Source organism: Labrus bergylta, chromosome 16 (genome assembly GCF_963930695.1).
Source record: "Labrus bergylta chromosome 16, fLabBer1.1, whole genome shotgun sequence".
In the NCBI taxonomy this organism is placed as follows: Eukaryota; Metazoa; Chordata; class Actinopteri; order Labriformes; family Labridae; genus Labrus; species Labrus bergylta.
This window is the reverse complement of record NC_089210.1, coordinates 6470637-6591921: the sequence shown is the minus strand read 5'-3', so window position 1 is coordinate 6591921 and position 121285 is coordinate 6470637. Positions and strand designations below refer to the sequence as shown.

The following is a 121285-nucleotide window of genomic DNA, read 5'->3' as shown; positions in this document are numbered from 1 at the left end:
ATTCACATTCATCTGTTTTATATGGCGGTCTAGATGGTGGTCAATGGAGTCATGCCCAGGCCCCTCAGACAGTTAGGACATTTTGCATGATTTAACTGAGGTTTCCTCTGAGCTTTCTCCTGGTCGAGATATATCCATTTTGCATTTTGCCTTTGATTTTAAATGTTTCAAAAAGCTGAAATGGCATAATTCTTCCCCTTTTATTATTATCAAAGGATCCCCTGACCCCACTCTAATTTACCCCCCCCCCCCCCCCCCCAGAGTTCATCATAGGCAGATGGGCAAATGACACTTATTTTCATGTTTTCTACCTCCATCCTCTAGAACCCGTTTTTTAATATCTAAGGTACACTTAAATAGAGTCAGAGATATTTAAAATCTGATTTTAGTTTTTAACAGAGAGTTTTGTTTTGTTTTATATGTGCTTGTGAAACCGAGTTAGCTCATGATGCAAGACTCATTTCAGAAAAACGTGTTCTAATATATTTTAGTTAAGTCAGGTGTTTGCAGCAGTTTCAGACTTGTAACCTGCTGCAGTCGTTGTGATTGACTTGTACTGCGCTTGATGCCAAATGACTCATGCTTTTGGCAAGTCAATGCATAATAAACAGTGTAATATTACATGACTTTCCAAGTAAGTTCTAAACTTATAAAGGCTCTGCAAGTTAGCTTCAACCAATGAAGTTACATGGAGAGCATGATAACGGTACCCATTGTTTTCATGCCATCAACTTGTAATTGCAAACTCGCCCAGAGCAGCGTCACAAGATAGAAAGAAATGAAACTTAGGAAAGGTTTGCTGCTTGCAAGCAGGGATCAGAAATAGAGTCAATACAAGCATGAGATAAGGAGGGCCAGATGAACACTAAGCCCATAGATGTGTATGTGTCAGGTTACAACAGAGTGTGAAACAGAAAGTTAAGGAAAGAGTTCAGATCAGCTGCTAGTGCTTAAAGTGGCAGAGACAGCTGGTCGGCAGATAGACATGCAGGCAGATAGATGATAGTGACCTAGTATAGCTCGCTTTTTCTGTAATAAATATCAAATGTTGCTGAAAATAATTTAGTCTCACTATCAACAGCATGTATAAAAAGTGTTTCTTGCAGTCCAGAAATGTTTACAATCCAGTCTGCAAAGAAACGAGTTATTCATTTGACTGTTAAAAACAACATGATGAGATTTTTTTACAGAAACTAATATTTGTTACACATGAGGACAGAATCAGCAAAGACACAAGAGGTAAAGCTTTGTCCCCAGCGTCACCAAAATCAGCACAAACCAAAAGCTCCTCCGGGGAGTTCTTTGTTTTAAAAGACATGATGGCATTCTGGAAGTTGTATAAAGCTTTTTGTTGCTCTGCATGCAGTCTTGGCATGCGGTGAGTCAACATTGAATGCAGCTGTACATTATAAACTAGCAAAATGTGTGGATTTGGAGAGTGAAGAGAAAAATCTGTGCAGCAGACCAGCAGTTATGATGCTACATTTGTGGGTTGGCTTTAAGAAAAGGATCCCCAATAACTAAAATATAATTGGTTTTCAATGCAACTCTGAGGTTTATTGTTCAGGATGCTAGTTTGGAACATGCCGAGTATACTTTAACTCACATAAGACATAGAGAGAAAGAGACCGGACTGTTTGCACTGTTGTTCAATCAGTAATGGGTTAAAGCACTGAGACTAATCTGAAACACATGAACTGTAACTCTGGATCTGCTCCACTGCTGCCTCTGCATGTGTGCCATGTCTGTCTTGGATTTTCTTTTGTGCATTCAACACATTGTTTTCTGAATAATCTCCTTCGGTGCTGTGCAGTCTTTGGTAGTGTGTCTATTATTTAGCTATCTTGCACGCATATTCCCATGAACGCAGTGCTTGTTTGCAGGTGTGTCCATGCTCCATGAGTTTCATTTCTGTGAAACAGGGAGAGACGCAAGAGACTGAAACATAAGCGGCCCCACACAGTGTGTCTTTGATGGTATTTGATGGCATGGTTGTAGCGTGTAAACACAGCAGCAAGCCCTTTTAAACAAGTCAATTCATTATTATTGTTTATATGGCAGCTTTTGATATACTAGTGCACTGAATGTTTGACATACAGCAAAAGCATAAAGAAGAACAAAGCAAAACAAATTATACAAGTGATGGGAAAAAAACAGTGTTTAAAATAGTCAAAATAAAACGCTTGTAGTAAAAATATGTGGGATTGATTTTAGTTGCTAAAAGGATGCAAATGGTGGTAGGGAACATTGATAGACTACAGATGTAGGATATGGACAAATCAGTTTGTTGTTCCAAACCCAGTCCTGCAGGAGCCTTTTTTTTTATTAAACAGTGCTTTGTTATGGAATGGAAGGACGTCCTTAGATATAACTGCTGAGTATCAGAAGCAGTTTCTTAATAGTCATGGTCACCGCACATGATAATGCAAAAGCAAGCTGGAGCGCTGTAACTTTCACTGCAGCACACATGACATTACGTTGACTTTTGCATACTTTATTAACCCCTGAGGGAAATTCTGGTTTACACTCTGTTATTGAGAGACATGCTTCCACACATCCACAAGCAAGACCCAAGGACATACAGTAGTGGAGAGAGGTCAGAGTGGGGTTGAGTTGGCTGACAGATGGTCCTTCATAGTTGTTGTTGTTGTTGTTTGCTTAGAGGCTAAAGGCCAGCCTCAGCTCTGCGACTGCCATCTTTGGGTTTTATTTCGCCATTTCAACAACCAATGGGTGATGCCTCTGAGACAATGTCCATGTTTTCTACAGTCTATGGTTTCATACAGTAAACAGTCCAGACGTAGAAGACATGCTAACAGGGCCTGTGTTTTACTTGGCTTCATTGAAACAAATCCCTTTTGTCCTGTCTCACTCCACCCATCTTCAAAGGAAAGGTTGCGCCACCTATTCTGGAAAACAGGAACTTCCTGATTATTTAAAGGTAGAAATTATAACTAATCTTCCTGCTGTTTAGCTGAATATTTCCACCTTTGCCAGCAGTGACTAAGTGACTTACTAACAGGAAATTGCTTCCTAATCTCTGTTTTTTTGTCTTTTTCAACTATTCTTGTTGTTTCCCTGTTCTTCCTCTTGTTCAGTAAAGTATGTATCACAGCCTGACGGGATTTGCTATTATTCTGCATTACTCATTTAATTTGCGTTTGTACGCCCAATTTCAGCCCTGAGATAACCGTGTTCACACAGCAACCATGTACAGCAATTTCTATCTAAAATGCTCTAACAATGTTTATAATGTTGTATGGATGTTGTCCAGTTTTTACTATTGTTTAGGCCGCTACAGTAGGTTATGTGAAATAGCTATTATTCCCTCTTTTTTTTTTTTTTTTTAAATAAGAGGTGACTTTGATCGTGAAAATCAACAGGGGCGTTGGGATTGTTCGAGTTAAAAAAAAACATAAAAAGCTACCCTTCATTGTCCTGCTAATGCTAGCTTTCACCCACCTCCTGGTCAACATTACTGTTATCTAGGAAGTGACCCCCTTTCCTTGTTTTCAGAAACAAGATGGACAACATGGCAGCTTCCCAAAATTAGAACCTTCGGAGCTCCCCTTACTAACTGGCTGCAGTGTTTGTCAAAAAGCCCACCTATCTCCATGTTTACAGATTGGACAAGGCTCTAAACCTATCTATCCATCCATCCATTTTCTTTCACTTATCCGAGGCCGGGTCGTGGTGCTATTTGTATACTATTGAAACAGCTTGTATTTGACAATCTTTCCTTGTAGCTTTCAGTTCTACTTGGCATCATGTAATGGGTTTTACTCCAAACTTTTGAAAGCTCTTGCAGAAAGTCACTGATGTTTACAGGAATTGTAACATCCACCTCCTGCCTCCTCCACATGCTCCACGTCAGACTGTACTTTCAATATGAGGACAGTCTAAAAATGTTTATATTATTTTATTGCACATTGTCTTTTCTTGGATGCACTTTTGTTTTTGGCGCCTTCTGTGCTTTCATTTTCATGTACGGTACATAGATCAGGTTTGCTGTTAATTGTAGAAAAAGTCAACACAACTCAAATTAGAGGAGAACTAAGCCACTCATAAAATGTGAATGGCTGTTATAGTAATCTTTAGTAAATGTTACACAGAACACAAATCTGCTGTAAACATCCTCCGTGCCTTATGCTGTTACTGATATCACTGATAGTGTGTGCTGGTGTGTTTTCTACAGTTTTATTTTTTATGGCTTATCAGCCAGTGCTCGCAAACCTGTAATAGGTTTATGATGCAGTTTACAATAAGAGGTAAAACAAAGATTGTACTGTAGAGAATACTAATGGAAACAAAAACAAAATAAAGCAAATGAAGAATCATTTGACACACAGTTTAAATCTTAAGCTATGAGGTTTAAATGTAGCCTTGGGTCCTTGGCGGTTCCCCATCCGCCTTGTTTTCCTGACATCGCCAACCACCAACATCGTATGATAGATAAATATTTACAAGTTTGGCAATTCCCTGCCGCTTATGGCAGGCTGAAAAAAACATATTCCTTTCCTGTAGCCAAAATACTTTGATCTCAAACTTGGCCAGATCGAATTATAACCACAGCAGTTCCTTTTATGGCCGCTCTGAGTTTTATTGCATGTGATTGTAGGAGGTGTTTTTGGGAGAAAAGAGGAGCCAGATGGTTGCTAGTATACCTGACTTTCTTTCCAATCCAGTGAATATGATCCAGTAGTTCCTGTATTGGACTGTCAAAACACAATTGAATCCTTGTGAAAGTGGGAGTGGAACTGCAGTGAAGTGAGAATTGATACTTTTGTTATTGAAGTCGGGTGGGGGTTCCAGAAAATTCACCAGGACATTAATACTTTCGGATTCACGAGGCAAGAAACACAGACAAATACACTTTCATATTGTATCTGTTGTTGTGCAATTACGATTTTATGAAATCATTATCAAGTGACCTATGAACACAATCTACTGAATATGAAAGTACAAACCTATTCTATGTAATCCTGATACTTCTGAGAAGCACTGCAGCAGTTTAATTCCCCTTTAGGCTTCAGGATTTTTTAGATCTTCTCGACACCACAAAATTCCCATGAAGTCTATAAAGTAAACATTCTACTCAGTGTTTCTACTTTTAAGAATATTTAATCTGTGATATAATCTTGAATGTCAGGGTTTTAAAGCCCTTATTTCTTCTTTTAACATGTTTCTCTTTAGGACAGGTGTTAAGGAGTACAATCAATGAGGCGATGCAGGAATTTGAATGCTCAAGTTATCCTCAGGCTCTCGTTTTATCTTTTATCTTCTGATCATCCCTCAGTCATAATTCAGAACAATGGCTCTTTGTTCCCTTCTGTTTTCCCGTTCTGTGAAAAAACAATGGTTTATTATTGATATGACCAGTTCTGACCAAAGACTGCTCCATGGTGTATTCACAGTAATTCAAGAAGTGAAACTATTAACTGCAATACAGCAGACCAACAGATTCACCTGAAACGCCAGAGCGGCACATTCATTTCTTGGTAATGTGGTCCCCAATCTGTGCAACAAAAAAAAGTACATTTTTTGTTAGCAAGATTCCTAATTTGAAATGACCCCCCCCCCCCCCCCCCCCCCCCCACACACACACACACACACACACACACACACACACACACACACACACACACACACACACAATGTATTTTTTACTGTTAATGCACTCTGTTCTATATCCCATTGACTGTAAATATGGACGTCGCATCTCCATCTTCTTCCATTGGGCAAAATTGAAGACAAAAAAACCCAGCGATGGGCTCTGACATACAGTACTGCGATGGTGATGTCATTTGGAGACAGGACATGTAAAAAATGGATCTGGCTAGTGAAGCCGCGGAATTGTAGCCGCACACCTTCTGCTAACCAAAACACATTTAGCTAACCAATAAAGCGTCAAAGATCTCTCTGGTCGGTACAGTCCTCGGCATAACAGATTCTTGTGTTGGCTTGAAGCGGACACTCATCGTAATGGAAATTCAATGTATCTTGTGTTCGTGTATAATATGTTTCTTCTTGCCTCCTGCTCAGTTACTTCTGCTAATCGATATAGAAAAGCGCCACATTTGTCAATGCATTCCCTTTTTTTTCGCATCAACTAACTAATTAAAGGAGCGATATGACACCTAGCGTTTAAAATGGGTACTGCAGTCCAAATTCAAAACACTGGAGAGCGCTTTCTCCCCCGACCCCCTCCTCCCTAGAGATGAGGCGCACGCAGGTTCAGTGTTTAACCAGCTCTGCATGCGGTCTTCAAAGCTTTCTACGTTCTAACGACAGTGCAGTTGCACTCAGAGACCTTCGGTGGGCACCAAAGTGCACAAAACCGAATTCCTATATATTGTTGCTTTAAGACAGTTCGCCAAAGGGTCTTCTGTTCCCTCATACCAATAATCAACACCTCAATCCAACCCACTCTGCTGCTTGACATTCATCTACTCTCTTACAAAATTAACCTTAAACCCCTGGGTCTTTGCCTTATACAAACATTTGGGACCAGAAAACTTTGTTACAAATACACAAAATAAAAATGCAGCATTATTTTGAAACTACAGGTATGAAACCAAAGGGTCTCCCAGTTATGGTTACTCTACAGCAATGGCACTTAAAAAGCAAAAGCTTTCCAAGTAAGAAGAAGTCATGATTCGTTATTCTCTGTTACACAACTGTTTCTTTCCAGCAGTGCGATAGTTCATCATATGGCATAAAAGAGTAAGTCAGATTGAAACTGAAATCAGTTGGTCTGTTTTCAAGGATTCTTAAGTTTTGTTGAAATAAGGATTGGATCCCAATGAGATGCAGTTTCCTTTTCACGCACCTCTTTGAGCAGATTGATGGGTGGAGTGCGTTTCACAACACAACAGGACTCAGACAGTGATTATTATAAACAGACAGACACACAAACTAATGTATCAGTTTTAGGCATTACAAATAAACGGTTGTAATCATGGCACTCCTAACTACCTTCATGCTCTGATGGGAACCACACACGCACACATGCGCGCGCACACACACACACACACACACACACACACACACACAAACACACACACTCACTCACACTGCTCCAACAGTTTCTTAAGAAAAAAAAAAAATCTTCAGAAAATGACTCACACTTGCAAACACACAGACTTTTTACAAGCTTTGCTGTGTGTGCATAAATGCTTCGTGTCAGTGTGTTAATGCATGACAAAAAGTGTGTGCACACGCAGAAAGTACATGATATACTATGTATGTGTGTCTTCTAATTGTGGTCTTCTAATTGTGGTCTGAGTCAATTCCACCAGCTGCACTATGGCAGAAATGCTCCATTTTCAAGTAATCCAAAAGTGAAAGTAAACCGGTACGCTGATAAAAACCCTTCCCCTGGCAACAGATGATGCAACTATCACAAAGTTGATTTCTGTTTATTTCTGCCGCTGCAGAATTGTTGTGTTTTGTATTAAAGGAGGCTTTTGATCTCTGAATTCTTTCTGGAATCATAATGCTTGAAACCAACTTTAATTCAGACGTTAAAAAAAACATAAATAAAATGGCATGACTTTAAAAGGACATATTGTTCTGTTTTTTTAAAGAACAATTGCCCTTCTTCTCTGGAATAGCGAACTGATGGAGTATCAGGGGACTTATCTTTTCCGTCTATGGAGAAGTAACAAACAAAAAGGCGGAGCATCAGCTTCCTTAGAAAACACTCTTTGTAATTGCAATTTGGCAGAAACACGAGACGATTATTAAACCACTTCACTGCGTGTTGTAAACTCTGATGTCTGAGCAACCTGAACAACCACATTTACAACCACAGGTATTTAATGGCCTGTCCGCATTTCCCATCCTGCTCTTATCTCCACTGTGTGGGAAAATACTAATTTTAAAGATAAAACCTTTTTAAAAAAAAAACAATACCAGCTATCAAACATACACCGAAAAGATCTCATGTTAACAGCTTTTCTCTCTTTTTTGTTGTGCTATAGGACTCTTTAATTAAGGGCTATTACTTTGGCCATGCTGCATTCTTGTATAGCACATTGTATTTTTTATATGGTCTTCCTTATTATGTGTTTAAGCTTATACACAAGTCAACTACGGTCGTTTTAAATGAGCTTTATAAAAAAGCACACAGCTTTAAAGCTTGAGAACACACTGAATGGATGATGACAGGTGGGAGAACTGTAAAAACTTGAATCTAATGTTACTCTTATTTTTGTTTGACATGGAGCGCTGCGCTTGGACAATCTATGTTGCATTGATTGGCAGGTGTGCAATGTGTGTCATTTGTATTTGTGATGTGGAGTGTGTGTAAATGTGTAACTCCTATACTATGTTAACATATAAATGGTGGGTTTTTTTTCATTGCTTACTCTTGGTCAAGTAAAACAATCAAGTACAAGACAAAATTCCCCACAGATACAAAGTAGAGCACTGTATCATTTTCATTTCTCATCTTTTTTCTTTTTGGGCTTTTTGTGCCTTTAATTGAACACAAATATATCGTATCGTATAATTTCATATGGTATAATTTCATACGGTATCATATCTTATCGAATCACATTGCATGGCCTCGTGTCAAATGATGTCTTAGCACATCGTGTGTGCCATATCGCATTTGAACCTGAATTATATCTGTTGAGTGATAACGACTGAAGAAAAAGAAACCAAAAGAAACCATGAATATGACATCGAAGCAAAGGTCACCATTATATCACACACAAGTTATCCATCTCAGATGGCTCCCTCCTTTATAAATAAACATTTCTACTTTCAGGTTTATTTGTGTAATTCCTGCTTTTTTCAACTCACGCAGCACGTCCGCACTAAATTGTCTCCAGTCGATCCAGAATGCTGCTGCTCACCAGGTCAAACAAACAGTCTCACATCACTCCCAAACTTAAACCTCTGCAACGGCTCCCTGGGGCTTATAGGATTAAGTTTAAAATTCTCACAGTCAGTTATAGAGTCCTTCACGGTCAGGCCCTAGAATATTTGACAGAACTCATTCAACTGTATTCACCAACAACTTCACCAAGTCCAACACCCTTCACCTGCTGTCTTTCCCACAGACACATTTTAAGACTCATGGTGATCGTGCGGCTGAGGCCAAAGTACACATTCTTTGGACTTCCTGCCCATCTTGTTATGTTCTTCTCACTCTGTTGAGTCCTTCAAAAACAGCTGAAAACGTTTGTGCAGACAGGCCTGGGTAATCATGTCCACCCACAGAGGCGCTGCTTGTCAACAGGCAAGACAGGCAACAGCTTGGGGCCCCAGGCCAGAAGTGGGCCCCCAAGGGTTGACAAACCTTAAATTACAGCAGTTCCTCAAGATGTGCAAATTTTGCAGTGACAGTAGAAAACCTCCCTATAGGGGCCCCATCTGATAGCACTTACGCTCTATTCCCTGCCAGTTGTCTCATGCATTATTGCTATGAAAACTTAAGTTTGTCATTGAAAGTTACTGAAGGAAAATGAAGAGGAATTATCTGTAATGGAGTGAAAAAAGATAGGGGAAGATAATAATGAACACTGACTGGAGGGGACCCAATTAATTTTTTGACTGGGGCCCCAACAAACTCTAAAATCGCCACTGTCCACCCAGTCTACCTATTGTGATTTAGCTAGGGTTTATTGTGCTTACTATTGTTCCTGATTATGGCAGGATTTTCTAATGTCTGTCCATGAGCTGCTCGTTTGTTCCTGTTTTTATTATACAGTATAAGAACTTTTTGACCCTTGTCTGTGAAACGTGCTATATAAACTTTACTCACTTATTATTGGTTGACGTCAATGCAACATCCTGCATATTCAAAACAGTCCTTCTACAGAAACTTGCTGGATAGTGTATTAACTGATCTGCATTTCCCTGCATGCAAACTGAAAGGCACACAGTCTGGCCTTTATGTGGTGTTGCTCCCCGTTTCAGGATTTTAATCTGGAACTCCTCCACAGACACTCATGTGAAGTGATACTGTGAAAGTACATGACAGAGCAAAGTGCTTCTGCTGTTCTGGCTGAGTGATCAAACTCCACACTGACAACTTTATTCCCAACCAGTAAATGTTTTCTGTTGAATTGTGTTTAAAGTCATGCTTATGTAGGAAGAAAACCTACAGAAAACATATTAGCTACTAGCTCATGGTTCACATGGACAAAATGATGGCTTGTAGGTGGACAGAAATTGTATTTGCAGGCATAACATTAACTGCATTTCCTTGACAGAAACTGGGGACCCCCCACTGTTCTGTTCACACTAATAAACCTATCCAAAAACTAGGAACACAAAATAATAAAACAGCCTAAAAACAATAAAAATGTACACATTAATTTCACTTAATGATACTATGTCTTATATGACATTAGACTACTTTTTGTATATTTACAAAAATGGGTAAAAATATATAATTATGCACTTTTAAATGATTTTTTATTTTTTATGGAAGGCATCTCGCGACCCCCCTCTTGGTGGCTGGCGACCCCCACTTTGGGAACCACTGGGTTAGATGACCAAGACAAATTGTAACAAACAATACTTTCTTTGCAACAGAATAAAAATCACTCCAAATTCATTAGATAATTTAACAGAAACTCAATTTGTTCTTAAGTCCATGCGTCTAGTCAAGAGTTATGAATGCTGACACAGCAGATAGGGTTTTATTTATATTTTTACGCACATATTTCTGGTCAGGTGCTTATGTGGTTGAGATCTTTCCTGTCAAAAATATCTCAATGTGTGTTACATAACGTCATTCTCTCTGAGTCCTGTGCTGTAAATCACAGGGTTCCACAGGGGTCTATTCTAGGCCCACTGTTGTTTTCACCGTACCTGGCGCCATTGGGTCAGATTTGCATTTCTTTTTGCATTCCAGTTACTACAAATTGATATGACTTCCATCATGTCTACAGTAAAGAGAGCTGAAGCTATATAGTCACATCAAGGCTGTTTGACCGACCTTTGTAAATCCGAATAGTCTCTCAATCCGCATTTTTTACATCCACTTTAAAAAGGTGTCCCTGATGTTTTAGTCTTTAAAAATGAGAGAACCTTGCAAATTGAGAATCAAGACACTACTGCACATACATTAATCAGAAACCTCTCTAACATTAGAATCATGTATGAGGATTAAAAAGGGAAGGTTTTCTTACATTTGGCTTTAGCACTGTACTCGAATAGTAATTAAAAAAATGTGACTTATAAAATATTATTCATTAATAAAAATAAACCTACCACTAACACTGACTACATCCTTAGCTACTCACAACCTATACTGTTGCTTTATAGACAGTCATTCTAATAATGCTACTTCCTCCCCCTTTTTTTCCGATTTATCTTTTTATACAATTAGTTATCTCATGTTCAGCTTCTTGGCCCCGCCCTTGCTGATGTCCTCAAAATGGTTGACTTACAGGAATACCCACTTTTACTCAAAGACATTTTACTCCTTCCACTAAACACAGACTCAGTCATACATTAACCGACGATAAACACACACACCAACGCATATAGAAACACCCACACACATTCAGAGACACACACACTAACAAACCACAGCCCTGTGGTCGTCCCTCTTTCACACTGACTCAGACACAAGTAGTATCTTCTACTTGGTACAACTCTTTTCTGTACATTGAGGAACACAATGTTCACTTTAAAAAAAAAACTCTGTTCACAGTTTTCTCTACAGCACACCCCACACTCCACATGCATTTCTCTCCCTATGTTAACTCATTACAAAATAACATTCAAACCTCTAACAATAGTAACTTTCCTCACGCATACATGTATATAATAGCCACAAATACAGAATCTAAAGCTGACAGTACTTCTGTACAGCAGCCCTAAGTGGACATGCATCCATAACAAGTAGTTTCCTGTTGCTCTCTTGAGGTCTCGAGTCGTATACCCAGAGTTGCACAGAGAACAAAACAACAACAATGGGGGAGGAGAAACTAACCTGACTCGAAATTTTGAGGAAACAATTTCTAGTTCTAGAGTTCCTGCTAATGCCAGGACAGGATTCATTTACATTGTTTTCATGTTTTGTTGGTGGTATTTCTTTGAATACAGAAAAATATCAATTATACGCCGTCACTGAAACTAACCTGTCACTACAGAGGGAAGCACAAGTTAAATTTCTAACAAAGCAACAATAAGCGCTGGTGAGAAGCTCTGAAACTGAGGCTGTTTGTGCTGAGGGCACAAAAAGATTGACAAAGGCCCTTAATGTTGGAAATGGCAGCTTTGCATACTGTAGGTTGGTGCGGCCTATAACAGTGACCAGCCTATTGTTTTGTTTTAGATTGCCAGAAATCCATCCTGTTATCGCGAGAAAACAAAATGTGTTATCTCAAAAAAAGAGATAAAATGTTTTGATTTTTTATTGGAAAACCACCTGTTATACTTAGATAGTCTGATAAATGGGTCAAAGTACTCAATTGGTCATTATCACTGGAAATGGAAATGGAGTACAAAAATGTATAGATGCATGCACACTTTTTGTTATTTCAGGTATATTTAACAGATTTCACCAAAAAAATAAGAAGCTCATTTAAACACTTAACTGAAGAGGATTGATTTTGAGGTGGTAGATAATTTTGAGTTAATTGTGGTCATAGAATCCATCAAAGCAATGGAAAGTCACCAACTCATATACATTTAATATAAGATATATAGGGAGATGTTTTTTGGCGGAGTGTAGAGGGTGAGAGGCGAACATATGCAGCCCACTTTAAGGACTATAGCCTTTGTACATGGGGCACGAGAAACATAACCACCAGACTATCTCAACCTTTCAATTGAAACGTCTGTTATCCATTTTAATAACAGTGTCGAGCATGACACCCACACATGAATTTATAATGATAGCCTTTAACTCCTGTGCTAAAAGCTTAGCACAGAAAAGTACAAGACATGCCCCTGGAAATGTGCAAAACCTTTTCACTTTCAAAGAACTAAAAATCAAGAACTCAAAATGATGTCAGGGTCCAGTGAAGTCATCAAATATAAAAGGGGCTATTATTGTAACAATGGCTATTTATAGTTGTGATTGAAGCCATGAAACAGGGAAATGGCACTTCTCTTTCATTGCAAAGCATTTCACAAAAAAGGGATCTGTGTAATAAACCATTTACAGTAAGGACACAAAAACACTGAAATGCAAAGAAACAGAAACTTTGATTTAAATGAAATGCTACTATTACGTTAAAAGGCTCTTTTGGGGTTTCACATGTGTTCTGGTGTTAAATGATGTGCTCCAGATAAAAATGCAGAGTCAGAAAGGTAACAGGAAAGTTGCAGATTGATTGTTTATAATGTGTTTGCCTGCGTTCAGACTCTGGATGGCTCATGGTTGTTGAATAATTTTACATTTTAATGCCCAAATGGGAAATTTTGCTTCAGATATTTGTTATAGCTCAGAGAGCCGGTTGGATTCTACCCTTGTCATTATCAATGTGGTTTCACCACTAAGTATTTAAAACTGTGGTGTGTTCCACGCAAACTCCTTTGCTGTCAGCCAGGACCCCCTTTTTATTTTTTTTTACTTGAGTTGCCTTTGTATTGAATGATATTTATTTGGACGTATGCTCTGCGCTGTCGCTGGACTGGACTGTGATTATTTTTGGTTCTTCAACACCACTTGTGTGAATTCCACAGTGTGACACTGTGCTACGTATAATATTAGGTCGATGAAAACTGGCAAATAGCAAAATCAAAGTAAGATTAGGACAAAGTAAAGTAATGTATCCAGAAATTAGCAGACAAAATGGTCCTAACTGATTATCACAAACCGTGAATAACATCAGGGCATGGCTCCAAGCACGCCTTAGGTGAGAACGAAAGTACTTGGCTTGAATAACAGGCTTGAAATGGGAGACCATTTGGATACTTACATGAGTACTGGTTCAGTCGTTGGTTGGAAATGGAGGGGAGATCGTCTTACTACTAGTTGTGCATAATTTGTCGACAGTTTCCCAGTTTGTGTTATTGTTAAACAAATATATTTAGTACCATTTTTCAATTAGTGCTATATACAAGGATATTTTCCATGTGTATAAACAGATAAACATTGCAGGTATAGAGAAGTTTGTCCTACATATGTAGACTTTGTTGGGCTTTGCTTTAGTCTGTAAAGTCAGTAGGATATTTCTCAGCCTTTGTCTCGGTAATGAATACAGCATTTAGGGGCAACAAACTATCATTTAAAAAAAAGGTTGAAGTGCTCAAAGTATGAAGAAGATTATCAAAGAAATGATAGAGTTGAAACCAAGGCATGTCAAATATCCTTGGAACCCAATTCTGCTTATAGCAACACCATGGTCCCAAACCTGAAGGTTGAGGTCAGCTTTTTTTGTTACACAGGGATATATGAATATATATACGTCTGTCTCCCTCTAGTGGTCAACTACAGCATAGATGCTTAGGGCCTTTTCTTACACCATATGCACAAACTTAGTGGCAGCAGCGACCAGTGGGGATTCTGATTAACGCACAATACGCATACAATCTAACTAAACACAAGCTTTTTTGACAGATGCTTTAAATATTCTGCAGCACTTTGGATGTTGTTTGAACTGCCAGAGTAGTGTTTTTAGTACAAGAAGCCAATGGATAAAATAGGATTTGATGAATTCCTAAAAATGTGTGTGATACAACGTATATACTACACAGTTAATACAGTACAGTAGGAAAACACAGAAGGTGATGAATGGCAGGAAGTGGATTGATACAAATAGTAACAGTTAAACAATATGGGGCAGTGCAAATATACCTTAAATTACATCTTGCTGCCACTAGAGTGCACCATTTTTCATTTTTGATGAATCTCACTCATATCTCACTGTGCATCAGAGGAGTGAGAGAGCAGAGAGACAAGATGAGAGAGAGAGAGAGAGAGAGAGAGAGAGAGAGAGAGGTCATCATAAGGTGCTGTGTGGGTGTGTTTTGCTAGATGAGAGATGGAGATCACCAGCAGGCTCAAGGTAGAAAGTCTCTCACTATTTTCTTACTCTCTCTCTCTCTCTCTCTCTCTCTCTCTCTCTCTCTCTCTCTCTCTCTCTCCAGAGAACAAGTCCTTCATATATAAATAGCAGTACAGTAACAGTGTAACAGGTCATTGTATTCTCTTTGACTCTTTCTTGCTCATTAGATTTATTCAAAGGAGCAATAATTGATAGTGTCCATGTATATCCTACAGGAGTAAGGCTGCCCCCCCCCCACACACACACACACACTCACACACTCCTATACCAGCTTACTCTAGTGTTCTATTTATCATAAATAAACTAGATTGGTTCAACTTACTTTTAAGAATTACCAGTGCTCTAAATGGGGATAAAATCCAATTAATTTGTTTAACCCTATGTCAAACAATAACAAATACATTTCACCTTTTGGTCACAGGAAAACCGGCTTTGTGAACCTCGAGATGACAACACGAGGAAGTTGAGTTCTAAAGAAAACAAACAGGAAATAATCATTATCACAGGGGAACAGGGTAAAGTCAAATGACAGGGTTTTATGTCCATTTAGGGCTTCTGAAATTTGGAAAGCAGGCATGAGAATATTACATCTTTTTTTTTTTTTTTACCTTGGTTGAAAATAAGCAGTAAGAAATGTTTAAAATGTCAGGTTAAATATAAATTCTAAATTGTGTAGCAAAAAAAAAAAAAATGTAGTATATATATTTGAAACTCATGAAACTCAACCAGAATTGATCTAACAGTAGGAAGCCATTGAGGGGGTCACGTTCTTGTCACTGGTGACTCACACAGGCTTGTTCAGGTACCCGCGCTGAGAGCAGTGTGATGTGAGGGCGTAAGGCTAAACCTCTGTGCACGTTACCCTCTCCCGGAGAAGCTCCTCTTCGACAGGTGAGCTGAAGCAGCTGGAAAGAGTCCACGTGAATCAGAATAGAAATGTTGTTTACTCTCTCCCCAGGCCAGCAGTGGGAGTTAGCAGCAACAAGAAGCACAGTGTGAGGGGAATTGGTTGCTCCAGTGTGGGAGAAAAAAGGGAAAAGTTGCACACACACACACAAACACACACACACACACACACACTCAAAAGTGAGATGTCCTCCAGGTGTGCTGGGACACATTTTCCCATCAATTGTTTATTTTATTTCTTCTTCTTTTTATTTTGCATCTTGTGCTTGTCAGATTCCAATTTGTTTTTGCTACCATGGAGTAACATTTGGATATAAATGCCTGCATGAATATCAGTCCAATATGTGTCAGATTTTATATTTCTGCTATGTCCTTTTAAACTCCTGTGAGGAGGTTATAAAAACAGTGACGCTGATGGTTTTCTGAAATTAAGGACAATACTGACACCAACACTGATTAATACTTTTTTTTTTAAGTCTGTAACGGCTGCTGGAGGGTAGATGTCAAATGAGGAGATCAACAAAACGCTGCTAAAAGTGACCAGCATTCAGAATGAGTAGTATCTTGACTGTAGACTGTCAATGACAGCAGGATGATTTTTTTTATTACAGAATTACACTTGCACAGGACAAGCTCAGTACCAATTTGTCCTGACCGGGGTCACCATAATCAACTCAAGATTGCGGTCCGAACAGTAAAATGTCTTTATGGATTATATAAATGCAATAAATGGTATAGGTACCTTTAAAAAGGCTTTGAACTTCCAACATTATGGACCTCTTAAATAGAATTTCCTGAAAACGATAAATCCTGTGTAAAGCTGAATAGTGACCCTCACAACTGACATATTTGAATTGTCAGTTGTGAGGGTCTCTATTATATATACAACTAAACACAGTTTATATACTGGAAATGCAATTTGGGGAAAAACAGAACAAAAAAAACCCTGCGATTCATCACAGTTGGATTCTACCCTCATAGAGACAAATGTTATGTAAGCAAAGGTCTTCTGGTGACTCATGACTCAAACAACCTGCCCGATGTGCTTCACTTTAACTCCCATCAGTTGTTTTTTGTGAAGAGGTTCTCTGTTTTTAATCCACATTTAGTCACTGAAGTTAATGAAGCTTCAATGGAAAAGGAAATTTGAAATTCTTAGCAGTTTTCAATTATAAATGATCTTACATTAAAATGTCATACATAGACAAACAATGTTATGCATGTCTTTAAAATAGCTTTTTGCATGCTGACTGTATGATAATAAAACACAAACCCTGTGCCATACTGTCCAGCCTTTCCCCTCCTGCACACTGCACCTCTTGGATGCGAGCAGTATTTGTGAGTGTGCATGTTCCAACTTGTTTTTACAAGAAATGTAAATCTTGTGCAGAGATCCAGAGCTGACCTGCTTGTGCTGCTTTGAGGAAGTAAGTCTGTTGGTGGCTGTTTCTTTGACCTCATTATTTGTGAAACCATCACCCTTCTCTTACAAATAGAAAGTGGGATGTTTAAGGAATCATATCTGTCTTTCTAGTCTGAACTTATGAATTAGTCTTGGAATGTCATGTAATGACAAAAGCATAGAGTAGTGTGTGGTACAGAAGCCCCAGAGGGACATGAATCCTTACATTATATTATCTCTGATTCCTTGTGATAAGTCGAGATCTGGAGAAAACAACTCTTTATCACAGGAAAACTGAGCAAAGTAAAATGGAAGGGTTGCATGTCCGCTTAGGGCTTTTGAAATTTGGAAAGAAAACATGAGAATATTATTACTAGAGAGATATTTTTTTACCTTGCCTTAAATAGGCAGTGAGCAAACAATGCGATATTTAAATTTCAGGTTAAATTTAAATCCAAATTTGTAAAGCAAAAAATATACATTACATATATGTAAATACTTCCTCTGGCCCCAGGTAACTTCAGAGTGAGTTTCAATGCAGCCTTTAACATGATTACACACACATCAGGTTTACACACGCAATCCATCCCTGAGCTGCTGCAGATGAAAAAGAGAAGAAAAATGCAGACACTATCACACAGCCTTAAACATGCCTACAGTTATGCACACTAAACAACATTCATGCAACCACACACACACACACACACACACACACACACACACACACACACACACACACACACACACACACACACACACACACACACACAACCACAAACACTTTTGCACACGACCAAATAGAGCTGAAGAGGGAGAGAAGTGTAAATATGCAAATGCAGTGTTAAAGCAGAAGAATGAGCGCTCGGTGGTTTTGGATCAATGATGATTGAGCTGAATTTAACAACTCCTTAAGTGAAAGAGAAAAAAAGTAGTTTGGGGAGGGGGGCGTCTCAGAGAGAGAGAGAGAGAGAGGGAGTGAGGGAGTGAGGGAGAGAAAGAAATAGACAAGAGATACAGGAGAGCGAGTGAGCAAAACAGGAACTCATTAGAGACAGAAGTTACATAAGTGAGGTAATTGGGCCTATGAATGTGGGTTTGCTGAATACTTACCTTTGGCCATACATACCCGTGTGTGTGTGTGTGTGTGTGTGTGTGTGTGTGTGTGTGGTTGTGTGTGTGTGTGTGTGTGTGTGTGTGTGTGTGTGTGTGTGTGTGTGTGTGGTTGTGTGTGTGTGTGTGTGTGTGTGTGTGTGTGTGTGTGTGTGTGTGTGTGCGTGTGTGTGTGTGTGTGTGTGGTTGTGTGTGTGTGTGTGTGTGTGTGTGTGTGTGTGTGTGGTTGTGTGTGTGTGTGTGTGGTTGTGTGTGTGTGTGTGTGGTTGTGTGTGTGTGTGTGTGTGTGTGTGGTTGTGTGTGTGTGTGGTTGTGTGTGTGTGTGTGTGTGTGTGTGTGTGTGTGTGTGTGTGTGTGTGTGTGTGTGTGCACGCAGAACTTGAGTGGCTAAGGACAAAAAGAGTGTAGAGTGTGTAGGGGTGAGTTGACTAAATGTCTTTATATATGTTTTTAACACTTGTACTGGACGGTGTATATCCTCACCATCGACATGGGAGCTAACGTATAAGATGAATGTAAAAATAGATAATAATATATATATATCATATCACAGAAGTGAGATCAAAATTCATTACCGCAGCTCAGTTATTGAGAGGGTACTGTATATGCTTTTGTGCAATCATAATATTGATGCGTCAGAGTGAGTTCAGTTCCGTAGTCACAGGATGACGAAAACAACAGGTTTATGTAACGACTCCCTCCCTTTGTGGAAGAAAAAGATGAGAAAAAAGGACCATGGCATTGAAGAGGAAATATGCTCAGAGACGTAGAGGGGAAGGGGGGGGGGGAGAGATGAAGAATCGAGACAGAAAAACGTGGAGGTTTAGTGAGACAGAGATGGAAATCAGTTGAGAAAGCTAGAGAGGACGTGACTGATCAGATCGTAGTTAACTGAAGTAGCCTACTGCATCTTCCTGACATTTCTTTGCTATAACCTCTACTTGCTTTTCAACCAACCTCAGAAAACAATCATAATGGTTGAGTCATTCATTACTCCCTATATATTGTTTGAAGGCTATTTTTGAAGAACTTTCACAATTAGAAGTTATTGAAAGCTTCTTTGTTTTCTGTGTTGGTAGACAGATGAGTGTAAGGCATGTTCTGACATTCACCATTTAGGGTAAGACTGAGTCAGCAGTCAGTCCAAAGGCTAGAGAGACATAAACATGTGATTTGTAATTACAACACATTTGGTCAAATATCCATATATGGATTTAAATATGGTCCATCACACTCGTAAGCCTTTGCTGTTGTGTTATTTAGCAAATATTAGCATGCTAGTCAGCTAAATTTACATTAGTGACCACTGAGAACACACGTCTGCTAAGCTGGTTAGCATTATGAGTGTGAACATGCTAGCATGCTGCCCTGGGCATTTAGCTTTGAGCTTTTAGAACATTTTTGCGGCTGCATGGCATTAACCGTTTTCAGAGGGCATCCATTGTCCTCTGAAGACCAGGGGTGCGTTCGAATTGTCTCCCTCCTATCTCCTTTCACTATCCACTTTACCTTAACCCCGGGGAAAACGTCATGAGGTCAAGGAAAGATGTTAGGAGAATTCATAAAGGATTTAGGGAAAGGCGATCTCTTTGCTCTGACAATCTGACCACATTTCCACGTCATTAAATGTGACGGGCCGGCGGAGGTTAATGACGCGGTCCGCCGTGTTGAAACTATAATGTTCTAAAAATGGACTCCTAAAAGCGCTTCTAAAAAAATTTCCCCTGTGCCTTCTTACCGGTGAAATAATCCTAATCACCACGAGGTTGGGATTGAAATAAAACCAATATAGACTACCAGGCTACAAGTAAGAAAAGTGAAACCTTCACATTCCTGTCCACTCAGAAATCAACATCAAACTAAATATGATCGTATGAAATTAATTGTTACATTAATACAAGATATAAATAATGTTTTCAGCATACAAGTGTAGAACTGCACAAAGCATCCTTAAGTGAATGAAATACGTTGACTAAAACATCATCTGGCTAAACATTTATTTTATCTTTTTATCCCTTACATGATCTGCGTCACTTTACGATCATCGTTAATGTCCTTGAACGGTCTGGTGCGCGACTCGCTTTAAATGTTGCGGCCGAAAGGAATTGTGGGGGCGGCATATCTCATCTCCTTTCGTAAAGGATGGTCCAGCGTATCCTATGCTAAAGGAGGTTATAAAGGAAGCACTGGCCCACCTTTCCTTAGCTTTTAGAGAATTCAAACGGCTCTTATCATGGCCGCCACTTAAATGCTTCCGGGTCATTTCACTCAGTTAGGAACCTTCCTAAGCAAAAATGACAATTCGAACGCACCCACACTCTATGTATGTATAGCTTAAATAGGCTATTTTTTACAATGAATTAGGAAGTGTAGAAATCAGTGTTATCACAAAAAGATTCAAAAGCAACTTAAAAGCTAATTGAGAGTTATTATCTGATGGGACATTGCGCCATCATGTTTTATCAGCTACCATCCAAAACAGCTGTTAGCATTTAGCAAATTGTTATATCAATATAACTGTTAGTATCAGAGCAGATGTGTCAGATACCCTACGATTTATCATTACCTTCATTTGTTTAAAGAAATGATGGGAAAAGATTGATTTGAAAGAGTTTTAAATCTGACTCGGTGAAGACAGCACCGGTGCCATATCTGCTGTGAACCACATCTTACAGAACACAGAAGCTGTACTGCCGGCATAGACACTTGCCCTAGTTCAATAGCCCCGGGGATTAGTTGCATCAGACCCTGCGTATTGATGAAATTGAAAGAGATCAGCAGCTTATGTGTGAAACAATGGGTCACTGTCTCAGAGTCTATACATGCACTCAGGTACTCGCAGGGTGTGCTAACGTCACTGCCAGCGTCTCTTGATGCCTGTCACCATTGCAAATTAAGCCGTTTTTATTATTTTACAGTCTGCCGGCCATCAAGCCAGACGGTTATGTAACACAGCAGATATGTGCAACTCTAATGTTTAAGGTTGAAAGAAGGGACGAACATGAAGTACGACTAAAAGTGCAAAATACTAAAAAGTCTGGCTCAATCTACAGTAGACCTTATATTAATGAGAGCAGGGTGACTCCACATGCCATTATCTGTCCTGCAGCTAAATAAATCCCATCTAGGTCACTCACAGCCAGCTGACTGCCATGATACAGTATGTGTGTGCATAGCATGGAGCAATTGGGAACATGGCTGTCAATGTCCTAAAATGACGCCCCAAAACATTCATGAGAAATACCACTGGTGAATCTTTCTCTATTTTACATTTTGCTTGTATGGAGATGGAGCCATCGAGCAGGTTTTTATTTGCTGTCTGCAGTGATATCATGCTTCACACTCACAGCAACAATCAATCACCCCTGTGCCTGTATCACTGTGATCACGCCTGGCATATTCATCCCCCCTGCTTTTACTATACTAAGAGAAGCAGGTGGTTAAATAGGCTGTTTAGCTCTTTCTATGAAGCATCATATTCACTGATCAAATGACTCAAGAAGTCATATAATTTAATACCTTAAATGCATCTCCGAAAAGAAAAAAACAACGGAATTCATCCAACAATCTCAGATGATGATCCTCCAAAAAATCCCTTTGAGAGCAAAACTCTAAGGATGAGTCACAACTCAGCAACTGTGCTTGCTTTCAATGCCAGCACTCAGACTTAAAGAGTTTGTTTTATTCCTTCACCAAATGTGAGATATCTCTTTCTGGAAATAAACACTTCCATCTCAAAGATTGAAAGTCATTTTCTCTGTTTGCTGTTGGCTGTGTATACAGTATATTGCTAATTCAAGCATGACATTTATTCAGCTGTTCCATATACTGTACTTGCATAACCTGCTCCAGATAAGTGTGATACTGAAAGCCCCACATGCATCATGATTTTACATTTGAAGGTGAGCAATATAAGCATTTGAACAGTATTTCAGACACATTCCTCCGTCCTCACTAGAAGTCCAAATAGGTTGTGTTATCGAGCTACATTTTTTACAAACCATATTTACATTTATTCTTAGGAGGCAACGTCCAGTTCTGCAATCAGGTGATGTAGTCTAAAGACAGAGACAACCTGTTATGGTCTAAGTGAATGACACACCCAATGCACACAAGTTGATGATTTTTCAGTGATATTTATGGTCTTGGTCTTGGTCTTGTCATGGTCTCGCACTGCCTTGGTCTTGGTCTTTACTCGGCACTCATGGAATAATCTGTCAGGAATTTACTGTTGCATAATAATCTACATGAACAATGTCACACTTGTGTTTCCTGCAGATTTACTATACCCACATGTAAAGCCTCTAACGTCAGAGTAAATGCACCATATTGAGCTTCTCTGATTGGTTTCATTCAAATCTCGATTTACAGATTCTGCTTAAAAAATGTACAATCTGTAGTCACTGGACTGGGACTAAACTTCAGTACGAGCATGTTCTGGTGTCTGTTTGTATTACATTTGTACCTTGAGTAGAATTGATCATGTACGTATCATCAGGCTTTGGTGTATGCTGGAAAAACCTGTCCATGTGTAGAGCAAAAAACAGGCAGAATGTAATTCACGGACGTGCGAGAATCTGACATCAGATGGAAGTCGGTTATGGCCAACCACTGGCTTCCAACGTCCAGTGTTGAAAAATGAAGCTGATGCAGAAGTGCAAAATCCTGCAGTTTTTTGAGCGTCCACTTGAGGCAGGCTAAGGAAGCAGTTGAAGTCACATACACAACTAGGCAAAAACCGGGGTGCATTTTTTGAAAACACATCCGTTTTGATTTCATGAAGGATAAGCCGTTATTCACAAAGAGGTGTGTAGCTGATCTGTTTTACAGGTGGGCACAGTTTACAGGTTAGGTCATGAGGCATAAAACCTGCCTCAACTACAACTCTTAGACATCTTAGGTTGACTGAAAGTTAGGTTGAGAGCATTTTCAGTGATGGATGGAACTCCCTGCAGTTACTGATGAGTGACATCCCTCAGGCTTTGTCCATTAATATTTACAGTCTATACTGGCTACACAAGAATTAGGCTAAATAAAAATTGGCCAGATGCTTAAATTGTTCTCAGACAATAGCCGATAGCACAAATTCGTGGATAATAATAATAATAATACATTTAATTTGTAACGCACTTTACATTTTTGCAAAAAAAATGTCAAAGTGCTACAGGAATTAAAAAAAATAAAAATTAAATAGAAATAAAAACAAATTAAATCAACTAAGCAACTAACGAAACTAAAAGCACAAGCAGAAGGCTTTGTTCAAAAGGTTGGTTTTTAGGGCCCTTTTCAAGTCACTTTTACACAAAATCAAGTTTTTCACCATTTCAACCGAAATAGGCTATTCCCTTTTTCCCTTTTCATGAAATGGCTCCCCTTTAAATGCTTTTGCTAAATGCTTGCTATTCTAAAAATAAGCTAAAAAATATTTTAAGTCACATTTAAAGAACTAGCCTAATTAAACTGCAATTTTAGATACACCCTGTAGAGAGATAATTAAGCTTTTACAGCTCAGACTCTCCACATGACACATACCTCCTCTCTCTCTCTCTCTCTCTCTCTCTCTCTCTCTCTCTCTCTCTCTAATAGTCAGACTCTCTGAGCGCTGACAAGAAAAGGAGGAAGCGGAGGGAGAGCAGCGCGACGGACAAAGATAACTTCAGACAAAACCCACCGAAAGCTGACATTCACACACTTCCATTTGAACCTGCTCTACTCGGAACGTCACAGTTAACGACTTTTTTTGCAGCCGCAGACGACGCATTTTGAGACGCCAGCAACTCCTCTCGTTGGTTTCGGGTGAAGTAGAGGTTAAAAGACACCCCGCACAGGTAGTCGGAGAATGGCAGACTCGGCGGCGGCCAACAGCGACGGGGAGGATGGTCCCCGCGAGCCCATGCGGGGCTTCGCGCGCCAGGGAGCCCTCCGCCAGAAGAACGTGCACGAGGTGAAGGACCATAAGTTCATCGCGCGCTTCTTCAAGCAGCCCACCTTCTGCAGCCACTGTACCGACTTCATCTGGTGAGGAGATGGAGGGGGCTACATATTGGTTTCACTTGATTAAACACTTGAATTTGTGCTTTTTAGAGGAAGGAAAATGATAAACATGTTGTGTACTGATTTGAAAAATGACACATTCAATGAAGAAATCAGTGGGTCTTTCAGGTAGTAACACATAGGACAAGTTAAGCTCAGGTTATTTAATGAGTTAATGACAATTTAAATGAGAAAACAGGTGAGATGACGCCTATTTATTTGACAAAATGGCTGTAGTGTTATATAGTGTTACATCATTAAATTATGGCAGGAATAAACAAAGTGGGAGTGTTGAACCAGTTGCACAGATTCCTCAGAATAAACATTGATTTCATCTTTATTCCTGCACTTGTTGATGCTATATCAGCAAAGGAGGGAAGACGGAAAAGATATGTGGGCTGCTCCAATAAAAAAAAAAGAAGAAGAAGAAGAAAAGCAATATCTGCAGACCTTTTGTTTAGTGCTATTGCCTATTGGTAGGCAGAGGAATGGAGAGAGAGGTTGAGATGAAACACGTCCAAAAAAAGAGACCCAGTAGGAAAGGAGTGAAACGCTGCCAGGAGGAATAACTTGAGCGGCAACAAAAATGTGCTTCACACACAAACACTGACACTGCTTTCCTCCTCCTGCTGCTACTCTTCTATTCCTCCTCCTCTCTTCATCATCTCCTCTGCAGACATGCCACCATGCAGCCCACCAGGGTTTACTAGACAGTGACTGCGCTCGGGTTATTAAATGAGTTTCCGGCTCTAGGTTGGCCTAATTTGTCCCGTTTATTATTATCTGCACTGTGTGCTATTCCCAAATCGGACATTATTTAAGGCCTATGATGGGCTTTTTTAATTTGTGAATGGCTAAATGGTTTGACCTAGAAGACTGTGTGTGTATGTGTGTGTGCGTGAGGGAATATAATGGGATGGTCTCACTGGTTGTAAATACCTCTAAATAGAAGAACACTGTGCACCCTGTGTAAGTGCTTGACCTGTTTAGACCAACCATCCATCCATCTATCCATCCATCTATCTATCTATCTATCTCTCTATCTGTCTATCCATAATGAATAAAAGCAATCAGAGCACTGCGTGATTTCACATCCCTACAGATTATTTTGCCGGAACATGCAAATGAGCAAGGCTCAAGTTAAGTTCACTTGTGTGTGTGCATGAGTGTTCTTGTGTGTTTGTGTTTGTGTGTTTGTACGAACCTGCAGGCATCCCGGCATCCTCCATACCATTGACTAGGTGTGGTTGACCATTTTGCCTCGGGGCGGCTGCAGCCGTGCCTAACACGACAGCATGGTCGAGCGTGTTTGTGTGTGGGCCTGTGTTGACCTCGGCATACTCACTGCTGTGTTCATAGATTAATCGAACGTTTGTTGCTTGCCCGTGTACTACTGTACTGTTAAGTTGGTGCATTTTTTAAATTTTCTGATCTTTGGAACGGAAAGCTTTTGCGCTCCACAGAAACTACAGATAGTTTTGACATGTGCCTCCATGCAAATGTCTGAAAGCAAGACAGAGAAGGTTTCAGAATACCTTTAAGTGTGTGTGTGTGTGTGTGCGCGCGTGTGTGTGTGTGTGCGTGTGTGTGTGTGTGTGCGCGCGTGTGTGCGTGTGTGTGTGTGTGCGTGTGTGTGTGTGTGTGTGTGTGTGTGTGTGTGTACACGTCTGTGCCTGTACAATGTTTAACCTGTTTTCTGTGTATGTTCTCTCGACAGGGGTTTTGGCAAGCAGGGATTCCAGTGTCAAGGTAGGTGGATTAAACTACAACACACGCACGCATGCACACTCACACACACACACACTCACACACACACACACACACCTTTTGGAATTTGAATTTCTGTCACTTCTTAACTCCCGTCTTCCTATTTATTTCTCTTGGAAATCTTTCATCTACTTTTCTTTCTCCTAAGATTTTGAGCTTTTTTTCATTTTAAAAGTATCTACTTTAAAAATCTGGATTATAAATCGCACCGTACAGAAGACCCTGTTTTTACTCAAACCCCCAAAATGATGGGAAATTTGCAGGAGTGCAGTGTTTGAAAGGGGCTGAAATGTTGCCTAACGTGTCATTCAAACTCCCTGATGTGCATTTTTTTCTTCTTCCCCAAGGCAATTCATTCCAAGAACATGAACCTCTTACCCTCAGTAAGAGTCGCAATAATACTGACGGAAAGAAAGAATGGACCACTGATTTTGCTATGTATGTGTGAAGAGAGGGTGTGTACATAAATGGATCATCAAAAGTTTTTGGGTCACTGCAGCTGTGGATTTAGCTTTTCATATGAATAGAGCCATCTAAAACGAGTGGGAAAAGTCTCTGTGGGAAAAACACATAATGCAACAGAGACAAGTCTGGAAGTGGAGGCAGGACTGTGGTGCTTATTTCTTGGTGAAGCATGCTGTAGGTGTAGTTTAAGCTATTGATGGAAGGAAGGTGAACCGGGATGTTGAAGGAAGTGACTCAGCCTGAAAGACTTTTCCGCTATAAACTCAAAACTGTATTTATGTAAAAATGTGTCAGAAAAAAAAAAAAAAAAAAAAAAGACAGATTTTTCTCACCTAACATATTGGCTCTTTAAGAAGTGTCCAATACAAGAATCCTGCAACTTAAGCAACTTAATAGAATTCCATTTCTAATAAAAAGTTGTGATGCAGGTACAGGCTTGATTCTTCAAATTTTTATGACATTTCAGCCAGTAGTCAAAGTCATTAAATGTCAGAGTCATTAAGAGATGCGAGGATTGGCTGAATTGGCATGAATTAGATAAAATTGCGACATTTTAACTTCCTGGAAGGACTGACAACCGCATTTGAACTTCCTATCCTGAGCATGCCTCTGAGAAAAAAAGACACTTGAATACGGGTCAACTGTGAACTGTATTGTGTGCATGACTTCTATTTAGTGATACATTCTGTCACAAAGCTTAAAATTGAACTGCCTTTTTCCTTTAACCACGTATAAGTTAGATAAAAGGAGAGGTTAGAGTTTTGAATCAGCTCATCAACATCATGCTGATATTAATTGGTCCATAACAAAATGTAGAGTCCTTTGTGTCATTTCACAGAATAAGGCATCAGCCCTGTAGTTATGGTGATGATCGACATGCCTCTAACGGCTAAGAAAACTTGATCTGCTTTGCCTTAGTGTGTTTGCTCATGTGTTGCACAGAGACAGATTCAGCATCAGCTCTTGAGCCGTATATGAAATGACTGAAGCTATTACAGAAACATCATAATGGATGAAAATGCTGAGGTGCTTTGGGCTTTTGTGTGTGTGTGTTTTTTTTGTTTTTTTTTTATCAGTTTGCTTCGAGTCCGTCTTATCCACTTGTATTAACATCTAACTGGATATGAAGGATTTTTCACGTCTCCTAGCAACAGTGAAATATTCAGATGCAGCTGTCTATATGCTGCAGGATGGGAGAGATGCTGTTTGGCACAGCGGTGGTTTAGGTGTAATTAGTACTTGTAACGGGGTCTATAGTGTCTTTAGGGGAGGCATCCGCTGCTCTGCGGGGACCCTCGCTGTGTGTCTGTAGAGGAAGCTGTGCGCTTGTAGGTGTTGTGAACCTTTTCACTCCACCAGCAGGGCTCTGGACAGAGCACTGCTGGACTGATGGAGGAGTGTGAAGGAGAAATGATTTCACATCCAAAATTTCAGATCTCGCTCCAGCTGGTGCCAAAAATAACCTATTTGTGTTTGACTGTGTGTGTGTGTGTGCGAGAGTGACTGGGCACTTAGCAACAGTTTGCCACTTACCTTCCTTTATCAGGTGTATGTTTTTGTGTGTGTGTGTGTGTGTGTGTGTGTGTGTGTGTGTGTCCTGAGTTGCACTCTGACATGGTGGTACGTCTGGAGCAGAGTATCACTTGCCTAAAGCTCAGGGAGAAAGGGAATTCCTCTGCAAGGTCACACACACACACACACACACACACACACACACACTGAGTCACCAGTCACTGATGTCACAGAGCTAAATTGAGGGATGTAGGTTTTTTTGTGTAAGCTAAGCTGTAATAAGTACTATAGTGTATCATTGGAAACATTTACAATAACTTTTTTATTACAGGAAAAAGGTTTTTTTTTAGACTTCTGTATTAATAGTTCAGACATACTAGTCTGCCTGTTTCCATGTCTTTGACTTAAAGGTCAAACCATCAATATGACCTGGGCCTCTGTATCTAATACGTAGTGTATCGTGAGGTTGTGGGGAACGCACAGCCCAACAGTGTGTGCTACACTGATCTGTCTGTCATGAGAGAATCAGTATTTTGGAACTTGAGTGAACAAATGAGTGCAATGAGCGTCTCACATGCTGTCTACGCAGCGTGGGCAGTAATATAAACCCTCCTGGGGCAATTTTTGGATGCTCAGAGAAAACTATTCTGAAACCCTTTTACACCTGGTAGTACAAGTGAGCAAGTGGATAAGACGGACTCGAAGCATGTACGGTAGTTTCACATGCGTCTCCAGCGAATACTTTTGATAAATCACATTTGTGTAAAAAAAACAACCACATCACACTCATATGCACTATCAAACCCCTGCAGATGGTCCAAAATGCAGCAGGACGACCGCTCTTCAACCTACCTAAAAGAGCACATGTCACTCTGCTGTTCATCTCCCTACACTGGCTCCCAGTTTCTGCTCGCATCTAATTTAAAACCCTGCTGCTCGCTTACAAAACAGCGACAAAAACGTCTCCTCCTTACCTAAACTCTATAATCCAGGTCTACACTCCCTCCCTCCTGTACCCACTCAATCTGCCATGAAAGGCGTCTAATCCAACGTTCACAACAGGGCCCTTTGTCGCCCCCCCCCAGTGGTGGAAGGAACTTCCAAACTCCTTTCGAGTCCCTTTGCACCTTTAAGAGAAAGCTAAAGACCCATCTCTTTCATGAACACCTACGAACTTGATGATGATGATAATGATGATGGTTTTGATATTATTGATGATGATGACAGAGACAATTGTTTTGATGATACTGAGTGGAACGCTCAAGAACAGCCATCCATGTAGTGCATTGCCTGTCAGCACCTGTGTGTCCGATCGGACTCAAGGCTGTTTGTTTGCACTTTCTAGACTTTCTGTATCGTTGCTTGTGTTAGTCTTACTCTAAGCGTCTGCTAATTGACTTGTAGAATTGTAGAACATATAAACAAATAACGGGTAAAAAGCCAGAGTGACAGTGTTAGAGAAGTGATAAATAAGTAGCTGTGTTAGATCTAAAGGTCAAAAGTTATTAAAGTCATTCAAAAAAACTCAACGTCAACGAGAAATAGCCTTCCTTAAAATGCCTGCTTGTTTATAGCATTGTTACAGTTGTTCCTCTTGATCTTGATTCTGCCTTGTCATGGTTGAAATAAAGGGAAGTTTCATTTTTTTAGAATGACTGGCTCTACTACACTCTAGATGTGTGATGAAACAGTTTATTTTATGTTGACAGATCAGATACTCTGACTCAAAGCAATAAATATCCATTCTGAAAGAACAAGCTCGTCATGAAACATTTTGTGCACTTACAATACATTTTTATTCTAACAAGCTCCACGAGCAGAAACGTGGTAAAACTAGGATCAATATTGGAGATGCTTTTAAACAATAGAGACGTTTGAATACAGAAAGGTTTACAGAACAACGCAGAGGTGGCTAAATTCTGAAGTTGAGTTTCCACGACATGGCAACCTGCATGCAGCTCTCTTCTATGTTTTGAATTTGGACTGCAGTACCCATTTTAAACACTATGTCTCAGAGATATTGCTCCTTTAAACTAAACTTGCAATAACTTACAGGACCATCCATTTTTTTTGACCTGCATGTTTTTAAGTTGATTGTTTCTGGGTGTTGTATATTGTGTAACTCTGTATACTGTTGAACTGGTCAGAGCAGCCTGTTGTTGTAGCTGTAAACAGTAAACTGTAATACTTCAGTAAGAATGTGTGATTTCACAGACTCAGCTTGTTTTATGTTATATGGTGTTAAAAATAATGTGCATATGAGTTTTGATATATTTCATACTTCTATGTCTGCATGTGCTTCGTCACCAATTAACGAAGCTAGCGAGCACTTTGTTCCTTAATGGCAATTGTGCCTAACTGGGTGAGCTCTAATGCTTCCATGTGGTCGGATGTGTGTGCCCACGTTCCCTAAATGAGTGTAGTAATAATGAGTTGGGTTTCAGCATGTAACAGGCTGTTGAGTGTCCTCAACTGTCTCCTCACGGACTTAATGGACAAATTACCCTTTTAGAGAACTTGAGAGAGATGGAGAGCAGGCTGAGTGGCAGGGAGTTTGAGAAACATGACGAATGGGGGAATGAGGATGGAAAGAGGGACAAGACGACTGAGAGGAGAAAATTAAATACGTGAAAGAATGCAAAAGAAGATGCGAGAGGGAGGAAGAGAGCAGAAAGGAGAGAGAGAGAGAGAGAGAAAATGAGGGGGTGGAATTCATCGAGGGAAGAGACAAAAGGGGGAGAAAGTGAGTGGGAAGGGCGTAGGAAGAAGAGGAAGATTACATGCGATTTCCTTGAAAGTCCATAAGCTCATAGCAAGTGCAGGAAAAACAGAAGGGTGTGAGACGTGTGTCCGTCGAGGGCAGTAGCTGAAAAGTGCTGTCGCCTCCTGGGTGTTAAATGTAACATGATGTCATGTAAAATTCACGGCCAACGAGAACGTACAATTAGCGAGAGAATCTCAGGCAGAAAAAAAAATGAATTGACGAAGGAGGAGAGAGACGAAAAGGATGATTTCATGGCAAAAAATGTAAGATGCACCCACATGTGTAAATTCTCATTACAATATTCAGCCACCATTCTCTCCAGCATCCTTCATTTCTTCTTCTCAAAGTATATATTCCAGTGCGAATTAGGCTATTGCCGATGAAGCCATCAAAACATTTTTTTTTTTTTTTTTTGCATTTTGAGAGTGCTCCAAAACGGCACAAAACTCAAGTGGTTTGTTCCTGCAGGCTGTGAACAAGAACATGGATTCTGTTTTAAAAAAAAAAAAAAAAAACGAGGCTGATGGTTGAAAATGAATGAGAAATGTATCTCGGAATGGCACTCGAGCCGAGAGGTGGTGGGTGAGATTTTTTTTTTATTTTATTTTTTTGCTATGCAGAGAAGATAATGGAGTTAGAAAAGAGGTGAGAGGGAAAGGAGAGAGAGATATAACAGTGTAGGAATGGAGTGTAAATGGCACCTAAAACAAGCCATAAAGGTGTTGTTTTCTACACCTATTAGCATTCTTTATAAGTAGAAATGTACTGTGTGCATTTATAACGAGCTACATTCGCGCTTGCCTTTGACTGATGGCATCTTTTGTGTCGAGGTTTAATCGGGCGCCTCTTGCTTTCATCTGAAAAAAAAAACAAAAAAAACCCATCACGCTGCTGTTGGGCACAGCGCCCGCAGCTCCTCTGGATTCAGATAACATGTTCTCTGCCTTTTTCATGAGCCGATTCAGGTTCAAACCAGTTAGTGAACGTTTGCAAACATCTGTGTCTGTTGGTGCTGGTGAACGCAGCTCAGGTGCTTCTGCAACTCTAACCTGTGCGTGTGGGTGGGAGATCTACGGATCTAAACCCTGCCTCCCACACACACACACACACACACACACACACACACACACACACACACACACACGCGCAGCACATGCATACACAAACACATGTTGAGGTGCATCATAGGGATCCTGAAGGAAAGGGAAATAGATGAAACATTTCTGACTCCAATCTTTTTTTCTTCCAATCCTTTGTACTCTTAGATTCCCAGGTTTCTTTTGACCCAAAGCTCTATCCTTTTTTTTTTTTTTTTTTTTTTTTACTTTCCTTGATTTTTCTTTTATTTTCCTTCACTTCTTCACCTTATCTTCTTGGCCACCTTCTGTTCTTTCGAGGTCCTTCTGATCTCTGGTCATCATATACTGACCCTTCTTTCCTGCTTTCCGCAGCATGTGCAGACACACATGCTGCCTTAACATCTTTTAGACCAAGGGTCATCAACTACATTTGTACATGGGCCAGCTTTTTTCTTGACAGACACTCTGGGGGCCGGACAAAATATGCTTGCACATAAGCCTGACAGCTGACAAGCCTGATGGGAAGAAGTTGGTGTCAGAGGGGAAATGTAATTTCTCCCATTACCTGATGCGAGTATTTCAGCCTTATCATTTTATCAATATGTTTATTGTTTAATCACCTGAGATCATTTATGCTCGGGGGGGGGGGGGGGGGGGGGGAATCACTTTTTAAAGCATTCAACTGATTACAATAGAAAACCTACATGCAGCAAAATTAGACAGCACCTGCAGACAGAGAAAGAAAGTCCATGTAGAGATGGGTACGGGTACTCAGGTACGTCTTCTTGACGTTATTACCCGAGTAACGTTTCATTACTCGCACACCCACGCACGCACGAGTTGTAATAAGCTACAGTAATTTAACTTATTTTGTTATTGATACATGTGTGAGCTTTCTGGGTTTGCCCAACTGAAAGTCCGGCCTTGAACTTGCAATGTAAAAGGGGCTGTAGTCTTCAGCTTTCAGGAATCATGTAGAAACATTGGTACAGTCTTTGACCCCACTACTGACTTAGGCCCCGAGTCCAACCAGCGTTTTTACCAAGCAGAAATGGAGAAAGGTCAAGGAAGGGAGCCATGACTTGTGACTTATTGTTTTAACACAAACTGGAATCTTTCCTGGAACTTATCCGTGAAGGTTTTTTTTATGTGTGTTTATGCCAACTGTGACAGTAATCATGTACATAAGAACAGCTTTCTGGCAGAAAAGAAAAGAAAACAGAGACTGAATATACCTTCAATATTTGACAAGCTGGGAATGAGAACAGTTTGATTCTTTCCTCATCCACTTATTCTATAGTCTTACCCTTCATTATCTTTCTTTTTTTTACATTTCTCCTTCACTCCTATCATCTTAGTTCCTTGTCTCTCCTTTTCTCCAGCGCCCCCCCCCCCCTCCTCCTTTCCCTCCACCTCTTTCTCTCCATCTCCATCTCTCCATCTCCCCCTCTTTCTCTCTAGTGGCTGTGTTGGAAGCTGTGGGCTTTGATGCTTTTATAAATAGCCCAAGTGTTCCACTGAGAGTAGCACCAAATGGGATGGATGGATGGCTGGCTGGATGGTTGGGGGAGTGCAGAGGGGGATGGAAGAGGAGGGAGGGATGAGTGTGTAGGTGTGAAGGGAGAACATTAAACATGAGAAGAGATTAAAAAAAAAAAAAAAAAAAAAAAAAAAGCAACATGTGTTTATTGAGATTACAGAAAGCATTGATCGAGGTATAAAGAAGGGAAACTATGGGGACCTTCCCTATGGTGGTTCAAGAGGCAGAAGGGTGAAACCCCCTGTTTTTGATATTATTTTAAAGGTTTTTATTTTTGAGCTTTGTATGTCTTTATTTCGAGATAGGACAGTGTATAGAGTCAGAAATCAGGAAGAGTATGGAATGATATTCTGGAAAGGAGCCACAGGTCGTATTTGAACCAGGGCCTCCCACTTGGAGGACTACAGTCTCTACATGGCCCCCAGATTTTTATATTTTGTATGTGTATGTGGCTGTTCCAACTTAAATGCTAAGGTCAGCATGCTGACGCCAGCATGAGCAGGTAAAGCGTTACAAATTGAATAATCGTGTTTAATATTTGTATCATGCTAAGAGGTACTTAACACAAGCTACAGCTGAGGCTGTTTTGAATTTCATCATTTGTAGATAAGGACTTTGTTGTTTTTTTTGTGAGCATTCTCATGTTATATAATACTTTTATTCACCCTTTTTTCACGCTCCACCACTGTAGTCCTCAACAACTCCGATAGATACAGCCTCAGTCGGTCTATTGATGATGCCGCATTATAGTGTATTGATTTTTCCTACATTTCTGGTGTGTTTTTCAGACATAACAAACTTGCATCCTAAACAGCTCGTGCTCATGGCACACAACAACATGATGTGAATCATGCAGCCGAGGTGGGAAGACTCCCTCTGATTATTATTAGAGGAGGAGACACTCCTCTGTGTGTGTGTGTGTGTGTGTGTGTGTGTGTGTGTGTGTGTGTGTGTGTGTGTGTGTGTGTGTGTGTGTGTGTGTGTGTGTGTGTGTGTGTGTGTGTGTGTGTGTGTGTGTGTGTGTGTGTGTGTGTGTGTGTGTGTGTGTGTGTGTGTGTGTGTGTGTGAAATGCATTTTTGCTCAAGCGCTGCACCCATCTGAAGCTCCAAATCAGACAAGAGCTGAGTGATGCATGACAAACCACAATCTAGACCGAGGAGTTTTAGTCAAATAAGGTTCCAATAAAAATGCTACAACCAAATCAAAGAGCCAGTCATAAACGGTTAAGACACGTTACAATGTAGTGGAGTATTTAAAATTGTGGCCACAGACTTGAGCAGGTGGGCACGCGTGTAAACTGAGACTATCATGGCTTCGTCTCATGATCATGTTTTTTTCTGACAGTCATTGTACTGTGTTTCCTCCCTTAACTGCTTCCTCTTCTCAGTTTTCAAATGCGGAGGGTGTTAAAGAGCTGGTGTGTGTGTGTGTGTGTGTGTGTCTGTCAGTGTGTGAACATGTTTTTGGGTTGCTGTTATGTGCAAGCTTGCTCATATCTTTCGTTTGGTCTCTGTAGCCTGAAATAACATTAAACAAGGAGAATGCTCGGCTGCTCTTTATGTAGTGTGTCGTAACTTTTGCACAACATGAATGCAAATTGAAAGATTGATTTAATGATTTTTTTTTCTAAATCAATATTTTCTACTTACTCAGAAAAGCAAACTGAATAATTCTCAGTTTCTGTTTTTGAAGGTCAGTGGCGGCTATCTGACGCTTCCACAGGTGTGTGTGTGTGTGTATTTGTGTGACCTAGTCTAATTTTACTTGTCAGTTGGGACTAGCTCCTTTTACTCTGATCTACTTTCCCACATCTGAAGACAGAATTGTGAAGATTGTGTTTGTTTGTGTGTGTGTGTGTGTGTGTGTGTGTGTGTGTGTGTGTGTGTGTGTGTGTGTGTGTGTGTGTGTGTGTGTGTGTGTGTGTGTGTGTGTGTGTGTGTGTGTGTGTGTGTGTGTGTGTGTGTGTGTGTGTGTGTGTGTGTGTGTGTGTGTGTGTGTGTGTGTGTGTGTGTGTGTGTGTGTGTGTGTGTGTGCTTGTATTGACTTTCAGTTACACATTGATACACTATATCTCCTTTAGGGCTTGGTTGTCCTTGCCGCTGACACTTGCGTCAATAGTGACACCTTGGAGACGTGATATTGGGACAGGCCAGACAACCAATGTGGGTCAGACTTGTTTGACAACACTGCCTAAATACACACAATCAAAACAGAATAGGAAACCAAAGCACAAAGATGATGACATTTGACATTGCTTCCTTTTCATATTGACAAAAGTCGACAAATGTACTTGTTCTCATAACTTTAAATAGTTCAGCAAATTTGATCAACTCCAAACTTGAGAGGTAATGATCTTTTTGAGGCTGACCGTAGCTAGGCCTTGGCGATATGTCCAAGACAAATTTCCCATGACACACTATGAACACAATCATAAGAAAAAAACGCTGATAGGTTAAATAGTAATAAGTTAAATAGATTGCTGCTGTGGAGAAAGACTTACTGTCCCAGTGCTGTGTGTTTCCATTCCACTCCAAATGTCAGTAAGCCCGCCCGCCCACCCATATCCCTGCCATATGATTGGCTGTTCGTCAATAATATCTTATTAGCATTACCCATTGGTGTGTCCATTACTTTGGTGTGACCATTACTTTTCTGATAGATGGAATTCAAATCTATTGACTGTACTAATAATAGACAAAGCCACCCAGCCCATTGGTGGTTCCACTTCTTTATTGAAGACATGTTGTTTGTCCGCATGTTCCTTTTTTGGAGAGAGAAAAAAAGGTGCAATTTTTTATCCCTTCTATTGACAAGTGACCTTGCAAGAGCCACAAGTACATGTCCTTCTTTTAAGACGTTTCAGTGCCTCCTTGTTTGTGGGCACATTGGGTTTTCACAAGAAGTGAAAACACAACACACTTCAGTCCTGGTGGCTCAGAAACTTGGAGCAACTACAGACCTTTTGAAAGTTTGAAAATACTGACTCTCGCTGTCGCTCCATTGTTGTTGTTACCCTTAACTATCCTTGACTGTAAACATAACATGGACTTAGAGAGCTGAACTGAACTATACCCTACCCAGGATTACAAAAGATTGGCCAATAGTCTTTACTGCACAGTTTACCTTTTTGTTAAATAGATGTTATAACTGTTATGATTTGAAAAATGTTGGTAAGTATATGTCAGCTCATTAAACCAATCTCTTGTGGGCTGTTGACTATTTTTTCTGCACACTTCTAACACATTTAAAGGTGCAAACTCACTGTGAATCGGTGTCAGTTCCAGGAACTTCCAGTGAGAATCATAGCTGATACGTAACTGTCAATAGCTGCCTTCATCACACAGAGGAAATGGTTTATTGCCTGTGGCTGCTGTTTATGTGGAAACAACCACAGCTCACTTTGGCTGGTTACACAGCATCAATAAAGACCCTATCAGCAGGGTTTGGCTGTTTCTAGGTAACCCGGGTAACACAGGTCTAGTATTTTGATTGAAGTGAAGTTAAATTGTGTCCTGCAGTAATTTTGTTGAAGCTGCACTTTTGTTTAGTTGTATAGTAAGCTGAACATGCTAACTGTATGTCTATATACCATTTCCATAACCAATAGAAGGAAGCAGGGATTTTCTTCTGACTGACGCTCAGGGCGGTACGTTCATGTGCTGTCAGCATGTAGATTGCTGTATTCCAGGTTGCAAGTCCCATGGATATACAGTGCCTGTGAAATTGCTATCACTGCTATTAGATTGATTAGCAACTAAAAACACAATGAACAGCAAAATTCAAGTAACCAGATTTCAACAAATTTGATCGAGAGTCAGAAAACAGCATCATCCAGCCATGTATGAGCTAATTTGGAAATGACAAAGGGATCATGGGGAAGTGTTGCACAATACAATAGTGGAAGATGTAAAGTGGTTGAATGCTGAAGTGGTTAAATTTTGCAGTTCATAGTTGCTCAGTGGAGTAGTAAAATTTAAAATAAATTGTCAGACATCTTACTTTCTGACGATTTACATCTTGGAACATATCAGTACATTTTGTTTCCCATCCTGAACGAGATGTGGGAGGAAATAGTTGTAGTGTGAATATGATGAATGGCTGCTTACATTTCTTGGATAATAGATTGGAAGTATGAACACGTACTTAATATAGCTTTTACTAATTGTCCAGTTTCTCAAATGTGTTTGTGTTTTTTTCTTTAGCGCCTTTAAGCTAATCAGTTATTGTCTTGAGAATGCCATCGAGTGGTACCACTTGTTTTGTCTGGTGGAGGCTGCATCTTGACCTTTTAACCTGTGGTACTTTCAATGCTAGTAATTTTAACAGAGCAAACACAAAACGAAAGTCAAAAAGAAATTCCATTTGATCGAGTCTGGCTCTTTTACTGAAACTGCAGTAGATTCAAATAAAGGTTCCACCCACACCACTCTCCCCACAGTAACACCATTGGCCCTCCTCTTGTCCTTTAGTTAATTACTCCCTTTTCCTACATCTTTGCTTCACTTTGTTTTTATTGCTGGAAAGGTGGGTGATCTACGAATTGAACCTGATCACAAGCACCAGCTGCAATTTGACTCGATGACTCGATGAGCTAAATATCTACAGTAAAACGTGAATCATTTTGTGTAGGTGGGTTGGCCCACCTGGATTACTAACTGCTGGGGGAGAGCTGCTGCCGTGGTGGCTTTGTAAAATGTACTATGATATAATTTCCAGGACAAAGGGTCATTCAGTTTATAGGTGGAGAAAATTTCACAGGCTAAAACTGATGTTAAATCTATGTTTTACTAAAATAGATACAGATAAAGTCATATAAATGTATTGTTTGCACAGCCTGTTCTCTCTCTCAAGCCATCAAATACTGCAGCATGGCAAGTGACCCAGCTCATCCTAATATGAAGCTAGCATCAACTCGTTTCTGGATTTTGGCCTCTAACCTAGTTCCCATCCCTGGGGGTGGGGTAGGGGGGCATAGATCTCATGGGGGTGAAAGGCTTTGTCTGCCCTGAGGTAGTCAAAGTTGGATTCACTGGATTGGTTATGGAAAGGTCTTTTGTTAAGAACAAGTGTGTGTTGGCAATTTATGTTGGGATATTTTTAGGAAAAAGGTTAATTTAATCTGTGATAACAAACATATTGTTTCTTGACATCAATACCTCTCTTTTTTTTAGTGGGGATCCTTGGCGGGAGCTCATCTTTTTTTGGATAAAGTTGGGGCGGGGGGGGGGGGGGGGGGGGCTCTTAGGAAAAATGGTTGGGAACCATGGCTGTTTGGTGATTTCGGCCCTGGAGAATGGAGTTCCATTCCTGCCCTAAAAGAAAATGCTAAAGTTGACTTCTTTTGGGAAGTTGACGTCTTTTAAGTGAAAAGGTCGGACCAAATATTGATAACTCAGGATACAAAATATGCTGCAATTCCCATCCCTGTTGTGGATTCCCATTAGGTATTAATAATATATAAGCGCATTTTATAAGTCAACTACCAAACCATATTCCAATTGCAAAATGTATAGTTTTGGAAGCATACATGAATCCAAACTGAATCAGTTAGCCACATGCTAACGTTTGTGGCCCACCAAAATGAATGAAACGTCAGGTGGTTGTTTGAAAACTCACCAGATGTCTCTTATTCATTATATCTAACTTAACTGCTTTGTATAGAAAGTTATAACTTATGACTTGACTGGAGCCTTCCATGTGCAAAACTGATGCTATAAATTTGTACCTGGGTAGTTGATGGCCACTGACTGAGCTGGTGTGAGTAATTAGTTGGGTAGCGAGAATGTGTTGGGTTAGTGTTGCTTTACGTCGTGTTACTTTGCTGTCGTTGACGTGTTTACAAAAGTGCATTCCTGTTGTAAAGAAGCATTCATTTTGAAGTCTGTTTGTTTCAGGTAAATAGGACTATATATCGCTGTATTGCTGCTGTGTTTGTTTGTTTCAGTGGTTATGTGTCAGCCTTTTACAACCATCCTCTTCAACCGACTGCAAAATGTAAATCATACTGAGAGTTGCTCCATTTATCTCTGCGCGTGTGTGTTGTCTGATGGGGGACTAGCTAACTATGTCACTGTTGCTCCTGAGATACTTTAACTCATTCATCTATGGATGGTAACCTAGCAACAGGGACACGAGCTGACAGGAGTGCAGTGATCCCAGACCTCTTTTTCTGTCTCTCCCTCCATCTGTACGCCTTTTTCTGTCTCTCTCTCCATCTGTACGTCTCTTTCTTTGTTTGACTTTTTGATTCCATTTCGCTCTCGTCGCATCCTTTGCTTAGTCTCTCTCCACCGTCGTCTGTCCCCTGACTTTATTTGTCTCTTTTATACTTTAACTCCAGCAGGCTTTCTGTCTCCCTCTCCTGCTCATCCTTTATTAGTTTCCATTTACTGCCTCCTGTCCTGTTCCTTTTGTCAATAAATGAATGTGATATGGTTGGGTTTGACGGTTCAAGTGCACAAGGACTAAAGTGAACTATCCATTTTGACATCAATGCTTTTCATACTCCTCCTGAACTTCTGTAACCATTGTTCGTTTTCTTTGGCAATATCGAAAGCCTTTTACATCATCAACCTGGGCCTTTTTTAAAACATTTATTTGACCACCAAAACAAAAAATGATCCCTTTTCTTTACATAATAAAACTGTTTTCTTGTGTTTTTATCTAGAAGGTGTCATTCACACTTTCATGTTTTTCTGTCTCGACTTCTGCAATGCCCTTTTCACTTGCCAAATGGCCCTGGCAGGCCTTCAGCTGTTTCAAAATGCAGAAGACTTTTTTTACTTGGACAGGGCTGTACGTACCACTCTTATTTTAGCCGTGCTGCATTGGCTGCCAGTGAAGTTCAAAATCGATTTGAAAGTTCTTTTAATCAGTTGTAAAGCACTTCATAGCTTAGTTCCTGCCAAAGTTTCAAAGCTACAAGGCCCTTTCACCTGAGCGTCTACTGAAGACATCCAACAAAAACCACTTGGCAATGCTGTATATCAAACGTAAAACCAAAGGGGACTGTTCAAAAAAAGATATTTCAAAACCCATTTCTTCCGGCCCAGATAGCCTAGCGGTCCATGAACAGAGGCTGTAGGCTTTGAAGCAGACGGCCAAGGTATGACTCTGACTGTCTGCACTCTGCGCCATGTCATTCCCCACTTTCTCATGCCAGTTTCCTAACTATCGTCCTCTACACAAAATAATCTAAGAAACACTTCTTTATGGTGGCTTTTACTTTAGTTTGATGGGTTGCTCTAGGTTGAGATCAGTTTCTGTTCGTATTTGTCTACAAACATGTACATTTGTACATTACATTTATGTCTGATGGATTTACTCTTCAAGTGCTTTGCTTTTGGTAGTCAAGTATTGTTAATATAAAGCACTTATTATCCAAAGGTGCCATCAGGTGTATAAAGAACACTTTTTTAATACTTACATCTGATCTTGAAGGAGAGAAAGTAAAGAAGCAGCCAGGCAGGCAGCACTTGTTTGTTGCAAAGCATTGAGTGATTTGTTCTTGTCTTGATCTTACATACACAAACTCTTGGTCTTCGTGGTAACCCAATCTCATAAATGGAATCAGCACGCACCAAACGCACTTCCTCCTACATAGTTGGCCAACAAGTTGCAAATGTTTTAAGACTGTGTTTACCCTTATAAAATGTCAGTCTGATAGCTTATAGTAGTGCTGATATTATGGCCTGTTGTATCTGACAAACTGATAACTTTACACTGAGGAGGCTATGCTGTTTTGTTTTGAAGCTTTTTGTAAAAAGTCCAAGTGTGGAAAATCAACAACTGCCAAAAAACAGTTTCATCATGATTGCGGGAGCCAATAAATGTGTTTTTTTTAAGTTAGACAGTGTGCGGGAGTTTACCTTTAAGTTTTTGACGGACACATTGCTCTCCTACGCACCTGTCTTATGAAATAGATGTGCAAGATTTTTTGCAGTCATCAAAGTCTTGTCTGCAAAAATAAAAAACGCTCATAGTTATTTCACACACGTTATTATTTCTCAACATTTGGCCAGTCATAATTAATACATCACTATAACTTTACACAGGCCCTCTGGAATTAGTCAGATGTATCCTGATTAACACAACAAACAGCTAGGTAGCTTGTAGCTTGTCAGTAGATCCATTTGTTTGTTTGTTTTAATCATTGGGTTACTACAGAGGTTAATAAACCAGAGGTCCCCTTAGCTCCAAATCAAACAGACCCAGTGGTTAAAAGTGCTTCCCTGATGATCTTAAAACAGGAAATCATGTGTGTCAGGCTCAGTTGCAGCTAGCTTGTTTTGAAGTGCTAGATTACTTTTTTTTTTTAAAGATAAGGATTCCTTCCAGTTTTCATTGTTTACAAGGTTTTTATTCGGCACGGACTTAAACACAGGTGTCTCCTTTTTAAAAAAGAAAGAAAATATCTTGCTCATTGATTAAAGACATGGAGCTAAAAGCAGTTTCACATCTGTGTTTCCATGACATCAGAAGGGACTGTGAGCTGAGCTGCTGTTAGCTTGTTTGTATTCAAACATGCTAGCTTGTTTCAGGATTGATTCCTTGAGTATAAGATGTTTACCAAGGCATCTTCTCCACCTCTTAAAAATAACTAGCTTTGGTTTTCAAAACCTGTAATAAAGCAGTTTTATAAAAAAAAAAAAAAACTGGTTTCCCTTTGATTATGTTTGTAGTAAGCAGCAGCTAACTAACGCTCAGAAGCTAGCAGCTAACTAACGCTCAGAAGCTAGCTTTTACATTTATGTGTCATGGAAAAAAAGCAGTTGGTCAGCATTGTCAAAAAACAGCAGGCTCTGCTCTTAAAGGTTAAACGGCAGATTTTTAGAAGTAGTTTGATGTGACGTCTAACTGAAAAAGAAATGTAGAAGTTTTGTATTTAACAGCCAAATTATTTTTTATTTTTTTATTTTTCTATGTAAATACTTGCTGCTGTTTTTATCCTGCACTACAACGAGCCAAATGCAACGAAATTTCGTTCTTATCTGCACTGTAAAGTACAAGTTTGAATGACAATAAAGAAAGTCTAAGTCTAAGTCGACGTCGACGTCACTGACAAAATCCTGAGGTGAAGCCCAGGAGATACGAGATAACATAATCCCCCGAGACTTGTTGTATTGTGTAACATTTGTTTCTCATTGCCGAATAATGCCTAACCAAAACATTTGTTTTTCATTATTTTGTTAGTCTGTTTGACTTTGTTGTTCAGCTCTTCAATCTCGGCCCCTGTTCTCTCTTTCTCACTCTCTCGCTCGCTCTCGCCCTCAACCTCTTCATATCAAAGCTCTCTCTCTCTCTCTCTCTCTCTCTCTCTCTCCCTCTCTCTCTGAATTAATGAGTGAATCAGTCGATTGGATAAAACTGCAGGTTGAGGGTTGATGAGTGCTCTTCAGCAAATTAAATGCAGCCAACAGTCACATATACATAAGTTATACACTCGAGCACTTCTATTCCTCTAACTTCTTCTTTCCTACCCTCAGTTATTTTTCTTGCTGTCTGGACCAAAACAGCAGGTAGTGTTTGCGGGGGAGTTAAGAGAGAGAGAGAGAGAGAGAGAGAAAGTGGCAGTGAAGGGGGGAGGGAGTGCGGGAGGAGGGCAGAGAGGAGAGGAGGAAAGTTGATTTACTGTACTGGAGATTACAGGGTTGTGTATTTGTGTGTGCATGTGTGCCTTTCGCTGGACATGTTCAGGTCACACTGTGGAGGTAGATGTACTTCTGTTATGAGAGGAAATTAAGTGCCCTCCACACAAACACTCACAAGCACACACACACAGGAGCACACACCAAAAAAAACAGACGGAGAAAAAGAAGAGACAGACGTTGTTGGTGCAAAGATTACCACCGCAGATGTCTTTATTTTTTTTTAAATCAATCCTTTTTTTCCAAACTCCATATTTCTTTCTCTTCAAATTATAAATTGTCTTTACAAGCAGTACTCAATATTTAATCTCAGTTTTTTTATTCAATTAATTTGCAAAGCACTGACAGATTTTAATTAGCAATATCCTGTACCAAACAGTATAAAAAACTGATAACCAAAGCCAATAGCAATGTTCAAGACTGTGCGAAATTTGCTTTACAGAGTTTATGGGGAACAAATGATGTTTTGTCCTGTGACAGTTAACACACAGTCTTTCCGTCAAAACAAACTAATTGACCCCTCACTCTGTCACTTCAGGGTCACATTTGGTAGATTCCCATTTTCGGCATAATTCTGTTGTCTGTGAATTTGTCTCAGCCAGGATTGGTCAAAAGTTTCTGCTGATTGTAAATGTTTTCTCAGTGCTCGTAAAATGGTTTTGCATAATGTGAATTTGTCTTGAGCTTTTTAGAAGTGTTTAACATCAGCATAAATTAGAGAGAATTTTCCTCGTGCATCACACATTGTAAATGTCCCTCTGTGAACATAGACTACACTGAAGAAATTAAGCAACATTGTAACAAACTGGTCCATGATGCAGACCAGAGCAAACAGACTATAAGTGTGAAAATGCCCCAAATCATACTAACAGCATGACTTACACTAACGACTTTGTTTTGGCATTAAGGCATAGTTTGACACCGTTTCGAACAAAGTTTGATATCAGTCCTCGATCATGGCGATTTATTCTACAGACATGCCTCTGCTTTCTCAAAACCCTAGATTCTGTTTATCACTCTGCTCTTAGATTCATAACCAGAGAACCCTATACCACTCATCATGGTATTCGTCACATGTCTTACAAAAAGCACAAACAGTCAACGGTGGTTTCTGACTGATGTGGTTATCATGCCCAACACACACATAAACAGCAGAAACACTTAGACATCTCAGTGTGCAATTTGCCATGTTGGTCTTCCAATACCATTCACTTATAAGGTTGGTTGTCTTGTAAAATGTAGATAAAAACAGGAAGTGGTGATTTGTCACAACCCCTTATTCGATTGGAAGTAGCACCAAGACAACGTGTCAAATGTTGAAACTGAGAACAACAGCAATATGTTTCCAAAAAGTTGGGACAGCGTCATGTTTACCACTTTCTTACACCACCTCGTCTTTCTTTCTGACAACACTCTCTAAGTGTTTTGTGAACTCAGAGGACCAATTTCTGTAATTTCCAAAGTGTAGACTGTTTTACCAGAAGTTCTTCCAGGTTGCCATTAGCAGAGGCACTTCACTTCCAGCGTCTCATTAAAGGCAGCATTTAGTCTGGCAGCTGTACAAGTGTGAACAAGGCAATTGTGACAAAAATTATGAGCGCTGTGAAATGAAGCAGAGTGACAAACGGGGAGTGCGACGGCAACAGAGAGCGATTAAGAGAGAAAGTAAAGGTAATTAAAAGTGACAGAGAAGAGGCAGATCAATGAAGCAGACAGAAGGAGTGGTATGAAAGGAAAAACTCTGACAGGCGGACGGGCTGTGACGGACAGTTATCTAGAAAAGAGATGGAGTGAATGAAAGGCAGTGAATGAGAGAGAGAGAGATGGAGTGAATGGGAAAGAGGATAAGGGTGGAGGTGTGAGCTGGACCATGTAAAATCATTTTGTGCCAGATTTCTTTCACAGTGCTGGCACGGAGCTGAATCTGAAATCGAACTGAGCGCGAAGGCAGCCAGACTGTAGTGTCTCCTGTTTTCTCTAATTGAATGTTACATAGTATTCTATTGACAGGGGGTAACATACTGTAGCTGATGATCTCAGGTCCAACACCATTACAAGGTACTGTGTCCTCTTTTCACGAGTGTGACAGAATCATTCAATCCTTTTTTTTTTTTTTATGCAGCGCAAAAAATACAACAAAAGATCTACTTTCCTTAGGGAGCGGGTCCCGACCCTCAAAGAGTACCGGTCTCAAAGAGGGACCTTAGAGGTGCTTAGCGGAAGAAACCTCGAGCAGAACCAGACTCCCTCTTGATCTGCCGTGTCCCAATGGGCCCAGAAAGTCTGGCAGACACACTCAATATAACAAAGAGCACGGTGTAGACCTGCTCTTTCTGTAAAGTGTCTTGAGATAACATTTTTTATGAATTGGAGCTACACTGTACAAATAAAGATTTGTCGATTTATTGTAAGTGGAATAGATGGCTTGGCTGAAAGATACAGATAGAGAGAGAGAGAGAGAGAAAGAGAGAGAGAGAGAGAGAGAGAGAGAGAGGGAGAGAAGGCAAGCAAGCAGATCAAAATCAGCAGGCTGTCTTCAACAACAACACGAGATGTCATACATAGGAAGTCAGATATTAGTAAGCTATTAGCCTTGATGGGTAGGAGACTATACTGGTTGGGTTTGATCTCGGTTTTGGTGTCATGGTTCGGTACTAGTTTGGTTCAACGGGAAGTAACAGACAAAAAGTCCACGATGCATATTTCTAGTTTAATTTAGAACTGACAGAAGAACCAGTGAGAGTTTGTTCTATCTTGTGTTATTTAGATTTATGTGTGATAGTAGGAACAGTCTGTCTGTAGTGTCTCAAACATGAAACAAATAAAAACATATAAATATAATGATACATCAGAAGAACTCAGTAACATCTCCTGATCTGAAAATATAAAATACATGCTACATTCTAAAATAGGAATGTGCCTTCATGTATCATATTTATGATTAATGAAGTGTGCGGTCACATGGCTTGAAGTGTCACAGGAGGTCCATCCATCTGCTGTTAGTGAACAGCGGGTGCAGCCGTTATTCATTCTCAATCACTCCTCATTAAAGGACGATTGACAGGCTCATGCGAACACAGGAGATCAGAATGGAAAAAGAAGAGTTGTGATAAAATCGTGATTGTGACCCTGCCATAAAACCACCGTGATGCATTTATTCAGCGTCGCCCACCCATAAGTTTCTAATGACACACAACTCTGTGAACCTGAAGCTTTCCCCACACAGCTTATTCCAAGAAGCTGGCGGGTCTTGTAGCTCAGCTGTGCCATCGTGCGTTATTGTCCTTCTTTCTTTGTCAGTTTTGTTGTTGTCTTCTTCTTCTTCTTCTTTGTTTAATAGCAGTTTGTTAACAGTTACTGCATTACCCCCGCCTGGATACTTGGGTACTGCCATGTGTGACTGTCTTTTTCTCCACTCATACGTCTAGCAAATGATAGCAGAACTTTATTTTATGAAACAATAAAAAAAAAGAAAAGAAAGAGGGAATATGAATCAATCATTCAAATCGAATCAAATCATGGATCCAAATGGAATATGTAAAATTTTTGCCGCTCTAGTTCTGTAACAAAATTGGTTTAGCAGGAACATTTGACAGCCACACACTCGTAGTGAACATACTGCTCATGAGCTGTCAGTGTGTGAGCTCACAAACACTTTGAGAGAGTGTGACGCGAGTGGAGTGAAATGAAATGGCCAAGTGTCGCTCTCCGCTGTGATGGCCTCGGTTCTCAGGCACAAATATGAATTAGAAACGTCCACGTTATTAATAAACCACAACGAGTATAATTAGAGTTAAGAAATGCGGTCGGTCAACGTGACAGATCTTTCGACATCTGATTCAAACCTGTTTTTGTGAAATTGTAATAGATTGTTTTGTTTACACTGCCTGTTACATGTCCTGCGATCGGCACCAGCGAGAGGTCACACTTTCCCTGCCAAGTGAAATCCTCTGTGTTTTTTCCCCTCCCTGTAAAAGACGAGCTGCATCAACAGGAAAAATGATAGATACAGAGCTGGAGGAGGAGAATAGAGAAGGAGGAGAAGGAGAAGAAGAAGAAGAAGAAGAAGAAGAGAGGATTGAGTGATGGAAGAGAAAGAGAAAGAGGAGGAGTGATATGGGTGTGCTGACTCACTCTGACCCTGCTGCCTGCTTCACCAGCAGCATCGTGCGTATTTATACATCGGCGTAGGCTGTTCGGCCCCCTTATATAAGGCCTTAAACACACACACACACACACATGCACACATCGAAAGGGGAGGTGCCCAAGGTGAATGGCATGTTTTGTTCGGATTATTGACTTTCTTCCTCTTGCTTTTTCTTCTCTATCATCTGGCTCTCCTTCCCCCTGTTGCATCAGCTTCTTCTTTGAGTCTTTCACCTCACTCGACAGGATGTTTCCTGTTCCTCGAGACCGTAGGAAGAGCAAGAAACAGAAACGGGAGCAGCAGTCTGGCCTGCTCAGACCTGGCTCCTCGCTGTTTAGACACTGTGCCAGCTCCTCTGCCAGGCGGTGGTCAGGGTGAAGATCTGATGGAGAGGTTTCTGTAGTCAACTCGGTGAACCCAGTCATCTTATGTCTCGGTTAGCAAGGAAACAGGTTATCCTGTCGATAAAAGTGGGTGTTCTACCAGGGAACACTTTGTGTGTGTGTGTGTGTGTGTGTGTGTGTGTGTGTGTGTGTGTGTGTGTGTGTGTGTGTGTGTGTGTGTGTGTGTGTGTGTGTGTGTGTGTGTGTGTGTGTGTGTGTGTGTGTGTGTGTGTGTGTGTGTGTGTGTGTGTGTGTGTGTGTGTCAGTCGTACACTGTAGCTGATGTACTACTACAGCTGTAGATTAATAAATGTGACTAACTAGAGAGCTCCATCACACTGAGTACCAAACCTGACCTCGGAAAATGACAGTATCTAAATCAGGGACATCACAGCATGCCTCTGCGTCTCTCACACACACACACACACACACACACACACACACATGCAGTACACACACATTGATATCCACACTCACATCCACCCGCAACTCATTAGAGAAAACAGATATGTATAATATCAACAATATGCCAACAATTCAAGAACAGGATATACTGGTTCACTGAAAAAAGGGAGAAGAGATGGAAAGAGAAGTGTAGCATAGCATATGACGGGGTAATGTTGAGTAGATTAGCATAGGTTGAAGTAGCATAGCATCGAGTAGTGTGGCACATTGGATAATTCGAGTAGACTGACGTTAGCGATGCATGGTGTAATGAAGCTCGGCTTAGAAAAGTGTGGAGTACAGCAGCGTAGTTTTAAGCCGCTCATACATCGTTATTTCAGCCCGATTTAGACCCGATTTTCAAGTTCTACCGCTAATATTGAAGTTGGGATGAGTAACCCAATCGCTGGCGTCGGTCATGCAGTATTCTCACACTTGGCACAACGGCCAATCACAGCCCGATCAGCGGATCTGAGCGGCCACAGGAGTTTCTGACATGTTTGATGTCTCGGTTTGCACGGCTGCTCACAACAGCAGAGTGAGAGCAGAGCCACGAGCCGCCTCCTAGAATTTGGGACTTTTTTTTTTCTTCTTCTGATTGTGACTGCAAAAACTGACTTCTAATTAATTATCTAAAAAAATACAGATTTCCTGTCATCTGAATAATTGACAAGTCGTTTCAGCTTCTTCTCTAAGGATAAATGTGGCCTTTTTCCTGCTGTTTCACTGGATACGACATACATAGGGAGAAAAACATGCCCACACTGCCCTGTGCGTGCTGTGACCTGCTGTTTCTTGGGGAAAAAGACTTGTTAAAATCATTGCTTTAGGGTCACCATAAGAACATGTTCACACTTGCATGGCAGTTATTCAAGTCACAAAAACACAGAGGAACTGGGAGGAAAATATTGAAGTGACAAAACATAGCTGGTTTTATCTGCAGAAACAAAATGAGGACCGCTTGCTGAAGGACTCTTGTCTTTAAAAGGTTATTTGTGTGGCAGTATTAAGAGTGTGCCTCTCTGAAGGCTGGGGAAGGATTCCTGAGGTGCTAACTGCTGTGTGTAGTGTAATTTAACACCCAGCCAGTGTTACAGGTAGACTCTACAGGTTCACTACATGACCGTGTACAGCAGCAGTAACCTGATCCAGAGTCACAGCTGCTGTGATGTAACTGTAAAAGAGAGGACAAAAGAGAAACAGGTGCATAACATTTTTGAGGTAAATAAATTGGAACTGTGCCTGTATTAGTATATCAAACTGCAGTGTGTGTGTGTTTGCTTTCCATGCTGTACAATGAATAATAAAGGCACACAGGCAGGGTGCCAGCTACACCTGAGTCAGACTGAGAGAAAAGTGCACGGAGGGCACCGGCAGGGCAGAGGGAAGCAGAGGAGGAGGAGGTTGGTGAGAGATTCAGGCAGTGAGCGTGCTTTCTTAATGCACCGTTTGATTTTTGACCCTTCACAGAAAAAAAACGCTTCTCTCATTTTGGAGAGTTGCTGGATGGTTTATCGGTATTCCATGACAGCCGAGGGAAAACGGTGGGGCCCAGAAAACAAGAACAACAGGCATGGATGCATACACATACAACAGGAAGAGGAGTGTTTAGGGTGTGGTCCTGCAGCTTAACTTTAGCAGCTCATATCTGCCTTGAAAATGATCCTTACAAATGTAACCTTAGGTGGAGCAGAGGCTGGGCCAAGTTAACATAGCAACATGTAGAGGAATGCTTCAAAGTGAGAAACACAAATACAGGAATGTGCTGCTAAGTGAACACTTCCTTATATTTAAATGTGTGTAACTAGCTCTATGTAAACAGAAAGGTTCTGTACTACAAATGTAACACTAATAGTTACCTTTGCTTTATTAAACTGATAGCACTCACACTTTCTGTAGAGCTGTTTTCACGTATGCGGTTCTTCTAGATCAGTTCAGGAAGACTGCTCCGGATGTTCTCCTGACCTGGCTGTTCACATATGAACCTCACAGCGGGAGACGATCCCTGTGAACAGTTGTTACAATCAATTTCAGTCTTTACACCTCTGCCCTCGGTTCTTTACAGCCGTGTGTAAGCTGGTCTTGACTTTGTGACATTCAATAATCCACCTCTCTTTTTGAATTCCTGTTTTATTTTGCCTTACTATATTTTGCTGAGGTGTTTTATTTTGTTTAGGCCCAAAGGTTGCCCCAAGTCCTGGATAGCGCACATCTCTATTTCTGTGATCAGTGTGTGTGTGTGTGTGTGTGTGTGTGTGTGTGTGTGTGTGCGTGCGTGCGTGCGTGTGTGTTGGTTAGGGATTCAGTTCCAATTCTCCAAAAGAGCAGCTGCCTTGAAGCAATATGTGCACACAGCTCTTACCGTTTCTATCTCTACCTTCATCCCTGCACCCTCACGCTGTGTGCTCAATCTGCAATATCACTGAAACGTGTGGGTGGTGTGTGTGTGTGTCTGTGCGTGTTTATACGTGTGTGTGTTTATACGTGTGTGTGTGTGTGTGTGTGTGTGTGTGTGTGTGTGTGATATCATTGCAGTGCGTGGGTGGTGTGACCAAAGAGAGGATATTGCGTGGGAGTGAAGTACCATTGAGGTGCACATGATTTGTGCGTGTGCATGTGTCTTTGTATTAATTATAACCCCTGTGATCGCTGCAAGTTCGACAATAGAAAAGAAAGAGATGGAGTATGAGAGAATAGCTGTTCACTACATATGTAAATGAGACAGTGGAGACTTATGATCTGATCATGATACTGACAGTGCTGAGAAAAAAATCACTAATTTAAAACTGTGAGTCCTAAACTTCTACTTGTTGATTTGGCCTTTTATAGTAATCAGTCAAGTTTGATACACTGAAGTTTTGAGCAGTCAGTATATTATTTTGCTGCTAAAACTTTTAAAGAGGCAGTCCAGAGTGTTCTCCACGTATTTGGAGTAGAAAGTTTTCATGATGCAAATACGATCTGGTAAAGATTGAACCTGTTGGGGATTGACTGGTACATGTTTGTGTAAGTGGTCTAACCTGTGTATTTTGTGAAGATCTCCTGTTACGTTGCTTAAGAAGAGCGTCCGGTCAAAACGTCTGTGTTAAAGTACAATTAGGGGTGCTGTCCTTTTGGAATGGAAGTCAACAGCAAAACTTAAGACAACTGATGTTGTGAGAAAGTGCGTCTGAAATGTAAAAGACATGCGGCTCTTTATCTTTAAGAGTCAGCACCATTGATTAAAGCAGAATATTATATTGTATAGAATATACAACAAGTAAAATGTCTCGCAAAAACGCCATATCAGTGTTTTAAATGTTGTCATTTTTAAATTCAGCGTGGATAAAGTCAACTATTGGCTTGTCTGTATTAGAGCCCGACCGGGAGTTTGCCGCCGATACAGATATTGGGAGGAGAAAAAAAAATCAGATACTGATATATTGGCTGATATCTTTCTTAGATCTATTTAGAGAAAGACAGATATACTGTAGATCTACACGTGTATTGCATTGATCCCTCAAATGTTGTTATCAAAAGATTGAAGACAAGATGGTCACTCAACTGGAGAGTGATAATGCTTGTTTGATTGTTGTAATCAGTATAGCACACTCTGCTGGTGACAACCAGAAAGAGAACTTTATAGTTTTCTTAAATGTAATGCTGTTTGACTGGTGAATAAATCTAGTAATATCGGCGCTTATCTGCGATAACATTAGCCGATAATGATAGTCACTGGATAAGCTAATATGGCCGATTAATCTTTCAGGTTCAAGTTATTTTTAATTTCCAGCCAGAGGTTACGTTCACATATATCACTTTTTATTCTTGTGCTGCAACTTCTTTTATTTTGCTGCTATTATTGATCGATCTACTTATTTGCGTCTTGCAATTTGTTAAATGCCTGTTTGGCATTTTGTTTAAGTCTAAAATAACGTCTCGACAGTGACCGTCTTTGCATTAGCTTAAAAATCTGAAGCTGTTTTCGTCTACCATCACAAAAAAAGACAGAAAAGCATCAAATCTTTACGAATGAGAAGATGAAACAAGAAACAGTGACGCTTAAAGAATTACATTATCATTAGGTGATTGTCAAAATAATGGGTGATTAATTTTGTCTATCAGTCGTTTAATTTATTCATTCATTAAATAAAGCTTAAGAGATTCCATAATCCACTTTAAGAGCAAGATGATTCAAACATGTTTTCAGGGTTTCAGTGGTCGCTCTCTAACCTGTTGTTGCCGCTGATACCACCACACTCTGTATTTGTCACTCAGACATACACACAGTGTAAATATACAATCATGTGGACTGAGCTTGTGTGTGTGTGTGTGTATGTGAGATATTTTTAGCCCTCCTGTTCGTCGTGCTTGTCAGTGTACCTGACACTGATCAGGGTGGAGAAGACTCGCTGTGCATCGAAGCGTTTGCATGTTTCCTGCACCACTGATCGTTACCTAAATGAAAAGTGCAATCATGTTCTGCTTTTCATCTCATTTAGATTCTCTGTGTAGAGCTTCTCTTTAATCTTCCATGTGTGTTTTTGTTATTTCCAATAAATCTGTGCCATGGGAGAAAAGAGTCAAGCAGGAATCTGTAGTCAAGGCAGATTACTTGAGGGCAAACTTTCTCAACAATATTGCTCGGTTAATAAGAAGTCACTCTGTCTGCACGGCAACATAAATATGAGGTGACATTTTTTCTTTATATTCTAATCTAGATATTTGGAAGATGCTTTTATGCAAAGCTGCTGACAATGAGTCAGGATCAACAATAAGAGGAGTGTGGGTGTTAAGACACAAGCAGCATCCCTCTGTACATTTATCAACGCGAGAGCTTTTCAGAGGTTAAATGAGAGCTGCTTTCAACGGCGCAGAGAGAGAAAAATAACTGCTCTTACTCAGATGGACAAAAATTCATCTTGTTACTTCAAATTTGAGAAATATGTCTACAAAGTTCGAACTAACCCGTGATGTAAGAGAGTGCATAGGCTCAGATTGTGTTTCAAGGAGAGACTGTCTGAGTTTCTTTGTAACATTATCAGTTTCTCAGTGGGTCGTGTGTGGAAAGATTTAACCTTTGCAAATGTGGTTCAATAACTTTTTCTCTCTCTCTCTCTCTCTCTCTCTTCCTCCACAGTGTGTTGTTTTGTGGTCCACAAACGGTGCCATGAGTTTGTCACTTTCTCCTGTCCGGGCGCTGATAAAGGACCTGCATCAGATGTGAGTACAGATAAATCCAATCTTTTCAAATGGTCATGCTGGAGAGTAATGAGGACATTTCCTCTTTTTAAGCCCTCATCACCAGTTTCCAGGTTGAATAGCATCTATCTCTTTATTCCTCCTGATTCGCCTTTTGACTGTCTGTATCATCAGACACAGAAAAACAATTCAATTCAAAACAAATATCATCTCGAGACACTTTCCAAAAACAGGTAGAAAACCTTACGCATTGCTGTATTACAAAGACCCAACGTTAATCCATCATGAGCACTGAGCAACATTTAGCAAAGTTACAGTGGCAAGAAAAACCTTCCTTAGGGGGAGATGATTAGATGCAGGAAAAGGGATAGGGACAAACAGGAGGGGGTTCACAGCAGCAGGAAGTCCCCAACAACGATCCTGGGGAACCTACGAGACATGAGAGCTCAGGACCTCCCAGGAAAATATGTGGTTAGTAACTAAGATTTACAGATTAGTGACCTGCAGTTATATGCATTTGATGGAAAAAAATAAAGAAAACAAAAGATGCTGTATCCCCAACCTGAAGACTGCCACAGCCCAAATATTCAGAACCCCCCCCCAGACCTCTAATCACACAACTCTGATCAACAAGTGACCCCAATGTATACTGTCTAACTAACAGAGAAATTACAAGTGACAGTAGGTCTCAATCATTTCAGTACAAAATAGGAAATAAATCCCCTCAATTGATTTTTCCCACCAACAGAATTGCTGAAAGACAGAAAACCATTTTATCAATCTATTCTAAATGGCCCTACCTGTGTACGTAAGTAGATGGAAATCCCTGAAAACGGCAGTGACAACAATACAACACCAACATGTTTAAGATACTGTGCATAGGTTTATATGTTATATATGTTGTGTCGTGTTTTGTGTTAGCCATACACTTTCATATATATCCGCTTTATGAATAACAAATCACAGTTTGAAACAAATCAAACAGATCCATATCCAATCCAACCCCCTATCATAAACACATGCACATCATTGTTATGTATCATAAGTCTTGTGTCGTAGCTTATTAATCATCTTCACATCCTCTTGACCATCCCATCTGCTATAACAAGAAATACTTTGAAGTGATACTTTGGACGTAATCTCATCCACTCTATGTTAATGAGTGTCTGTCTCTGATTTCTATTCTTTAAATGTGAGTCCGTTCTCTAAGCTGTTCTATTAGGATGACAACATTAGTCTCCGTTCTTCTCTTGAGAGCCCTCTCAGGATGCCATCCTCCTCCTCTCTCAAACCTCTGGGGTCTTGAAGTTCCTCGCCCATGTCTTCCCTCCCTCTGGAGAGCCCTTTGTCAGTCTGACAAGTGCACTTAGTGAGCCGCCTCCAGAGGGAACACTGGCCTTCACTGTTTGGCTTCCTCTTACTGTTTCACTTCTCTAGTCAGGGCCATGGTCGAGTATCCCAATACACCCTAAAGATTCTCAAACAAAAAGACTTAAGCTCTTGTTTTTCTTCCTCAATATCTACAGATTTTAGTATTAAAATGATTTATTTCTGTGTCGATAATTTGTTCTTGTAAACAGATGGAGCACATCTCTCTAGTTCAAGAACACAAACGATGTCGTGCTTGTAATAACTCATTGGCAGCTGTTTCATATTGATTCATCCACTGCTTTGTAGCTAGCTAAAAATTAGATTCATGCAAGTGCACAGTGAAGGTTATTACTCTTAAATGTCAACGTCACGCTGGTTATACACTAAAGAACCTTTCAGACACTGGGAAGAATAAACTGTTTGTGCATCTCTGCAGGTAGTAAGTGCACATTTATGGATAATATGCCATGTTAACGACACCATAATTTCCCTTTAAGTCATTCCTTTAAATGCAGGAAAACAACCTTTTGAACACAGCAGTATCCTGTTTCATTAGTCACCTCATAGCTCGTCCCTTTCTTCCTTCTGTACATTCCCTCTCCTCCTTTTCTGTCACTTAGATTTCTATCTTTGCCTTACATTGAACTCTCTTCTACCGCTGTCTCTCTCGCCACCATCCCTCCCTTTTTTTTTTTTTTTTTTTTTTATATCCTACTCTGCTCTCTACATCCTCTATTTAAATGCCACTCCACCCAGGGGGGCCCTGCTCTTAATTACGGGGCCTCACCATCCCCACCTTGTTATTTCCTTAATGAGTTCATGGTCTTAGGACCTTTGCGCCTGCACAGTGGGAACGTCAGGAATCTGTGCTCCAAGCAAGCTGCACGTTTAAATATAGGAGCAGAAAGACATTTTTTACATCAGGGTTTTCCGTTGGTTATGTAAAATGGAATTTTGTGATGTAAACATATTGAGGGGAAAAAACAGATAAAGGACGAGATTGATTTGTTTTGTTTTTTTAACTGAGGGAGCATCACAGATAACTGAAACAGCTGTTTGATTATAACAGTGCTTACACTTTGCCCTGGAATGTTATGGAACACCATGGTCAAGAGTTTCTAATAACAGAGTGAGATTTGTACAGCTTGACACCATGCGTTCACCCACGCACACCTGCACAGCAATGTCCTTTTGAACTCTTGAGAACAATACTATTGTCAACACATAGAAGCAGTTATGTTCCAGTCCCCCTTTTTTCAGCATGATCAGGCTGCATATTTATGTGTCCTCAACAGCTTCATCTGTCAAATAGTTAATTACCACAATGAATGGTTCGGATGAGTCACACTGTTTAAAATTCAGGTTTGCCATGTGGGCAAAGGGAAAATAAAATCCTCGGTTTTCCTCCTTCTGTTGTTTTTTTTTTTTTTTGACATGATTATGGAAATCCTCCTTTTATATGTAAGAGAACACTACCATGAATACCCAGGAATCACAGAGGCAGATTCTTGTTTTATGGAATATTTTTAGTAACCGGAAGTGCCAAATGTCAGGAGAATTGTCAATGAAGAAGTTTATAAAGAAAAGTTATGTAATTAGTCTTGGAGGCAACAGTACCAGTTGAGGTCTTGGGACTTGGTTAAACAGGCCTTATGAGGACTATCGCTCTCCACTATTGTTGGTGCCTGTCAGGGTAAAAAAAAAAAGTTGTATTATAGCTATGTCCGTATTAGGGAAATGTGCAATTGTTCCTAAAAGAAAGTGTTCTGTTTGCTAGCTGTTACAGTTATAGTTTTCACCAATAGTGTGTTTGCTGCATTTCGTCAGATAATATAAGTCTCAAACATATTTGATGTTTTCTCCATGAGGCCAATGCAGAGCCAAGGCAGATGCTTAGGAATGAATTAGGGCACCGCTGACCGCAGCACCTCTAGTATGAATCTCGGAACCCCTCAGCTATCATCGCACAAAGACATAAACTCTCGGAGCGACGGCCAACTTTTTGAGCCAGTCAAAGCTGATTGCATCATCTACTGTCTGTGGATGTAACTAAGCTACTTCAAACCAGGACACTAGCAAAGTAAATGGAGATTACTGCAGCGCTGACCACATGATCCTATCCAGCCTCCGACTGATTGTAAAGACCTCTCACGCAAAGGTGAGCTTCTGGTCTTGCTTTCCGAGACGTACAGTCTCAGGGCAGATCGCTTTGCCTCGTGCCATTTTAGGTCAACTTAACTCAATATCGAACCTAGCTCTCAGTTGCAATTGCCTGAGAGCAGGTTTTCCTGCCAGGCACGGAGAGGTGAGGTAGTCCACCTCTTCTAAGTTACCAGTCTGGCTGCTGCTGCTTAGATTATGACCCCAAAGACTTGATTAGGGTCATTTCCAGCCTCCTCAGTTCATTTATACTCCTCAGTGAGGCTGGTAGAAGGACAGATCTACAACAGAATTTCCATACAAGCTGATATTGCTAAGGGAACGTGGGAGTTTAAACCATTTCATGCTGTATAAAATTGGCTCTTCTCTCCACTTTCTCAACCTTGGTGTGGGGGATTTAGTAGAGGCCACATAAACTGGGGGTCAGGTCGTACTGAGGGCACCGCAGTTTCTGCTTGGAAAGTAGTAATGTCTCGTCAATGTTAACAAGGCCTTTTATGGTTCCTCTCTTTAACTGGTAACTCTAGTCTGTTTCTTTAGGGCATGCAGTACACCAACGCTCAAACCTCTCTGATGGTATCTCTGATACTGCCGGTATGGGTGTTCCTGTTCCATTAATGTGGAAACACTGACTGTCAAATGTATTTTTGGTGATGGATATGCCCCTAGATTTTTGGCGTTTGGACAAATTTCCTGCACATGTTGCAATACATTTTAACAGAAGCTTGGTGCATGCAATACTAGTTTAGGACAGTGTGGACCTAAAGGAAAAACATTGAATAGATTAAACATAGAAGAACACTCATAGGGCCAAGACCTCAACCAGTGCCATTGGTCAAGTGTGGCAAATCAGGAATCAGGATGGACGGATTCACCGAAGGATGGATGGATGGATGGATGGATAGAAGGCTGGATGGATGGACGAACGGAGGATGGATAAATGGATGGATGTATTGATGGCTGGACTGATGGATAGAAGGATAGACAGACGGATGGATAGATGGATGGATGAATGAATGAAGGGACTTATTTTGATCCCAAACATTGAAGAAAAATTACAGGAAATTACAGACAAACTCCAAGCTATCATTTCATTTTGGTTAGACAAATTTAGATTCACCCCAAATGTTGATGTGTTTTTCTTTCGACCATACTTCACTTTGATATTTCCTTGAAAGTCCTGGTATTTGTCTGCAATATTTATGACAAACAGACAAATGAAGTATTGAAAGAAAAGTCTCTCTGGTTTCAGATTTTACAAAGTAAACATTTTTACTTATATGTCCTTGATAAAGTAAAGTGATTTTTTATTTTATTTGAAGTACATGCCATGGTTTGATATACTTGATTAATTTCCTACTTTCTATAAGCCAAATAACCGATTAAGAGAGACCATCATTGCCAAACGATTCAGTGATTGAAATTGTAAATTGTTGAAGGCGTATTTGAGTGTTATGATCTTCTTAAGTTCTTCAAAACCAGAATAAAATGATTCTTCAGGCGTCGGCCAATCAGGAGCATTTCTCCGCGTCCTTGATGTTAATAATGTTGAGTGAGATGAGTCACCAACATCAGGAGTCTGAAAAAACTGGAGATTTGTTTGAAGAATACCAGACAGATGTAGATGAATAAATAACTCTCAGGAAAAAAAGATTCATTCGCAACACTCCCATTTTACCTCGTCTCACTCCCTCCCCTTCTCTCCTCTTCTCTCAGCGATGTATGTTTAAAAGAAGAAGTCAATTATAGATCTGGGTTAATAGAATGGGTCCCCTGTGGGAGAGGTCGAGGGATAAGATCCTCTAATGAAACCTACATTTCATGCACACAGTCTGATAAGGTATAGAACTCAGTGAGTGTGTGTACGGTGTGTTTGTGCTTGTGTGTGTGAGTATGAGAGACTGGGACATGAGGATACAAACACAGTAATAAGCACTGCGCCCCACTAGTTTGAGATTTAAATAGAAGACAGGAGGACAGCTAGATCCAGTCTAACTAAAGATACATTTCCCTGCTGGTCGTGAGATTTTATAGTCTATTGCTGGACAAAATTTAAGTCAAGCTAAGTCAAATTTTTCCTTCATGTGGCCTCAAATCACAAATTATACCTGTGTCCTTATATCAAGACAGCCAATCAAGCTGCAGCATCTTTCTGACCAGTTGTATATGCAAATAGGATAGCAGGAGCTAATACGGCTTCATTGTTAATGCTAACTTAAAAAAAAACAACAACAACTATTATTTCTAGTCCATTTGAACATGTACATACCCGTATATCTGTTGTAGGAGTTGCAGCTGTTTGGCTTGGCATAGCTAGCCAGAAAAATATGTCGAAGTTGACCACTACTTAACTGTTGCCCTGTGTAAAACAATCTAAATGGAGAGATAGAAGTTCGATCTTCTTTTACTGTATAGTTGTTTGTTTTTCACGTAATGGAATTGACATGAAATAACATGATTGTTTACAGCTTTGTTACTGTAAAATAGTCAATGGTCGCCATGTTTTAAGAAAGTTAGCCTTTTTTTAGAACTCGAGAAGAGAGAGCGAACTGAACACAACAAAAATACAGGTTTTTTTTTTTTTTTTTATGTCAGTGAGCCGAAACTCTCTGTGTTGTCTACTGTCAACCTGCCACTGTGCCTGTCAAACAACATCATGACTGACATGACAGGATATGTGTGTGTGTGTGTGTGTGTGTGTGTGTGTGTGTGTGTGTGTGTTTGTGCGGGTGTGTGTGTGTGTGTATGGGGAGGGGGGGTTGGACTGATGTTGTCAGGGGAAATAATGGACATAACATTTAAAACAAAGAAGAAGAAAACAGAGAGCAAGAGATAGCACAATAACAAAAGAACAGTCAAAACAGTGTGTGTGTGTGTGTGTGTGTTAGCACTGACTAATGGGTAGTCACTGTTCTGGCATTGTGTGCTGATGTTATGAGCGGACACCAAGCAAACAACATACGCCATGCAACACACTCTTGTTTGTCCAGGAGCACCACGCTGCACCATCTGTGTGGATTTAGTGGGGTCTTAGTGAGGAGAACAAAGTGAAACAAGAGGATGTTCCTGTTAAAGAAGTTGGAAACATGTAGGCAGGAGAAACCAAAAGATGTCAAGTGTACACAAACTGTGTGAAATAACAAAAAACAACATATTTTAAGTTAAAAGAAAAAAAGGTCTGTTTGTGTGCCGCCTTCAAAACATCACAATCATTGGATTTGGAGAGCATTTGGGTTGTTTGTCTTTAGTCTGTTCTGGTCTGTGTTTTATTGACTTTGTCTTTTTGATGCTCATTTTTTTTGATAGGTGAAGTTTATTAGTCGGTTATGTCTAACATTGTGACAGCTGTGTGCTATGCTCGCAATATGGCTACAGAGATGGTAAGTAAGGGGGTGCAGGGGATCCACATCCTTTTGTTTTTTACTCTTATCTGAGGGTATATTTTAATATTAGGTTTGTATTTATATCAAATGTTTTCTCCTCTAAACTAATTTAGTTTTTGCAACACACAACTTTAATCTACTCAACATTATTCAAACAAAGCCATGAGAGGTGTACGGACAGTGGACCTTCTCTCTCTCTCTCTCTCTCTCTCTCTCTCTCGTGCACGACAAGGGATCACAGGGTTTAGTTTATAAAAGATGAAGATTGAATTTCCTTCCTCCCTTTTTCTACTTTTGAGTTTTCCAACCAATCCTTGAATTTTCAAGGTGCATGCATCCATTACTTTTTGAAAAAAAAAAAAAAAAAAGCTGGCACTCTGTCCTCAGCCTTGTATCACTCACTGTCTGTTGCTCATCACTGCAGCTTCAGCAGCACAATGTTCCCTTGTTTTTTCTTGTTTTTTTTTTTCTGGAGGAACAGAAATCGAGCAGAAGTGCGTCTTGTCCTTGAGAAAAGACGAGAATCAGCAGAGAAACAAACACACGCAGATGCACCACAAGGAATGTTTAACACAGAAACCCACGCGATCATTCTATCACACAAACAGACACACACACACACACACAAACACACACTTCTGGAGACACCTTGGGGAAGCTGGATATAATTCAAGCAGCAGCAGCCTAAATCGGGTTTTATTTTTCAGGACAGGTACGGAGGAGAGAGAGAGAGAGAGAGAGAAATCAATCAGCTTGTATTTTCTGGCTCATTAGAAGATGAAACTTGGACGTCGTTAATAATTCATGTTTAAAACTGCAGCTACATGTTTGGTTACTTTGTCGGATCCCCTTGGCAGAAGTATTTGAACTCCTACAGTGAAGTGCAGCAGCTCCATCTCGGCCTGGATCCCTCTCTAATGCTGGATGGGATGTTTGGGCGTCCGTGGGATCAAGTGGCAGCATTTGTGTGTGAATAAGCGCTCCCTAAGTGGCCATCAGTTACATGTGCAGAGTTAGCGTGCATTTTTGTGTGTCAACCTTTGAAACCACAGTGCTGATGTGCAGGTGTGTGTGCCCACTGAGCCGTAATTGCAGGTGTCACAGAAACACAGACGTAACACTTGAGACAGAAATAGCCTTTGGTTCTGCCTTTATGACTTTCTGACAGGTGTTCCAGAAAGAGGAATTGAAGACAGTTGTTCCCTTTTTCAATCCAAATTACATGTAATTAAAACAAAACAAAAAAGGATACATTTAGTGTTTAGTGTAATGGGGAATATATTTACATTAAGCAGGAGAAGAGGCCTTCACTCATGACCTTGAGGATCAATCGACTAGGCTTCATCACACAGAGTTGTGTGGGAGTGTGTGTGTGTGTGTGTGTGTGTGGTAGATTGATTTGAACTCTTGCCTACCTGCACTGCTGCATCTCAGTCCCTGCTCAAGGCTTTATCAGAGGGGATGAAAGATGGGTATGATTAATGCTTAAGGGCGAGAGAGGGTCAACTAAACAAATAGTTATCTTTTGTACATTTTTTTATGAACAGGATGATAAATCATGTTGACCCCAGGAAGAGTAGCTGCTGCTGTTCAAAAGCTAACGGGGATCTAAATAAAAACAAAAACAACAATGCACTTAATGCAATGGACTTACATTCTGTTTTCTTTAAGTTTAGTACAGATGTTTGAGAAAAAGTGTTGCATTTAACCTGAATAATTACTCAGAAGTATCGAGGAAACAGGAGATATGACTGAATATGTTGAGTTCATACGTTCTTTCTTTCCATCTAGGACCCGAGGGCAAAGCATAAGTTTAAGATCCACACCTACTCCAGCCCGACCTTCTGCGACCACTGTGGCTCTCTGCTCTATGGCCTCTTACACCAGGGCATGAGATGTGACCGTAAGTACTTTGCAACCCACACAATCACAATTGAATTTTGGATGGATTAAACTGTGATGAGTACAAAGACACTGTATCATTTAGCTGATGGCCTCCATGTATGAGGAACAGAACATTTTGGTTTTGGACAGATTAACAGGACCTATGGCTTTTCAATTATCAGTATGATACTTAACCCATAGATGAACATTTTCAGCACAAATCAACAACAATATTTATCATCATAATAAAAAAGATTAGTAGTACATGCCAACAAAGGTTTTTTTTATTTTCTTTTAAAATGTTGTTTATGAACCTTGCTTAAAAAAAAAATTAGGTATCTATCCTTTTTCTCCAGAAATAGCTCCATGTTTGCTGGCAACCTCATGTTAAGAAAAACTATTTTTGTGTATGTGTGTGTGTGTGTGTGTGTCCGGTTTTCCAGACTGTATGATGAATATCCATAAGCGCTGCGTGGCCAATGTGCCGAGCCTGTGTGGGACAGACCACACTGAGAGGAGAGGCCGCCTCCAAATCACTGCTGAGGTCAAGACTAACGTACTGACTGTTACCAGTAAGTAGAGCGCACTCACACACTCACAGTACTGTACATGTATACACAGTCATACAACCCTCAGCTATTAATATCCATCATCAGGAAACCAGTGATGTGTCGCCCTCTACTGGTAAAGCTGCAGAGGTGGAGGATAAAACAATCAAATCAGATTCAATGTCCATATCCAGGATTTTTACATCTCATAGTATCAAATATATATTTATATATAAGTAAGTGTGTTGTGTAGGAAAATAAATCAATAGAATTTAAATCCTAGAGGCTAAATTGTTAAGCACAAATACTTGGTATACTAGAATGCCTAGAAGATAATTAAAGGGATTTTCTTTATGCATGGTTGTGTAGTGTACTCATCAATAGTGGTTGTTCAGTAGATAACAGTCAGAAGGGCCCTGTTCAGAGAAACCAGCCTGAGTACATAAACAGAAGTGTAGCTATTTACTGCTGTGGACAGGTTTAGGAGAAACGTGTACTTTAGACACTTATAAAGGTCCTACACTGAAAAAAACCAAACAGTTAAGTTGAAGAACCCTTCAGGACTATGTTTGTATTACCCTCTCCTTCATGTGTTTGTTGTCTCTTTTAAATACTGCTGACACAAACAGCTGACATCACACATTGGGCTGATTGCAATACAATACAGGGATACAGGGCTACAATTAGAAATAGTCCCAACACAAAAGGGGCTGCTGAGCTCAAGGAGCTTAAAGTTGTTCAAATATAGTGTACAGTCAAACTAAATGTTTTTTTATAAAGGACTTTTTAAGTGGCTCAAGTGTGTTTCTCATTTTCAATTTTCTCTCATTTCTCTTTGGCAAATGATTCACAGGTATGACATGTCCTTAGTAAAGACAAACCACTTTTAGTGCCTGTCCCAGTGAGATCGAGACATAAAGTGTTATGTGGTTTTATGTTACTCGCTATAAACTCTCTCCAGCTATGGGTGCAGCCCATCAGTTTAATTTTCTGCTCTGAAACTGAAACTACGCTGAATTGCATCGTCCCTATTAAATAAATCAATTCAAATCCATTCCCCACATCCACTGTACGGCTGCATGATTCACCATTTTCAAATCATGCAAACCTGTGATCTCATGTCTAAATGCTCACTTACTTGTATTTGCCTACGCGTTGAGAACAAGATGCATTTACATGTTCACTTATTTGTGTAGACAAGCAGGAATGAGGCAGTCACTTTACATAGTTGAGTTGGAGCCTCAGTTTGAAGACTTAAGTAAATCAGTGTAGTGACGAAAGATACAACAGAAAACTTAAAGTACTTGGTCTTTTTCGATTCTCAGATTTTTTTGAAATTTTCAAAATCCAAAACAAAAAACGCCAACCAGAATTTACATTTTTAGACACTTCAAATCCATTATTACCCCTTTACCTGTTCTGAAGATTATTTCCTTTTTAATATAGATGAGAAAAAAATGGTGGCGACTGTAAGAGTCCCATTGGAGTGATGAAAACTGTAACTTAAGTAAAGAAAGCAGAAACAATCAAGAAGAACACAATAAGATCCTAGACGGCATGTGCTTTTGTGTGAGTGCAATTCTTTTTATTTTATGAAGAACTTTGTGAGAGAATCAGGATCCCAATTGTCAAGGAGAAAATTTTGAATCACATTTAAGCAAGAATCGTGCAGCCGTAATTCACAGCACAGCTTTGTCAATACTCTGACTGGCTTCCCCATAAAACCTGAACTATCACTTTAAATTAGTTAGGCACAAACTTGATGAATGCGTCTGGCCCTTATGTCAAATACCTGCTGTTAGAAATGAAATAAATAGGTAGCAGATGTGATCATCTCCATGGTTTCCTTGGACTGAATGAGCTGCGTCCAGCTTGGAATAAAAACAAAACGAAGAGTCTGATCCAGTTACACATTTACATAGTGTGTCACACACAGTCACCCACTGAAACATGTGTTTTTGCTGTTAGGGAGATGACTGAGAGGAGGCATCAGTGAGTAAAACAAACAGCCGTTAGTGTCTCTGTCACTGACACCACATATCTCTGTATGAGTGGCCTTATTTGCTGTTTTACTGCTGGGCAGGTTTGTAACAAAGCAGAATCACAGCATGCAGTTTGTCCTAGTTACTGATACACTACGCCTTTAAAACACATGGCTTTTTTTCAGTTATCTTTAAAACACATGGCTTTTTTTTAGTTATCTTTGAAACACATTCATTTGAGTTAAAAGTTGCTGTCATCTTGATATGATATGTTCAACTAATAGTCTGTCAAAAAACACATAATTAAACACACATTTTATATTAGAAAAACACATCATAGCTTAGAAGTGTTTAACCTGTCAGGTTTGTCAGCCAAGCAATCTTCATTACGTCTTCTCCACAACTACTTCTATAATAAAAAAAGATAGTCTTTTTGAACTTTTGCATCAAATACTTCTGACATATTCTAGCACATTTCCCCTCAATTTTAGGGCTGTCAGACCATGTAATTTTGTCAAATTAAGTTAAAAAAAAACATCAGGGCATTTAGCCGAATTGAAAGAAATCTACAAATCCAGATGTCTCAAGGGAGATAATAAATGTAGGCTCCCCGCTCTCCTTTTTTGAAGGTTAATTATTATTTATTTTTTTGTAGAGACCAGGACAGCGGATAGAGTCGGAAACAATCGGGAAAGGGTTTCCTGACCTGCCTCCTGTTTGATTTAACTGTTATATAGAAATACTGGAATACAGAGTATGTACAATACATCATCTCACCAGCAGATGGCAGCACAGTTTTACATTACTTTGCTTTGTGTGAGCTGGAGCCACTAACACTGTGCCTCATGTGAAAACATTAGATTTTCTTCTTGTATGATTCACTTTATGCTAAAATGAATCCTTTCCTGGATGGAACATACAATAATCAGTGCTCTGATGCTAAATTATTCCACATAGGTAACGTAACTTCAAAACATCCATACACAGGTGCATTTCAAATCTGATGGGTGATAACACTTTGATATGTCAAGCAGGTATTTGATTCACAGAAAACATCTGAAGACTTACAGGCTTTACACAATTTTCAATTTTTAATCTTTATCTTAAAGTTTTTTGGGGGCATTTGGCTTTTATTTGGACAGGAAGGATGACAATATACAGGAAATGTGAGGAGCGAGAGTGAGGGAGGACTTACACCAAACAGTGTCAGATCAGGAGTCGAACCTGTGACCGTACGTGACCAGGGCTGTTGCTTCCGTACATGGGGCGCCTGCTCTATCACCTGAGCTAAACTTTAGAAACTTTACTTTCAGTATCTTATTTTAAACTAATCTCTCCCTGTTTACAGATGCAACAGGATTTTCAACTCTCCTGTTGAAAGACGAAATAGATTTCTCATGGATTTCACACCGTTTAAAACAGAATCTTAACTGTTTAACATAAAATAATATGAGAGCTTGGGGGCACAGATGGCCTAGCGGTTAGGTCGCGCCTCCAAGTTGGGGGCCAGGGTTCAAGTCCGATCTGCGGCTCCATTCCCGCATTTAATTTTCTACATTCCCCTTCCCTGATTTCCCAATCTATCCACTGTCATGTCCAAATAAAGGCAAAAATAGATCTTGAAATAAAAAAATGATGTTAATTCTAAAAAGAATTGACAAGACGTACCTTGGATGTGCAGAATTCTGCATTATGCATGTATTTCCCTTTATGGTCTGGATTTCATCCCTCTTTCTCTTTCTCTCTCCTTTGCTTGCCCCTCCTGGTTCCCACGCTTGTGGACTGATAATTAAGTGGGATGTACTTGAGGAAATGATAAGAGAGCAGACCGATCACACAGAAACTGCCAAGACAGCAGGAAAGTTCCAACCTCACAAGTGCTTGTTAATCGAATAAAATGAACGTGTCTTAAAAAAAAAAAACATTAGAAGAAAAACGATGGATTGTGTTCTGCTTTTACGAGTCAACGTTACATTATTATCCAAGAAGCAAAGATTTTATTTTCAATACATGCAAATTGGAATTTGAAGGAGTGTACTTGAGCAGACAAAAAAACATTCAATTTTACATTTCAGTTTCCTTCCACTGATAGAGCATTAGTGGTACAGTATGTATTTCAGCCTACAGGGGTCAGTGTGGAGCCACCAGCAGCTTCCTCTCCATTGCAGTGATGTGCATGAAATAAAAAAAAACACACCACAGAGATTGAACTGTAGAACCACATGGAATTATTCCACGGCTTAACATAGCAGGCTGCCGGAAATGGCCGCTACACTGAGAAATGTATCCGTGCTGTGGACAAGTTGATGGATGGAATCAAAGCAACTGACATGGCTGTGAAGTAACATATTATTGATCATTATTAAGTCACCTCCCTCCTACGTCACTGGGAGTTCAGAACTCAAGGGTCAAAGGCAGATAAGGGGCCCATAGAGACAGAGGATCAGCATCTGGTCCAAGGACCCCTCCAGCAAGGCAAACACATTGTGACACGGGATGTGGGCCTTGCAAGGAGTCCCCTTCATTTAAGAGATGTTCCTGAATCTTTTTTTGTATCCTAATCCAGATTCCAATATCTAGACTTGATCAGTAGCTGATACCAAGTACCCCTCTACTTGTTGGGTTAACCAAATACATAATATGGATAAACTATGGTGGCATTGCTAGCTTTGAACATGAATACACTCGTTGCCTAGCACTACACTGTTTAAGTTAGTGTTGATGCATAGGTGGAGTTTGGACTTTAAGGTGCGATGTTTCACAAACAAATGGAGGAAAATTAATGCGTATGACAGAGAGATGCCTTATGGCGAGATTAGTCCTACCGCAGACCCTGAACTTAAACAAACAGTGAAACCTGAGTATAAAGCGGTGAAGATCCTCAGCTGTAAGCGTTCCTCCTGGGATGAGTCTTACAGGTCGTTCACACTAGTGCTAACCTTGTGCAAATGAGTCAACAAGACAAAAAAAAAAACATGCACATGTTCAAATGATCCCCAAATGCACTGCAGAGCAAACAGCACGTCTGTGCCGCCGTGCTATTTGTGCTTATTTAAATAAGTCTACAGATTGAATTCATTGCAAAACATGCCTAGTTCAAAAAGACTGCAGCTAACAGCCTCATGCGGTTAGCGTGACAATATTGCCGTCTGTTGAGATTCGGTCGGGACTCTGCTGCAGCCATTCTAAGGGATGTCATGCTCAAACGTTCTATTAATAAGGACCACACTTCCACCTTTGGATGACATGAACTTAAATGATCTGTAAATTAAGTCTGTTAATGGTATTATGACATTTACAATTATTATAATAATAAGGGGTTAAATCAGTCCTGAGCTGTCTCAGGATTAACCCAAGCACAAACATGACATGAATATTTTTTTTATCAAGACGAGACCCTCCCTTGCTTGCTTATTCCCGGGGAGGAAGCTTTGCTGTACTGTTGTACTCATCTGGTTATAAGTGTCCCTTCCTCTCCCAGCTCATCCTCACCTTTATCTGGAAAAATTAACCTCCGTCAGGATGAGAGCGCAAAACACAGCTCTGCACTGAATTGCGTACGGCTCTTCTCCACTGAGTTGAGAAACGTGCAGATCATTTTAGGATCTGATTCTGTTCAGTTTTTTTTTTTTTTCATGAATTGTTAGCTACACAACATTAATGTTGGGGGGCACGCTGTCTCACACATATAGACCGACTGAACATTGAATTGTGCTGAGCATGAACGTTAATGCCGCTTCAATGAATTTAGATTCTCTTGAAAAACTTACTTTGCAGCGCAGATGCATGCTAGTTAAACACATCATGAGGATCCTAAACTCAGATGAAATGTCTCACATGTGGAAAAAGTGCTCTGCCTACGCCCACGCTGCTCTGCACATACAGTATTCTGCTGTTACTGCACTCTTATCTCCAGCCGCCCACCCTGGAGACTTGAATACATGCGTTATCTCTCTCTCTCTCTCTCTCTCTCTCTCCTTCACTAACACACACACATACACATGCTCTTTGCAATTAGCACACAGTATATGCTAGCAAGATCCTCACACGTGCACACAGTCACATGCAGAAAACACACCTGCACAAGCAGACCAATTCTCTTATTTACACACACACACACACACCACACACACACACACACACCCTGGTGTCTTTACTGTAAGTGTCCTCGGAGACTATTTGGCATGCTACCTTCTTTATAGCTCCCCTCAAACAGCATTTGATGGTCACTTTAACAGGCATCATCTAATATTTATTGACCTGCTCCGCTGAGGGTTTAATGCTGGTCTGTGCTGTGGTTAACCTCCCGGAGCTTAGCGTAGCATAGCGCTTTAGCAGCATGAAAACCTAATTTCTCTGACTTCTTAAAGGTGTTGTCATGCTGCGAGCTCGCTGGGAAGCTCTCCTTTCAGTCATGCTTTGAAAGGATGCAGTATGTTCCCTGCAGCTCGGGGAGCTTTGCATCTCAATTGTTAATTGTAAAAAACATTTTTGGCTTTTATTGTAAAAGTATGCAGGAGGTGTTTTTCATATCCGGTCTAAAAAAGAAACTGAAAAAGTCTGACTGTTGATTACAAGAAGGACCAGCTTGAACACTTCATGTAAATGTGACATTTGTACTTTTCGTCATGTCTTCTAATCATTGCACACATGCCTCTATTCCCGTCTTATGGCTGATCACAACCTGAAATTTGCTCTTTTTCGCTCTAATCAAAGCAGCCTCTCTTTGTTAGCTGTGGTTATACCACTTGCAGCCTTATCTAATTGAGAAATCTATCATATTCTTTATGTACTAATTGTTCTCCTGATCACAGAGTTCATAGCCTACATAAAGATTTAACTGCAGTAAAGTGCATTTCAACTGTGCATCATCCAACATGAAAAACCTTAATTTTGCTCATGATTTGAAGATGATCCCTAGTGACGAGTAGATTTCTGATCTCACTTATCTTTTCTGAAATATATTCAAAAATATCCCATTTATGACTCAGTCGTTTGTATTTATTTAATCATTACAACAGAGCAGGTCTAGACCTAACACTATGTCACATGATTTAAAGAAACTCCATATTAATCCACCAACGAGGAAGCCCTTTTAAGATTCTCTAAAAACACATTGGCATGTATACTGTTATGTTCTCCAAAAAAAAGTAAAGAAAAATGGTCCAGTGAACATGCATCATCATGATATTATTTATTTTCTTCATAGGGAAATATGAATGTGAACCCTGAACCCTGAAAACCAAAGTGCAAACTGATGCCTTTTTTTTTTTCTCTCAATGGAAAGTAAACCACAAGTGCAACCACGTTGTTAACTTACTGACCTAGTAAACCCAGAATCCACAAGATGTGATTTCAGACGGATCTTTGTACAGTGGACAGGGTCAGATCAAATTTTTAGTGTTCCTAAAAGCTAATAAATAAAGAATGGCATCTCTCTAGCGGGACGGAGCCTGAGCTGCTCGGTGGAGTCTAGAGGCACTGACATGAACTTCTGTGAATGAAAACTCCTGCTCGGGAAAAGTGCAGGGTTTCTCTTTTTCAATTGAGGATAGGAAACATAAATTGCCGTCTTCATTTTGGCGGGATTAAGGGAAAAAAACTTTTTTTTTCTGGACTTGGATGAAATTGTGTATCATCGGCCAAGGAAGAACCGTATATGAGGGTTGGGAAACAGACTTGTGTGTCTTGGTGTCTTGTGTTTGTTCATGTGTTCAAGTGTTTCCATGGTGAGTAGTCTATGGGACACAGTAGCACCAGCCCTGCCTCTGGTAATTGGATGACCTCACAACTTGACCAGTAACAATAATTGCTCACACTCACATGAACACACACACACGAACACACACACACACACACACACACACACACACACACACACACACACACACACACACACACACACACACACACACACACACACACACACACACACACACACAGGATTTTTTTACCACTGGAATGCAATTACAGCCCAATAACAGGTTGCCACAGAAGAAGGATTAGTGTCTAAACTGGCGACCTTCGTCTGACTACATGGTCATTACGAAGTGCAAAATCCTGCAGTTCGTCGAGTGTCCACTTGAGGCTGGCTCCAGGAACCCCCGAAGTCACACACACACACCACAGCCCATGGTGCGTTAAGGTTCATAAGAAATGTCAGGGCCCTGCCTGACTCATCATTGCACTCTGTATGAACGAGTCGGCTGGCCTGCATTGCCTACTCCTAGACTAAATCACTGGCATTTCCTTATTTATAAGGTGTTACTTAACCTGCTTGCCTCATACTTGTGTAATTTTATTCATGTGAAAAGTGCTTGAAGCCACACTCTTCACTCTGTAACCAAGTCACAAAACCTATTCTTGCTATCTGTCCCTGAAGGGCATTTTGAAATGGGGGAAAAGGAGATTCAGGTACGCTGCTCCTGCGGCCTGGAATCTCCTGCAGGATGATGCGTGTCTGGGGAAGCTGGTCTCTTTAAATCTTTTTAAAAGTAGATTGAAGGCATTGGAGAAAGAAGCGTCAGGTTGTAGATGCTCTGACTTTTCTGCTCTGTGACTCAGGATATGTTGATCTGTGATTTATGTCGGTAACTTGTTAAATGTTCTGCTGCCCGTCTTGAACAGTACACGCTTGTTCATGACATTCTCAATCCCAGTAAGGTTTTCCTTGTTAAACACGCGTTTATATTTTTCAAAATGTGTTTCTTTGTGTATATTTTCATCACTATGAAGCAGGCCTTTTGTGCTATTTAACCGGTATGCTTATACAATTTTTATTTAGCTTCAAATTCAATAAAATCTGAATTATTTTGCGTAAATATAATTATGATTCCCTTTTGTTTCTTATTTCCTCTTACAATTCTGGACTTGTTTAATATTGTACATTCATGGAATTGTGCTTTTAGTTTTTTTTTAAACATGGACAGTTTTGGAGATTGGACATAGACATTGACTGTCATGAATGAATTGGGTTAAAAAAGAATCTAAATGGTTCATAGAATATAAATAATTTCAGGCTTGAACTTAAGCTCTGCACTCACACACAACATATTTTTTAACTTCTGTTCACAAAATGTGCTGACATCCTGAATCCACACTGACCATTTCATCACTTCTTTTTTTACATTTTGTATTTATTTTCTCTTTCTCACCTATTTTCTTTCCTGCTTTCCTCCCCAGTCAAAGAGGGCAAAAATCTGGTTCCTATGGACCCCAACGGTCTGTCAGACCCCTACGTGAAGCTTAAACTGATCCCAGACCCCCGCAGTGAGAGTAAACAGAAGACCAAGACCATAAAGTGCAACCTAAACCCCACCTGGAACGAGACCTTTAAATTGTAAGGCTTTATGTCACTGTGTCAGTTGTCAATCAGTTGGTGTATCTCTCTGTCTGTCTCTGCCTTCACCTCTCTCTTCCTCTGCTCCAGCTTTCCAAGTTTATAACAGTTTCTTCTCTTTCATCTCTCTCACTAACTCGGTGCAGCGTTTTTCCTCACATTATACTCGGCTTTGCAAGCAAGTGTAACCGCTGGCGTTCAGAAAAAAAAAATAAAAAATCATCTGGCTCCTTCCACTCATGAAAACTTGCTTTTGGGTTCGTTTCCGACAGTTGGCTCTAATTACGTTCTTAATAAGCTGCATCACAGTTTGCGTGGAGGGGAACTGAGATTTGCATTTTCAGGCATCTGGGTGCAGATGTTCGGTTTGAAAGGCCCTTTTTTTTTTTTTTTTACCTCTCCAACAAATGGAGAAAATAGATGCTTGAAGAGTTCAGACAAACAGCTCAAAAGGAGTTCTCTTAACATATTGTACATATAAGCTATAGTGCTTTATCTCGCAGCTATTTCATTGAAAAGAAAATGCTTCAAAACGTTGCACTATTTTATGTTAGCTACCCTTTAAAAGTTAGCAGAATCCAGATGAGACTGATTCAGAGATCATAAGTCTTTACTGCAGGACAAGACCTTCTGATATCTTAGCCATCGTTCAACCTGTTGACTGTCTTTGTGTCGCTCTCAGCCACCTGAAGGAGTATGATAAAGACCGCCGCCTGTCTGTGGAGATTTGGGACTGGGACCTGACCAGCCGCAACGACTTCATGGGATCGCTGTCCTTCGGCATCTCGGAGCTCCAGAAACAAGGAGTGGATGGATGGTGAGATGATGGGGGGGGGGGATTGAATGAAGGAGGGATCGGAGGCAGAGGAAAAACAAATGTAGTGGAGAAGGAGGAGCAAGGAGGGAGGGTGAAGGTGACCTTGTTTGTATTGTTGGAGAAATACTTTAGTCAGAGCTCCTCTTTTTTTTATTGTGGTGATACTTAGTGCCATAGCATCTCTACCTTGTCTCTTTATCTATCTCTTCCTTTTTATCTTTACTGCTCTCTCTCTCTCTTAATCTCTCTCTCTCTCTCTCTCTCTCTCTCAGCCTCTATATCTCTCTATCTTCTTCCCTTTTTTTTTTTTTTACCGACGGTGCTGTGTAAGGGTTTTTAATGAGATGCCAGCATTTGAGGTGGAATGGTGGAGGCGGAGAGGTGCCATTAAAAACCTGATCATCATTGAAAGCAGAGGGAACCCGTGCAAGTGTACGTGTTCTCCACCACTTCATCAATATGCAGCTCTGAAGTTTCATGTGCTGGCGCCGGCATCCATGAAGGGGAACAAGCGTTCATGATGCAGACATAAATGTTTAGGTGGAGAGCTAAAAAAAGATACATTTTCCAGCATGTTTCTGCTCTATTCATTGCACGATGGCCATTTCCCCCCTGAGGTCACACACAGGATGGGGAGTGTAAATGTTGTTTTTTGCCATACTGATGTGTTCCAGGTTTACATGTGGTGAGAAAAAAAGTTGCCATATTTCAAGTTAAAAGATACATTTTCCTCAACGATTAGCTGCCTTTAAAAGGCTAACAGCATTAATCTACCTCCTAACTAACATTATTGTTTTGATGATCAGATGAGGCATAGCCTTCTGAAAACTGTCTGCAAACTTTCTTACATTGTGTAGACTAAATGAGTATTCGTTTGACTTGGAGTATTACCTCTGTTCAGGTTTAAGCTGCTCTCCCAGGAAGAAGGCGAGTACTTCAATGTTCCCGTCGCTCCAGAGGGAGAGGAGGGCAACGAGGAGCTACGGCAGAAGTTTGAGGTGTGTGTGCGCAGTTGTGCCTTTTAGGCCTACTTGTGTTTTTCTTTTTATGTGGGACCTTTTGTAAAGTGTTTGCCAGGATGTGTGTGTGTGTGTGTGTGTGTGTGTGTGTGAGCGTGTTGGCATGGGGAATGCTTGTGAAAGTGTGTGTGTGTGTGTGTGTGTGTGTGTGTGTGTGCGCACGTGCACTTGCATCTGTGTGTGTCCTAGTGAGAGCCTCTCCGAGAGAGCTGTTAGCAGTTGGCAGGCACACTTAGAGTACCATCCGGTCTGGCACACTGCAGGTCCAGACGTGTGTGCGTGTGTGTGTGTGTGTGTGTGTGTGTGTGTGTGTGTGTCTTTGGTGGCTGACCAGTAGGACCACTCATTGACACACTTGGCAGTGGGAAGGATAACCCCACTACTTTTGAAAAATTCTTTTAACGCTTCTCATTCAGTCCTGCTGACACCTAGCCAAAAAGAAAAGAGATAATTTCTAAAGCTGTTTAAGGGACAGTTTTTTCACCACCTGACCTCGTTTGTTGTCGCATACAGTTAGACTTAGACTTTCTTTATTGTCATTCAAACTTTACAGTCCAGATCAGAATGAAATTTTGTTGCATTTGACTCGTTGTAGTACAGGATGAAAACAGCAGCAAGTATTTACATAAAAAAAAAATAAGGTGCAGATTTAAATAAATATAAAAAGAAAAGCTATGTATAAACTTTAACTTAGCTTAGCACAAAGACTTCAAGATAATTCCCTTTTTCCATATCCACTCATATTGTAAGACAATAGACAAAAAGACAAAATTGTGTATTGTTAAGACTTTAAACGTATTTAACTCTTTGTCTAACCTGGCCTTTTTAATATGTGGCCTTATGGGGATTTAACTCACCTTTGGAGCCTGTCTCAAGTGGCCACTAGAGTAACTGCAGTTTTGCACTTTTTGAATATGCTGTTTTTTTCACCCCTGGAGGTCGCCAATTGTTTTGACTTCATCATGAGTTGGTGAACAGATTCTTCTTCAGGAGAAGCAGTGCTCTGAAATCAGATTGTTTTCATTGTTAATAGTTGTGTTGTAAGTTAAGCGCATGAACGTCGGCGAGGTATTGTACTCCCCTAGCCTCTATTCTCTCCTCGCTGTCTCCATTTTACTTCTTTTTCTCTCCTTCACTTATCTGTTTTGTCCTCCGTCCCCTTCACTGCCCCCCTGTGTGTTTCTCTCTCTTTATCTGTTTTCCTCTCCCTTCCTCCTCCTCAAGGTCATGGTCCTCAGACGTTCACTGAGACACAATCTCGGGGGGGCTGCTATCATGCACACACACACACAAACACACACACACACACACAAGCGTGCAGGCAACTTCTCGGCTATAGCTCTCTGAGAGTCAGAAAGCCACAGAGACGGAGAGAGTGATTTCACTTTGGTAACATGACCTGCTTGCCTCCATTCAACCCATCGAGAATCACTCACACAGACTTTCACAGAGGTATTAAGAGGGCAGGTTTTGCAATAAAAATGTATACTGATTTAAAGCTTGAAACATTACTTCATCAGTTTCACTTTAGTTTGTCCCTTTATATGCATTTTTCTTTCTGAAACACAAAAAACGGAGGATTGTGATTTTTTTTTTTTACATTAATGCAATTTAATTTAAAGTCTGACCACATTTGATATAGATAATGTAAAACCAGCTAATATGAGTACATCAAAGCATGAAACATGTAATATCCTTTTGTAAGAGGGTGCAGCTCTGACTATCATGTCAAATACGATCATGTAGATGTGTTCAGGCCTGGAGGAGGGCACATTGAAACTTGTATTTGAGAGTTGGGAGCTATTTCTTTCTTGCACTGAATAAGGCATGCTGCTAATGCCACACCCTCCAATGTGTATTTTATCATCCTGTACAATTGGTCAGACCAGGATGGTCGCGTCTGCTCCTCATCCTCACTTATCTGTTTATGATAAACAAACCATAAACTGCTAAGAGATCACGTCTGAAGTTTCAGTGAGGTTTGATGTCTGATGAAGTGTAAAATGTTCTTTCATCAGTATCATTGCTGCTAATACAGTCAAATAATACTGAAGATAGCAATTCATTGATAAAATGTGATTTTGCACAGAACATATTGTATGTAGAATCCTTTCTATTAGCACCCCCAGCTAAAACTGACTTCCTGCTCAAATAGTTGAGAGACGCATTTTGTGATGGCACCAGATGGCCAATCAGATTTCAAGGGACATGGTCCTGTATGTGTCATGGAGGGGGCAGAAATGCTTGATATCTTGGATGGTTACTTTGTCATCTAAAGCAGAAAAAGGGGTTTTATCAGAAGAGATCCTTAAGTAGTTAACAGTTCTTGCATGTCAGCTACAGAGGCATTATTCATACAATAAAGGAGATGAAACAGACAATGGCTTGTTGCTTCCAAAGGCTTTTGTATCTCCATTTACGTGCACACACACTTTTTAACAATTAAACCAAAAAAACATATCTGAAAAAAACATATCCACCATTCAGAGAGCAGCGTCACTCCATGAAGGCTCAGAGTGTGTTGACTCCAGCATGCTCGGCTGCTCCCAAATACCTCGACTGCTTCTGTGTGTGTGTGTGTGTGTGTGTGTGTGTGTGTGTGTGTGTGTGTGTGTGTGTGTGTGTGTGTGTGTGTGTGTGTGTGTGTGTGTGTGTGTGTGTGTGTGTGTGTGTGTGTGTGTGTGTGTGTGTGTGTGTGTGTGTGAGAACAGATGGAGACAGATAGAGCCTTTTATCCATTGATGAGCAGAGGACTGTTTAGATTGCACCACTATCTCTTTCACACACACACAACAAACACACAGGCGGCACAGCACTTGAAAGCTTTACTCTGACCATTTTCAAGAAGAGGCAGAGGAGAAATCACTGCACAGGGCAGAAGAAGAAGTGCACAGAGCTTCAACCTGGATCAGCAATTTGAAGATAAGATAGGAGAAGATATTCTTGTCCTGTACCTCTGGCTCTCAGAGTCCGGGCGTTTTGTTAATGTTTTAAGACGATCTTTAAATTAAGGATGGCTTAAAGTGGGGAATAGGATTATAACGAGATTAGATTTTAAGATTCTAATAGTTTCCGATGACAAGGTCGACGCAGAGACTATTCAGATGAGATAGAAAGTTGGGAGTGAAACAGAGTGAATAATAGAGAAAGACAGGGAAGTGGTGAAGGACATGAATAAATGGAGAGTTAGAGACACAGGGCACATTTATAAAGATGAAGCAGAGATGGAACCCAGAGTTTCAGTAGTGAGTGGTTGAAGGACGGAAACAAGAGAAATGGTGACAGACATGATTGAATAGAGTGGCGGACTCACGGGGAGGCCATTTTTGTTATGGAAAAGTGTGAAGTGGAGTTTAAAGTGCCTGCGTAGAATAAATGAATTACAATGAAGCAAATGGTTTACATTTTTTTCCCTTTTAACATATTAATCAGTCCAACTGCTGTCTCTTTTATAAAATGTTTCTCTGGGATGTTAAAATGCTCCAAATTCAGAAGTCCTATTTATATTTATATTCAACCAACAGTCTTTTATTTTTATTTTTATGCTGATTTGATGTACTTCGATGTCCTATGTGCATCAATATAGACACATGCATATCCAAATATACATAAATGATTGGTTGCACACTGAAAAGGACTTTACTGTCACTTTACTGTAAGTGAAATACATGATTACGCTGTGTGAACCTGAGGAAGCTAGAGGCGCTTAAAGCATGTTTACGTACATAATTTTCTCCAATTTGAGTAAAAACATGACATGTAGTAAGCACGCTTTGAAAGAAGGTGGCTGTTAAGATTAAAGAAATAGATTTTCTACGGACAATAAAAGAGGTGGAAGTGATAACATTAGATTGAAGGTGTGTTTTTATGGTGTCATCTGGAGGTCTACCAAATATTGCTGCGTGAGGGGATAGACACATTTCCCCAAATTCTCTTGAGAGTCTGGAACAAAGAAAACCAAAAGGTAGATGAGCCTTCAGACTGTGATATGTGATACTGACTTTGAAGTATTCTGTTTCCTCTTTCCCTTATCCAGAGGGCAAAGATTGGGCCAGGCAAGAACACAGAAGGCAAGTCGGCTAACGCTGCGTCCCGCTTCGACTCCAATGGAAACCAAGACCGCATGAAGCTGTCTGACTTTAACTTCCTGATGGTGCTGGGCAAGGGCAGCTTCGGCAAGGTGAGGACATGTTGACTGTTATGGATTTATTCAATGCATTCATTTATAGACCTTTATTAAACATCTTAAATCATGAATGACGCCCTAATTAACAAATTATATATGTTGAGACACAACTATACAGTCAGGAAAAAACCTGACAGAATCAAATAGAGCAGTATCATCTGCATAGAGACGGATATTACTGTTACTATTACTGTTGCAGGTATAGCCTAATTAAAAGTGGTAGTATGCTAAAGGATTATCTTAAGACTCAGAGGTACTACAACTACAAGGCTCTGTTGCAGGATGATATCAGTAAAGCATGAATAAAAACTGGTACCACAGTACCCATGGAGTTAACTCTGATGCCTCTTTGCTAACCAGCCTCAGATGAGTCCCAGCTCCTAGCACCTGGGAGCCGCCATCATGTGTATGCAAAGGCAGAGTCAAAACAAGCATAACAGCCCTTTTAGTCTGTGCTGTGATGAATCCATCTTTGAGTATGAGTGCGCTCTGTATCCACACACAGTATGCAGAGGAAAGTGAAGATGGACAGAAAGAGAAGATAGAGATGGAGGGAGTTAAAGGAGATGGAGCAAAGGTAGACAGAGATGGATGAAGGGAAAGAGAGGAGGACTGTGACGTGACAAGGGGAGAGACTGATGAAAGGAGAGAGAGACAGAGATGTGAGAGCACGGCGGCAAGGTTGACATGAATGAATTGAGAGAGAGGTGAAAACGTCAGACTGAATGAAGAGGGCGAGAGTGAAAAGGAGAGGAGGGGGGGGGGCTCCGGAGAGGGAAGAGTGACATGAATGAATGAAAATCAAGGCGAGAGACAAAAAGAATGGGACGAGAGAAAGAGAGAGTGGCGAGATAGAAAATTGGGTAAACAGTGGGTAAGCGGCAGAGAGAGAGAGAGAGAGAGAGAGAGAGAGCATTGTCTGAGTAGCAGACCTGTATGCTGGATGCCTGTTTCCATGGTAACAGGCATTTAAAGCTACACCGATGCGTCAATGTGGAGAGCCTGAGTCGAGGGGCAATCATTACTGGAATACTGGACGCACATGCGCGCACACACACACACACATATCCCTAAAACATGCACACATGCACACACACAGATACTCTACTTATTTATGCCTTTCCAGGCTATGCACACACCAGTACATTTTGGTAATACGGGCACTGATAATTTAGAGAGAAACACACTATAAACAGAGTTATTTTAGACACACAGAACCATGTACACGCATGCAGTGTGGTGTGTGTGTGTGTGTGTGTGTGTGTTATAATGGTTTTAATGGTTCGTCAATGGGGGCTGGTGCTTCCAGTGCTGCTCCCAGTGTCAGCAGACATCTGCATCACAATACAGCTGCTAACATCTCTCTATGGAAATGCTTACAGTGTGATGCAAACATACAAACACGTGTATCTCATGGGCAAATGCATGCGAGCACAGGCTTTGACCTGATCTCTGATGTCATATCTTCACACACACACACACACACACACACACACACACACACACACACACACACAGTAGGTTTACACACATTCTGGACATGTAAATGATGTGCAGCTTGGTAGCAAACATTTTAACTTCTTTAAAATGTTCTCAAGCCTTTTCCCGTGTATTTTTTTTTTTTTTTTTTTAAAGAACTCTCTCGCTCTTTTTTGGGTTGGAAAAAGGTTTAAGAGGATGTGATTCTGATGATAACTGTTGCTGCCATGGCGATGCTTTGCTTCAGCACCAAGCGCTGTCTACTGTCTGCAGCGCTGCTCGCACACTGTTCGGTGGCGGGTATGTTTGTGTCTGTCACTGACTGTCATACCGTTGTTGTTAAAAAAATAAAAGTGACAATCCAAATAGTCTGGCGGGCCAGTTGCCGAACCCCAATTAACCAAAACATATGGTAAATTAAAATACAAGGGGTGGTGCAATAACACCTTTTAACATTTTATCAACTTGAAAAGCCTGCCAGGTCGTGCACTCTGCCCATGATCAGACTAGGTGGACTACTGTGCATGATATATGACCGTGGAGAATATTACAACAGCCCATTTCATTACAATGAAGCCAAGTATCGTGCAGTGCAATGAAGTGCAGCAGAGTGTGCTTTAGTTTTCCCTGGGTAAATAAATTCACTGTGCAAGGTCAGCAGAGGAAACACAGTGGCATCATTTACGACACATGACAGTTCATATCCTGAGGACTGTGCTTCTGTCAAAACGACCCTGAACAACTTTCTTAGATAAAAGGGCGTTGCCTATAGTGACACATGCTTCGATTCATGTTCATTTATTAATGACACCGTGACCGAAATGACCTTGAGTGAACTGAATGGCATGCAAAAAAAGTAAAAGGGGAGATTTTAAAAATCACTTTCCTAAATATGGCACGCTTGACAGTTTGTAATGATCACAAAATGAATACAAAATTGTCGCTCTGTGTCCTGTCCATGTCTCCTCTGCAGAGGCGTTTGGATTTCGGATGAAACCCTGTGGTTTTGTGTCCTCCCTCTCTTGTGCCGGGCTTGTCCTTGTGTGTTTGGTTGCATAAAATGAGCTTTGGGCCAGATGGTGTCCTTCCTCTGTGTTTCAACTTTACAGACTTTGTATTAACATCGAGTCACACTGCCACCATATGGGATGAGCTCTAGCATGTACACAAATACACACTTCCTCTCACACTTAAAGCTGCTTTCCAATAAATCCCACTCCAGCAGATCTCTAAACTTTTATGCTGAAGATTAGTATGCACATTCTTGAACTGTGCTACCCTCAATGCAAACACACATTACCACCCTCACACACACTTCAAGACTATACTTGTGTGGGTTTTTGTCCATCTGTGCTGCACTTCCTGTAGTATCCCAAACCGAGTGACCCCACTTCATTATCATGCCTGAATATTTATAAGGCATAAACAGCAAAAATATCTCTTGACTCTTTGGGGGAAAAAATGATCGAGTGGACATAAGGTCACCATTCATTTATTGCTCTATTCTTATGAATAATTCAATAATGAGTTTGATATGATTTCTATTAAAGCTTATATTTAAGAAACTTAGGAGGGAGCAGGTATTGTTCCTAGAGATATTTTTCTGTTTTGCATTAGTAGAATACGCAGCATTCTGTTTTCTTTAAACACTGGTCTTTCTAAGATCGAGTCTATCTTCCTTCCCCAGAGCAATGGCACATTAAACACATCAACACATCTATCAAACTCAGCTTTACTTAAGCATTAGAGAAGTTGCTAAAATATTCAGGTCGCTAGATTCACCCTGTGTTTAATGCAAATGAACATAAGAAATGTAATAACCGTGATAACATGAAACACGATCGTATAAAAGATCCTTTGTGGAGGTCTCAAAACTCAATTAGCCTCGTGGCAACTACAAACACTCCATGTTATTCATGTAATGTAAAGCTCAGCCCTTTTTTCTTACACATTCTTCTTTGCCTGCTTTGTTTAAAGATAATAATGGGCGGAGGGGGGACTTGAAATAATTTTAGATTTAAGAGGAAGGCTATGCAGTTAGACTAAGAAAGTTTTAGCAGAGTACTCTCATTTGGAAAAGAGTCTTAATCTGATCTGATAACTTCCATTAGATTTTACTTAAATCAGTTTAGTGTTGTGTATTATTATTATTATAAGTTTTTTATTAGCTTTTGATTTGGAGCCTTAATCTGACTTTGAACAATGCCTGTGTGCATCCACCTCCTTTCTTATCATGAACTTTGAAGTAACTATGTTGAAACGACACAAGAGAAAATGATTTTTCCCAAAATGTTGAACTATCACTGTAAAGCTCCACTTTCTCATTTTGTTAAGGGCACCGACCCTTTCACAGTTGTAATGGTTCATATAATTCCTTCAGACACAGATTACAGTCTAGAGAGTTGAACTTTTGTTGCCTGGTCACAAACCTGCTTAAACTTTTATAAGGTGACCTGCGAGCTGAGACCTGACCCACATTTTCAGCCGCTATTTACAGCCGCTACTGGATTGTTCAGGAAATAATAGTTCATGCGAGGAGAAGGAAAGAGAAAAGTAGGAGAATAAGAAATGGAGAAAATAAAGGAAAGGAATGTTGGCGGTAAGGAAAGAACAGGATACTGTAAACGGAGACCTGAGAGGGGACGATTAGATGTGAGCGTTTACTCCTCTGTTTGAGAGAATTTCATGACCTTGACGACAAGACATTAAAACTGCTGACGACAACAAACACAAACACACAGCAAGGGACACACAACTCATAGACGCTCAATTTTCTGGCATCTGTCTGGACTACCTCCACAGGAATTATGTGTGTGTGTGTGTGTGTGTGTGTGTGTCACAGCTGCAATTACGAACAGATGTGCTCCCAGACTTTAGGAATTAAAACAATTAGGAGTATGGATTGCTAGACTGATACAAATTCCTTTTTTTTCCTGCCCATCCTTTCCTCCTGCACTCCCCCCCCCTCCCCGACTTCACCCCCAATTCTCCCCAATTCTCCTCCCCCATTCACCTTCCTTAATCTTCATTCCCGCCACATTGTGAGCCCATAAAGAAAAAGAAAAATGAAAATAATCCTCCCTTCCTTCCTCTTTCCCTCCTAATTCATTTGACTTTTCTCGTCCCTGGTTTCCATGAAGGACAAACAGTTTAAAACTCTTACAGACGCATTAAATTATCTTGCATTGTACGATTAACTTTTGATTCAGCTTTTGCCTCTTTTCTGTCTGTTTGGTGAGGTAAGAGAAGAATAGATGTGCAAGCTAATTAAAGTCTGGTGAATTAATTTACTCCTTAATGAAATGTTCAAACTAAGGGCTGGTTGTCAATGCAAAATGGTCATCTTGAATTTGATACAAAACATCAAACAGCACGCACATCCGAATCGTTGAGTACTGGGTGCTGGACAAAAAATATATACCAAGACAAAAGGACGACAAGGCCCTGCACACCAGAAGCTTCTCCGAGTCACATGTGGTGTTACACTCACTTAAATGTATACTGGAGCGGCTTCTGGTGTGTGGACTTTAGTCTGCCTTTAATCTTAAATTCTACATTATATATTAGACATACTTTATACACAATGCCTCGATTTAGCTTCAGTGATCCAAGATGGCCCATATGGTCCAATTTGGTAACATACTTCTTGGTAATCCAGTGAACCATAGCTCTCTGGTTTCATGCAAAAATGGACAAAATCTAGCAAATCTAGCCAAACATCATCAGTGTTTCAAGTTGTAATTTTGTGAGTGAGCTTTGTTAGACCTCACAATTTTTCTAAATTGATGTTGATCTAAATGCTTTTCAGGCGCTGTGTTCCCATAAAGACATGTGCATCACATGTAAAAATCTACCTTTTCTTGTATTTCCCGTCGATCATATCTGTCCTCTCTCTCGTTCCAGGTGATGCTGGCAGAGCGTAAAGGAACGGAGGACCTGTATGCTATAAAGATCCTGAAGAAAGATGTTGTGATCCAGGATGATGATGTGGAGTGCACCATGGTGGAGAAGAGAGTGTTAGCATTGGCTGGAAAGCCCCCATTCTTAACACAGCTGCACTCCACCTTCCAGACCATGGTGAGTGGGTTTTGTTACGGTTTTGTTTAGTAAAGAAATTATTTGACATACAATATGACTAATACTTCTACTAAGAGTAGTAACACAGAGTATATATTAAATCTCTTACCTGTCTGTTACATATAGGACTAAAACCATACAGTATAAAGATTAGATTAACCGAGTTTACCAAAAAGACTTGAAACCATAGAGTGCGTAGAAACACACGTACATTTAAATACAACAGAAACGGCACCTCTTACACTTGATCTCCTAAACATTCCTGCTGAATCAACTGCACATACGCATTATATAATAATGTCAAAATATTATACGCTGAAAGTGAAAAGAAAATATATATTTTTTAACATTCGTTGCATGCTGAAGTGACTCCCTTGGTAGGCCTCTCGCTACCTCGCATTACATGAGCTATGGGGAGAGTCTCAGCACGAGCCCTGCTGAAGGGCACCGCTCCTTGCTGGTGAGCGCCGTGGATAAACAGCAGCGTCCTTGCCTGCTGTCACCAGCTCACAGCTGGAATACACATGCTGGATTCATGGTTGATTCATGCTCGTCTTATGACGTATAATCCATGTTACACTGAAGATGGGTCAACAGAGGAGTAAATATAGCTCGCCGCTCTCATACTTAAAACAAAGGAGATGACATTTACATAAATATGCTACGCTAACACGCGTCTCTGTACAATGATTGTATGATTATAGTCTGTGTTTGAATCCTTTTGAGGGTTGTTTATTAGACTTAACACACATGTGCATACACACTCGTAAAAAAAAAACAACAGTGAGGTTGATTATGCTCCTCAGCACTAATTCATCGACCAGAGGAGGGCTGTTATAACACACACACAGGCACAAACACACCAAACCAATCATAGCTCACATGCATTAACATATACAAGCTGTACAGTACGTGCTGCAAAGTCTGCACAATCAATTGTATTTTAGTTACGCACACATGCACGGAGCACATATTGCACTCATCAGACTAATCTGACAGAGCTCTCTCAAACACACACACACACACACACACACACACACACACACACACAGATACACATTTCCTCAAAAAACTCTAAGACATGGACACACACCGAATCCCTCCACTCCTCCTCTCAAACTGTACCTTATTGGCAATTTCTGTAGATAATGGAGGGAAATTAGTCCTTAAATTGAAGTTGCTGTGTTCACTCAAAACCCAATCACCTCTCTCTCACACTCCTTGTCCTCTCCTCTATCTATAACCTCCCATTTTCACCGCCTCGGTCATTTTTTTTGGCTACATCTCTTCTTCAATCTTCTCTCTATTCTCCCATCACTCTATCACAAAATTCACTCTCTATAGTATGGTGCCATTTCTCTTTGACCCCTCACCTGCTTTTATGAACACATATATGTACTTTTTGCCTTTTAACCTCCCCTCTCTCTCTCTCTCTCTCTCTCTCTCTCCGTCTACCCCTCCATATCTCCACAGGACCGCTTGTATTTCGTCATGGAGTACATTAACGGAGGAGATCTCATGTATCAAATTCAGCAGGTTGGAAAGTTCAAAGAGCCCCATGCTGTGTGAGTACGCACACACGCACACAAAGCAGCTTCCGTAGACTAAAGGATTCAGTCTTATGCCATCATGACACAAAATCTTAATCCCGTGCTTAAAGGTGTTTCACAGCTCGGGTAATGCTTCTTCTATTTTTTTTTTTTTTTTTTTTAAATAAGCCATCAGCAGTTTGACGGGCTCAGGTGATGGATGAGCAATCTTTAGCAGAGCCCGGGGGTGAAATATGTTGTTGCCACGATTCTCGTTGCTGCTCTGAAGAACTTCAAAGAACTGAAAGTAATCCAGCTGCGAATGCGAGTTTTCCGGTGTGTGGTAAAATACCTCCAAAAGTGCAGAGTACAATTAAGGTGGCTGGGCGAGATCACGGGTGTCAAGTCAAGCCAGCGGGCTGACACATTTGACAAGAGCGCTGTCAGGGAAGCGAGAGGCGCGGAGGAGTTTGCCCTTCAGGTGCTTCGGAGGGAATTAGATTTTCTATCCCCCAGCAGAAGCTTCAGATTGCTGAGGGGGAAGTTGAATATTTATCTGAGGCCGTCAACTTCTTGTTTAATTTAGACAACAGACAGGAAACGCTGCTCAGTGGATGATGAATTTAAGTCTGTAGACCTTTTTCATTTAAAATGTGTCCTCCTGGGCTAGCTTTCAACTGTTCAGTGCCTTCTAGTTATCATTTGAATTGCAGATTTAACGTCCCAAAAAGTTTAGCCACCAGGATTGTCCGCAATTAGTTTGTAAACTCTCATTTGAAGCCTTATGCTTGGCATTTTTCCGCTTCCACGTTGGTTGATCTGGAACCAGAAATGACAATATTTGGACAAGAGGGTGCCCAAAAAAGGAGCAAGGAGTTGGCAAACACCAAGCTATCAAAGCTACACAGTCTAGATCCATGGCTAATTCATTATCTGGTGAATAAGCTAGTTGCCAAAGAAAGATTTAATTTAAGGAGGTTTCTGACTGTTAATTATCACACTACAGTCTCTTGTGGTATACAGTGGATTTGTGGAAAGCTCAATGGTATCTCAGGTGAAAAAAGCAGTGGGTTCAAGTACCTTAAAATCACAGGTCTCCTTGTCAACAGCCTCTGCATATTCAACTCTGCTCAAAACACTGTTGACATTTTTTAGGTGCGCGCTTTACAAAGAGACACTGATTGTTCACTCCAATGCAAACACACGCGCCAACATATTTGACTGGCTGTTGAGTTTGTGCACCTCCTCCTGTTGATCTTATCAGCTGCTCTCTGGCCTTGAAGAGACAGGCCTGACCTTTTATGCAGACTCACACACACACTTACAAATTATTCCTCTTTTTTTTTTCCTCCTCTTGTCCTTTCTCTCAGCTTCTTTTCTAATTACTTGTTTGGTTTCTCTGTGTGTGTTTATTTAGGTTCTATGCTGCAGAGATAGCCATCGGTCTGTTCTTCCTTCATCTAAAGGGCATCATCTACAGGTAACCGTCTCACCAAATACTTAATATAATGTTTTGTGGGTAAACAGTCTATGAACCAGTCCTTAAAGGCTTTATATGTGATTTTCCACACTTAAATATAATAGAAATCAAGTATATCCTCTGAAAATAACTCTGTGAGTCATGACTGTCTACAATGGGTGTAACACCCGAGTCCCACTGTCTGTGATGTTTTCAGAGTTTTTCGAGTCCTATCTTCAGTTTGTTTACATCGTCAGGACAGCGGCTGACTCCTCCCCTCGTGTATAAAAGTTGTTTAATTGAGGGACTAGAGAAAAGAAGAATAACATACTGTACTCACTGCTTAACTGTGTTTCTAGATCACGCTCATTTTGGGTAAATGAAGATACGAGCATAATAAAGATCGCTAGCATTAGCATGCTAACACAACAATGCACCACAAGTTGTTTTGGTTTCATGCTGGTGCTCAAGGGCGACATCCGCTGGATCAAAAAAATCACATATAAAGCCTTTAAACTAGCAAATAACCAAAACTGCCTGCCTGCAGTTACCTACAAACACGAGGCTGCTCATCTTGTCTCGATCCAACTTCTTTACTGTTTCCTCATGTATTGTGCACCTCTTCCCTCCTTCATGTTTTGTAGTTTGCTGCTGAAAACTAGCTAGCAGGTGTTTGCAGGCTGCATGTGTGTTCTCTAGCAGGCGAACTTTTGCTCACCTGTCTGCACCATCGCCAGAAGCAGGGACGTCGTGTGATGTCACTGTTATATAGTGTAGATGGTCCGCTAGATATACACGTCCTGTATCAACTGGCGTCTTCTATTCATATTCTTATTTGGATGCTTGGAAAAATTGAATGTTGACATGAAGTGGTCTGTGGGTCACGCATCATGTTTTGCTCCCCTTTTATTAACGCTGCTTTTCCCCCCCCCCCCTCCTGTAGAGACCTGAAGCTTGACAACGTGATGCTGGACTGTGAGGGTCACATAAAGATTGCAGATTTTGGCATGTGTAAAGAAAATATGAATGATGGAATCACAACCAAAACCTTCTGTGGAACGCCTGACTACATTGCTCCTGAGGTAAAGCATGCGTGAGAGTGTAAGTGATAGAAAGTGGGCAGATGATTGATATTGGATCTAAAGTTTCCTTTCAACATTTCAATAATTCTAGTGTATGTTGGTTTAAAACCCCTGTAGGTAACCTTTAGTGTGTGTAGATTTTGGCGACCCCTGTGGACACGGTGATACCTCTTATCTCTGCTGATTATACGCTGTACATACACAAGTGCTTTTGATCAAAAATCTCATCCTGCTTTATTTAAAAGTCAAATGTTTCCCTCGACGAGAACACTTGCTTTGGAAAATGAAACAAAAAAAACAATCTCGTTGCTGATGGTCTTGTTTGCTGTAAGTCTTGTTAGTGTTTATTTAAGTCTCTCTAATAACCTGTAAAAAAAAATCCTCACAAGAGCAATAAATGGGCACACAAATGAAAGGCACTTATTTCTTACTTACTCACTCCTGATGGGGTTTGGGTGTTGAAACATTTAGGATGGGATACAATAGGAAATGATGTGATACGAAACAAACTTTAATTGTGTCTAAAAGGGGAAATTTGTCTTGAACAAATCACTGTACTTATGGGGATTATAACTTGGGCTTCTAAAAGGGGTTTTATATAATGTGTTGCCTCAGTGATTAAAGCGTTGATAGCAACTTTCAAGTATTCAAGGAGAGGCACTTATTGTCGTTCCTGAACGTTTCAGGAACAAAATGTAAGTACTCAGCTCCTGGTTAGAGAGAGCACTTGTATCAAAGCTTATGTCTTTACCTTTTCTATTTCAGATCATAGCCTACCAGCCTTATGGAAAATCTGTGGACTGGTGGGCCTTTGGTGTGTTGCTCTATGAGATGCTGGCTGGACAGGTGAGTCTGAATGTGTGTGTGTGTGTGTGTGTGTGTGTGTGAAATGCATTGATGATAGAACTCCTAAAAACAAAGAATAATCAAAGGTGATAAAGGTTAATAAAAAAAAACAATCTTTTGAAACAGCATGCTAATGAACAGAATTTGTATTCATGACTTCATGTGGGAAAAGTCACACTCTCATGATTGCAGCCTTTAAAATTGGACATTGTGAAATTAAAGGTTAGCTACTAAATTACAACCCCTGATGAGAGTTTCTCTTGTGGCATTAATAATTCTTAGAGTAGAGGTGACATTTTCAAACGGTGGATGTCTTATTTGAAAGGGGTGAATGTGTTTGACAAAAAAAAAAAAAAACTCAATTATTTAATTAAACTATCCTCTCTTTGTCCTGTCTGCTTCTTCTCTTTTCTCCTCTCCTCCTGTCCTTTCCTTATCTCCTCTTCTCCTTTCCTCTTCAGCCTCCCTTCGACGGTGAGGACGAGGATGAGTTATTTCAGTCCATCATGGAGCATCACGTCTCCTATCCCAAGTCAATGTCCAAGGAGGCTGTCGCTATCTGTAAAGGGGTGAGTGTACATACACACACACAGACACACACACACACACACACACACACACACACACACACACACACAGTGTACAATACAAGTCCTTGTCTGTCTGGCAAGCTCAACCTTGCCCCCTTTTTCTCACAAAATCCCTCCTGCTCCCTCTCTTTCACTCACAAATGCACTCATACACAGACGAGAGAATAGGCAGGGTATTAAATTTGTTTTAAGAAAGGACACAGTGATGAGAAATGGGAGGAGGTAAACGGAGGAAGGAGGTAGAGAAGGACGCAGAGAGAGGAACATCAAAATTATCTGCATAATTAAAACCATTGTAAGGGAACATTTATTTGGAGTGAAACAACATTGTTCGCTCTCGCTATCTGTCCTGCTTCCATCTCTCTATTTTTCTCTCTCTCTCTCTCTCACTTCCATTTTTGCTCTATGCAGTGTTCATTGTTAAGCCGCTGTTTCACCTTTCATAATTCTACACTCTCCCTCTCTCACACATGCAAACATGCAGACAGACAAAGTAGTTTGCTCTCTCTCTACTTCACACACATGCACACCTACACCTACACACACACACACACACACACACACACACACACACACACACACACACACACACATGAATGACCCATGGAAAATGTTATTTTAGTTTAGTTTAGTTATGACTGCTGCTCCTGAGGGAGGCACACACACACACACACACACACACACACACACACACACACACACACACACACACACACACACACACACACACACACACACACACACACACACACACACACACACACACACACACACATTTCACTGCTCTAATAGCCTAAGCTTGTGCAGTGTGCTCAGCTGACTGTGGAAACTCCTCTTCAGAAAAGACTGGCCGGTACCAGATGAGGCCCTGACACTTCCCAACTGGACTTGGCTGGTGTGTGTGTGTGTGTGTGTATGTGTATGTGTGCGCGAGTGTTTGTGTGCGCATGTGCGAGAAAGAATATTACATCTCTTCTTTCTAAAGGCATAGTTTAGGGCTGACATGGAAGCCCGTAACGTCCAACTTACAGACAACTCAAAGGGCGTTATCCTGCTTAAACCAGCTCTACCTTCTGAAGAATAGCAATGAAGACACTTTAAATGTTTCATTGATTTTCAATAAAACTATAAATGTCTTAAGCGTGTTGACAAGTTGCATGAATAATAGATTAAGGCTTAGACTGTGTCCTCCTTGCCTTTCAATGGTTACTGATGTTTGATACAAGCTGATGCCTAACAAGCACATGAGTAGAATTCACTAGAATACTGAACAGGCAGTTATCACCCTGAAATTATCTTACACCCTGCATCCTATCAAAACCAAATATTCAGCCACACCATGAAATAAGCAGCAATAACCCATAAACAATATTGAAAAAATGATTATACGCGTATATGTTCACTGAGACACTCACACACACACACATACTGTACACTTAGACATACACAGCCTGTGTTATGTATTAGTGATGATTACTAGGTTGTAGTGCTAAAACAGTTGATCTCCAGTGGAGCATGAAAGCTCGCCTTCGTCCACCCCCACATCTCCCACTGCGGCCTGCCAGCACTGCCTGGGTTAACTCGATATGTGTGTGCGTGCGTGCGTGCATGGGTGTGTGTTTCTGTGTGTGCATGTAAAGAAAACATGAAGCTGTTCTTCGCAAATGCTACAAGACATTTCCATTTTGAAAAATAAAAAAATAACTCGTTCAAGTTCAGCACAATGAGTACAGTGAGGACTGCGAGTGACCAGGAGGGTTTAGCTTTAGGTTAGCTTTATTAGCCTGTAGACTAGGCACCAAACAGTACATAGAAAAAACAAGATAGATCTAAAGATACATGAGAGGAGGTGATACTGTTTGAACTTTAAATGGCCTCTCAAATTTGGTTTATTTAAAAAAAAAAATGTAAGTAAATTAATCTGATTGTATTGTGGAGTAACTTCATCTGGAAACCTTTTCTTTTGTCCTGAGTCAACCACAACAACACATTCAAAGATGTTCAGGGTGTGTATGCTCACATAGGGATGCTCATATTGCTGTTATTATGCTGAACTGCTCTGCTTACAGTTTTAAGTTGTAGAGATGTAGGTTATCTTACAAACCATTAGCTTGCGTAAGCAGTGTCACTGCTACAGTAGCTAGTGTCACTTCCTAGCTAAAAAAAAGGTTTAATAATTAGTGTTACATGACACCATGGGAGAGGAATTAATTTCCTCTGAAATTAAGCTATCACTCCGTCTCAGTAATTCAAACAGACGTGTAAGCTAGGAAGGGGTTGAATGATTACTCATATATCATCCCCCTCGCTAGCAGAATTAGTAGTCGGTTGAACAAATTAATATTTTTATATGCTGGCAATTGATGCCGGTAAAACTGTTAAGGACAAACTGCAATGAAGCCAACGGCCACTAGCCGGGGCTGTAGCCATTTGGCTCTGGCTAACCCTCTGCCAATGGGCCTGCTCTGCCTGCTCTACTGCCTGGATGTAAACAAGCACAGTGAACGGATAGCATCTTGTTGGAGCAGCGCATTTTGGCAGTAGTCTTAAACTGGAATATTATCCAGAGCAATGTGTAACTACTGTAGATGTGTACATTTAGACCAGGAATGTGGATGCTAACCAGCAAGGAGGACAGAAGTCAGATGGCGCTAGCACTGCTAACGTCAGCCACACTCAGAAAACCAAATACATTTTTTACCAGCAGACAATTTTAGATAATCTGTGCTCAATTTTGACTGTTTTCTGAGTGTTTTTTTCCCTTAAGACTAGACTTGCGTCTGAATTTAAATTTCTGTTGAATCGACTAGGTCAGTACATTGAAATCTGGCCCTAAGGATTGTATGTACTTTTTTTTTATCTGTTGGTGAATCAGAAGCTGAGGAGTGTAACTAGGAGCTGAACTAGTTATTCTCCCCATATTTATGACTTGCAGATTGTAACACAGCAGTTGATATTATAAGGGCAGATCAAGCATGAATGTGACAGCAGAGAAAAATGGCTGCCATGTGAATACAGTGCATGCTTGACCAATCTTTGACCAGTTTTTTTTTTCTTGCATTTTAAGGTACTAGATCCTTTAGTACAATAAGGGCTAGAGAGTTAATGTAAGGCTGCGTCCTATACAATAGTGAAATCATGTCATGTTCACAGTAGGCAGGCGAGTGGTTTGTGAGAGAGTACATGTACGTATGTGTGGAAAGGGAGTGATCAGAGACATTTCCACTCCTCTGCTTCCACCCTGACCAGCATCCATATTTCATAGCCTGCAATGGGACACAACCACACACACCCACTCCCACACACACACACACACACACACACACACACACTTTCTGTAGTGCTGTTAGTGCGAGGTACATGATGTTTTTAACTTTCAATGATTCTACAGAGAAGAAAAAAATGTTCAAAAATGTTCCTACACATGCAAAGACAGGCATTCACACACTTATACACACTCACAATCTTTGTTCCACTGCTGTTCAGAAAGCATCTGCCTCATCTATTTTTGTATGTCAGGGCAATACACACCATAATGGAGAAGGCACATTTTTCCACCATGATGATTTGGATGCATCCCTCCCTCTTAAAGGGGATTGCCAGTGTTTTGTGCTTCCACAATTTGATGTGTTTCATGTAAAAACCAGCCAGTAGTGCTAAAGTGGGCTACCAACCCCATACCCCTATCCCCTATCCCCTATCCCCTATCCCCAGTCAACAAAAACAAAGCCATGATTCATACCCCCTGGCAGAGGAAGGTTGTGGTTTGAAAAACATTATCACAAACACTGTTATTCACTATTCTTTATCAACTTTAAAGCATCTTTACACATCGTCTTTGTTCTTTCATTTTTAATCCGCAACCGCGCGATATTGGTGTCCCAGTCTGTGATATCACATTCATTTGTGAGTTGCTGAAAAAAAGAGAAAAGTCTGCACTCTGCTCAGCTTCCAATGAGAAATATGATTTTAAATGGGGCAACATTCTGATCCAAAAGATCTTCCCTGGCCGTTTAAAATTATGACATTGTAAACATCACTTATTGCTGTTTTTACTGTACTGTGAGACAGCATGTAAACAAGCCAACAACACTAACACGGTCATTGTGTAGATACTAGGTAAGCCCAGTTTGCTGCATGGTTAATGCAGCCTGTTGAAACCTAGCGACCAAAACAAGTCAGGGTTTTTTTTTTTTCACGTGTGCCATTAATTCCTGCATCCAGTGACCTATTTCACAGGTTTGTGGTCCACTGAACTAAGAGAGCCGCGATGATGAAAGTGGCAGCTGTATCCGTGCTGTCTGCCAAAAACGCCCCCAGATTTGTTGCCAGACGCTTGTGAAATAAAGTTGCTAAAGGGGTCCTAAAAGATGCTTAATCTACTGTAGAAGAGCAGCTGTTGTATAAAGTGTGCCCCACTTAAGTCGTGAAAACAAAAGGGATGACATCGATGTAGAGAACAAAATAAAGGTTGAGATTGTGAGAAAAAATGATTGTTGCTTCTTTGAAAAATATTCCAAGCCAAACGTTTAAACAACTATAACTGACTCGAACATTTCCTTGGTGCATGCCTGAAATTTTGGTATGTTCATGTTTATATGAGTAACTGTGTGTGCACGTGTGTCTGTGTATGTGTATGTGTATGTGTGTATGATTTGTAAGGTTGAATGACCCGTGGAAAATGTTATTTTAGTTGTAATGTAATGAGTTATGACTGCTGCTCCTGAGGGAGGCACACACACACACACACACACACACGCACACATGCTGACACTTGCGTCACTAGCCTTGATGCTGTTCTTAAGGTTTTGTGTGCTCAGACATCGTAAACAGTCCTTAATGTAGCCTGAGAAGAAATAACGCTGTGGTTAAAAAGGGAGAGAAAAAAAACAACAACAGTTATTCATGTATCTGCAGGCCAAGGTTTGGTGACTTTTATTTGGTCCCCAGAGGGAGGAAAAAAAGATACATGGTAGAACTGATGGATGGTGAAGACAAAGGAAAGAGAAAAAGACACTGAATAAATAATAATCATTGTAACCATGTTTGTTTATGAACAAAGATGAATGGAAAATACAGAGGAAAAAGGGACAGGAAGGAATCAAATGAAAGTTTAAAGATGCCAGAGGGAAGACTTGGAGCATCACAGCTGCACACTGTTGAATGTAGGTCAGATTTAGAACTCTAACTAAACTGTTAGCTTAGCTTATGTAAATGTAACTAATTAACCACACCTTAATAAAGTGTAATAATTAAAGGAGTCTTCATACTATCTACTATCTTTGAATTATATTCTGATGTTATTGCAGGTTAATAAATCATACATATTTCTCCGTGTAAAAATGTAGGAGATCTGAGCCTGTATAGGGCCAGGGACAAGCGGCAACCACTGGTCTAGAAAAATTAAGCCAATGTAGACGTGCAAAAGAAACTGTAGTTCCCCGAGTGTCCACTTGAGGCTGGCTCCAAAAGCCGAGGAACCCCAATTAGGGCCCATTTTAAAATGTAATTTTTTACATCAGTAATAAACATGTTTAAGGCCTGGTTAAAAATCAATTTTGGACTGAATAGCTGAATTTCCTGATTAAGAAAATGATTTAAGGCTAAGAGTTCTCAACCTTGTCTTTTTGAAGCCTTGAGGGAAGGATCTTGGCTGCTCTCATGTTGGTTTTCTAGAGCTAGAATTAGCTTCATGGGGAGTGACTTGTTTTTGGAGCCAGTAACAAGTGGCCACTTGAGGAACAGCAGTCTTTGGTCTTTTTTCATTCTTTTCACATTTTATGGTAAACTCTAATGATGAAATTGTCAATTGTAGGTTGATAGAAAAGTGGAAGGAGGGGCTTGTAATAATTATTTTTCTTCTTCCTGTCTGTGCAGCTGATGACGAAACATCCAGCGAAACGACTTGGTTGTGGTCCGGAGGGGGAGCGAGACATCAGGGACCACAGCTTCTTCCGCTACATGGACTGGGAGAAACTTGAGAACAAAGAAGTGCAGCCGCCATTCAAACCTAGAGCCGTAAGTCTGAACCCGACTTGACCCCAAAAAGAAAAAATAATCGACTTGGTTTTTGCCAGGGAGTGATTAGTTGCCTACCGCAGGGGAGACCAGGAGTTTAATCCCCGTTTGTGGTTAAATTCTTGGTAAGACACTGTGTCAAATAATAATTGTCTCCCTTTTCAGATTCTAACCTTGTTGTTTTCCAACAACAACTCTCTCTCTCTCTCTCTGTCTCTCCTGTTTCTGTTACCTTGCTCGTCTTTTCACTTTCAATTTTTATGCTTCTGAGTCTTTCCCCTCCTCTTTATGGGTCATTACAACAGGTAAGTCAGGAAATAATAGTGATCATGATGGCAATAACTGTGTGGTGATGATGATAACACATGGGTCGGATAAGGAAGAAACTGTATGTGGAGACAGTATTTGCGATGACGACAAACAGAGAAAGACACTAAAGCTGAAGGAAACATTGACGACAGCAGTATCATAGCTCTGATTTTAAGCATTTAAAGAGTTTGGAATCTTGTTGGTTTGATTGATATTGGCTGTTGAACTAAAGCACCGAATCTGTAACCAGTTTGCTAAAAGAGCTAAAAATGTTTCCCTTCGATCAGGTTTAGCTTGATTTTAAACACCTACGTCTTAGGGACTTTATCAGTACATCTCTACAATGTCAGCCACAATGACCTAAATCAAATGTGTGTTTGTGTTTTTCCTGTTTTTTTTTTCTTTGACAAAATTAGTTTGATCCTAACGCAAGTCAGAATGATTTTATCTCTCACACACACATACACACACTCACACAGCCTTAGGCCAAACTGCTGCTAAGGAGTTAGAGCTTTTTATGCAGCTGTCTTGGCCCAATGGGGTTTTTTGTTTGTGCGTGCATGTGTGTGTGTGTGTCTTTGAATTAACAGACTTAAAACTCGCTAAGTGGGGACCACTCATCCAACTGGGGACATCTTGGAAAAAGGCAATATTTTGGGTCAGTGGTCAAGGTAATGATTGGAGAGTGGGAAACGTTTTCTACCACTACATACAAGTGACTCCCTGAAGGGTTAAGATGGGAGTTAAAGTTCATATCAGGTTTAAAATAGGTTCTTTACAAGAGGTAAAAGGTAGCTGTTCGGCTTGAGATGTAGCATCTTTCTCGTGGTTTCCCTTGGGAAATAATTTGAAGTGTTTGTTTTGTCCCAAAAAGTGCCCAAAGTAGATCAGTTATGCGGTGTATGCATGCTTGTGTTTGTGGGTTTATATATATATATATAAAGAAAAATCTACATTTTTGCCCGTGTGGGTTTGGAGGTCACCTTCAGGACTGCTTTTGTTTTAACACCGCGGTGTTTCTCTGATGTAACTACTCACATATGTTGTCTGATCTCTTCGTCTCTCCCTCTTTATCGCTCTTTTCTTTCTGTTTGATCTCGTCTTTCTGAAGTCTTTTGTCTTTCACCTCCCTGCTCTGTCACTTACAATCTCTCTTTTTCTCTTTCTTCTTCTTCCTTCTGAAAACAAAGTGTTCAGATGTTTAGAAGAACCAGTGTGTTTACCCTGCATAAAAGTTTAGTGTACAATTTGGCATCTGAAGGTGGCTCTTTGATCTTCTGTGTGTGCATTGTTTTGGCAAGGGGCTCTCTGTATCTCTCAAACCGTTTTTCTTCAGAGTGGTATCTAATGATGTTTTTTGTTCAGATAATACTTGATGAAGGATGTTTGATGCTTTCAAAGCCATTGTGGCTGGTTGTTTGGTTTCCAATCTGCTTGTGATTATTGTCTTCTTGTGGTTTTAAGCTGTGTGAAGAACTTCCAAGACTTAATTTGATTACCTATCACATCTTTTGAATGAATGATTGATGAACTTACCGTTATGGTATCAAACCGCTGTGTTCAATGTTTGCAGTTCAGATAAACATAGAGAATCTGAGAGATTGATATGATTGCCAGGCTTAATTTTTGTTTATTAGAAGCAATGTTAGCTAGGAATTGGCTTTACTTAATGTTAATTGTTGTGATTTAGCTGGTATTAACTAATGAGTTTTCATTCAGCTAAACCCATCAGGACAGCTAAGTCATAACAGCTAATGTTAACATTAGCATTCCTAGCTTAGATAACCTTTAGCTCTAAACATCATTAGCCAGGAGTTTAACCTCCCCCCCATAATATCTTGAAACACTATCACAAGCTGATGTTAGCTTGGAAGTAGATGAATGGTAATCAGTGTTGTCCAATGCTTGCTAATTGCTTTTCACTAGGAATGTTCCTGGCGACTTATTTCACTGTTGATTAAGCACAAATATAAATTCACAAGTTAAGAAAACATTCAATTGAACACAATTTATTTAACATGACTTATCACAGGATCACAGTGTCTGAGGGTAAACATTGTCAAATTGGTTTGTCGAGTAGCTAACGTTAGTCTGCGAGCATCACTAGCGGTCATATGCTGGTTCTGCATTGCTCCGGTCATGAGGTTATATACCAGTTTAACCTGACACAGCCTACATAAGACATCCATTTTTCTACTGCCAATCTGCTCTTCGCTACAAGATGCCTTCTGTCCAATGAGCTTGTTTGCATCCAGGTAGTAGAGCAATGGTAGCAATGGAGCTACAGCCCCAGCTAGTGGTGGGCGGCTACGTTACAGCATACATGCAACATTAAACCAGCATTGTGGACCTGAACTAGTGAAAACGTTAACTGACTAGAAATTCTGGTGACGACTAGTGCAGCCGAGTATGTTGAATCGTTTAGTTGGTTATTCGTGGATATCCCTAGTTTTTAAATATGTTGTTTAACCTTGAAATATGGCCGTGGTGGCTGTGGCTCAGTTGGTACAGTCGAACATCTCTTAACTGGAAGGTCAGGGTTCGATACCCAACTCCTGCAGCGACATGTCTGATGTGTCCTTGGGCAAGACAATTAACCACAAGTTGCTCCCGCTGCTTCATCAGCAGCGAATGGATTTGTATGAATGGATAAGTTAATATTGATGGTCACATTAAATAGCAGCCTCTGCCGTCAGTGTGAATGGGTAGGTGTGAACTGCGGTGTAAAAGCGCTTTGAGTAGTCAGAAGTTCAAAAGCGCTATACAAGTCCATTTACCATTTACCAAATGTCCTTTTGGATTTTAGCCATCCATTGGCTGACATTTTGTGAAGCAGTGAAATGAAAGCGATGTGTCAGATTCCCAGGATTTTAAACTGTGATCCAGTCTAATCTGGGAGTTTTTTTATCTGTTATTTTACTGATTCATCAGTCAAAGAACAGTTATGCCAACACCTTTCACTTTCATGTACAGCTGTTGTTTTCATTTATATTTGTTAATCCATCTGTCTGTCAAGAATTCCGTATTCAACCCATTAATCAACCTCTCACCAAAGACTCCATCCATACTTTCACCAATATATCCATCTGTTCACCACATCAACCCATCGTCCATTCATCAACACATTTTTATTTGTCCTTTTCTCTGTGTTCAAAGTTTTCTCATGTTTGTTTCTGTTAATTTGCATGTTTTGCAGCTCAGTCTCAAACGAAACCTCTTCTGGCGTGCACTACTGTAAAACGTAATTAAAAAGGTTTTAAAACTTATAGGGATACCCCACCCGTTCTTCTGTCCTGTAACATGCAAGGCTCAGACTTCAATTTAAATTAACTTTTATTTTCCTTAAAGAGATTTTTATCAAAATCAAGATAAAATCAGATACTTCCCTGGTATAGAAAAACATTCTTAAAAGTGAGAATGATATAGACGATCCTTATCACAGCAGCTTACGACTTTTAGCTAGGTGTTGTGGCATTCATTTTATTCCCCAGTGTGGCAAATCCTTCCCTTTCTCCCCAAACAGGTTAAAACAAAGTAATTAGCAGCAAATACTTTTTGACCCTGGTGTATTTCTCATTTCACATATTTCCCCATACTCTAAACAGTCTGCTTAATTTCATTTGGCTTTTCAGAGTAACAAGGATTTAATGAGTTTGTAGTTTTCCTCTGGGTAATGTAGTCAGAGGACACTGAATCCTTGTTGTGTTAATTAAAGCTCAGTGCAGTGATGGAGACAAGGAAAAAAAGGGAATGGCTCAGCCCAAAGTGCCCATGGGGCATACTGTCAGGAAAATATAGTTTTCAAGTTAATAACTTGTTTTATGTACTTAGATGGATGCTAACCTTATGGGCTTTTTTCGGGGGTTCCCAGTGGGGAGAATGGGTGATAAGGTTGACTAAAATGAACAATTACTTTTTCATATTCTAAAATATTGCTTTAAAGTGATTTCACAATCATATAAAATAGTTTAATGTTGTTATCTGTTAGTGTATGGTTAGATTTCTAGGTTTGCCAAGTCTGATCGATCTAATAGAGGATATTTTGCAATTGCTGATTTAATAGCAAAAATAGTTGTTAGCATTTTCAATGATAATATGTGCAGTAACATTATCTAAAAATATTTTAAATCTCTAAAAAGATTTGGCGTTGTTGGCACTGCTCATTAGCACACTAGCCTCTTGTCTGTTTGTTTTATCATATCTCAGCAGGTCTCTACAGCAGCAGCATATAATTAACCTACAATTACCCCCAATTACACCCAAATTATCGCTTTGAGCCTAAAAAAAAGAATTTGGTTTTGTGCTTATGGCCATGTCGGGAAGCTTTTGGGATAACATTTTCATAACCAAAATGTTCTAAAGTAGTGCACTGCCACAGGACGTTTGAGACATCAGTAAACTTGTTATGTTTTAAACTGAGGTTGAATATGTTTCAAATATTTGAAAGAGGAAAGTATATACCTGAGGCGTGCTTGATTTGTCCTCTCCTGAAAGAGGCATTTTTAAGGTAAAATATTACCTAATATACAGAGAGTTAAATCAAGCGCTCCCCAGGCACTTGCACCTTATTTTGATATTTGAAACAATGTTCAAGGACTGTCATCTCACACCCTTGTTCAACCCACCATTCCCCTTCTTTTGTTTTCTCTTCCTTCTCCTCCATCCATTCCTCTCCATCCCCACTCCTCCCCCCCTCCCAATCCAACCCCCCCCCCCCCCCCCCCCTTTACGCCATCCCCCCTCACCCTCCTCAACAGTGTGGACGGGATGCTGAAAACTTTGACCGCTTTTTCACACGCCACCCGCCGGTGCTGACCCCTCCCGATGAGGAAGTGATACAGAACCTGGACCAGGATGAGTTCCAGGGATTCTCCTTTATCAACCCAGAGTTCCCAGGAACTATTGCAGCCACTCCTGCCACAGAGCAGGCTTGATTTCAGCTCATGCATCGACACATGGACACGCACACACACTCTCACATGCACACACATGCACACACAAAACACACACACACACACACACACACACACACACACACACACACACACACACACACACACACACACACACACACACACACACACAAAAATATAAATAACAGTTGTCCCTGGAACAAACACACTCAAACATGTCAACTTCAAATATCCCTGAAATGATATGTGCTATTACAGGCACCAAGAAGCCATGACTTAGACTGACTCACAGACATGTCGAGTCAGCTTTGAACAAGTTTGTTGTTCACACTGCTGTAACCTGGATGTTGTCTTGGCCTAAATGCATGTAGCACTCTATTGCAGCATTGAAAATACAAATTTAAATTAATCACAAGATAATTAGATCATAAACAAATCTGGTACGTTTCCATGCTTCTAGTTGAGATACAATTTTACTAGTTAGCAAAAGATTTCCCGTCGACTAGCTTCTGATTCATAAGTTTATTGAATGTATAATTTTTTGACTTGTGTTGCTCACAGTTTTGACATAATTCTCCAGCTTAATTTACAAAAAAAAACATCCAAATAACGAAAATAAATTAATCAGCAAAATTCTAAATTCAAACTTAGGGATACAATGTACAATATTTTGCTTAACTGGTAACTGATGCAAGTATATTCACCTGAATTTAAGTTCAATTTTTTAGCACAGACACATACACAACTGCATCATCTGCATACAACATATCTGCAGCATTCAATGTTATAGATTTTTGGTGGAAATTGTGATTTAACTTTTCTTTAAGTCATTCCTCGGCTATCCCAGCGCATCCTGAGCTCAGCCTGTATTTCTGGTGTGCATTTTATTATTCAGTGTTTGATAATAATAATAGTGTCTGTGTGTTTATCCTTATCTTAGCTAAAACTGGAATGCTTCACAAACTTGTGCATGAGTTTCTATATCAATGGTAGCCCTGGACTCTGTCTCCCTGCAGCGTTTTACCATCTGATCTCCATTTCACCTGCTACTATCGAGTGGCTGTTTTCCAATGGTGAAAAAATACATTTAAAACAAAACAATACAGTGGAAGATCGGACAAATATCAGATTTCTTCTTTCATCAGCAGAGGGATCGTGATGGTTAAATGCTTTTGGGAAATGTAGTCTTGATCTAAGCTTTGAGTTAGTAAATTAAATAGATAATTCTACTTCTTATACTCTGATTCTCTGTTATCTAGTATTTAAGCAATGAAAGAGACTAGCAGTAAGTTTCTGTGCATGATACCAATACCTGGGCGTTTGTTTACAGCGTATGTGTGTGCACGTGTATGTTTTATAAGTGTGTGAAGGAGTACTGTTTGTGAAATCAAACAATTTAGTTTGTATATTTGTATGCGTGTCCATACCTGCCTTCCCAGTACCTGGTGTTAAACTATTTTATAATCATATCAAACGGTGTTTGTATGATCAGCTTCACTTCCAACTAGCTGCTCCACCAGTGACAGAAAAAGGAGAGGAGCAAGAAGATAAGAAAACAGTGGTTTTTCGGTAGTAAATCAAGAGAAAATAAAGACCAGAGACAATATTTGCTTATATGACTGTAAAAGCTATACAAAACTCTTTAACACGTTTATCACAATGGAATTCAGTGCTGCAAAGTCCACCTTGATGTCCCTGAAAAGCAAAACTTAAGTACTAGATATGTTATCCAGGTTAAAATCTGTGGCCTGGAAAGAAAGTTGCACCAATGTCCTGTTTTCGAAAGGCAGGTTAAGTACCTTCGCATCTCAAAAAGTTCCCTGGCTTGGTAACAAGAATTCTACTTTGACATCAAAAAGGTAGGACAACCCATATATCATGCAGCCCTACTTTTCTGGTCAACTTTTGTATTCAAAGTGTTGCAGAAGATTTGAACTCACTGTGATCTGTGTTTTCCGAGCTGTCTGCATGTGCAATAAGAATTTCCATCCTAACTACAGACAGCAGCAGTTGTGGGCATGAGTTTGGACTAGTCCTTGTGAAGCAGGAAAATCCTTTCTGTGTGTGTTTTATCTTTTGTTTTCCCCAGCTAGCAATAATATTGTTGACAGGAAGCTACCTAACCAATCTTCAGAAGACTCAGGTTAGGGCTGTAATTAATTAACATGCAAAGACTGCGAGGTTATGCGGCTTATTGGTAAGCATATTTATCTCAGGAAAGAGAGAATGTTGGCACTGTATACACTCGGGTACAGCTGATGCTGTGTGGAAGCCGCTGAAGTGCTTCCACATATCAAACTACTCTTCATCACACAGGGACATCAGGGGAGTTTTTTGCAGAGAGGCACATTCAGGTTCACTAGTGTTTATATATAAAGGGGCATTCAATTTTTTTTGCAGTATAATAATGTTTAATTTCCATATACCTGTAGTTAAATCATTTGAACATGACATGGAATTCAATTTCCAAAAGCACGACTTTTTTAAGGACATTATTAAAGAAGGGCCTGATAACAGATTTTATGGAAATGGTATTCAGTAGGTAGTGGGGGATCAAATTATCCTTTATTGTTTATAATCGATTTCTGTAAAAGATAGGTTCCCAAAACAGCTGTTGCAATTCCATTGCAGAGGTAGTATTGCTTTCATCACTCAGAAACATTTGAAACATTAACAACGCTTGGTGGAAAATGTCAGACGCAATTAAAGTTGACTGCTTTCTAGAGACTAGCAATGTTTTCTCTGCATAACCCTGACTCAAGGCAGTCTCACAATATTTTTTGACGTAAGCACAAAGTCTAATCTGGAGGAGTTGTGTACTTGAGCAACAGTTTCCCTTTTTTATGCAAGTCAGATACTGCATTGTATTTTGGAGGCACAAATGCATGATGGCAGCCCCCAGGGCTCTCTACTAGAGCCTTTAGTTTTCTACCCAGGAGGTTGTTCAGGTCCGGTGTGAAACTTTAAGTAAAAGTTGATGTTTTAAATTAGCCAGGGTTTCATATTATTAGTTAGGCTGAGGGGAGACGATGGTTTCTGCTGTAATGCACAAGTTCCAGGTAACTTAAAAATAAGACAAATAGAGTAGAACTCTCCATGGCACTTACATTAATTGCGACCTAGGCAGATTTTGTCAATCTTTATATTCTATTTTAAATACGATACTGTGACTGGCATGAATAAAAGTAACATTCTTGTTCATGTACAGTACAGTATGTGAACCTTACTCTCTGTGACTATTTCACAAACTGTTGTGAGGCTGGATAGCCTGATTGTAGAAGTGGTCAAGGGTGTTATAGAAAAGCTCAGGTATTCAAGTTAAAGGCCAAAACCTCTGGACTAACAAAAATTCAGACTGAAAAGCCACAGCTGTGGAGTTCCTTTTCTTTAGATGCCTCAGTATTGAACTTTAGTGAGGGGGGAGGGGGGATTGTAATTTGAGAGGCTTTTTGTGTCATTGAGACCTGTGATGTGAGGAAATGAATCATTTTCAATTGGATTAATTGATAGGAAATACTGGATGAGGCTGGTCTTGTCTGTTTTCTCTAATGTTAAACAATGAGCTGCTGATGAATTCAGCACAGAAGAGCGGCTTTAATGGTTTTACATTTCGTCCACCATTATGTGTCAGCAGAAAAAACTGAAGTATGTTTATGACTTGACAGCATAAAGCTAGATCTGCGTCCATTGTCTGTGTCCTTCATGTGTCTGTATTTTTACTGTTAGTGTCTCCTGTATTTCTGGAACAAATAACTATATATAGATATAGATATATACCTATACAACAACATATAACAGTGTCAAATGTTGATATATAATTATACACCATGTTGTCAGTATTTCAAAGAGCGAGTGAAAAAGATTTACTCCAGGGTTTGTGTTTTTGTTTCTATGACTCCTTCTAGCTGACGGAGAAGCAAAATGAACTCTGCATGAAAAATGCTTTTACCTTTTTATTAATAAGAATTCAAATTCAATTAACATATTTGGATAATTCATGTTTTTTGTGTCGGCAGTGCTCCAAAAGTGTGATCCAAGCTACTGTGTGTGAAAATAAGGAATAATGTACAAAAAGAAAAAAAAGAAAGAGGAACAAATGCTTTTCACAATGCTTTCCATGTGCCAAATTTTTTTTTGTTTTCCAGGAAATACAGGCATACCTAAAATAAAAGATTTAAAAGATGTATTAGGGGGTGTTTATTTTCTTTACGTCATCTTCTTTGTGTATATTTTGAAGGGCTCCAGTAAAGGGTAGAGGAAGATTAGAGTGATGGAGGGTGACGGTGGAGGAGAGAAAAGGGAAAATGAATGTAAAGGAAGAGAAGGGAAACGATTCAACAATGACGGGAGGCGAGAAGAAGAGGTAGTAAGAAGGGACAGTGGGAAGGAGGAAACGTAGGGAGGCTCTGTGATGCGAGGCAGGCGGCTACGACAGGCTGTGCATATTTCATGGCTGCCACTTATCATAAGAGCCTTTCTCTGATGGGGGAGAGTAGGTCTGATGACTTCAAGGAAATAACATGCAGAACACGGCCTACATACACACAGCCCTGCTGAGCCACTCATCTGCTTCATGCCGCCTCTAAAGCTGCTCCCAATCCACTTTAGTCAAGCTGCTGCTCTTACTAGCTGCACATTTACTTTTAATAGGGGTTACTGTATCTTGCACCATTTACTATCTCTACTATAAAGCCATGTTTACAAGCGTGGACACAAAATAGAAATGTCGTTCTAAACCATGTCTGCGCACAGTATTACTGAAATGTCTACAGAACACTGAAAACAAACTGGCAAACTTTAAATATGGTAATTGGAATTAGAAGTTCTACCAAGGTGTGAACAAGGGGTTTGCTTTGGTATATCGGTGCAAAACAAACAATTTAAGTACATTTTTAGAATAGGAAGAGTACTGTCATTGCTATACGTGTCATTTAGGCAATTATCCCAATATAGTTTTTTTCCTTTCAAGACTTTGCCTTTTGAACCTGGCCTTTTAATTCAGAAAATGATTTACACTCACAACATTCAGACATAGGATTGAGTTGTGGGCCATACGTGGCATGTATCTAACTAGCACCTTTGACTGAGATATGGCTGTGGAAAGTCAAACTTGAGCCAAGCCATTTTCAAAGTTTTAGAAATTCAGCCACAATTTTCCAGTTTTGAGTCTATCTATCTATCTATCTATCTATCATTCTATGGCCTATGATGCAGTAAAGGCGGGACATCTTTCGTAAAAAGGATAACGGACCATTTCATTTTCCCTCGGCCTTTCTCAAGCTAACTGCCTCGCTTTTGGTAAGTGACTTTTAAACATTCATAAACATTGATGTTTAGCTCATGTCTAATTATAGTGGGTTGCACCGACAACAAATTAATTGATGGTGATTTAATTAACAGTAGTTCCACTATAGCTCCAGCTATCAAATGCTACTAAATCTATACAAGTTAGCTAAGCAGTAGATTGAGTTGAATAAAAGATACATGGGCGTTTGTTTCAGAGCTTAACCTAGTCTACAGCAGTACCCCATGGTGGCTGGACATGGGCCTGTGGCTGCAAAAAAACGCCCATTTGTAACGCTGCTTTGTTAACGCCATCGGCCTTAGCTCAACCCTGCTAACATTAGCAGCTTTGGTAACTAAACATACATTGGCATTAAAGACACTAGCTGTCAATGAGGCTAACATTACTAGAGCTGCCAACAGTAGCTGCTCACGCAGTACCAAACCTGTTTCCAGCTGTAATGTGCTTTGCTGTTAGAAGTGCTATCAGAGAAATATCTGAAATTTCATTGGTTAAACAAAATGAAGAATCAAATTAACCATGTGATTGGTCTAAGAACATTTATACATATATTTATTTCTCTGTTTTTTTTTTGTTTTTTTTTAGGAAACTGTTAAAAATATACATATTTACGTATCCGTTGTCCACACAATTTTACGATGCACTTTCTTTTACTCCAGATTCCAGATTGCCTACCTGGAATCTGTTGGAGGTATAAACCTGAAAGACAAAGACTGGAGAGTTCTGAAAGTAACCTTTTCAACAGCTGTTGCAAGACAAATGAACTGGAGGGGCGAATATGAGAAAATATCGGTCTTAAGGCTGATCAAGAAGACGATCGTCACTGGTAAGAAATGTGATAAATGTTTTGTTTATGACAGGTTTTTCTCACTATGTTCCTTCTCATCCTTTCCTCCCCTTTGTCCTCCTCTTTTTCTGCTTTTCTCCTCCTCCTTTTCTCCAAATTTTCTTCTCCTCATCCTCCTGATTGCTACATTAAACTAAAGTCATAAAAATGATGAAAATATAGAAGATAGGTTTTGAAAATTCATTGGTGAAATGTGTGTCTGTTTGTGTGTGTAGCATACAGTATGATACAAAAGACTAAACTACTGTTTCAATTGTTTTGCTTTTTCAAGGTGCTGTTTGACAAAAGCCAATGACTGCAACAGTTTTGAACAGAGAAGTGGCTTCACATGGCTGCCGACAGAGGTGGTGTGAGGAAAAAAACAAGCTGAAGCTGACAGTTCAGGCATAGACTGAGTTCCAGACTTTGACTCAAGTTGCACATAAATTTGATTTTCTTTCCGTTTTGTTGCTATGTTTCTACATTGTTCTTCAATCTCGTATGCATAATTGAGCTGATTTGTTCTTATATATTTTGCACAGTCTATGAAAAGCGGCATGTTAATTGACGGTATAATGTACAGTTCATGGAAGACATGTTAAAGGAAGTCAAAATTAAATGTTAACTTTGAAGGAGAAGCTGTGTGTTTCTTTTTGCAGTATGTTTAAAGTGATCATGTACAAAACAACTAATCAGTGCTGATACCAAACTAAAACACTAATTTCTGACTTTGGGCCAGATTTAGCCCATCATTCTCTTCCATTTCTTCCTTTCTGTACCCACACTCTCTCAATGTCTGCTGGGGTAAAACGATCTCAAATATAAAACATACAGTCAAAAGCAACGGAGCAGTGTCGTTTTCAACAGACTACATGTAGGCTACATGTCTTGAAACTAAAAAAAAATGTCCTAAAAACTGAGCTGTCACCATTGTTTTTGTAACATTCACTCTATTCATTTTGAACATAATGGTCACTGCTAACTTACAAGGTAAAAAAGCAAACTCACTCACAAACAGCAAATTAGCATGCAAGCTAGCAGAACATCTAAGATCATTATTTGGTAAGATGGTAGACCTTTGACTCAACTCAGATCTCTTCAAATGTCTCAAGATTTAATTTAACCTAAATCAAAAATCCTACTGGATATTAAAGTACATAAGGGGTTGCATATAACTTTAACTTGTAGCGGCTATATTTTACATGTCGGTCTTCATCATTTTCATTAAAAAAGGACGTTTTCCAGTTTCTTTTTTGCCATAATCTGAACAGTTCTTAGCGGAGGGCAGCCCTCACACACCACTTTGTTGACTTTTCTGACATTGTTGTGTAGCTCAATTTTATGCAAATGTATCATTACAGTAATATGGCTACCAGTACCAGAACATAAGCTGTATAAAGTTTGTATTGGAGAGGATGTAATAGCCATGTACACAGTAAGCCGCAGCAGTGCTGGAGTGCAAGTGATAATTAATTCCAAATGTTGCGGCCCCCAAATTAAAGCCAGTGGCTCCAGCACAAAGCCGCCTGTGCTTATCAGCCCAAAACAGGTCAGCGTTCGATACCGCCTTTCATTCACCCTTCTCTCCTCTTCACCTCCCTTTTCCTCTGTGCCTTCCACTCTCCCCACATCCTCAGCTGACATGGGCTCGTCTCCCGCTAATCCTCTCGTTACTGAAAAGAGATGGGGTGAAAGAGAGAGAAAGAGGTGGAGGGGAGTGACGCAGAGGAAGAGGGAGAATGAGAAGGGGGTGTGAAGAGGCAACGACTAAATTAAAGACTTACATTCATGTTTCTCTATTAAAAACCACTGCCTCTGGAACGCGGGGAATAGAAAAACAAATGGGTGTTTTTCACCTTCATGCTACTCTAAGCTTTCTATCTATACATCTATACCAAGGGCCGCTGATATTTATCTCACTCGCTGTCCTTTGCTGCATGTCTTCTCCCCTTTTTTTTCCTCTCTATATCCCTGTCTCTCTGCCTTACAGCATTGACTGCTATTGAAGCGTGTTGAGAAGGAACACGTTATGAGCTGGCCTACATGGCTGGCAGCTGTGTGTATGAGTGTGTGTTTGTATGCTAAGAGAGTGTTTATATGTGTATTTTGGGTTTTTAAATAAAACCCTGTGTGCATGAGACTCGGCAGTTTGCACATTAGATTTACATCGTTTTGGAAACGTAAAAAAACACACATACTACTCTTTGTGCTTGAGTTTAATTTAAGGTCAAATGTTGACGACCATTTCATTTGACTGTAATTAGCTGCACTGATATATAGAGGATAGTTTTTGCACATGTGGGTTGATAGCTGTTGTGAACATGCACTGAAACATGTCACAAATGTGTTAAAGCACAACCCCTGCCAGTTTTACCGTTTTCATTTGAAACTGATAACAATAGCTAATTGTCCAATAGGCTAATACTCAAATATATTTTTTTAGCATGTTAACCAGAATGCTGTTGTAACATAAGGACACTTTTATATACATTTAAAATATATATATTTTGGCAGATGATTCTACATTACCAAGGTGGAACATCAGAGTCATGGTCTGAGCCACTGCCAATCACCCTGGTACTGAATTTTCTGTTTGACAGTCAGTTCCAGTCCTGTCATGTTCACTTGGAGGCAGCTTAGTGCAGTTCAGTTATCTGCTTGCCAAGCTCTGGTTTTCATACCATGGCCTCTCCCAGCCAGCATTTAACCCTGCCTTCTCAAACAGCAGGGGCTTGAAAAGCTCTACTTCCTCATAGTCCAAAACTGGTGCTAACTGAGCTAACTAGCTAAAGGCAACAAGTAAAACTTTATAGGTGGGAAGAGCAGCATCATACTATAAGAGGGAAACTCTGAAATTATTTTATCAATTTAATATGTTTGCACAAAAATATTTAGCACTCATGATTTTGTACAGTAATCACTTAGGCCCCTCCCCCATGCACTCTAGTTCATGGACTTGGTCTGGGCCCGGCTAAGTCAGGTCATGACAGTTGGCCTGCCCGAATATGGAGGATGTAAAACTTGCCGCTTCAACTATAATCATAACTCATGAATAGTAATTTCTATAGTGTGTTTGAGCACATTTGTTATTTTTTTAATTGTTTGGTTTACCGTTTTATCCGTATAGAAACAGCTTGATATTTGGCTGCATGTCGGGAGGTCGTTCTTACTGTAGACGAATAAAACACGTTCTAGAGTTAAAATTAAATCTATGATATCTGATTTGCAAAGTAAGCCACACCAGATCCATATGAATGTTGTACCAGGCCTCTCTTGAGATGAGGCCCTCTCGTGGATCTCATGCCCGGGGGAACTTGAGGTGGATCTGGGCCAGCGATGACAAGTGTGTCGTTGCAGCTGAAGGAAGCTCCTAACAGGGCGGTGAAGGTAGGAGACTATGTTGAATTTCGGTTCCTGTGATCTTGACTTCTCTCCTGTCCTCCTCTGTCTCTCTGTCATTGTCGTGACCGCCGACCCTGCCTTTCGTCTGCCTCACTGTGGTCGTATACTGGAAACCAGTGTTGTTGTGGTGTACCAGCTTGACTTGAGCCTTTTCCCTCACAAGTGTTGAAGATTATTCACTCCTTTAGTCCTGTCTCGTTCTTTCTCCCGCTCTTCTTGTCTTTATGGTGTTTGATACACGGACTCATGACTGGATTTTTATGTATCCAAACTTGTGGATTTTCTAAGATCACCCCTTGTAACCTTTTTTTTTATCTGTGAATGCTGCTGTTAAAATAATATGAATGTATATGTGGCAAACTTTAATTCATCCACTTCCTTCTATCTCTATCTATCTAGCTCTATCTATCTATCTATCTCTATCTATCGATCGTTTTCTCAAAAGAGTTTTGTTATTACAGAGTTGGTTGTGTACAGCGCACTTTAACAATCGATTAATGTCAATGTCATATTAATAATTATTTGTTAACGTGAACAAAACGGAAAACTAAAATGACCATAAAGCCTAAAAGACATGACCACAGCAGGAAGACCTCATGAGCCAAATACAACAGCTTGGTCAGTGAAAAAGTAGGACTTTGTCTGACTTTGTGATTTGAACTTGCACCATGTGCACATCAACTACTCATAGCTGTGCCTGTCGATACACATCCAATGTGAGTACATGCGAAGCAATAACACAGACACAGCATACAGTACATCAAATTTTATCTCCGTTTTCTAGATCAAAATCCAACCTAACCACTTCACTCTTTCAGTCCACTGTGCTGTCTTTCACATCCTGGCAGTAGAGCATTATGGCCATTAGTGCACCAGTAAGTAGCGGGTGCTCACGTTACAGCTTAAACACAACGTCTTACTGGCCTAAAAGTTCTAATAATTGGTTTTATCAACTAATTCTGGTGCCAGCTAGCAAGTGGGACAATACTTGATTGTTTAGTTTGCTAATCACGCACATCCCTACCATAACCTACTGCTTATCTGTGCTGTAATTATCTAGAATTAAATCAAAGAGACAGGGAAAATGTTTAGCAGTGCACATGCTACAAGTTAAAAGGCAGACCTTAAAATTGCACTGAAATGAGAATTTACTGTATAATTCCCAGCATACGTTTTCTTTCTGGTACTGCACCCTATTTGGTGCATCTTTCAGCAAGCAGTCTGGAATGTATTGGCTCTTCAGTTCAATTACTTAAGTTCAGATGGACCACATTGGTGATGATTGTTACTCAATGAACCGTTCTTCTAACTAACACAATCTCAATTGAAAGCTGTTTTTGCTCGCTCAGCAAAATCACATGAAAACCTACACAGTCTTTGCCTCAACACACTCTCTTTCTTTGGAAAACATGCTTCAGGCCGTATGTGGCATACAGCTACATGACCCTCGTCCTTTTTTCCTCCTTGCTCTTATACACACAGAGCCTTACAGAACGATGACATCATACTGTATAGCATGATTATCCCCAAATAAGAATGAAATCCCAAACCATGTGTTACAGAGTCGACTGGCATTTCATCTTTTACCGCATCTCGCTCGCCCCTCCCCCCTCTCACAAACATACACTCCTCCATCTTTAGCATCCTGCTCTTGCTCTCTTCTTGCCTCCGTCCATACACCCACCGAGCCAAGCAGTGCATTAACAATGCCCTGCCCCAGAGAAAACCTCCACACACATAGAGTTTCCCTCACTTCCTACACAAAGTCACAGTTGCTGTTGCTCGCACTCAACAGTGTCTCTTTTTTTTCTTGAGTCATGTCGCTTAGCATATGTTTTTAATCCTTCTGATTTGGTCACTCTCCTCTTCATCTCTTCCCCTGTTTCTCCAGATCTTTCCTTAAATATACTGTAATAATATAAGATCCTCCTAGTCTTGTCCTTTATTTTGTTCCTTGGAACAACATAAAAAAAACATCTGACTAATCATATCCATTTATCTTTTACATATCTATCTTTTAACTTGCTTTCATCTCAATTAATACCAGTACAACTTGTAACATCTTCACATTAGAAAATCTGTATAACAATATGTTTGAGACCTGGCTACAAATAGCTTCTGCAACAGTAAGCTAAAACAAGAGGAGGATTCTGCAACGTTACCTTTTATACAGCAGTAAAAAAAAAAAGAAAGCAAAAGAATAAACCACTGCCCGATATTTTAGTGTTAAAACTCTTGAAAATCCTTTTTTTTTTTTTGTCGATTTGTATAAGCAACAGAATGAACTGAGTGAAGTATAGCACACCCGGGCTTCTGTACCAACATCTTTTCTTGTCAGGTCAGGTGTAGTATGTCTTCTACAGTCTTGTACCTGTCAGAGCAGACAATGGGAAGCTCATAGTTGAGCTGTGAAAATATCCTGGTCCTACAGAGGTAATGTTTAAAAAGGCATTGGCTGGCGAGACCTAGCTAGAGAGAGGCAAGAATGAAAATGAAAAAAGTATTCTTAAATCACATGTATACACAGCAATTGGAAAAATGTTTCACATACAATGCGTTATATATGTTATATAAAGCCATAGTAACAACAGAGTGGGTTTTCGCAGCACAGCACTCATGCCAGTCTCCCATCGTAGTATCCCAAAAACGCTTCTATGCAGATGATATCATACTTAAAGGTGTATAACAATGATGCTTTGTCTTTTCTTTCTGATCCATCCCATTCTTTTCCAAACATTTTTGCCCTTCCCTCTTCTTCATAATCTCATAAACACCACCTGCAGAAGAACCGTCGTGACACCTGTAACTTCGACAAGGAGTTCACTAAGATGGCGACAGACTTGACGCCAACAGACAAGCTCTTCATCATGAATTTGGACCAGGACGAATTCCTCGGCTTTTCCTACACTAATCCTGAATATGTGGCTCCCAATTAACCCACACTATCACACGAGCTGCTGGACTGGTAGAAGAAGAAAAAAAGGTTTCAAAGAAGATAGGGAGGAAACCACTGTAACATTTTAATTATTTGTGTTTGTTCAGTTAATGACTGCATTCTTTTTAGGCCACTTTGGGGTTAGTCTAACACTTCAGCACTAAAAAAAGGTATCACACATCAATTTTTTTAGAATAGATTGGATACCAAAGATTTTGAAGATGTTGAGTTAAAAGGTTTTGTGCTGTTGCAGAATGGAAGCATGGAAGGTAGGCTGGATTGATGGAAAATATATATTTAAAAAAAGGCTAAAATCAACCAATTACATACATTTTATTTAAATGCTATGGGCAGGCCAAACACCATAAAAACACACAAAGCCAGTCTTGTTTGCCAAATGAAAAAGCTCACTTTTCCTTACTTTAAAGGACATTATGTGAACACTATTCTGTCGTATTTAAGAAAACCACATCTATTTTATTTCCCTTCTTCACAACTGAAGCATTGTTATATTACTTGATTAAATTAAGCTGTATCTTTGTGACATCTCAAAGCAAAATATGTAACTAATCTGTGTACTGTGATGTAGCACAAGTCAATGTTAAACAACCCTGAATGGATATAAGCAGTATAGTCTTTTAATAGGCTATATGGTGTCAATTTTTCACATTCACTCATTCTAGTGCTAATTTGGAGTCTTGTCTCCCATCCATACATGGATGAATGCTTTTTCAACACATTCTTGTCCCAAGTTCTTAAATAGCACATTACTTCACACCCATTTGTCATCGCATAATGATGTACTTCTGCTGTGTTTCATAACCCCCTTTAATGTTTGACTCGCCTTCTGAACTTGACATAACCCTGTGTAGCTGCATGTTCAAGTCAGTCAAGTCAAGATCTTTATTTGCAGTGGTGATTCTAGAGTCTGTAAAGGCCCCAGGCAAAAATTCACAGGGGCCCCACCAACCAGTCATCATCGATATGTTATTAATAATCTAACACAAACACAAACATTTCATTTCAAACGTTCACTGCATAGACCATGTTTATTTCAATGACAATGCCCAACACCAAGCTAACTGGTTATTGAGTGTCTTATTCACTGTCTTTCAGCCAGCTAGCTAAGCCAACAAGCCAACTGCTGGGGTTCCAGCTTTATGACTTCCGGTCCCAGCCAACAGAGCTGGACACACTAGACTGCTCTGCTAGCTAAGATAACCAATGTAAAGAAGAACAAGGCCATAATGTTACGCTAGCGGAAGTTATGTTATTTAAGTGTTTTGCTCTCTTACTATTTCCTATTTTATATTTAAACCTCATTATCAACACTTGGCAGCGAGCAAGAGTAAGCACTGTAAATGGGGCCCCCTTAGGGATATTTTCTGTCATTGCAAACTTTGCACATTTTGAGCCACTGACTGCGTTGGCCCCTTACTGGCCTGGGTCCCCCAGTAGTTGCCTGCCTTGTCTGTTGACAAACAGCCCCTCTGTATATTTGTCCCATACTCATATGGCTGGGCAAAGAATGTATTGCAAGGCAATGCAATAAAAACGTCCCCACGGAAAATGACATTTTCCCAGTTTTAATCCAGCATTCCTGTGTTAGATGTTCACTATCGGCCAAATATATATATGTGTTTTATCTGAGCATTATCTGAGTATTTTGACATCAAAATAACTGTATTTCCTGTTGAACATTTCAATTGTCTGATGACTCATCCTGCACTCAGGGGCGTTTACTAATTTTTTGACAAATTAAAAAGCTTGGTCAAAGCTAATCATCAAATCAAAGTCATCCAAACATTATGTCCCGCCTTCTATCTTGTCATTGGTTCTGTCACGTTTCAGTTTAAATTACCTTTCTTTTTCATTCCTTTTCCAGAGTAAATAATTTATTGATCGCAGTAGGGGTGTTAGGACAGTTTTAACAAAGATAACATTAGTTTATGTTGGATGAAATTACCAGTCCTACCTAAAAAATTCCAAAGACCAGGTAACAGGGAAATTAAAACCCTGGTTCAGGGATTAAGGGCCACCAGCCTAAACTGGGTTTGCTCATTTTTCTACTGCATTATGATGAGCAGCTGTTCTAAAAAAACAATATTGCATTGGATTGGCTTACATTGGAGCAAGCTTAAAACTTGCTGTGACTTATGGAGACGTTCTAAGGTTCCTTCTGCATCAGTTTGAGCAGCAGAGGGCTGAGAAAAAGTGTGATAGAGGATATAAGGAAATGGGACCAAACCAAACAAGAATTTTACTTGCCTGCTTCTTGAGAAGCAAATATTTTTAGATGATCAGGGGACCAAATAAAAAAAAAGACGTTTTTTTTTGCTAGAATGTCATAATGTAAGTGGTTCATACAGTTTGATCCCTTTATTTTCATCACTTTGATATTTACTATGAAAGATAAATTAATACTACTATATGAATCTAACAAACTGAATCTGCAGGATCAGTGTTGATGAGTGCAGTGAGCCATTAAAGAACAGTGTCATGTTATGTGTCATTTGACCATTGTTGCCTGTTTCAGTCAGCCTGTGTGTCAAGAGTTGTTCCTCAACAGTAATTCACACTTGGCAACCACGGATGAATGTGCTTAATGAGCAAAGCACATCCTCCTTTCTTTCTTTTTTTCTTTGGCTCCTCTCTTCGTTCACCCCCCTGGTGTCCTCCCTTATTTATTTTTTGGTTTGGCTCTAATGCGTACTTCTGACAAGACCACACTGGGAGCTTCATGTGACGTGGTGTCACGGGGTTTGCAATATGGCAACCTCTAGAAAAGCACACAGATGCACATACAGTGAATGAGGAGCTGCTTTGACAACCCCCAAGTGAGCTATTCCCCAAACAGCAATAATAAAAAACAGCAATGCTGCATTTTTCAATACTTATTTTTCAATTCCTTCCCCAAACCTTTTGTCAGTATGGGTTTTATAAATGTTTGTGTGCAAGTTCTGAAAAACGTCCTTATTTCTTCATACATGTTACAACATATATACAGTATGTGTTTGTGCAGTTTGTTAGGCTTCATTGGATAAAGCCAATTATCTCAAATTCAGCTCAAATTCAGCAAATCTGCCTTCCAGCTTCAAACCACATTACATAGGCTATAATGCCAACAAGAATCACATACTGTACCTACACAAACGCACGCACGCACACGCACACACACACACACACACACACACACACACACACACACACACACACACACACACTGAGCCATACAGTCCAATCCATGACTGAGGGTTGGAATTATGAGGTGAAGCGTAACAAGGCAGACAATGACTGTGAAATGTTTGCTCCTGGAGGCACAAGAGACATATACTGTAGGTCCATTACACAGGCCTAGATAGACTCCCTCCTCCTATAATCAACACAAGCAGTAGCTACATGTATACAGCACATATAGCATATATTGTACATATTTATACTGTGTTAATATGAATACACAAACACGGCATTCCTCCTAACACATTCACCTATTGGAAATGTTTTTGTTGAATCTGATTCAATGGTCTGTTTCCATCATTTAGGTGTTGTATACTATAAAAAAAAAAAAAGTACAAATTGTGCGTGTTTTTTACAGCTGTATATGCTCAGGTTAAGGTTGTAAATATTACCTAATATTAAAAAAACGCCTACTATTAGCATCTGCTGTGGGGGAAAGTAGACCCTACAGCGTTTAAAAGCACTCGACAGCTTGACAGAATGACCCACTGAGTATGTGTAACATTACTTATAGATACAATCCAACTGAATGCAGGTGTTTCTTTATAACTCTTAGAAGAAATCTCTGGCAGCCTCTTTCTTCCTGCACTTAGATGTCAGAGCAATCCATAGACTGTAAAAGACATGGACGTAGTCTCAGTGACATCACCCATTTTATGAGGAAGCATTTTAAAGCCCAATGATAGCAGTTGCCATTTTGGAAATGCCATCTCTACCTAACATTCAATCAATCTAGAAACAGACATAAGGTGGAGTTGAGGTGGGACTTAAGCTTCCTGGAAAACAAAGTACACTGCGTCTACCTTTGAACCATGCCCCAATAAAGCAAATAAACTAAAATGTAATTCCCTGCGCGGTTTTCCCCAATAAGATAATGAGCCATTCAGACTTCTTGAACCAGGCTGTAATTTTATTTTATTTCTTTTTTAAAAACATCCATGTTTGATTCAGTCTATGGGATTCCCTTGCTTTTTAAGGAAGCCTCAAGTGGTCACTCGAGGAACTGCCTTTTTTGTCTTTTCTTTTTTCTTGAACTTCGACATTGTCTTTGGGCATCCTCCAGCATTCACATATTTCAACACCAGAGGTTGTTGCTCGGAGCTAACATGAAATCAAGACCCAACTTTGTTTAGTAACAAACATTCCACTTTTTTTTTTTTGTTTTTTAAATCATCATCTTGTTCTTTTTTTGTGTGGTTATTTTTGGTGTTTAAAATCCTACATAAAGACTTTTAGGAGTTTTTACTATGCATGCATGTGATGATCTCTTCTTTCTCTGTCATATCTCAGTGATATGGATTTGTCCTTTATGAAGTGTTGATTTATGGACTAGTGTTTAATTATCACTTAATTGGACATACATTTATGATGAGATTAGATTTATGTTGGTCAGTGTAGATAAGAGTATGTCTTATGTCATTATGAACTATTTATGAAAATATTCTAAAATTGCCATGTTTTCGCTTGATTTGTAAATATAAAAATATTTTTCAATTTGTTAGTCTTCCATTTCCATCTGAGTTTACGAGTTTAAACGTGTGTGGTAAGGTGTTCAATTATGTGTTGCAATAGAAGTATCAAAAGGGGCCAAAAACATCAGACGACTTTGATATCATTTTAGCCCAAATTCAGTTTTCTATGTTCTGCAGGTTTCGACCATTATTGGCCTAAAAGTGCAAAAACTCTTTAGTGTCATCACCCTTTCTTCACTCCTTCCTTTCTATCCGACCTTTTCTTTGATCGCCCCTTTTCATTCGTCATTTTATTTTCTTCTCTGACCTTTTCCTCTCCTCCTTCCTCTCATTCCGCCTCCTCATTGTCTTTTCCTCACCTCATTTTCCTTCCTCTTGACCTTTAGCCCTCTCAATAAGCACAGCCCATCCTCCTTACCATTTTCCGCTTTTGTTCTCTCCTCTCTGATGTCCATTTTCCTCTTGCTTGTTTTTATTCTGTCGCTGCCTGTTGTGCATCATTCTCCCTGATATGTCCCTTAAAGCTTTCCTTAACATTTAGCCCTTCTTCTCTTTTGCAATGTGCAGCCTTCCCAAGGCTAACTCACATTAAACTTGACATTTGACAAGCTTTTAGTGCTTAAAATTTGATGGCTGCCTCTTGAACTTGTGTCTTATTTGATTTTAGATGGCTTAATGTGCTAAACACGTAAAATATCAATAAACTGAAGATTATTTACAGTTTTTACATGCACAACATACTGCAAAAGAAGAGTAAGAATGTGTCTTGTGAGATAGTTTACTGATAAGAAAATGTGTATTGTGATGTTTTTGATTGTAGAATAATAAATCATGCTGAAATATTGTATAGTTTCCTTGAATGTGCTTCTTGTATCGTCATTTTACTCAGCTTATATACAATTCATTCTTAAACTTCCTAAATCCTCTTCTAGCATATTAACACAAGCAAACACAAACGGTGTGTACAGGCTGGAAGTAGCACTGTTGTGATCTACTTCAGCGACGAAAACGACGGTGACAACCAACTTATAGGCAAAATGTTGGACAGGGTAATTTTGTCCGCCACTTGAGCTTAATGGGGCTTAATTATGGTGCGTTCTAATTGATAACTCCTTCGTGCGAACTTGAGGGAAGGGGGGTTGGAGATGTGCTGCTGGAGGAGAGCGTAGGCTTCAGAATAAGGGAGGTGTGGCCAAACAGCAGTTTGTTTTGGTTTCATGCTGGTGCTCAAGGGCGACACCTACTGACGCAAAGCGTTGCACGTTCTTCCTCCAAACGTGCTAACGATTGCATCTTAAGTTATGGCATTTAAACACATTTTTAATCCATCACATGTTTTTGCCTGTGGGTTCAAAAAAGACATGTTCTCCATGCACAACATTTCAAAATGCAGAGAAATCCAAAGCTGGACATGGTTGCAAAGCTTGCATTGGACCATTGTAATGTTACAAATGGCTGCCATGTTTATGTGGTTCTGCTCTGATGCTTGACTTAACTTGCAGGCAAAGACGCTAGCCATTGTTTCTGATGAAGAGAAAGGGATGAAGGGAAGATGGGAGCTGCACTGAATGACAGAAGGGCACTGCAGCACACTGGGAAAAGAGATGAAAAGGGGAAAGTGACAAAAGCAAAAAGAATCTCCTATTTATTTTATTCAGTGGATCTTAAAAAACGCTAAAGAGGGGAGCATGACAGAGGAGCTTATTGGATTTATTTCTCACTATCTCTCTCTTTCTGTTTCTCTCTGTCTCTCTCTCTCTTTCCCATGCAGCCCTATACACATTTTCATTAGGCAAACATATTAGACACACTTTCACACAATTAGAGATATGCCCTCACAATTAAGATACACTTCTCTCTCTCTCTCCCTGATTCACCTTCACTATAATGTTCTCTCTCTCTCTCTCTCTTGATCAATCCAACTGTCAGTCCTTTGCCCAATCAAACACACACACAACCTTACGCACATTTTCGTCACGCAAGGACATGCCAAATGCTTCAATCAGGGGTCTCCATCACGTCCATCGGCTGGGTTTTTTAGACACCTGCCAAGAGGTTCAGAGACTGTTCACAAAAAGTCCGACGACATTAAATGCAACTTGAAAGCCTTGAAAGGTGATGGTCCTGTCATGTTGGTCAACGGCAGAAGATACCCAATCACAGCAATGTAGCTCCAACCTCCATCTACATCTCCATCTTTTTTTTTTTTTTTTTTTTTTTTCATGCGCCACAGGTCTGATTCCAGGAGGTGGCCCAGGGTGGGATAGCCCCTTCCTATATGCACGATGGCCATCCCAGGTGCCCCCCTATAATTATGGTTTGGCTATCTGCCCTGTCAGAGCAGGACTTAAATTAAAACCAGCAGCTACGAGCAGCTTTTGTGACATTTCAAATTTTGCCCATTTTCTCTTTTCAGCAGTTTTTTGTTGTCATATTTTCTTTTTGAGTCATAAAAGAAAAAATGATGGAAGATTTTTATGTCGACACTGAGTTGGTTAATGCACAGATAACATACTTATACACAAGAATGTCAGAAACTGTACGATAAGACAGGATCAATTACGTACATACTTCATGCCAACCCTGTGTGAGTTGGTTCCCCCCCAGTGGGGCGACCCAGTCAAAAGACTCCAGACACGCTACTGCTGCTGCAAAAGTATTCAACACACATCTGAAAATGTCACACTTTTAATAAACTCACTGAATATATTGCATAGAGAAAACGCTTGGAATGTATCTGTGGACGTTGAAGTCATAAATCATCATTTTGACATTTTATTATCATGCCAGATTCATGCCAGATCACCATATGTTCTCTCTCCAGTCTGGAGACATTCCCATCTGGTAAATCACACTCAAAAAAATAAACAAATATAAACAAAGATCCACACAAAGGCAGGGACATATACACACACATGTATTGTAACACTCAAACATGTATTTGAAGGCACCTGTCTTTGTATGTGTCTCTGACTGTTAATGTACCAAGCTCTCTCACTCTGCAGTATATTTGTGTCAATCATTTTGCACTCCCTCCTCCTCGCCTCTTCCTCCAAACACTTTATCTTTCACTCTCTAATTTCTGTGGCTTTTCATTTCCTCTCCCTTCTTCCTCTTTTCTTGCCTGCCCCCCTCCTCTACTTATTCTCCCTCCTTCTCCTCCTCCTCCTCCTTTTTCCCCCAGTCTCTGAGAACTGGCCAGAGGCATGAGAAGGTTCCAGCTCACTAAGCAGAAGCCCTGCAGTCCTCCTCCTCCTCCTACTCTCTTCAAGAACCAGCCTGTCCCTCTCTTCTCATCTTCTTGTTTTACAGCCAACATCCGAGGAAAGAAGGGAAGCGAGCATTGTGGAACGAGAGCGAAAAAAACAAAGACAGAGAGAGAAAGGTCAAACACAAGACACTTCAAACTGTAAACTTAATTTCCCAGGTTTGTCCACACAATTTATTTTTACCCCAATACTGTCGAGAAACGTAGGAGTCATAATCCAAAAAGCAAACTGACTTTGAAGAGAAGTTTCGTCGGTTTATATGTCGACAAATTACGTCACAGACTAAACAATTGAGAAAAACAATAAGCGATTTTTCTTTTCCATCCATGTTCTTCAGTAGGTTTGACTCCTTCAGCTGACACATGAATAGAAATAAACGTGTTTACAGCCCTGTTAAAAACCTAATTTAATCTGAAAACCTTTTTTTTTTTTGCATACACACAGAGTGGGGGTTGAATGTTGGCTTAAGGCCCATGCGCTCCAGCT

General features: G+C 40.1%; 1 protein-coding gene across 1 annotated transcript; it reads left to right on the top strand.

Annotated features, from left to right (window-relative positions):
- Window positions 1–23990: 23990 nt before the first annotated feature.
- Window positions 23991–104537, top strand: LOC109993844 (protein kinase C beta type). Its single transcript, XM_020646940.3, has 17 exons — window positions 23991–24417; window positions 26150–26181; window positions 53301–53383; window positions 62068–62179; window positions 62604–62732; window positions 71873–72029; window positions 72712–72846; window positions 73748–73844; window positions 77902–78045; window positions 83434–83607; window positions 85081–85172; window positions 86554–86616; window positions 87539–87677; window positions 88443–88523; window positions 88985–89092; window positions 94991–95131; window positions 100198–104537. The coding sequence occupies exons 1-17, from the start codon at window positions 24239–24241 to the stop codon at window positions 100372–100374; spliced, it is 2043 nt and encodes a 680-aa protein (XP_020502596.1). The 5' UTR covers window positions 23991–24238; the 3' UTR covers window positions 100375–104537.
- The last annotated feature ends 16748 nt before the right edge of the window (window positions 104538–121285 follow it).

What these genes read in the sequence shown, in the direction of transcription:
- LOC109993844 (XM_020646940.3), top strand. Translation starts at nt 24,239, where the DNA reads ATGGCAGACTCGGCGGCGGCCAACAGCGACGGGGAGGATGGTCCCCGC. An exon ending in GCAAGGGCAGCTTCGGCAAG is followed by an intron (nt 78,046 to 83,433) that starts GTGAGGACATGT and finishes CTCTCGTTCCAG; the next exon opens with GTGATGCTGGCAGAGCGTAA. An exon ending in CTGACTACATTGCTCCTGAG is followed by an intron (nt 87,678 to 88,442) that starts GTAAAGCATGCG and finishes TTTCTATTTCAG; the next exon opens with ATCATAGCCTACCAGCCTTA.